This window comes from Microtus pennsylvanicus, chromosome 13 (assembly GCF_037038515.1).
Source record: "Microtus pennsylvanicus isolate mMicPen1 chromosome 13, mMicPen1.hap1, whole genome shotgun sequence".
NCBI classification, from domain to species: Eukaryota; Metazoa; Chordata; class Mammalia; order Rodentia; family Cricetidae; genus Microtus; species Microtus pennsylvanicus.
The window spans coordinates 58,455,826-58,561,909 of NC_134591.1; the positions used below are offsets into that span (position 1 = coordinate 58,455,826).

At 46.0% G+C, this 106,084-nt stretch overlaps 2 protein-coding genes and 1 non-coding gene across 4 annotated transcripts; 1 reads left to right on the forward strand and 2 right to left on the reverse strand.

The window, feature by feature from the left end:
• Positions 1-42,645: 42,645 nt before the first annotated feature.
• Positions 42,646-42,797, reverse strand: LOC142834525 (small nucleolar RNA SNORA55). The gene has a single exon (XR_012907616.1). It is a non-coding gene; the product is annotated as a small nucleolar RNA SNORA55 (small nucleolar RNA).
• A 4,840-nt stretch (positions 42,798-47,637) lies between these two features.
• On the forward strand, positions 47,638-78,324 carry Psmb2 (proteasome 20S subunit beta 2). Of its 2 annotated transcripts, none has more exons than XR_012907502.1 (6): positions 47,638-47,839; positions 53,585-53,707; positions 55,069-55,139; positions 74,783-74,945; positions 76,478-77,507; positions 77,550-78,324. XR_012907502.1 is itself a non-coding variant. In XM_075946259.1 (6 exons), the coding sequence occupies exons 1-6, from the start codon at positions 47,749-47,751 to the stop codon at positions 78,195-78,197; spliced, it is 606 nt and encodes a 201-aa protein (XP_075802374.1). In that variant the 5' UTR covers positions 47,639-47,748; the 3' UTR covers positions 78,198-78,324. The 2 variants fall into 2 exon arrangements, 1 of the variants encoding a protein (XP_075802374.1); XM_075946259.1 differs by having other exon boundaries at positions 47,639-47,839; positions 76,478-76,527; positions 78,090-78,324.
• Positions 78,325-82,901: 4,577 nt separating this feature from the next.
• Positions 82,902-102,868, reverse strand: Tfap2e (transcription factor AP-2 epsilon). Its single transcript, XM_075945060.1, has 7 exons — positions 102,842-102,868; positions 102,064-102,546; positions 101,474-101,525; positions 88,527-88,749; positions 87,007-87,125; positions 85,907-86,048; positions 82,902-83,690 (listed from the first exon to the last, which is right to left on the reverse strand). Exons 1-7 carry the CDS (start codon positions 102,866-102,868, stop codon positions 83,408-83,410), a joined length of 1,329 nt encoding a protein of 442 aa, XP_075801175.1. The 3' UTR covers positions 82,902-83,407.
• Between the last annotated feature and the right edge of the window lie 3,216 nt (positions 102,869-106,084).

Here is a 106,084-nt window from a genome sequence, read left to right on the forward strand (position 1 = left end):
CCACCCCAGTCACCCTCCTCACCTCAGCTGTCTCCTGGCTCTCGCCTCCAGCCCGCCTGGGCGCACAAAGCAGGGCAGACACCCCTGCTCTGGGGGGAGGGAAGACTTAACCCCGGGGGTTTGCCCGAAGGTGGAGCGTGAGAGAGGCCTGCGGGGTGCAGCTTCACTGCTCTGAATGGATGCATGGCATATAAACCTCCCAACAGAAACATAGGTGGGACTGGATTAATAGACGGCGTGCCTATCTATAGCTGGGAGTGAGTTAACAGAACTAGACGGAACCCAACAATTTTGTTAAACAACCAGAGCTGGGAACTCCCCATAGACCTTGATGCCCTCCTGGCTCACACAGTGGAGCTCGTTTTCTCCCCACTCACACAGTAACATTCCACAGGTCATAGCAGAGTGAGGTGCACGGGGTGGACCTTGGGCCCCTCCTACCTCCCAAAGCCAGTAGTCTTACTTGGACCACCTGGGGTCCAGGCACCATAATCCCACATCTCCAGATTTTTTTTAACATGTTGCTTTTATTAGTTATTTAATAAAGAAACTGTCTTGGCCCATTTGATAGGCCAACCCTTAGGTGGGTAGAGTAGACAGAACAGAATGCTGGGAGAAAGAAGCCGAGTCAGGCAGTCGCCATGATTTTCCCACATCCGGATCGCACATCTGAAATAAACATCTGGATCCGAACATCGAAATCTGCACATCTGAAACAAACATCCGGAACGAAACATCTGTATTCTGCACATCTGAAACGAACATCTGGATTCCGCAGAGCTGAAGCGAAACATCTGGGTTCTGAACATCTGGGAAGACATCTGGAATGACATCTGGATTTGCACATCTGGAACGAATCTGGACCGACATCTGGAATGAACATCTGGATTTGCACATTTGGGACGACATCTGGAATGAACATCCGGGATGACGTCTGGATTTGCACATCTGGACAGACATCTGGAATGAACATCCGGGATGACATCTGGATTTGCACATCTGGATTCAGAACATCTGGATTTGCACATCTGGATTCAGAACATCTGGATTTGCACATCTGGATTCAGAACATCTGGATTTGCACATCTGGATTCAGAACATCTGGAATGAACATCTGGATTTGCACATCTGGAATGAACATCTGGATTTGCACATCTGGATTCAGAACATCTGGAATGAACATCTGGATTTGCACATCTGGAATGAACATCTGGATTTGCACATCTGGATTCAGAACATCTGGAATGTACATCTGGATTTGCACATCTGGAATGAACATCTGGATTTGCACATCTGGATTCAGAACATCTGGATTTGCACATCTGGATTCAGAACATCTGGAATGAACATCTGGATTTGCACATCTGGAATGAACATCTGGATTTGCACATCTGGGTTCAGAACATCTGGAATGAACATCTGGATTTGCACATCTGGATTTAGAACATCTGGATTTGCACATCTGGATTCAGAACATCTGGATTTGCACATCTGGATTCAGAACATCTGGAATGAACATCTGGATTTGCACATCTGGGTTTAGAACATCTGGAATGAACACCTGGGATGACATCTGCAGCGCATCTGGAATACACATCTGTATCTTGCACACAGCTGGAGCGAAACATCTGCAAAGATATCTGGAATGACATCTGTATTTGCACATCTGGAACGACATCTGGACCGACATCTGGAATGAACATCTGGGATGACGTCTGGATTTGCACATCTGGAACACACATCTGTATCTTGCACACAGCTGGAGCGAAACATCTGCGATGACATCTGGATTTGCACATCTGGAACGACATCTGGACCGACATCTGGAATGAACATCTGGGATGACATCTGGATTTGCACATCTGGAATACACATCTAGATTTTGCACATGTGGAACAAACATCTGGATGTGCCTCCCTCAAGGCACCTAACTCCAGATGCGACCACATCTCACCTTGGATTTAGGATCAGATTCCTGTGATTCCAAGGAGTGTGGGAAGCATTCGGGTTAAAAATGCCAGCCAGGCCAGGCAGTGGTGGCGCACGCCTTTAATCTCAGGAGGAAGAGGCAGGCACATCTCTCTGAGTTCAAGACTGGCCTGGTCTACACAGTGAGTTCTAGGACAGCCAGGGATACACAGAGAAACCTTGTAACCAAAGTGTTTAAGAGCAGTTTTGAGAGGCTTTCTCAAGATCACTGAGTATGGAACCTTTTGTTGGGAATGTCTGTGTTTTCCGATGGTCTTAGGTGACCCCTGTGAAAGGGTCATTTGACACTGCCCCCCCCAAGGGGGTCAAGCCCCACAGGTAGAGAGATGCTGCCCTAGGCCATCTTCTCTGAAATGGCCACAAGATTCTTTTAAGAGACCCTGAGTAGGGACTGGGGAGAACCTGTGCACAGGTCACTAGCACCAGGTCAGAATCCAGCCACACCGTGAAGGACAAAGACAGGAAGACTGATAGGGCTTGCTGGCTGCCATCCTAGTTCCGGGCTCAGAACCTGTTTCCAGGGACTAAGGTGGACAATGCTGGAACAGGACATTTAATGTCCCCTGCAGGTACTTGTGGGAGTGCACACCCTCACATATGTACACCTACACCACACACGTAGAAATAAAAACAAGTGGAAAAGACCCTACGTGGTGTCTACTGATTTGGTTCTGTGGGATCCTGGATCCCAATGACAAAGACCAATGTCCACATCATGCACGTGGGTTCAGGTCCAGAGCCTACTGGGTTTAGGGTCAGTAAATTGGCAAAGAATATTACAGAAAGCCTCCAGAAATTTCCCTAGGATTAGTTTCCTTGAACTGTGGTCTAACCTGATACAGAAGTGTTCTGGGGCTGGAAAAATGATTCAGTAATTAAGAGTATTTGTTGTAGTTGGGCGGTGGTGGTACACACCTTTAATCCCAGCACTCAGGAAGCAGATGCAGGTGGATCTCTGTGAGGTCAAGGCTAGCCTGATCTACAGAGTGAGTTCCTCTGTAGCAAAGGCTACACAGTGAAACCCTGTCTCACAACAACAACAACAACAACAAAGTGTATTTGTTACTCTTGCAGAGGACCGAGGTTCTATTCCTAGCACCCACACACAGTAGCTCACAACTATCACCAGGCTTTGTAAGTGGAGACTGTTCTTTTGTTTTCTGGCCAAATAATCACACAGAAACTTTAATAATCACAACGCTGCTTGGCCAATGGCTCAGGTGTATTTCTAGATCACTCTTACATCTGAAATTAACCAATTTCTATTATTTTATATTTTACCGTGAGGCTCATGGTTTATCGGTAAGGGTTCTGGTGTCTTTCTCCTTTGGCAGCTACGTAGCAACATATATACAGAAGGACCTCCCACACCAGGACATTCACTTAGTATGCATTCCTACAGATAAAGTAAACCCAATAAAAGTTAAAACCTCTCCTAGGAAGCCTGGGCGTGTCTCTAGACTTCTCCTCCACGCTATGATTTCCCACTGTCTAACCTCACTCCTCTCTCAACCTTATTCAGCCCCATCCTGGCCCCTCAGCTCTGTGTTTTTGGAGGGGATTCTCAGGCCCATCCCAGGCCATGCCCAGTACTGTGATCCCTGATTTCCCAATTCCATTCCCACCTTCATCCCTGCCTTTGCCCTGTTCTCACAGTCAGCTCTTGCTCATACTATCTTAGCACCATTTTCCCCAGCTCCTCCTCTATTGCAGCCTCAGACCATCCTCAAAGATCTCTGTGTCTTGACTCACTTGATCCTCATAACAGTCTATGAGGTAGATGCTATTATTGCCATTTGTGGATTTAAACGAAACAAAACAGGGTGTTGGGCAACTCACATAGCTGGGAAGGAGCAGAGTCAAGACTCAAACCCAGGTCATCTGGCTGTGCTTTAACATCTGAAACCCATAAGGCCTCACGTATACCCTCCAAGCCCTTTATTTATTTATTTATTTTTTTTTTTATTTTTTTTTTTTTGGTTTTTCGAGACAGGGTTTCTCTGTGGCTTTGGAGCCTGTCCTGGAACTAGCTCTTGTAGACCAGGCTGGTCTCGAACTCACAGAGATCCGCCTGCCTCTGCCTCCCGAGTGCTGGGATTAAAGGCGTGCGCCACCACCGCCCGGCTCCTCCAAGCCCTTTATAACCATGTCCGTCTCCTGCTACCTACAACCCATGACGATCTGAACATGCTGTTCCTAACCAACTTCCCCTAGGCCCAGGTCCTTCTCCATTCTCAGTGTCTCTGCCCAGCCTTTGATTGCTAACAACCACTCTCTGCCTCTTCCTTGTTCCCCAAGAAAACTGTCTCTAGGGTCTGTCTTCCTTGTGACCAAGCCACGTGACTTAGTCATTCACTTAGTGTTTCTGAACCTTAGATTTCTCACCTGTTGATAGGAGGTGAGACAGCAAATTCCATTTGGCTGGTCTTCAATCCCAGCACCCAGGAGGCTGAGGCAGGCAGATCTCTGAGTTCGAGGCCAGCGTGGTCTACAGAGTGAACTCCGGGACTGCCAAGACTACACCCTGTCTCGAAAAACAAAACAAAACAAAAAAAACCTAATGAGAAATTAAACAGAACAATCTCTTGAAGTTTCTTGTAAGTTGTAGAATGTTTTTTATAATCAAGTGGTTTTTTGTTTTATTTGTTTGTTTTGGTATGTGTGCGGGCATGCGCATGAGTGGGATTGAACTCAGAATCTTGTGTATGACAGGCAAGCGCTCTACCACTAAGCAAGCACTCAGCCTCTGAAATGGTAATCTTTACTCTCTGTGACCATCAATAATTAAGGCAAATAAAAGTTACTTGAATTAACAAGATTCCCTAATTTATTCCCAAAGGGCATCTTTGTTATTCAAAGTGTGATGGGTGGGAATGGAAGTGCTCCTGGACATTATGGGGGGAGGGCAGGGAGGAGGGGACATGGGAGGTGGGGGTGGGTGGGAATGAAAGTGCTCCTGGACATTATGGGGGGAGGGCAGGGAGGAGGGGACATGGGAGGTGGGGGGGGTGGGAATGAAAGTGCTCCTGGACATTATGGGGGGAGGGCAGGGAGGAGGGGACATGGGAGGTGGGGTGGGTAGGAATGAAAGTGCTCCTGGACATTATGAGGAGGGAGGGCAGGGAGGAGGGGACATGGGAGGTGGGGGTGGGTGGGAATGAAAGTGCTCCTGGACATTATGAGGAGGGAGGGCAGGGAGGAGGGGACATGGGAGGTGGGGGGTGGGAATAAGGAACAGCACATGGAAAGGGTGAGCGAGCAGGTGGCAAGGTCTCATCCTCGCATCATGGAGCAGTTTCTCTAGCCCCCATCATATAGATAAGGAAATAGGGATTTCTCCTGAGAGGACAAGACACATCCACAGACCTCATTCTCCTTTTCCCTTACCAAGAAGGGTCAAGGCCATGGGACCTTTTGCCTGAGAAACAGACTCATCCAAAGTCAGAAAGCACTTTCACCTCCAGGTCCTCAAGTGCCCAGAGGAAGGAAGAGGAAGTGGGACCTGATGGTGGGTGTCTGCTTCAGGCTCCAGCTATGTCTTTCCTCCTCTAGCTAACTGCTTTGTCCTTCCTACAGGGAAGACAAGATACACATGAGGCTAGCTAGTTCCTGGGCCTGGGGTCTGTAAAGTCCTCATGCAGCCTTCCAGGACCCACACACTATCCGACCCTTGAACTCCTCCGAGTTCTTAGGCTCGCCCAGTTAGAGAGGGTCCTCCTGAGCAGGCTGCAGCCCAGTTAGAGAGGGTCCTCTTGAGCAGGCTGCGAGGAGGCTGCCACACCTCAGGGACAATCACCGCATCGAGTTCCATAATGGACCGTCTTCAGCGTGAGATACTTGGGTTCCCATCTAATTCCTCACGAGATCTTCCAGCAGGTGTGGACGCACATGTGTGCATGCTGATGAAGGGATGCCTTTGGAAGGGGTGTCAGAACCGCTGTACTTCTAACTCATGCCAAGACAGAAGTAGGCAGAGGAAAGAGAGACTTCAAGGCTCGATGTGAAGAGGGCAAGCTATCCCAGAGAGTCTTCTGTTTAGGACCTTGCCTCTTTGGGATGTAGCTGAAGATACAGAACTGTTGACCCTCCTACTCTTGCCTTCCGGGATTACAGATAGGTACCCAGTTTTCTGTTGTGCTGCGGGAGCAAACCCAGGGCTTTGTGCATGCTAGGTGAGTATTCTGTCAATCGAGTTACATTCCCCAAGCCCCCAGTATTTATCTTTTCATTTTTTTCCCCGCGGTGTTTCCACTTCTGGTCTTTGGCTGTGAAGTAGCTGGACTTCAGCGGGGAAACTACGGTCAAGGCCAAGTTGTTGCAGAATATTACTTTAACTAGGCAAAGATGTGTTGCATTTGTTTATGCTGCGTTTGTTCAATTCTGAAAGGATGTGTTGCTGTTGCACCTTGCCTGAGTAAGGCTCCTGACTGGTCTAATAAAAAGGAGAATGGTCAATAGTTAGGAGAGGAACAGGCAAGGCTGGCAGGCAGAGAATAAGGGGAAATCTAGGCTTGAGAGAAGGAAAAGAAGAATACAGAGAAATAGGAAGAAAGAGGGGACATACCCAGGGCCAGAAGCCAGGCAGCTGCCAGCCAGCCACAGAATAGGAAGAAAGAAAGAAAGAAAGAAAGAAAGAAAGAAAGAAAGAAAGAAAGAAAGAGAGAGAGAGAGAGAGAGAGAGAAAGAAAGAAAGAAAGAAAGAAAGAAAGATCCCCAAGGCAAAATGTAGATGAAGAGAAATAGATTAAACTGAGAGCTAAGGTAAGACCAAGCATTGGTCTAATAATAATAATAATAAGACTAATAATAATAATAAGACTAATAATAAGCCCCGTGTCATGATTTGAGAGCAGGTCAGCGACTCAAAAGAAAAGGCCTGCTACACCAAGTAGCGTGGAGTGCGAAGGCCAGCCTCTGAATATGAGTGAGTAGGAATGGAAAGGGACAGCATGGCCTTGGCACCTGTCTCAGGGTTTCTATTGCTGTGGAGAGACACCATGACCACAGCCTCTCTTATAAAAGAAAAGGTTTAATTGAGGCTGTAGCTTACAGTTTCTGAGGTTTAGCCCATTATCATCGTGGCGGGGAGCACGGCAGGGTGCAGGCAGACGTGGTGCTGGAGAAGGATCTGCTGCGTGTTGATATGCGTGCAGGCGACAGGAAGTAGACTATAACACTGGGCATGACTTGTGCATACATGAGACTCAAAGCCTGCCTCCCCAGTGACACATTTTTTTTCCCCAACAAGACCACACCTACTCAACAAGGCCATGCCTCCTAATAGTGCCACTCCCTTTGGGGGCCATTTTCAAACCACCACAGACCCTCTCCTAGGGAAGGAAACCTATCCTCTGGCATCACTTACTGTAGCAGCCCAAGGCTCTTCTCCCCATTCTAAAAATATTCCAGCCATTGAGAAATAACTCTGTGGGTAAAGATGCCTGCTGCCAAGCCCAGTGCCCTGAGTTCAATCCCGGGGACCCACATGGTAGAAGGAGAAAAGCAATTCCTACAAGTCATCTGCTGACTTCCCCCTGAGTGCTGTGGCATGTAACTGCCCACATGCATGCACACACACATGCGTAGATAAATAAATGTAATTATATCCATAGATGCACTCAGAGTTTGACAGTCCCTCCATGGTGATCCCATTGTTTCCTTGTTTATTCTTTTGAGGCAGGGCTTCTCTATGGAGCCCTATCTGACCTGGAACTCACTATTTCTACCCACTTACTATAGAACCAAACCTCTCTCTCTCTCTCTCTCTCTCTCTCTCTCTCTCTCTCTCTCTCTCTCTCTCTCTCTCTTCCTCCCTCCCTCCCCCACCTCAAGTTTTTCAAGACAGGGTTTCTCTGTGTAGCCCTGGCTATCCTGGAACTCACTCTGTAGATCAGGCTGGCCTGGACCTCACAGAGCTCCACCTGCCTCTGGGATTAAAGGCATGCACCACCACACTTTAACATCATGTGTTTTTTAAAAGCCCCCCCCCCTTGAGATTTCCCCCCACATTCCTTACTCCCTTTCACTGCTTAGAACCACAACCAGGGGCTCAGGTTTGGACGTGGGTTCCCTTTCTATTAACCCACTCTCTACTCTTCTTGCCTAAAGCACTCTTCATTCTGGGCTTTCTCAGAAAGGAAAGGGGGAAAAAAAAGAGCCAAAATTCCTAACGCTTCTTGAGCTTCATGCCACCTGCCTAAGGAGAATACCCCTTTAAGGAGGCCGGTTCACAGGACTGAGGGGGAAATGAGGGGTGGGTTTGTGGAAGACAAGAAGGAAAGAACCCCACCCCCTGCCCCCTGCAGGCCTTACCTAATCGCTGCACTCTGCTTTATTACCCGCCTAACGCAGCGTGCTTTTAAATAAAATATGCAAAGATTTTCCTCTCAAATTATCTCCCCAGGCGAGTGAGCTCGACTCCAGCTCGTTAATGGAAAAAATGCAAATAGGGCTTCCCACTCCTTTCCCCCAGCCCCTGGGCTCTGGACAGCTAAGGCGCTTTGCTTGCCTTCTTTCTGGGATGTCTGTTACCGCTGAAACCATCACCAAGAGTGTGGGGGGGGGGGGGGGAGTCGCGGAAGGGAAGGACCATCCCAGGCGGCACAAGTGTGGGGAAACTGCCCTGTCCCAAGCGTGTCCTCTTCTGCGATCTCAGTTAGGTCCCCCAGGGGCTGCCGTGAGCCAAACGGAGGGAATGCACCCTGTTAGTGGCCGACTTTTGGTGGCCTCACTTCTCCAATTAAAGCCGCTGTGCTGGGAATAGAGAGCTGCAGAAAACAGATCTGGTCTCTGTCTTCATCCCGTTCACACACTTAAAAGTTAAAAAGCAGTTATGGTATACCTTAACCGAGTAGTCAAAATTCTTTATCTTTATGAGACAAATGGCCACCTGCCTCCCTAAGTAAAGCCTGGAGGGCATCGGTCACTGGGTACCATCCTTCCAAAGATACAGAACCTGAGGGATATGGGGCCAGAAGGAAACCAGACCCACATTTATGGCACACTATGAAACACCTGATGGGTACTCTTTAGTAATACTGGTGCCATGAAAGAAGGGTGAGTGGTTCCAGGGAAGAGGGACTAAAGAGACAAGGCCACTAAAGGATGCTGGTACAGTTACTTAGTTGGAAAAGGATTCTTCAGTGGGCATTTGGAAAAATTTGAGTATAAGTTTATTTTGTTTACACCTATTCTCATTTTCTGAATATAATTATGGTTATATACATTATGGCTAGATGGTAGAATTTCTTTATTTGAGGGAAATGCATGAGGAAATATTTAGGTGCAAAAGAACACATTTGCAACTTGGTCTCAGATGGTTCAGAAAAACAGATGTGGCAGATGCTGACAACTGGGTGAATTGGATAAGCATAGGGGGCAATTTATCTGTAGGCTTGCAGATTTTCTTTTTTTTTTTTTTTTTTTTTTTTTTTTGGTTTTTCGAGACAGGGTTTCTCTGTGGCTTTGGAGCCTGTCCTGGAACTAGCTCTGTAGACCAGGCTGGTCTCGAACTCACAGAGATCCGCCTGCCTCTGCCTCCCAAGTGCTGGGATTAAAGGCGTGCGCCACCACCGCCCGGCAGGCTTGCAGATTTTCAATGTAAAAAGTTGAAAAGGAAAACAATTATAATCTTGCTGGTCTGAAAGAAAATGGCTCCCAAAGGGAGTGGCACCATTAGGAGGTGTGGCTTTGTTGGAGTGGGTGTGGCCTTGTTAGAGGAAGTGTGTCACTGTGGGGGTGGGCTTTGAAGTCTCCTTTGCTCAAGCTACACTCAGTGTGATAAATAGTTCACTTCCTGTTGCCTGTGGATCAAGATATAAAACTCTCAGCTCCTTCTCCATCACCATATCTGCCTGGTTGCTGCCATGATTCCCACCATTATGAATATGGACTAAACCTCTGAAACTATAATCCAGCCCCAATTAAATGTTTTTCTTTATAAGAGTTGCTGTGGTCATGGTGTCTCATTACAGCAATAGGAACCCTAACTAAGACAATAATGAATCTTTTAAAATCATGATAATTACTGAGTCTGGTGTGATGGTGCACACCTGTAATCCCAGCATTCTGGAGGTAGAGAAAAGAGGGTCAGAAGGTCAAGCCCAGTCTCTGCTACAGAGAGTTTGGGAGCAGCCTGGGCTACATTAGACACCACCATCAAAACAGCAACAACAAACTGATAATGCTATCTTTATTATGATTTGTATAGTCTTTATCCTTTGGGTAGGTAGGGGCTGAGATATCTCATGTAGCCCAGGATGGCCTTGTACTCACTATACAGCGAGGGATGACCATGAACTCCAAATCCTCCTGTCTCCACTTCCCAAGTGCTGGGATTAGAATGACCCACCCCACCAGCCCTGAAATCTTTATAACTCTCAGAGACACTTTCTGAGTGAAACATTTGCAGAGGAAATAAAAAGATTATTTACTTGAAAATAATAAAGGAGGAGGAAAGCAACTGGGACTCAGGAAACCAGATTGGCTGTGGGCTGATGATTGTCAGAGTCGGGTGATGGAAATACACTTCGAATTTTTCCACAATAAGGAACTTTTCCTTTTTTTTTAAAAATGTCGTTTTTTAAAGATTTATTTTTATTTGTGTGTGTGTGGTGTATATGGTATGTGTGTGTGTGCAAGAGCATTCAGGTGACCACAGAGACCAGAGAGGACATATGAGCTGCCTACACTCGGTGGGGAACCTAATTCCTGTCCTCTGGAAAAATGATAAGTTCTTAGTCCCTGAGCCATCTTTTTTCAAAAAAAATTTTTTATGTGTATTTTGCTGGCATTTATATGTATGCACGATGTGCATGCCCGGTGCCCATGGAGCCAGAAAAGGGAGTGGAGTTAAGGACCAGTGTGTGCCATAACTGGATATTGAGAATGAAACTTGGGTCTTCTGCAAGAACAGTAAGTGTCCTTAACTGATGAGCCCTCTCTCCAGTGCCCATCATTTTTTTCTTTACTTATCTTTTCTTCCTTCCTTCCTTCCTTCCTTCCTTCCTTCCTTCCTTCCTTCCTTCCTTCCTTCTTCCCTCCCCCCTTCTTCCCTCCCCCCTCCCTCCCTCCCCCCCCTTCTTCCTTCTTCTAATTTGAGGCAGGGTCTCACTATGTAGCTATCACTGTCCTGGAACTCACTTTGTAGACCAGGCTAGCCTCAAACTCACAGAGATTCTTCTGCCTCTGTCTCCTGAGTGCTGGGATAACGATGTGTGCCGCCATGAATGTCCATCCCCATCATTTTAAAGTATAATGTTTTTCTGTTTATTCTTTGAGAATTTCACATAGGTATATAAAATATCTTAATCAGGGTCACTATTGCTGTAATGAAACACCATGACCCAAACCATTGAACAAATTTCTCTACTTCACCTTTCTCAGCTATAAAATAGAGAATCAGGTCACCCACCTCACAGGGAAGCTAGAAGGATGGAGTAAATGCATTGATGTGTCAAGCACTTTGGACAGCGCTCACCTCATAGCAAGGGCTTAAGTACACAGTGTTCTCAGCATTGTCCTGGGACAGAGTGAAAGGGAAAAGAAATAGACATTCCTCCTCTTCCCTCTCTTTTTCCTCCTTCTCCTCCTTCTCTCTCTTCTCCTCCTTCTCTCCCTCCTCCTCCATCTCTCTCCTCCTCTCCCTCCTCCTCCATCTCTCTCCTCCTCTCCCTCCTCCTCCATCTCCCTCCTCCTCTCCCTCCTCCTCCATCTCTCTCCTCCTCCCTTTCCTCCTCCATCTCCCCTCTTCCTTTCTTCAGTTTCCTCTTCTTTTTTCCCCATTAGTAAAATCTTTCTTATTTTTAAAATTTTTATTTTTTAATTATCGTGTGTGTATGCACATGTGTGAATGCTATGTCATGTGCCTGAAGGTCAGAGGTCAGCTCTTGGTGTTAGTTCTTTATTCATCCTTAGCTGTGTTCTGGGATTGAACTCAGACCTGGTCCACAAATGCTCTGCTCTGGGCATCATTCCCAGCCCTCGTTTATCATTATTGTTAATAATAATAATTTGTTTGGTTTTTTGAGACAGGGTTTCTCTGTGTAATAGCCCTGACTGTCCTAGAACTCCCTTTGTAGACCAGGCTGGCCTCAAACTCACAGAGATCCTCCTGCCTCTGCCTTCTGAGTGCTGGGATTAAAGGCGTGCGCCACCACCACCTGGCTCCTTTATTATTTCTAATTGACATGTAATAATTGTACGGAATTGAAAACAAGTTCTTTGTCCTCAAAAATCTGAACCCTAAGAGGCAGAAGGGGTGATGTCAAACCACCGCAATTTTATTATTTGTGTTTTGCTTGTTTGAGACAGAGTCTCAGGTAGGTTGACTTCAACCTGAATCTGTAGCTCTCAGCCTGCTCTTGGGCGCCTGGTCCTGGTCAGTGTGTACCACCACACCTGGCTCTTGTTGAATTATTTATCACACTAAATATAACTAAAAATAGTCAAGCAGCTGTCAGTGCGGAGTGGTTAATAAATGGTCACGTCCTGTAATGTTTAGAGATTGAGGCAAGTCCCAGTTCAAATATTAAGTGGGATAAGAAGCCAGTTCTAAATGTTACATGACTTCAACTCAGTCTAGAAAGGGCAGAGGAGAAGTCAGGAAACTCTGACGTGTTTACAGTGTTTACCTCTAGATGGTGCTGTTTGGGTGTGATTTAAATAATTAGAAAACCCGAACCACCATAATAAACATGGGTAATTTTCACAATGGAAATTTCAGCTTTGTGTCGCTTAAAAATTAGTTTTATTAAAAATGAATGTGCACACCTTTAATCCCAGTACCCGGAGGCAGAGGCAGGTGGATCTCTGTCAATTTGAGGCCAGCCTGATCTACAAGTTCCAGGATAGCCAGGGCTACGTTGAGGGATCCTTATCTTTAAAAAGAAAGAAAGAAAGAAAAATAAAATACTGGTGAACATCACTAGCCACCAGGAAAACACAATTAAACCATCAGGGCTGTGCCTATGGTGAAAAGGTGCACTAACGAAGCTGGGCTTTCATAACTGCCTGGGTTGCCTGGGTAGAAAACAGGGCCTTGACTTTGACAGACCCCAGATAAAATCGGTCAAAGTGGTTTTTGTTTGTTTCTTTCTTTCTTCCTACTTCTTTCTCTCTACAACGCCAACACCTGCACCAGCTGCTGGGACTTCACCATTGGTACCAACTTCTCCTGAGCAAGGAAGGGCACCTACCAACCAAAATCTGGTTTTATCTGCTATTGTGTCCCAGTTATACAGCTGAGCCTCAACTGTACAACCAGAGGCACTTCTCTGTCCCGTTCTTTCTGGTAGTTAATGACTCTTCCCATGGCTAGCTCCATTCATAAGGCCAATAATAACAATATTTTTTTTTCCTCCTAGCAACCTGCCTTCTCATCTTCCTCAAGAAACAGCTGCCTAAATTCTCCAGGATGACAGTAAACCGGATGCCGCTCCAGCCTCACCTCTCGCTGAGCGTGAGCCCACCAACTCCCAGCTCTCCCCTCTCCCACATTGCCCCATGCCCGCAGGAAGCAGCCAGACTTGAGCCGACACCCCTTTATCCAAGGAGTCTAAAATGTTTGGTTGAGGGGTTTCACCTCAGCTTGCTGGCATCCCCTTATCCAAAAAGCCTGGAATGTTTGGTCAAAAGCATCACCCCAGCTCCCTAACACTCCTTTATACAAAGAGTCTGGAATATTATAGTGGGGGCCTCATCCCAGCGCCTGGCACCCATCTTTGGCATACTGGGCAGGAACTCCATTTTTTCAAGCCCCCTCCCCTGGGAGTTGCCTCAGTCCAAACTCTACCTCTGAGTAAGCCCACCAAATGGTGACCCCTTCCCAGGGAAGGTCAAGACCACTCCCACAGGCTATTTAAACTGACCCCAGAGAATGAACACATGGTCTCCCCTTCTCTTTCTTCCCCTCGTCCATGCTTTCCCTGTGCCACCTGGGAGCATTGCATTAAACGTGGGCATCTTTTATTTGGTTTAATTTGGTCTGATTGGAATTATTTGCATTGGCAGAGAGAGGCTCCTCTTAAGAAATATTTCCAACAGTCATGGCCAGCTAGGCTGACAAAGTGTACCCCCAGGCTATTGTGCAGACAGTGGCAAAGCCCGAGGGAGAGACCCCATGCCTTCCTTTCTCCGCCTCTGCACAACTTCTCTCCCACAGGTCCTCTATAGAAAAGGAGTGGGAGCCAGAGCAAAGGAAGAAGCTTGTGACTCTGTGTGTGTGTGTGTGTGTGTGTGTGTGTGTGTGTGTGTGTGTGTATGTATGTATGTAGCCATGCATTGAAAAATGAATGTGTCCCTTTTCCAATTTCCCCACAGCTCCCACCTCCCAGCCCGCTCATCTGTGCAGGTAGACCCCAGGCTTGTCATTAAGTCTCCATCTCTGACACCTTTGCAGCTTCCATGCCCTGGGGGTGGAGATGTGGGAGGCTCTGCCTCTACCTTCCCCTCCCCCACACGGCTTCAGCTTATGTGTGTCACCCAATATGCCAGCAGCCACTCGCCTCCACCCCAGAACCAGTTCTCCAGATCTGCTCTTGGGGCTGGGAGGGGGAACCCGCTTTACAAATAAGCACCCCTCCATCCGCCATCCCACTGCCGCCGAGCTCCTAGACTGCACAGGAGGGGTAGACCTGAGGGTTCAGGCCCTAGAAGGACAAAATCGCAGGAGGAGGGTGTCGGTCTGTCCAGCTGTTCCTGTCCACCTGGGGCCACCTTCCCACTCGCTCCCCCTACTCTGCCTCCTTTTTGATTTGCTCTGTTGGGAGAACTCTGAGTTTGTCTCAGCTGCCGCTGGCCTGGGCCAACAGGGCTGGCAAATGGGAAGACACACGCACGGCTCCACTGTCCTGCCTTCTCCCACCTTTATGGAACATTCTGGTTTTCTTTGATGGACATTGAACCCATGTCCTTTGGAATCCTAGGCCAGAGTTCCACTACTGAGCCACACCCACCCACAGCCTGAGACGTCTCCTAGCCTTGAGCCAGTGCCTCCACTGTGTATAACTGGATCTTTCATAGACAGGCTTTATTATGCCGACACAACTTCCTTCCATGCCTAGTTTGTTGAGAGTTTTGATGACAAAAAGGTGCTGAATTAACAACAACAAAAAAATTTTTTTGGCATCTATTCTAGTTTCGTTTCTGTTGCTGTGACAAAACTACTCTGATAAAAAACAATTTAGAGCCAGGCAGTGGTGGCGCATGCCCTTAGTCCCAGCACTCGGGAGGCAGAGACAGGCAGACCTCTGTGAGTTCGAGGCCAGCCTGGTCTACAAGAGCTAGTTCCAGGACAGCCAAGGCTGTTGCACAAAGAAACCCTGCTTAGAAAAACAGAAACAAAACAAAAAGAACAACTTAGAGCCGGGAACAGCGCACACACCTTTGATCCCAGCACTCAGGAGGCAGAGGCAAGCAGATCTACGTGAGTTTGAGACCAGCCTGGTTTACAGAGGGAGGCCAGGACAGCCAGAGCTACATAGAAAAACCCTGTCTCGAAAAACCAAACAGCCAACTAAACAAAGAACAGCTTAGGGAGGAAAGGGTTGATTTTAGTTCTCAGCTCCAGATCACAGTACATCACTGACGGAAGCTACAGCGGGGACTTGAAAGCAGGACAGTTTGTTAGTCTACACAGAGTAATCTCCAGCCAAGAAACTCATTCTACAGTCAAGAGGTACAGCAGGCAGCAAGAATCATGGAGGATGCTGCTTGCTCACTGGCCAACTTATGGCTGAGCTGCCTTTTTTACACAGGTCAGGACCATCTGCCAGTGAGTGGGGCCTGCAAAAAATCACTGTGTTAAGTTGGGAGCGTAGCCCCCAGCCTCTCGCATTCATCCCAGCCCCCAGGCCTGGGAGTTATATTGGTCTGGACTCCAAATCAGGGGAGGGGGGTGAGGATCACCCCCACAGGGTGTTTAAGTGAGATCCGGGTCTGCATGGGTTCCCTGCTGTCCTGTCCCCCTGCCATGCACTCACTCGGCCATCAAGAGCATCATTTTTAATAAAACAATGGGCATTTTGATCCGGTTTGATTTGACCTAATTGGATTTCTTGTGTCGGTGGAGCTGCCCTATTGTAACTTATCACACTGGTGGAAGTAACTGATTAGGTGAGCAACAGGTGCCTTTGGAAGGTTATGGAAAGACAGCATTGATGAGTGGTCACCTGAAGGTTACAGAGCAAAGCTTTGAACCTCTGGTGCTGAGGCTGGTTCTTCCAAAATGGCCCTTCTAGCTTTGGGATGTCAATACTGGCCAATGTAATGATGGTGGGGGGGAGACGTCAATACTGGCCAATGTAATGATGGGGCGGGGGTAGACATCAGTACTGGCCAACGTAATGATTCAGGAAAAGGTTGTGCTAGTGCTGAAGGGGTCTCATTGCAGGTTCTCACCCTTCCCATTGAACCCGTGGGTGGAGAGGGGAGAAACACGGAGCTCGTCTCCCAGGGGGACGTCTCCTGGTTCGAAAGTCAGATACACAGGGATGGGACATTTACGGAGCTGAGAGGTAGGACACCTGACAGGCACACACAAGTCCTGCGTTTGACCTCGGAGCTGCCACAAAAGTAAGTACACAATGTCAAATTCTTAGTTTTTACTTAAAATTTATATGTAGCCAGGCAGTGGTGACGCACACCTTTAATCCCAGCACTTGGGAGGCAGAGGCAGGCAGATCTCTGGGAGTTCGAGGCCAGCCTGGTCTACAAGAGCTAGTTCTGGAACAGTCAGGACTATACAGAGAAACTGTCTTGAAAAACTGAAAATAAATAAATAAATGTTATATGTATGTATCTACCTATGTATTGGATGTACACGTGAGTGTAGGTGACCCAAGAGGTCAGCCTAGGAGCTAGGGTTACAAGTGGTTCTGAGCCACCCTAAAGGGGTGTTTGGGACAAAACTCAGTTCTCTGCAGGAGAGGTAGGCACTCTTAACCACTGAGCCATCGCTCAGCACTAGATTCTTACTGTTTTGTTTTTTAAAATTGTATGTGTGTGGTATGTTGCCTGTGTACCAAGTGTGTTCAATGCCTGTGGGGTCAGAAGAGGGCATCAGATGCCCTGGGACTTGAGTTACACATGTGGGTTCTGAACATCAAACCCAGGGCCCTGGAAAAGCAGTTAGTGCTCTTGACTGCTTATCCTTCTCCCTAGCCCCATCCCGGGTTCTTAGCTTTGACAAACATGCCATGGTAACATGAAATGTTGACAGTGGGGCACCTGATTAAGTGTGTAAGAGCTTCTACCCTATATGTAAAGCATTCCGAAAGAGAAAGTTTATTAAAAACAGAAAAGCAGTCAGGTGATGGTGGCGCACGCCTTTAATCCCAGCATTCCAGAGGCAGAGGCAGGCAGATCTCTGTGAGTTCAAAGCCAGCCTGGTCTACAAAGCGAGTTTCAGGACAGCCAGGGTTACACAGAGAAACCCTGTCTCCAAAAAATCAAGCAAAGCAAAACTAAAACAAAACAAAATAGAAAAGCAAGATCAGATGCTGTTGTCCACACTGGTAGCCCCACCTAGGAAGCAAAGGCTGGTGAATTACTGCAATTCAAGACTGTGAGACCAGACTGGGACATGTACCAAGACCTTATCTCCAAAAAGAGAGGGAAGAAATGAAAACAGAAAAGCAAGCTATGGCTGGCCCAATGGCTGAAATCTCAGAGAAGAACAGTCTCCAGAGAAAGAAGGGGAAATCTCTCTGTCCTTGGGCAAGCAAATTCAAGGCTCAGAACTTCGGTGGATTCCTTTGCAAACGAACTTTCTCAGTGCACTGCTGGGGAGATAGTAATAATGCAACAGAAGAAATGACAAGAAATAAATGAGACTCTCTAGTCAGTGCGACCCAGGACCCAGAGAGGGTCCAGAAAGGGAGACAAACAGGAAGCCTCGGCTGATGCGACTGGGGTCACAGGCGTTTGGTCCCAGGATGCTGGATGCCAAAGCAAGCTGATTTGGGATCTTGTCCTGGGACCTGAGGCAACAGCTTTGGGCAGACAACCTGATGAGGAGGAGGTAGGTGGGGACACGCACTTCTTCAGAGGTGACGCTTCCAGGATCTGGGTCCCGGATCGTGTGCACCAGCCGTGTCACCGATGGTCTCCCAGGAATGATGAGCAGTTCAAAGAGGCCGAGGGAACCAGAGGGGTGATCCAGGATCTGGCCCAGAGGACCACTTGTCCTCTCCATCCATGGAGGTCATCAGATGGCAGCAGCTTGTGGCTAGAGAAACAGAGCAGTCGCTGTGGGCTGGGGGAATGAGTGGAGCCTGGTTCTGCCAGGTAACTCTTGAGCATCCTGGGCGCCTGGGCCCTCTTCTGCATTAATTACCCAACAACACGGATCAGGCTGCTCTCCCTTTGAGCTGCTTTAATTAATGGAGATCTCCTCCGAGCAAGCCAGCTGCTGTGTAAGTCGTCAAGCTGTCAGCACACACAGGATAGGTGCCACGGGGACATTAAATGTAGGAACTACCCATGGGCTCCCTGGCACCCTGGCACATTAGACTCTGTCCCCCAAGCCCACTCCAGTAGCGGAGATGGACACAAGATCATCAAGATCAAGAGCTTTGGGGTTCAGAGTTGAGTCTGATGTTTGACGGCCAGTCATTTACTGTGAGCCGTTAGGAAATCACTCAGCTTTCTGAAGTTTTCCCATCTGCAAAGGGGGGCTAGGACCTCTTACCTCGTCCCAGGACTGTGGTCAGGAATGTGCACAGCACAACTGACTCGGGGCACATGGTAGCACTGAGTATGACTTCATGGTTCAGTCAGTTTTTCTGTCCTTTGGGGCTTCCCTACTAGACGCTCTCCAAGTTCTTTCTGGCCCGTGAAGAGGGTTTAGTTAAAGCATACAAGAGAGGCTAGCGATGTAACATAGTTGGTATGTAGTTTGCCCCACATGCTCAAGGCCCCGCGTTCAACTCTCAGTACTAAAGACAAGAAGATGATCACGGGAGGGCCCGGGGATGTAGCTCAGCTGGTAGTGTTTGCCTAGGTTTGCTCTCCAGCACTTCAGGAACCAGGTGTGGTAGAGTACTCCATAATCCCAATTCACAGACCATAGAAGGAGTTCAAGGTCATCCTCATTGCCTCATAAGACAAACACACCCACAAACACACACATACACATACATACATAGACACATACACACACATACACACACTTCCCACAGTTTTTACTAGTAACCTGTTTTTTTTTAAAGATCTATTTATTTATTATGTATACAACATTCCTTCCATGTATGTTTGTATGCCAGAAGAGGGCACCAGATCTCATTATAGATAGTTGTGAGCCACCATGTGGTTGCTGGGAATTGAACTCAGGACCTCTGGAAGAGCAATCAGTGCTCTTAACCTCTGAGCCATCTCTCCAGCCCCCTAGTAACCTGTTTTTCTTTTCTTTTTTAAATTCATTTATTATGTGTGTGCATGGGTGTGGGCATAGGCATGCCACGACACCCACGTAGAGGTCGGAGGTCAACTTTCAGGCATTGGTGCTCTCCTTATGCTGTGTGGTTCCCTGAGACGAAACTGAAGTCATCCTTGCACTGCAAGCTACTCTACTCCCTAAGCCCCTAACTTCCTTTTTAAACCACAGCACTCTGTCCTGTGAACCCTTACAAGAACCAGGAAAAACTACACACTGTACCCTGTGGGGGACCAATCAGAATTGAGACAAACAAGTGCTAGATGCCCCAGAACATTAAGAATCCCTCTGAATCTGGAATTCCCCTAACCCACCCCATCCAATACTCCTTAAAAGACCCTGCCACAACTGAGCTTGGGGCTCTCCCTGATCTAAACCACTGTTTCTGAACAGACGGAAAGTCCAAGCTTGAATTTGCAATAAAGGCTCTTTGCTTTTGCACACAAACTCAGACTCCTGGTGGACTCTGGGGAGCTCATGATGTAGGCACAATAAAAGCAGTTTAATTTAAGTTATAAGAGCTAGTGGGAAAAGCCTAAGCTAAAAGCTAAACTTCCATAATTAATAATAAGTCTCTGTGTTGTTATTTGGGAGCTGGCTGGCTAGACAGAGAAAGGCTCATTACAGGGGGGGCATAAAGAACCTTTTGTCGATACAGATGGAGACTGAGTTAGTAAGAAAGAAGGAGGAGAGGGAGGCAGACAGGAGGGTGGGTGGGCAGGCAAGTCATGCAAATGCCCAACCCACACCCCCCTCTGCCCCAACTCTTCTCAGGTGTCTGCTAACAACAGGGAAACTAACAGACAAAATCTTTATTTAGGCTGGTGGCTCACACCTTTGATCCCAGCACTTGGGAGGCAGAGGCAGGTGATCTCTGTGGGTTCAAGATTAGCCTGGTCTACTTAGGGAATTCCAAGCCAGTCAGGGCTGTATAGTGAGATCCTTCCTAATTCAGTCTCTGTGCCTAACTTTGCCTCACACTGGGCACTACTTCTTTTTTTTTAATATTTATTTATTTATTATGTATACAATATTCTTTTAGTGTGTATGCCTTCAGGCCAGAAGAGGGCACCAGACCTCATTACAGATGGATGTGAGCCACCATGTGGTTGCTGGGAATTGAACTCAGGACCTTTGGAAGAGCAGGCAATGCTCTTAACCACTGAGCCATCTCTCCAGCCCTGGGCACTACTTCTGTGCCAGTCAGTCCCCACACCCACAGACCCACACTGGGCTATGACTGGCCATGTCATCACACATCATCATAGGCTAGGCTTAGCTATAGGAAGCCAAGACTGACAGAGGTTCTGGACTCTGCATAGACACCTCACCCCATGACTGACAGAGTGAGCCAGTGGCTATAAGGGAGGAAGCTGACCTTTAGGCAGGGCTTTTGAACTCTGACCCGACTCTGACCTGAGGGGTGGGTTCTCAGAGGAGGTGGAAAGAGAGCTGGAGGGGTTTCTAACAGGGAGCAGCCCAGGTCCCAGACAAAGAAGGTTTTGTAGAATTCAGGCAGGAGTCTATGCTTTCTCAGAGACGTGAGCAAGCTATTCACGTGGAAACGCAAAGACCAGGAGAGGCGGTGGGGAGAGGAGCACATTCCGAGCACCTAGCTGAGCCACCCTCGGCTTGTCTTGCCCTGATGCAGGCCACGCTAGAAGCCCCTGGATGTTTAATGCCTCATTAATGGCATTGCTGAGCTCATTAAATTGATCTTTCCTCTCATCTGAGTCTCCCAGCACTGAGCTGTCACCTCTGTCACTCCCAGCCTGGGGCTGGGGCAGCCCTCAGTGGCTCCCACATCAAGGCTCCCGCAGAGGCTGCTTTCTGTCAGTGCGGTGACACAGATTCCACAGGAACAACCTGAACTCCCTTAGGGGATGGAGCCAGTTCAGTGCTTGTACAAGACCCCACAAGCAGGGAGGCTGAAGGGACAAGAATTTGTTGTCACATATTTAGAATCTAGACGTCTAGATGGAGATGGGAAGAGGTCCTTTGGAGGGTTGCCTTTGTTTTTGTGCCTTTCCTTGGGCCTCTGGTGGTTTGTTTGTAATCTTTAGTGTTCTTTGGCTTATAGATATATAACTCCTCTCTCTCTCTCTCCCTCTCTTTCCCTCTCTTTCTCTCCCTTTTCCATATGTGTCCAAAGTTCACCTTTTTTTTTTTTGATTTTTCGAGACAGGGTTTCTCCGTAGCTTTTGGTTCCTGTCCTGGAACTAGCTCTTGTAGACCAGGGTGGCCTCGAACTCCCAGAGATCAGCCTGCCTCTGCCTCCCGAGTGCTGGGATTAAAGGAGTGCACCACCACCGCCCTGCTCAAAGTTCACCTTTTTATAAGGACATCAGTCATATTGGATTAAGTTCCACTCAAATGATCTCATTTTAACTAGATTGCCTCCATGGTGAGCCTATCTCACCATGGAGGTAAGATAACATTGCGAGGTCAGAGGGGTTAGAAATCTCCTTCTCCAGCTCTTGTTTGGTGTGTGTGTGTGTGTGTGTGTGTGTGTGTGTGTGTGTGTGTGTGTTCAGGCAAGTTTGCAGAGATGTAGACAGCTTTCAGAGTTGGTTCTCTCCTCCCACTATTGGGCTCCAGGAATACCCTCAGGTGGTCAAGCTTGCTTGGCAAGTGCTTCCACCAGCTGAGCCATTTGGCCAGCCCTCAATATGTCTTCTTTCTTACTCTTACCTTAATTTTTCATTCTATTATTTAATAATCATAATAAAATAATCATAATAAATGGGCAAAGAAGTTTGTTTTGTTGTTGTTGCTAGGGTTTTTTGTTTGTTTATGTCTAAGTTAGGGTTTTTATTGCTGAGACTCAACAGCATGACAATTCTTTTTTTTTTGGTTTTGTTTTGTTTTGTGCACCACTACCGCCTAGAAGGCCACAGCAATATTTATAAAAACCAAACATTTAATTGGGTGGCTTACAGTTTCAGGGGTTTAGTCCAGTATCATCATAGTGGGACACAGCGACATGCGAACAGACATGGTGCTCGAGAGGAGCTGAGAGTGGAGAAGGAGCTACATCTTGATCCCCGCAGGCAACAGGAAGTGGTCTGAGAACTGGGTATGGTTTGAGCATATATGAGACCTCAAAGCCCGCCTCCACAGTGTCACACTTCCTCCAACAAGGTCACACCTCCTAATAGTGCTACTCCTTAGAGGGACCATCTTCTTTCAAACCACCACAGTTTGTTTGCCTTTTCTTTTTTAAGACGGGGTTTCTCTGTGTAGCCCTGGCTGTCCTGGACCTCAGTCTGTAGACCAGGCTGACCTCAAACTCAGAGATCTACCTGCTTCTGTCTTCCAAATCCTGGGATTAAATGCATATACTAGCACCACCCAGTTATAAATTTTTAATTACTTATTTTTATTTTATGGACATTGGTATTTTGCCTGCATATATTTCTGTGTGAGGGTGTTGTGTCCCCTGGAACTAGAGTTACAAACAGTTGTGAACTGCCATGGGGTGGTGGGAATTGAACCCCGAATCCTCTGGAAGAGCAGTCAGTGCTCTTAACTGTTAAGCTTGTCCTTTTTAAAATTTTTAAAAATTGTATGTCTGTGTGTGAGTTTGTGCATTTGATTGCAGCTGCTTGAGAAGGTCAGAGGTATCACATCCCCTGAAGCTGCGGTTACAGGTGATTGTGAGCCACCCAGTGTGGGTGCTGGGCATCGAAGTTGGGTCCTCTGCAAGATCAGTACATGCTCACAATCACAGAGCCATCTCTCCAGCTCCCAGCAAAAAAATCCTTATTTAAAATTTGTTCAGAAATCTCAAACACTTCAGCAGTAGACACCACATTAGCATGCCTTTAATCCCAGAACTTGGGAGGCAGAGGCAAGTGATCTCTGTCAGTTCAAGGACAGCCTGGTCTACAGAGCTAGTTCCAGGATGTCCACAGCTACATGGTAAAACCCCATCTCAAAAAAAAAAGTCAGTAATTGACTCTATTATTATATATAATTAACATATGACGATTTAATGTTTGAAAATAAATTATATCATGAGAATAAATGAAACGAACCCTTCCTTACTTCTCCCTGTTATGGTACTAAGATGCTCAGCACAGTTATCAGGGGTTTTAATTTTCTTTATGTTCACAAATGTCAACGCTGTTCGACACAAACACATACCGTGTAGTCTAGCACATCATAAGTAGTTCAAGGTACAAATCCCCCATCACACGCCCACACACATCACGTTCTGAGGATTCAGGCATGGTGATGAGGGGTGACCTAAGATCCTCCTACCTCCCACCTCTGGAACAGGGAGCCAGACTCTGGGAGTCGAAGGGTGTTCAAGCTTTTTGGAATGGTAAAAAATAATGTCCCCTCTCCCCAGGAACAGAACACAGCCCAGCAGAAGCCCAAATCATAATTAAAAGATGCCCTGCAACTCCCTTGGCAGCATAAATTTTGAAGATGAAAGTAAATGATTAAAATAATTAAACACTTCAAGCTGACAAGCTGGAGCGGAATCTTGCCAGCGGACGTTTGTCAGTAATTAGGTAATTAATCCTAGTGCAGATTATAAGCCGTAACAAACCAGTCAGGCCGAACGGAGCCGGCTGCTCAGAATTAGACTTTTAAAAAAGAAGAGAAAGGGGGGGGAGGGGGCAGACAAGAGGGAAGAAGTTAAAATCAGGGAAAGACGCTGCTCACTGCTCGCGTGGCCACCTGGCCATCCCCTACTAGACACTATGGGCTGAGACTGCACTTGGCTTCCTGGAGAGTTCTCCTCTTGAGTCTAGGCTAGCAAGCAGTGGTCGGCTGAGACTTCAAGCTGGGGAGGGGGGAGTGCTCTGTACCTCTGGCCCCAAATCAGAGGGAAGGGTGGGAAGGAGTCCAGAAAAGAAGTGACATGCTTGTGGACGGGCTATATTATCATCCACTCATTATTCCACTCTGCCAGGGCCTTCAGTATTGACAAGGAAGGGTCCTGGGCCTGTGGAAAAGAATGCCAAGATCTGCGTCGGGGATCAGCGTCCAGTCAAGCATTGTGGGACCAGGCAGTTCTGGTAGAAACAATAGAATATAAGTTATAAATGTAATTAAAGTAAACAGAAGCAGAAAATACTTTTAGTAAAATATTTTTATTACTTTTTAAAATTATTTGTGTGTGTGTGTTGTGTGTTGTGTAAACTGGAGTTGGAGTTACAGGCAGTTGTGAACAGCCTAGCATGGATGCTGGGAACTGGACAAGAGAACTCAGGTCCTTTGCAAGAGCAGCAAGTGCTTCTAATCACTGAGCCATCCCTCCAGCCCGTATAAAAGCCAGGGTGCAATAGCACACATCTGTAGTATTCCTAAGGCAACTTTTTGGAAGTTTGCCAGTCAGCTGGCTTTGCATACTGAATAACAAGCAATAGAAAAGAGACCCTGATGTCCAACAAGGTTCGGAGTCCAGGACTGACGGGGCTGGGGGGGGGGGTCTTCCAACCTCTGCAGCGTGCTTAGCAAGAGTGCACCGCTACTCTCACACATAAATGCATGCATGCACACACATCCTATATGCGGAAATAAAAGGTTTTCAATGAACAATACTATTAAAAGGGTGAAGCCTCTGAATATTAGCACAGGTGCTGGTACAGCCACAGCCCCACCGTCCAGAGGAGAGGCCTGGGAGAGAAGATGCGAGAGGGAGAAGGTGGGCTCTGTCTGAGGGCCACAGCTGCAGGTTAGACTTCAGGGCCACAGAAGCTACACAGTGCTTTAAAGTCATCTCTGAGGTGGGTGTGGTGGTGCACATCTTTATTCCCAGCGCTTGAGGCGGAGGCAGATGGATCTCTGAGTTTGAGGACAGTCTGGTCTACAGAGTGAGACCCTGTCTTGAAAAAAAAAAAAAAGAAACCAAACAAATAAAAACCTCACCCTTGGCTTGGTGTGGTGATATATGGCTTTATTCTCAACACTTGGGAGGCAGAAGCAGGTGGATCTCAAGGTCCGCCTGGTCTACATAGTGAGCTCTGGGCCAGTTAGGGCTACACAATAAGACTGTCTCAAACTCCACACACCTCCCAAGCAAACAAACACACAAACACACACAAAACTCATCTGCACTTCTAAACTTCATCTTTGTTTAGATAAACCCATGTCTCCTGTAGGAAGAGGGAAGACTGTGTGTGTGTGTGTGTGTGTGTGTGTGTGTGTGTGTGTGGTGCTCACACCCATGCAGGCATGTGTCCAAAGACCCACAATGGATTCTAAATTTCAGCTTTGTGACTACATCAAAAGAAAGCAGCACCGCTTAAGGCTAAGGAAGGGCCAAAGAGAATCTCATTCAGTAACTCAGAGCTCAGGGGCAAACCTGTGAGCTGGATCGTCGGAGATTGCCCCCAGGAGGAAGTAAGCTTGAGCTGTACCTTGGAGACGGGAAGAAGTCAGCAAACAGAGGGGAGGAAGGGAGGTGTTTTGGCAGAGGAATTTACATTGACTCCTATTTGCAAAATATATTCACATGTGTGATCTCATTTCATACTCATTAGACCGAAGGATCCTTGACGCACTGTCTCATTTGAGAGGCAGTACAGTGGGGTAATTAGAGTATGTTCTTAAAAATATGGTTAACTATGACAGGTGGAATAAACACATGTATGCCTGCCCTCCCAACAAACTTTGTAACCTAATAATAACAATAAGAAGATTTCTTTTTTGGAAGATGTCAAGTGGATGCACAGGTTGAGAAAACTGAGATAGCTGCAGACCAAGGATGTCAAAGAGAAGGCAGCCAACTGGAGACCCAGGACTAGAGAAAGATCAGACACTGTACACACCACAGAAGGTGAGGGCATTGGAATGCCAGGCATGGTGGTCCCTGCCTTTAAACCCAGCACTCAGAAGGCAGAGGCAGGTGGATCTCTGGGAGTTTGAGGGCAGCCTGGTCTACAGAGTGAGTTCCAGGACAGCCATGACTACACAGAGAACAGACAAACAGAGGCTGGAGAGATGTCTTAGCAACGAGCGATAGTTTTCTTGCAGAAGACCTCGGTTCAGTTCCCAACACACACATGGCAGCTCCTGTCCCAAGTGATCCAATGCCTCCTTCTGACCTCTGAGAACACAGGCACACATGTGGTGCACAGATATATGACGCACAATAAATAAAAACTCGGAGAGAGAAATTGGGGTTCGACCTGAACACCAGAAAAAGCAAAGCAGCTAGTCACTAACTCTTACTTCGACCACAGTCCGAAATGGCGATCCTGCCTCCAGGAATCTCAGAATGAGACTGAGTCTGAGAGCTGTCTCCTCCGGTTTTATAATCCTTTCTAGTTCGGGGATTAAGGGCGTGCACTGCTACCACCTAGTAGTTTCTATGGCAATCTAGTGTGGCTACTGGGATTAAAGGTGTATGTTATTGTTGCCTGATCTATAACGTTGGCCAGTGTGGCTGTTTTACTTTTCTGATACTCAGGCAAGTTTTATTTATTAAAATACAAGTGAAATACCACTACAGATATACATTTTAAAATAGGCCCTCTTGGGTGAGACTTATGAGCTTTCCCCTGGAGCTTCTGGGAAAAAAGCTATAGAGAAAAGCCCTTTAGATACTGAGAAGGAGATTAGAGACAATGAAGTGGTCACCACAGAAATAACGGAAGAAATAGGAGCTATGTCTACCTCATAGGGGATAGACATAAGATACCAGTGCACAAACCAAAGCCATGGGTTGACATAGATGAGTGAAAATGGGTCCCACTAAGTCTCACTAACAAGACTTTTTAGATGGAAAAAGACGGAAATAAGATGGTAAAAGCCTCCTGCCAAAAGGGTAGGAGACACACATTGAAAAATGGTGAACCAGAAAAAGCAACAGATTTTTCAACAGCTGTACTGCAGCAATGCCTTCGGACTTTGAAGGAATTCCCAAATTATAAACCAATTACAAAAGTAGAACACTAAAGACTTTTCTGGAGGAATTTCTCTTCGTGAGTTCTTTCTCAGGAAGTAGGCAAAGGATGTATACCACTGTCATTTTGTAGTACGTGTGCACATGCGAGCATGCACACACATGTGTGTATGCACCACCACACATATGTGGAAGTCAGAATGCAGCTTGCAGAAGTCATGTCTCTCTTTCTACCATACGGGTCCCATGATCAAACTCAATTTGTCAGACTTGGAAGCAAGTGTCTTTAACCCTGAGCCATCTTACCAGCCCCCACTGTTATTCTTTTAAAAATATTTTTAGTGCACATATGTATATGCCTGCATGTATATGTGCATCATGTGTGTGCAGTGCCTGAAGAGATGAGAAGATGGTGGCAGATCCTCTGAAACTGAAATCAAGCCTAGGCCAGGTGGTGGTGGTGGCACATGCCTTTAATCCCAGCACTCAGGAATCAGAGGCAGACAGATCTATGTGAGTTTGAGGCCAGCCGGGTCTATAGAGTGAATTCCTGGACAGGCTCCAAAGCTACACAGAGAAACCCTGTCTCGAAAAACACACCAAAAAAGAAAAAAGAAAAAAAGAAAGGAAGGAATGAAGAAAAGAAGGAAGGAAGGAAGGAGTCAAGCCTAGATCCTCTGAATGGGCAGCAAGTGTTATTAACCCACTGAACCTCTTACCCCTATTCTTGATATTAACCAAAAGGCTGAGAATAAGGATGTACTCTGTCAAAATGAAAGACTAAACCAAAAAGAAAAATATCCATAGAATCTAGAAAAGAAGACCCAGACCAGAAGATCAACCTAGAGAAAAATTACAGTTATGAAGTAGCAATAAAAATAACGTGAGGGGCTGTATTAAAGGGCAGCAGCCTTGGGAAGGTTGAGAACCACTGCTTTCCCTCATTTCGCAGTTGAAATGCTGAGCAATACAGTCTATAGTTACCATCTGTCTTCTGTCTGAGGGCTCCTACTTTTGTGCTAAAGCACTATCACCAAAAGCGACTTGGGGAGAAGAAAATGGTTTCTTTCGGGTTAGATTTGTAGTTCAGTGTGAAGGAAACTCAAGGCAGGAGCACTGAAGCAGAAGCTGCAGAGGAACGCTGTTACTGGCTAGATCCCCATGGCCTTTTCAGGCTACTTGCTTGCTTGGTTTTGTTTGTTTTTGAAACAGGGTTTCTCTATGTAGCCCTAGCTGGCCTCGAACTCTCAGAGATCTGCCTGCCTCCACCTCCCGAGTGCTGGGATTAAAGAGTCTATCACCACCGCTTGGCTTCAGCCAGTTTTCTTATACCATTTCAAAACCAGGCTCCACTGAGCTGGGCTCACCCACATCAGTCAATCAAGAGAATGCACTAAAGACTTGCCTATAGGTAAATCTACGGAGGCATTTTCTCAATTGTGAGTTCCTCTCCCCAGATGAGTCTAGCTGGGGTCAAGTTGACAAGACTAGCCGGCAGACCATCCTTTCCAGTCTTGACCCCATCTCCAAATCAGGTATTCTTATTTCACCAAAGTTGGAGTTTTAGAAACACAGAGTTAAAAGTAATCCTTTGTGTTGAATGTAAATGAAAAGTGGACCAGCGTAGCTGGAAAGGAGGTAATTCTGTTCCAGGGAGGAGTTGGCAATGATTCCGGGAGCCATGACTACTTGTTAGATGGTGGGGGTGGGCATTAAAGGAAAGTGGAGGGGGCTGGAAATTATTCAGAAGAGATGGGGAGCCACCAACAGTCCTTTTAAGTAAGAAGCTTCCTTTGGCAGCAATGTGCAGAATGTACCGTGGTGGGGACACAGAGCCTGGGAAGCCTGTTGGGACGCTGCCACAATGCAGCGACAATGTTCTAAGCTGGAAGGTGGAGGCAGAAGTAGGGAAAACATGTGCAGTTTAATTAAATTTACTTCTGATCAGGCTGATACAAGTTACTAAAATTAATAGCAGGAACCAGAGAGCAGTTATCAATACAATACTGAGAAGCATCAGAAGGACAAGCGAGCTGGGGGTATAGCAAAGTTGGTAGAGGTGGAAGCAAGAGGATCAGAAGTTCGAGGCCATCCTGGGCTATGAGACTGGGCTTCGTGAGACTCTGTCTCAAGAAAAAAAATTGAAAGGGCAAACTGAGACGAAGCTTGTGTCGTGTACTGGAAAACTTGAATACAAAGAATTTTCTTGACTGACTCAAGCTCACTTAGGAAGAAATAGATACTTAAATAATCCCATTTCTGTGGAGAGCTGGGTATGGTGGTACACGTGTTTAATCCCAGCACTCGGAAGGCAAAGGCAGGCAGATCTTTGTGAGGTCAAGGCTAACCTGGCTTACATAGTGAGTTCCGGGATATCCAGCCATAAATATGGAAGACACTCCATCTCAAAATAAAATAAAATAAAATAAAATAAAATAAAATAATAAAGGAAAATGCACTTTTAACTTCACACTATTTAATGTAACAAATTGTGACATTCAGTGCCTCCACTGGCCCAAGCAAAGCTTTGGTTAGTTTGAAATAGATTTCCATCTCTTTTTGTTTCTTTAAATTTTATTTTATTTATTGTCATATATGGCATGCGTGTGCATTTGGAGTTCAGAGGACATCTTTTGGCAATCAGTTCTTTGCATCTCCCAGGGACTGTCTCTCTTGATGGTGCCAAGTTGTGTACTCTAGGACCGCTGGCCTGTGAGGTTCTGAGTGAGTCCCCTGTCTCTACTTCCTGTTTCTCATAGGACTGCTGGAATTGGAGATTCGTGCCTCCACATCTGGCTTTTTTATATGGCTTCCTAGGAGCAAACTCAGGTCACCAGGCTCGCACTGCCAAGTGCTCCTACATGCTGAGCCAATTCACCAGCCCATTTTTGTTTCTAAAAAATTTTTTTCTTTATTTTTGAGATAAAGTCTTACTATGTAGCCTTGGCTGATCTAGAACCCGATATGTAGACCAGACTGGCCTTGAACTCACAGAGATCTCTCTACCTCAGCCTCCCAAGTGCTGGGATTAAAGGTGAGTACCACCCCATCTTGCTAAAATTTTTTAAAAGATGTATTGTGTGTGAGAGCATGCATATGTGCATGTGTGTATGTGCATGTATTCCTTTCTTTATTTTAAGACAAGGTTTCACTATGTAGTTCTGGTTGTCCTGGAACTCACTATGTAGATCACTCTGGCCTTGAACTCACAGAGATCCCCCTTCCTCTGCCTCCCAAATATACATATTTTTTGCATGCACAGGTACATGCAGTTTTCCAGGAGGTCATTCCCAAGAGGATGTTGGATGTCAGAGTGTAGCATGACTAGTAAAAACCCAGAGACAGATATTGGAATTCAAGCTGAAAGATCAGAGAAGCAAAGCAGCCAACCACTAGAGAGTTTATACCTCTACGAAATCTTCAGACTGAAAGAGAGTGAGTTCCTGTCTCATCCTTCCTTATATTCCTCTCTAGTGCTGGGGTTAAAGGCGTGCACCACCACCACCCAGCCGCTGTGGCTAGCTATTGTGGCTACTGGCATTAAAGGTGTGTGCTACCACTGCCTGGCCTGTATGGCTGACTAGTGTGGCTAGCTTTGCACTCTGATCTCTAGGCAAGCTTTATTTATTTATTTATATTTATTTATTTATTTTTTGGTTTTTCGAGACAGGGTTTCTCTGTAGCTTTGGTGCCAGTCCCGGAACTAGCTCTTGTAGACCAGGCTGGTCTCAAACTCACAGACATCCGCCTGCCTCTGCCTCCCGAGTGCTGGGATTAAAGGCGTGCGTCACCACCGCCCGGCCAAGCTTTATTTATTAAAACACAAATAAAATGTCCCTATATCAGAGAGCTGAGGCTGCTGTGAACGGCCCTGGGAACTGAATTCCTATTCCCCATTTGAGAGCTGCAAGTGTTCTTAACTGCTGAGCCTTCTCTCCAGCCCCTAGATCTTCATTGCTTAGAATCGGAAGAATGTTGACAACGCATGCTCTTCCAAGACGCCTCTTCCAGGCAAAGGCAGCTGTCGGTGTCTGTCCATGGTGCTGCCGATTGTGAGGTCCCGTTTATGTTCCTATGCAGTTAGGACCCCACACGTCCAGGAACCTTAGCATCTGTCCATGGTTCTGAGCACAGCTCTCAGTTGCCACTGCAGGGCATACTCTCCCTCTTGCTGTGCCATCAGTGACTTTAATGGTCCCACAGAGCCCAACTCAGGCAAGGCCAAGGCCAAGCTCTTGTGCCAGATGGTCTGAGGGCCAGCCTTCGGTAGACAAATCCGGCAGGCCCCAGGGGAGAAGTCTGGCACTATCAAGGCAAAGGAGCCCAGCTACTGTGAGCTGGGCAGAGCTCCAGCCTGGAAAGGACAGGGAAGGAAACATAAAGAAAGAACTCCTGTCACACGGACTTCCTACAGTTGGGGGTAATGAAAGAGACCACACCTCTGGCCACAGGCTCCCTGCTGGTCCCAGCCTAGCAGGCAGAAAGATGCCTAAAACACCCCTCCAGATAGCACATAGCTACCTTTGGATAAGACCTCTGGTTCCAAAGGATTCTTAGGCTATGACAAAGCTGAACCTGTCTTCTTTCCTTACTTGACAATTCAATGCCCCCAAAGAAAACCCAATAGAATGGGTTGGCATTCCTTGAAGGCAGAGCTGCTCCAGGTCCTTCCAAATGTGGAGCCAAAATAGTCAGTGGAGCCAGCAGTCTGCCACTTATGAATGGCATTCAAATGAGGAGAACAGAAGCAGAAATGGGGTCAACTAGAGAGGGTTACCCAGAGTGAGCCCACATCCTCAGGAGAGTGGGAGAATCGATTCCCATCTAACATGTTAGGTCATATGTGCTAGGGACTGAAAGGGACTTTACACATACTTCAACACAGACAGTACGGGGAGGATGCTAGATTTTATTTTTTGCACATTGAGGAATGGGTGCTCGTAGGGCAGATGATTTGCCCGAGGTTACATGGTGCACATGTTTGCAGAGCCTTTGATTTTTCCTTTGTGCAGTTTAGGCTCCAAGGTGAATGCTCCTATCCATTCTCATGGACTCTCTTAAGGGCTGAACCTGGTGTGGCTGGATGAGATGCCTGCCAGCCATGTGCCCCTCCTTGGTCAATAGCATCCAGAGGAGCCCTGACTCCCTAGAGATCTGGGAGCTGGAGGAACCTGGAGACCTCCAGGTTGCAGGGATGTAGCGAGGCGGGAGGAAGATGCCTCTGCAAAGGGAGTAAACTGATGGGAAAGGGGACAGAGAGGACTGACTCCCTGCTGGTCCCAGAATGATTCTCACCTGCCAATCGATAGATGGAGACTCACGCAAGTGCTAATCAGATCCATTGACACACGCAGGCTGGGGCTGCAATCCATTCTCACATGGAATGGTGGATCGATTCCTCATTCTCTGAAGTCCCCAACTGGCCTCACCAGGCCATCTCTCCTCCAGGGACTGAGAAACTGGTTAACTCTGCAGCGCGGACCACCTGTGAAGTTTTGCCTTCCTCTGTATCCCCCCCCCTCCCCGAGATACAGTCTTACTCCGGAAGCTTGGCTCCTGTGGAGCTATCCAGGGGAACCCTGGGCTAGAAGTGCAGCAAGCCTAAGCTCCACTCCTGATCAGCAGCTAACTGTGCTATGTTGGGCCAATCATGTCACTTCTTCTAACCTCAATTTTCACCTCTCGGAACCTCAATTTTATCAGCTGAGTAATGGGGATAAAGATGTCAGCTCTGCAGGGTTTCTGCAGGTCCCAACTGTATGCAGTGATTGCAAGGCTAGAAAAATGCTACAAACTGTAGCCAACGTATGCCTAAAGTGCAGCTGCCTGCTTCTAGGATCCTAGGTTCTCCCTCCCCACACTCTCTCCTCTCCTCTCAGCTCTATCGTTAAGGCCTGACATGCTGGGTAGGCAGTTCTGCTAACATAAACTTGGAGAGAATTTCTCTTCCCTTGTGCTAAGTCAGGTTCCCCCTCCCCCCAAAAAAATAGCTCTTGATCTCTTGACCTGGTCAGACTGCCTGGTAGGGGCCTCAGAGTTCTAGAAATTGAGCCCAGAGGCAGCAGAAACCAAACAGCCAGCACAAGTGGAATGCCTGGGAAAGGGTGCTCCTAAAGCTCTGGGAAATATCTGTGTTACCTCCTATGCTCCAAACAGTCTCCCAGCGGTGATGTTGCCTGTAATTCCAGCATTCAGGAGACTGAGGCAGGAGGATCGCGGGTTCAAGGTTGCCCTGGGCTACATAGGGAGTTTGGGGATGGCCTGGGTTGCCTTGTCAGTCCCTGTCTCAAACAAACAAGCAAGCAAACGTACCAAACATGCCATCACATGTAACCAGATGTTTCGATGGGGCTCCTCAGTTTAATCTAACAGGAAGGAGCTCCGATGTCAGGAAGGAGGCTCATGTTCCAGAGACACCACTCATTTCCTTAGGCTCCTGGCCATTGAGAGGACTCAATGGAGTGAGAGATTCCTGCCCAAGACAGACTAAAGATTCTTTCCAACTTCATGTGCCGTGGGCAGGGAAGCTACCCATGTGTGGGGCCATCCACAGTAGCTTACGTGAAAACAAAGGGGGGCAGTTTGTTGAGAGGAACCTGGAATAGAGGTGCAGAAAAATATGGAGGTAACAACTCGCAAGAGGCCAGGCATTGCGGCTCACACCCGGACTCTGAGTATTTGGGAGCCTGAGGAAGGAAGGTTTTTATGGGTCTGTGCCGTGGGATAATCCTTCTGTATGCTGTGATATGTATTGCTCTCATTGGTTAATAATAAAGTTTACTTGGCCTATAGCAAGGCAGGATAAGCCTAGGTGGGGAAGCCAAACTGAAAATACAGGGAAGAAGAAAGGCGGAGTCAAGAGAAATGCACGCCAGCCTGAGAATGTCGCCCAGCAGAGTGATTGTATAGCATGCACAAAGCCCAGATCCGAACTCCGGTGTAAACCTGGTGTACATCTGTAATCCCAGCACCCGGGTGGTGGAGACAGGAGGATTAAAAACAAGAAACATCCCACATGGTGAGGTCAGCCTTGGATTCATGAGACTCTGTCTCAAAAAAAAAAAACTACGCTGACTTAACTATGCTAACTACTGTATTAGGTATTTGACATGCTGGGGGAGGGGCAGCATAAAATCTGTGCGTACTTCCTACTGAGACAACGTCCTCAGATATAAAATGAGAAGCACAGTGATATTAAACAATCGGAGCAAATTTGAGTACATTAATGGGATGACTTAAACATTATAAGACCTAACAATGGCCTAGGGACTGTGCTAATTCATTGCATACATCAACAGATTGAACCCTGAGTCCCACTTACAAGGCCAGTGTAACCGTGAGTTAGCTCTCTTCTTTTTACAAACTAGGAAACTGAGGCACAGAGAAACTAAGATGTCCATTCAAGGTTACACAGTCTTAATGGCAGAGCTGAGACTCTAAGCCAGTCTGTCTGATGCCAGATCGCGCCATCAGTACAAATGATGAAACATCTCAAGGCTCAGGGTGAAGCTCCTTCACCTGGGCCCATATCCCCAGATAAGGGCCAGGCAGCTGAGTGTGTTTAGCTGCCAAATACCAAGAGCAACTGCAGGAAGCCCCTCTGTTAGATAATACACAGAACGCGGGCGTGGGGTACTGGAAAGGACCCTAGCCTCTGCCCATCCCATTCCAGGCTTGCCAGTCTCCTGAGCTATTCAGAGAAATTCCCATTCACAGACATGCCAGGTCGTTCACATGGAGAGCTGGTCAACCACTGTCTCCAACAGAGGCTGCCCCTGGTCCTACTCCTGTCCCTTTCTCTTCCAGATCATTCATAACTAGCTCCCCTGGTTCAAGAGTCCCCACGCACTTCTGCCATCCCAGCCACCCCGTGTCTGGACTGCATCCTTCAGCTTGCCCACTGGGATAATGCTGAGAGCCCCTCTTCCTGGTGAATGTGTGTTCTTCCTCCCTTCCTCCTCTTCCTGCTTCTCCTCCTCCACAACAGCTACAAGCTTTCCAGGACATGTCTGACTATGTCTGGCTTTGAACACAATGGCCCCTTTCAGATGTTACCATTTAGCAAAACTGTGAAGGTGTACTAGAACACTCAGTACTATGCAACTTTCTGAAATGATCAGCAAATAAAAAGTAATCTTAAAAAAAATCTCTTACTCTAATAACTCAAAATATTCTTCCTAATCCTTTTCTCTCACTGTCTCCCACTATTCCTGAGGAAACCGTTCTTCTGAAACTTCAATACATTGCTTGGAAGGCCTTTCCTCATTCCCTCAGCTTCCTACTCTGCTGGTCTGAGGAGCACCAAGCCAGTCATATTTATTATTGGATGTTTATGTAATACTTGGCTATCTATCAAACACTTTACAAATGTGCAGGTGATGTTCCAACCCAAGTGTCAGGGTCCAAGCAGTATCAGGTGCTGCCTTTTCAGCCTTCAGAATTTAGAGTCAGGCAGAGTGGCATAGGATTATGATCCCAGCATGTGGGGAGTGGAGGCAGGAAGAATTGGAGTTCAAGAACATCCTCAGAAGCTGGGCAATGGTGGCGCACGCCTTTAATCCCAGCACTCGGGAGGCAGAGGCAGGCGGATCTCTGTGAGTTTGAGACCAGCCTGGTCTACAGAGCTAGTTCCAGGACAGGCTCCAAAGCCACAGAGAAACCCTGTCTCGAAAAACCAAAAAAAAAAAAAAAAAGAACATCCTCAGTACATAGTGAGTTAAGGGCCTGGACTATGATCTTTTCTTCAAAAATAAAGGAAGGAAGGAAGGAAGGAAGGGAGGGAGGGAGGGAGGGAGGGAGGGAGGGAGGAAGGGAGGGAAGGAAGGAAGGAAGGGAATAAGGGAGAGAAAAGACAGAAAAGAACTTTTAGTCACCTCCCCAGAAGCCTTCCTTGATTCCTTTACAAGTCATTCTGCTCCCTGTCTCAGATACTGTAGCCCTTTGTATAATCACTGGTTTTTCATTTGCTCATTCCATTTTATCCAGACTTGTTTATTGAGCACTCACTGTGTCCTGCTGTTTTTTTCTGGTCATTGTGACGCTATCCATTCACAACTGTCTGCATAACACATGGCTTATCTCCCCCTCCTCCTCATGCTTATCCCCTTCTTTTCCCTCCTCTTCTTTCTCCTCCTCTTCCTCTTCCTTTTTATCCCCCTTGCTTTCCCCCCAGAGCTTTGTGCATGCCGTGCATGCCAGGGAAATGCATTGCCACTGAACTATATTCCCTTACCTCTTAAACTATTTCTTGAAAGTATTTTTTTTTTTAATGCAGGACTCCTTTATAACCTTGCACGGAATCTGGCATCCAGTTTGTCCTCAGTAAATGTGCTTTGTAAGAAGAAACCAAGAGTTGTCCATAATCGCTATGATAGGAATGATAATGTCAACCATTCAGAGGAAACCAATGTGTGACTGTGACAGTGTGTACTGTGGGCCAAGGGCCAAGTACACCATCAGCATGAAGCCCGAGGCTGGGAGGCTCCCAAGGAGATGACAAGTGCCTTCTGCATGTAAACCAAGCCGTCATTGTCACTGTGATTATTTTTGCCATTAGTGTTGGTGTTATGCTACAGTGTGGCAGGTGCCAGCAGTAAGATGGCTTGCCATGCTTCCTCCTAGTAGAAGCATCAGGGAAACAAATGCTCCTCATAGATGAGCAGGGAGGAGGGCCAGATTCAGGCTGGGCTTTCTGCCCAATCTCAGCAATCCAAACATCAGTTCTTGGCCACTAGGTCCCGGACACATCGGCATCTCACTCTTGTTGCCATGTTTCGAAGTCATAAAGAAGTGGGGGCGCTATAGGACAGGAGACAATAGATTATAGGACCCTGAGCAAGAACGCTCACAATGTCCATTGGCTCAGAGCCTGAATGGATGGTGGACAGCATGGACAGGGCTGGCTTCCAGGTTGAAGTTGAATTTGGGACGAGAATGAAAGGAGAGAGATAAGGCAGGGATTAGCAGAGTCCTGAGAGCCTTTGTAGTCTCAAATCCTGGAGACACACCAGGTTTCACGACACTCTCTCCTCTCCTTTGGGGGCATCAGAAGTCAGATGGCACAAACGACACTTGCGATGTTTATGCAGAATCCTCCTAAGTCCCCTGTGACATTTCTTGGAGATCCCAGCATTGCGACATTGACTTATTACAGACTTCCTAGGTGGATGGAACTCTCTGAAAGTCATTAGGCCTATTCCCCTGCCTCTGGGCAAGAGTTTAAAACAATTACAGATGACAAATAACAATTGTCTGCCAGTGGTGTGTTTGGCACGGTCAGTTGCAGACAGTGTAAAGGACACGATTCTGATCACGGACCAACCAGTTCAGCTCTAAGGGAGCTGTACTTGTTCCTGTGGGGCCTGCAAGAGAGTGTTGTGTTTTTGACCATCAGCAGATGTGACTGCCCTGGCCCCTGAGGACAGTGCAAGAAATAAGAAGGCATCATTTGTCTGGAGGCCCGAGGGATGTCAGAACCCACTGAAAAGACACTAGTTACCCCCAGTGTTTCTATTCAAGCCAATCAAGTGTCCCAGCGGTGTTGGGGGGCAGGAGGTGGGCAAAGAGCCAATTTTCCAGTGAGGGGTCCTCTACTCCAGGTGGAGATGCTAATACCTGGAGTACAAGACTCAATTACAAAGTTTTTGTTTTGTCTTTGAGATAGTGACCTGGGACTCCTGGGCGATCCTTCAGCCTCAGCCTCCAGAGTTCTGGGATTACAAGTATGCATTATCACACCCAGCTCCGCAATTACAAAGTGTATCCAGTCTCTCTGCATGTGGTCGGTTCCATTACAAAGCCTTCTAACTGAAAACCATGATGGAGAGGGAGTTTGAAATCAAAGGGCTTTCTCTGTTCTGGCTCTCCGCTTTTCTCACCTATAGGTACGATGGACCAGGAAGAGCCAGTTCATCCCTTGGTCCTTTAGTGCTCACCACCCCAAACACCCATTCACCCAGCTCTGGTCTTCTTCCTTGTGCTGCCTTTCCTCTTCCATCCTTCCGTCCCTCTGGCTTCACCTCCCTCTGGGTCAACCTCTTCTGTAATAGACATCATTCTGACACATTCCCTAGGACCTCCCATACTGATAGATGGCATTGATGGATAGCTATTACTGGGTTGGCCCTTCCATAACTATAGGACAGCTCTGGAAGTTAAACAATGACCTTTGCAGTCAGTGACACTGATGATAGGATTATGAATAAGACATGGCCAGGTGGTAGTGTGCGTGCCTTTAATCCCAGAATTTAGGAGGCAGAAACAGATGGTTCTCTGTGAGTGTGAGGCCAGCCTGGTCTACAGAGCTACAGGACAGCTAGGGCTGTTACACAGAGAAACCCTGACTCAAAACAAACAAACAAACAAAAAAGAATAAAACATGTATTAAATACCTACAACATGCCACACAAGGAGATTAGTGTGTTGTTTTATATAACTTCATCTTCACAATCTCTCTATGAACTTAAGTAATGTCAGGATCACACCCCAGTTTTAGAGAAGACTCCAAAGAATGGAACATCTTACTCAAGTTCTCCCAGCTACTATATGGTTGGGCTAGGAATCAAACCCGTGCTTCTTTTCTTTCCAAATACTACATAAGCTTGAACCACCGTGTTGCGCAGTCATTCAACGAGGAAGTGTTGAGCTTTTTGGAACATAATGGCAAACATAGAGACCATTATGCAAATCACCCACAGGAATGCATTTGGAAGGAGTCCTAATGCAGACAGCGCTGAATAAAGAGGTGAGAAGAATGCCAGGTGGTGGTGGCACACTCCTTCCATCCCAGCACTTGAGAGGCAGAGGCAGGTGGCTCTCTGTGAGTCTGAGTCCAGTCTGGTCTACAGAGCGAGTTCCAGGACAGCCAGAGATGTCCAGAAAAACCCTACCTCAAAAACACAAAACAAAACAAAAGAGGTGAGGAAGGAAGGTGACTATCTAGACTAAAACAAAATAAGGTGACAAAGGCCAGAGGTGTGGAAAAGAAGTGCACTGCAGGAAGGAAGGAGGCTGGGGACAGGTAATTCCTGTATGACAGTACTTCCAAAGAGGCTTTGGGGGGACTGGAGAGGTGGCTCAGTAGTTAAGAGCACTGGCTGCTTTTGCAGAGGACCAGGGCTCAGTTCTCAGCTTCTACATGATAAATTAGGGCTGTCTGTAACTTCAGTTCTGGGGGGTCTGATGCCCCATTCTAGCTTCCATGGACTCTGCAGGCATGTGACATACTTATGTATCTGCCGGCAAAATACTCAACACATCAAATTTTAGAAATAATTTTAACTGCACTCAGAGGCAGAGGCAGGGGGGTCATTGTGAGTTTAAGGCAGCCTAATCTTCATAGTGAGTTCTAGGCAAACCAGAGCTACGTAGTGGGACTTTGTCTCAAAAGAAGAAGGAGGAGGAGGAAGAAGAGGAAGAAGAAGAAGAAAAGAAGGATGAGAAGGAGGAGGAGAAAGAGGAGGAGGAGGAAGTGAAAGAGGAGGAGAAACAGGAGGAGGAAGAAGAGGAAGAGGAGGAGGAGGAGGAAGAGAAGGAGGAGAAAGAGAGGGGGGAAGGAAAAGAAACTAAAACGGTTAAAAATTCCACTTGTGATTTTAATATAGACTGTGCATGACAAATCAGTGAACTGGAATATTGATTCAGTTGGACAACCTCAGTGTACCATTGAGATAAATTAAAACAGGACAACTGCCTTGAATATGAAGTGTTTCCTCTCAGTGATTCTAGTAAAGCCAAGAACCCTGAGAGTGCTTCGCCAGAGGGGCGGGTAGCACATGCGAAGGGCTGGGAAAGCGGTGAGGGCAAGGGTTTGGATGTAGCTCAGTGGTAGAGCACTTGTCTAGCATATGCAAGGCCCTAAGTTTGATCTCCAGCACTGGAAAAACAAAAGGGAAAAAAGACAAAAGAACGAGATATGGGTGACATTCAGTGGTAAAGCCAAGCATAGCTATTGGATGCCGGTGGTTGAACACCAAGACCAGCCTGTAAAGCAAGGGTGGGACAAAGAGTGACACTAACATCACAGATGGTCAACCACAGGATGCCAAGTGCACAAGTAGATGGGAAGGAGGAAGCAAGGCATAGGGATGGCAGTTCAGGCAAGCCTAGTTCTGGAAAGCGACTGTTTCCTGTCAAGCCGTAATCTGCCCTAGGAGACCTGTCTTGCATAATTAGACATGTAAGAAAGCTTTGAAAGGCATTCCGGGTATCTATTTCTTAAGCCTGGCTAATATTGAAAGGCATGCTGGGTATCTATTTCTTAAGCCTGGTTAATACTTGCAACGGCTTCTTTTTTTTTTTTTTTTTTTTGGAGCGGGGAGTTGAAACAGGATTTCTTTGTGTAGTCTTGGCTGATCTGGAACTCACTCTGTAGACCAGGCTAGCCTCAAACTCACAGAGATCCACTCGCCTCTGCCTTCTGAGTGCTGGGATTAAAGACCATCGCCGTACCTTTACTGCCCAACTTCCAACAGCTTTCTGAAAGTACTTTACATAGGCTGAATTTTCTTCTAGCTCAAATGCAAATTGTTCCATTTCGCTGTGGTGTTAATCTAGGCATAACACAAAGCAAGATTTTGTGCACAAGGTAAAAGGGTCTTACCAGAAGATTTTAGACAAAGCTTGCTAGTATGCAGTTTTCTAAGTAATTTCCTTTAGCGTCTATCATAGCTTTTCTCAACCTATGGGTTGCAACCCCTTTGAGGTTCAAATGACCCTTACACAGGGGTCACATATCAGATATTTACATTATGATTCACAGCTGGGTGAGGTGGCACACACCTTTGTTGCCAGCACTCTGTAGACAGAGGCAGGTGGATCTCTGTGAGTTCAAGGCCAGACTGGTCTACAAAGCAAGTTTCAGGACTTCCAGGGTGGTACAGAGAAACCCTGTCTCAAAAAATCAAGAGAGAGAGAGAGAGAGAGAGAGAGTCTTGACCAGCTTTTGTAGGAGAATTAACCAGGCATTAGCCAGAGGTAGCACCATTCATAGGTACAGCTGTTGATTGCATTTGGATGCAAGCTGCTTCAGACTGTCCTTGAATGACATGGAAAATAATGTGTTATTCCATCAGTCTGGGGGTTGTAAATTGGCATGGAAATTTAAAGCCTTTAGTCCTAGCACTCAGGAGGCAGAGGCAGGCAGATCTCTATGAGTTCAAGGCCAGCCTGGTCTACAAGAGCTAGCTCCAGGACAGGCACCAAAAACTACAGAGAAACCCTGTCTCAAAAATCCAAAAATAAGGGGGCTGGAGAGATGGCTCAGAGGTTAAGAGCACTGGCTGCTCTTCCAGAGGTCCTGAGTTCAATTCCCAGCAACCACATGGTGGCTCACAACCATCCGTAAAGAGATCTGGTGCCCTCTTCTGGGCTGCAGGGATACATGCTGGCAGAACACTGCATACATAATAAATAAATAAATAAATAAATAAATAAATAAATAAATAAATATTTTAAAAAAATCCAAAAATAAAATAAATTAAAAAATGTAGCTGTTTTGTTGACATTCTGAAGGTTTCTAAGTAAGTGCATTTTTTTTTAATTTAAAAAACACCAACAAAAACCCTTTCAGATCACCAATGACACCACCATAACTCAGTGGGATCCAAGAAGTCAGAATCTAATTATGGTTTTACCTGTCCTCTGAGCCTTTGTCCACAGTGTTCTTCAAGACCAACAACTATGTAGCCACAGCCACCGACTTGTACAGTCTTTCTAAAGAGCCAATCACTGGTCACTTCCCTTAACTGGAAAGGTTGCTGGTGCTCTTCCTGGTGTGTGTGCATGTGGCACCATGGGCCCCTGAAAGCCAACATGTGTATCAACTCAACAGTGTTCTACCCGTGGAACAGACCAACAGGATGTGGAGAACAGTTGCCTGCCATCATCTTGAAAACAGTACCTAGAAGTTTAAGATACATGTCTGTGCTCCTTCCTGTATAGACAAGCAGGGACATGCTGCCATCCCCTGCGCTGGTGAGGGCCAGTCAAGGGCATATGATCAGTTCCTTGATGTGACTGGTACAGGCTTTGCCCCACATCCCTACCATGGGGGAAACTAAGAGCCAGAGCTGCCAAATCTTATTAGCTACCCTGCCGTCTTTCTCACCACCTAAAGACCTTGTGACAACTGCAGTGCCTCTAACGAGCAGCATAGTGTCTCTGGCAGGCCACCTGCCCCATTCTGTCTCCCTCCGCAAGTGCCAAGAACATGCAGCGGACCCTGACCATTAAAGGTTCTCATGGAGCCTGCTAACTTAATTACCCCGACCATTAAATAAAGCAAATGATGCACAAACCCTGGGGAAACTCCTACTCCCTTTTCTTAGTTCCCAGCATCTCCCAAACGCCCTCACTGCCCAGGGGGAAGCGTGCCAGAGCTGTAGTGTCGGGCTCCAGGACAAATGGAAACCAACCTGTCTGGGTCTTCTCTGCTCTACTGTGGTACTGTCTGTCCCCAGACCAGCACATGCACCAACACACCTAGCTGACTAGCGTTCTTGAGGCCATTTGAGGCACTGTTTGTGTGTGGTTCTTGAAGATGGCCATGTCCGCACCAAAACCTGACTTCTTCTAAACTTCCTAAGCCATTCTACACTTTGATTGGAGGAAAGTTTCTTTCTGGCTCGTAGTGAGTCACCACAGTTGAGGCCTTTCTCTTACAAAATTACATTTATTTATTATGTAGTATGTACGTGGCACACACACATGCGACTGCGCACTTGTGAAAGTCAGGACAATCAGAGGGATTAAGTCTTCTCTTTATTCCATGTGGATTCTGGAGAACCCGCTCAGGTCGTCACTGAGCCACGGTGCGCCTGCCCTCTTTGCCTGCCCCTCTGTCTGTACATGCACAGGTGCACACGTGCAGGTTCACATGCCCACGTGTACATATGCACATGGCGGTCAGGGGCTAGCCTCAGACACTATCCCTTGGGTTCTATTCTTCATGCACTGTCCACTCCTTTCCCAAGAGCTCATCAAGCAAACCAGGCTGGCTGTACAGTGACCCCCGGGGATTCACCATCTCTGTTTCCCCAGTCCTGGGACAACGCACACACCACTCCACCCAGCTTTTTCACATGAAGACTGGGGATTGGAGTCATAATTGAAACACAGGCACTTTATCGACTGAGTCATCTCCCCTGTTGTCGGAGAAACTGTCGGCCAGCCTACCCAAGCTGCAGTCTCCAAGTCCAAACCAACCCACATGAGCATGCACAACAGGTATTTCCGTCCCTGAGCCCCCTTAAGGCTTGCTGATATACCCAGAGACTGCTGACACAGACATTCCTACTGGAGATGCCAGTGAAGAAAGGACAACGTAGCAGAGTCTGCCTGAGCCAATGGGACCTTGGGAGTGGGTATAAGAGGCCTGCCCATATCTTCAATAAGCGAGTGGGTTTTGGTGTCACCTGATTCCTGGAGTCTATGTCGTTGACTCTGTGCCTTCTCACCCCCATCCACAAGGGGTGTCCATGCAGGGCAGCCCCCAACACCCTGTCACGATAATTTAGGTCTTAAAAGCCCATTTTTTCATTCTTTTTTTTCCTGTTTTTTTTCATACTTTATTTTTATTTTATGTGCATTGGTGTTTTGCCTGCATGGATGTCTGTGTGAGGGTGTCAGACCGCTGGAACTGGAGCTACAGGAGGTTGTGAGCTGCCATGTGGGTTCTGGGAATTGAACTTGACTCCTCTGGAAGAGCAGCCAGTGCCACTGAGCCATCTCTTCAGTCCCAAGCCTGTTTTTTTTTTCTTCTGAACTAACAAGAAATTAAGGCCTCTCTAGGGACTGAAATCTAGAAGGGATTTCAAAAGTCTTGGAGAGGAGCGAAGCATCCACTGAAGAGATTGTGTATATGTACACAATATATATATATTATATATAATTATGTATATGTATTATATAAACATTTATGTGTATATATGTGCATATATGTAATGTGTGTATCAGATCTTCCTATTCAAAGTTCTGCTTCTTCTTGAATGAATGAATGAATGAATGAATAAATAAATATTAATATGTGTAAAGGGAAATATAAAAGATACAAGCATTTTGTGGGTGGTTATTTTTGATGAAAGGAGATATTTAGTGAGTTACATGTGAGCATATAGTTACAGCATAACTATGTAATTTAAGCAATTAAAAATACAATTGTGTGCATGTGTCACAGAGAGAGGAGGGGGTTTCAGTGGGGTTTTATCTAGTGATGCTTAAGAAAAGAATTCTTTGGGAATGATGGATGTAGTTGTATTCAGAGAGATGGCTGGCTTAATGAGCTCACTTGGCCCTGACACACATCCTATGATAGATAGACTGTCCCAGACTCCTCAGGCTTTGTGAACCCTCACGGGCAGAGACTTGGAAGAAGATTCAGAACAAAGTAATTACTAGAATTTCTGCAGAGACAGGGAATCCCATAGTTGTTTTTGGAGACAGAATTGCAACTTACTCTGTCTCCCATGAAGTCATATGAGGACTCAGTTGCAGATGTCAGAACCTAGTCTTGAGGCAATTACCCCCCCCTTTTTTTTAAAAAAAGAGGTGGCTGTTTTCTTTTTAACTAAATCCTTTTGTAGTGACACATGCCTGTAATCCCAGCACTTGGGAGGTAGAGGCAAGAGGCTCAGGAGAGTTCGAAATCACCCTCAGCTATACAGTGAGTTCAAAGCTCCATAAGATGCTGTCTCACGTAATTAATTACAAAGTAATTAGGTGTAGCCGGGTGGCGATGGTGCACACCTTTAATCCCAGCACTCGGGAGGCAGAGGCAGGCGGATCTCTGTGAGTTCGAGGCCAGCCTGGTCTACAAAAGCTAGTTCCAGGACAGGCCCCAACGCTACAAACCTGTTTCAAATAAACCAAAACAGACAAACCAAAAAAAAAAATCCCAAGAAATTAGGTGTGCTGTAACTCAGTGGTAAAGTGTATGTTTCACATAGAAAGAAAGGAAGGTCAGGAAGGCCCTGGTTTTAATCCCTAGCATACACATGCAATACATGTTGGTTATTTTTTACTCTTTACTCTTTATGCTTTTGGGGGGTCCCACCACCCAGCTCCCAAATAACTCACACACGAAGGCTTATTCTTAGTTCTGAGTGCCTGGTCTTAGCTTGGCTTGTTCCTTGCTAGCTTTTCTTAACTTAGATTGTCCCATCTATCTTTAGCCTCGGGCTTTTCTCTTTCTCTATTCCTGTATACCTTTTCTTTCCTTCTTACTCCGTGTCTGGCTGTGTGGTTGGCTCCTGAAGTCCCCCTCCCTCCTCTCTCATTCCCCGATCTCTCTTTTCTCCAGATTTCTCCTTCCATTTATCCTCTCTGCCTGCCAATCCTGCCTATTTCTCTCTCTTGCCTTGCTATTGTCTATTCAGCTCTTTATTAGACCATCAGGTGTTTTAGACAGGCACAGTAACACAGCTTCACAAAGTTAAACAAATGCAACGTGAACAAAAGTAACACAGCTTAAAATAATGTTCCCCAACACATACACCCAAACATGCACACAGAGATACAAGTAACACTTGAGAATGATAAAACATTCAAACAAAACAGATGCATGTACAATAAAAAGTGATCTAGACATAGTGGAGTGTGTGTACAATCCCAGAATCCAGGATGGACAGAGGAGGATTCTGGCAGATTCAAGGGAAAATTTTTTCCCTTTAAATCACATACACTAAATGATTGCATATGACTGACCTTAAAATATTCCTAAATATTTTCCACGCCTAGGCGAAAATTCCTCTTTTATAAAATGGCATCTGAGTACAAATAAGAAAGCAATTTCGTTTTCAGTTAAATGAAATATATCTCACACTGTAGGGCAATTCATTTTCATCTTTTATGTGTGTGTGTGTGTGTGAGAGAGAGAGAGAGAGAGAGAGAGAGAGAGTCAGTCCTCGGGCACGTTCCAATTTTTGCTTTAAGACAGGGTATCTCATTCACCATACAGGCCAAATCAGCCAGCCTAAGAGCTCCCAGGGATCCTGTTGTCCCCACCTCTCATTTCCTCTGACTCGGCTCACAGACACATGGCCCCATGCCAGGCATGTGGGTTCTAGGCCAAGGTCCTTGTGCATGCTTGTAAACTGCACCATCTCAATAGGACACTGTATGCAGCTAGCACCATCTGTAACACAGCTCTTCGTAAACATGGAACTTGGTCCTCTTTTCATCACTGTCACAGTGGTGCAACACAACATACTTCTGTGCACAAATGTCCCTGTGCAGACATTTATTCGGATAGATTTAACAGATAATGCTCATTTAATTTACTCTTACTATTTTTGTGGAGATGAACCCTGGAGTTTTAAATATGCTAGATATCCATTCTACTGCTGAGCGACACCCCAACTCCTTAATGTGTAATTTTTTTTTATTAAGGTATATCAATTGTATCAAGTCATGTTTCATTATGGCATCTCTATGTGTAGTTTAATTATAGTCACACCTCTATTACCCTTTCTTTCCTTAAAAGATTTATTTTTTGAGTGTTTTTGCCTGCATATATGTGTGTGCACCAAGTGTGTGCAGTGCCTGAAGAAGCCAAAGAGGTGTCTGAGTTACAGATAACCTTCCGTGAGTTGTCATGTGGGTGCTGGAAATTGAACCCAGGTCTTTCGGAAAAGCAGCCAGTGTCCTTTCTATCTCCTATCTTACTCTTTCTCTTCAAGAGACTATTTTAAGTGGGACATGGTGGCCCAGGCCTTTACTATCTGCACTGGGGAAGCAGAGGCAGGCAGATCTCTATGAATTTGAGATCCTCCTGGTCTACAGTGTTTAAGCTAGTTCCAGGCCAATCAAGGCTACCCTGTCTCAAAAAAAAAAACAACAAAACAAATAAATACTTAAAATTTGATTTGTGTGTGTGTGAAGGTCAGAGGAAATCTTTGGGGAGTCAGTTCTCTTTCCGTGGGTTCGAGGAATTGAACTTTGGTCGTCAGGCTTGACTGACACGCCTCCTCCTCCTGCCTCACCCTACCCAATACTAGGATTTCCAGAGCGGACCACGACCAAGTAGTTTTTGTTTGCCCTATTTGTGAAGTTTGTTTCCCTATGTTGCCCCGGCTGGTGCCTAACTCCAGGGCTCAAAATGGTTTTTCTCCAATCTAGCTAGCAGGACAAGACTTCAGCCAGTTTACCGAGCAACGAAACAGAAACCTGAAGACCCACATGCGCTGGCACTTCTCACACAGGGCGCGGCTTTATCTTCGCACAGATTTTGGTAGATAAGGAAACCGAACATTGCATAACCCACAGGTACGTTATTAAATGACACCTGAACCACTTCACGCCGGGTCTCTGCGCTCTCGCGAGAGCTGACGTCATTGGTCCGCGCCACTGCCCGGGCTGTCGCGCGGTGTGCGTCACGCCCAGCTTCGTCCGGGTGTGCTGTCTCACTGGTGAGGCCGTGAACCCGGGAAGTCCTTCTCCCCGTAGACCCTGCTGCCTCACGCTTCCCGCCACCATGGAGTATCTCATCGGCATCCAGGGCCCCGACTATGTCCTCGTCGCCTCCGATCGGGTGGCCGCCACCAACATTGTCCAGATGAAGGACGGTGAGAAGAAGCAGAGGAGGCCCGGCGGGCCTGGGTGTAGGGGCAGTCGGCGGAAGTTGGAGAAGTGTAGGGTGAACCCCAGGACAGCTTGGAAGACGGAGCTCAGCCCTGCTCTGCCCTTCCAGCACGGCAGGATTTAGAACCGAGGAAGCTGGCAGACAAGTTTAGGACCCTGGCTGTGCTCTGGCCTTGCCCAGTTGCCGCTTGCTAAGTGAGAGTTTCCCAGGGTGGGGGATTCAGTTTGTAGGAGCTGAAGCGTGTGCTCGGTGCTAGGCTCCTCAGACCTCCGAATTGCTGGTTAAGTTTCCGCGATCACTAGTAGAGGCTAGTTTGCGGGCGCCCTAGGGTGGGATCCTGGGGAGAGTGAGACTGGGGCCCGACTATGGCGATTCCAGTTTGCTTCGGCTGTCTTCAGTTGCCCAGCTCACATCCTCCTTCTTCAGCTTTCACCTGCTGCTAGGTTTTCCTTGTATTTAAATAGTTAATGCGAGCAGAGATGGTGTCTCTCTACTTGCTTTGCTTTTTGTACGTTATTTTTTCAGTGCTCAGATTTTCTTATCTCTCAACTAATAATGTTCAACATAAAACTTGTTGAGAGGATTATGTGTAAGAGTTTAGCACTGGACAAATACTTAACAAACAGAAGCATTTGTGTATCAGGTGTGTCCAGCCATAAGCACTATTATATCCCCTCTTTGTAGAGTTAGCTGGACACAGAATATTAAACAAACAAACAAAAACCTTTCCTAAGGAGATGTCAGAAAAGCTCAGTAAGGAAAGGTGCTTTTGGCCAGGCCTGCCTGCCCGAATTTGATTCCAGAGCCCAGATGGTAGAGAGTGAAACTGATTCACTGCGGATTGTCTGTCCTCTGACCTCCACACCCCTTCTGTGATGCATGCGCAGAACAAGAAAGAGTCCCTAAATAAATACATACTTTTTAAATTATTAAAGAAAAAGTTCCTAAGCTTACAAGTGGCAGACCCAGGTAATAACCCAGAAACCTGTGTGACTTGGGACTGAGGCTACATACAGTTCGGTGTGAAGTGCAGTCCTGCTATGCGCAAGGTCCGGGTTCTGTTTTTAGCACTGCAAAAACAAGTTAGTAGACGGTTTGTGAAATATGATCCCTTTTACCCATAACTACTATACGCAGCTGCTGCTTTTATAGTGGCAATTGACCCACAAAATCTTAGAGTGTGTTTTCATAATTGATCATAGGCATGTTTAGAAGGTATTTTGCTTTTGTCCAGTGAATTAGAAATTCATTTAACAAATTTCGGACACTTCTGTGTACTTACTTTACATTGCTAAGTGCTGAAAGGAGGTGGGGAAAGAATGCTGTGTAGTCCCTGTTTTAGAAGAAATTAGCAGAGTTGGGATGATGGCTGAGTAGCTGTGCAAGCATGCAGATCAGAATTTAAGTCTCAAGTACTCGCTTTTTTAAAAAAAAAAAAAGGCATACATGGCTGTGTGCCTCTAACCACTGTTGGGAGCAACGAACACAGATCCTGGGAGTTCACTGGCCAGTCAGTCAAGCCCAAAGGGTGAGCTGCTTTGTGAAAATAAATACAGTGATGTCCTTCTCTGTCCTGGGCACAGGCAGGTGTACCCATGCACTCTTATGTGTATAGCACACACACACACACACACACACACACACACAGTTATTCAATAAGAGATTTAGATATGTGTATATATAATTATAAAACAAGCCAGAAAGTGTTTGATTTGTCATGACGAAAGCCCTCAAACTTTGCGCTAATAGGAAGAGGGGGCTGTTTTTAGGTAACAGTGGTGAGAGGGAGATTCTGGTTGTAGAGGTTAGGGAAAGCTTTGAAGGCAAAGAGCAGTTAATCCTGGTCTCTGGAAGAAGTGTCGATGCTGGAGTCTCCTGAAGCGTAGGATGGGAGGTGAAGCAGCACAGATGACTGGCCGCTTTTACAGAGAAAAAGGCACCTGTCTGGTCGTGAGCCTGGAGCTCCCATCTGGGAAAACAGAAAGAACTCTATGAACTTTGCTTGAGCTCTGTTCTTTCTGAAGAACTTGAAGTCATACACCTGCAGTATGAATTGTTTCTCAAGAGACTTTATGAAATTTATGGTTAGTTTGTAGAAGTTCTGTTTGTAACCAGTCTCCCCACAGTCTGCTGTGAGGGTCACTTTGCCCGTTGCTTTGAAGAGTGAGGCTCTGAAGAGCAGGTGATTTTAGCATGAGGTGTGTGGGCAGAGCAGTCAGGGTGTCTTGTGTTTCATCACAGGGATAGTGAATGGCTTTGAGACGGAGAATGTGCTCCAGGCCCTTATCCATACTGTACTGGTCGTTGTTACAGGGGGTGCAGCTTCTTAGGTGAAACCTGCAGAAAAAAGCACAACAAGGAGAGCCAGGCGCAGTGTTTCCCTTTAATCCCATCCCATAGGAGGCAGAGTCAGGATGATCTCTAGCTGGAGACCACCCCGGTCTGCATAATGAATTCAAGGCTGTTGTAGGATTATGTTAATGAGACTCTGACTCTGTCTCAAAAAAAAAATCAAAGAAAAACCTAGGAAGTAAATACAAGATGCTTTTTGTGTGATAGAAGTATTACTAGTTAGTGTTAGATTAGGTTTTTTTTTTGTTATTGTTTTTTTTAAGTGCTTTTTAAAAAAATTTTTATTTTACATTCCAGCTACACTTCTCTCTCCCACCCATTTTTGTTTTTGGTGGTGGTAGTTTTTTGTGGGGGTGGGGGTTGGGGGAAGCTTGCTTTTTTAAGACAGCATTTCTCTGTGTAGCCCTGGCTGTCCTGGAACTCACTTTGTAATACCAGCTGACCTCGAACTCACAGAGATCCCCCTGCCTCTGCCTCCGGGGCACTGGGATTAAAGGCCTGTGCCACCACCTCCCAGTTTAGGCTGGCCAGTTTTTAGATTAACAATTTTAGGAGTAAGTCCTATGAATAGCCACAGAAAAGAAAAAAGTGTATGGAATAGAAAAAGGATACATTTGAGCAAGTTTTTGAAAATGAGTTGGAAATGATTGCACTAAACTGGTGTGAAAAACTTAGGGTAGAGGGTTTAGAGTTGTCTGAGGGAATCTGTGTAGAGCAGGCACGAGTGATGAACAGTAGTGATTTGGGGAGAGGCTTGTTTTGTCAATGCTTTTAGGGGAGGAGGGCTTTTTGCTCTTTGAAATGGGGTCTTAACTATGTAGCCCTGGCTGGCCTGGTACTTCTCATGTAACCTAGCCTCCCAGGACTGGAGTTATAGGCGTGTACCAAAATACAGGCTCAGAATCCTGCCAGGCATTGTTTCTTCATCATGCTGCTCACTAGGAAGAGGACATCTTCCAAATGCCTGCTGGTGAGGCTAAGTGGGTCAGCTCCGCTTGCTTGGATATGTAGTTAAGTTCATGCCTTTTTCTCTTGCCCTAAACGGAATGCCTTTTTAAGTTACTCAGAGGTCTCCAGAAACTTGCTGTTCTGAGTTCCCACAGCATATGTGATTTAGACTCTGTTGTCTAACACTAAGTGTAATAGTTTTCCTTACCTGTGACTTAGGCATTCGGAAGTGATAGTGTCACCACTTACATATTTTTGGTAACTGTGTCTGACCAGAATGCATGTCTGGTCGGTTCCCCTCAGTGTGCCCACGTGGCATTACATGCTTGTTCTCATCTGGCTGTCTGTGTGTGGGTGCTGTGAGTTTATTGAGGGTAAGAACGTCCTAGAGCTGTGCGGTGTCTTGTTCAGCCCTGTTCTGAAGGCTGTCCTTTGTGAACGTGAACATGCTCCCTGTTTAAGGTAAATTTGCCTGAATCACATTTCATAATTAACAGTTTACGGCCTAGAATCTTAGCCTTTTTGCTGAAATGTGATATAAGTTTGTAAACTCACTCCCCAACAAGAACTACTTTGCTCCTCGATATTGTGTGTACAGACATGTCACACACGTGTGCGGAAGTCATTTCTCTTCCTTCCTCTGTGTGGGTTCTGGGGATTGAATTCAGGGGGGCAAGTGCTTTTTTTACCTGCTGAGCCATGATGCTTATCCTTTCTTGCTTCTAAAAATAATGTAAACTTATTAAATTATGTTTTCTTACAAAGATGAAGCATGTTAAGTATAGAGATTTGGAAAATACTAATAAGCAAAAGAAGGAAATCAAAATTGCTCATTTTTTACCATTGTCAGGAACTTAGAATATCTACCCTTCTGGCCCTGTGCGTGCGTACGTAAATGAATCTTCCTTTTATAACAACTTTACAAACTAACAGTCTTTGAATGTGTAGCAAGTGAAAAATTGTTTATTTGGGAGTTTTAAGGCAATTTAACATTGTCTATAGGCATATTTTATGTAGGATCTCCCCCCAGTCTAAAAATCCACATTCATTGTTAGTGTCTACAACTCTCCAACACTTGTAAAGTATTTGGTAGTTGCATTTGTTCCTTAAATCCTATTAAGAGATTTTGACATTTCAAAAGCTTTCATGCAGGAAAACATGTCTCCCAGGGGAGATTACTCAGCACTGTTAGAGAAATGGAAAGTGAAAGCAGGGGAAGATAGGAAGAGTTAAGCTCTCCTCTGAAGCTGAGACTAAATACTGAGCTCTCTTCCCTAGGCAACAATTACAGCCTGATTAATTATTTATCTATTTAATCTGAATGAGTCTGGTTCAGCTAGATAAGGTTAGAGTAGTACGGTTTTTGTTAGGTATTTAGATAGCTCCCTGTTAGCGCGTTCCTTAAAGTTTCTTCTTTGGCAGCTACTTCTCTTTTTGTTTTGGAAGTGCAGTCGTTTACTTTGAGATTTGAAGTCTCCGCTGATTGTTTTTTCTTGAAATGGTTCCTTAATTTGAACTGTAGAATCCATTCCTTTCACATTTTTTGTATGTTTATATAACATTTGTATTTGTAGTAACAGAACTTTGAGCCTAGTCTTGTGCCTCAAGGTAATCACTGTAGTCTGGATTCCTTCAGTTTGCCTCACTCCCTCCCACCCCATTTTTCTATTCCTTGTATTTTAAATGTTCTTAAATTGTTTTTTGTTGCTTGTTTGTTTTGTATTTTGAGATAGGTTCTCACTATGTAGTAATAATTGTCTTGTAGCATACCATATAGAACAGGCAGGCGGGCTCCAGCTCACAGAGATCAGCTTACCTCTGCCTCTGGGGTACTGGGATTAAAGCATGTGACCCCGTGTCAAGCTTAAATTTTATTGTTAAATTAATTAATTAAGTGCTAGAGACTGGACTCAGGACCTCACATGCACACAGCATATGCTGTCTCACTCTGATACATCTATAGCCCGAAATTGTAATTAGAACAAAATAGTTATTTATTTTTATATGTATAGGTGCGTGTATGCACATGTGTGCAGTGCCCCTAGAGGTCAAGAGAAGGTGTGGGATTCCCTGGAACTGAAGTTTCAGATGGTTGTGAATCCTAATGTCAGTGCTAGGAATTGAACCTGGGTTCTCTGAAAAGCAGCCAGTGCTCTTTATTGCTGAGCCGTCTCTCCAACCCTGCCTTCCCCCACATTTTTTAAATGTTTTAAATAGTCTGCTTTCATATACAATTTTCAGTTGAAATTAACCTTAGTAAAATATGTAGTTAACCTGTTGGTTAGTGGAACTATTCTTATAATAATAATGGTTAGTAAATTATTCAGCTAGTAATTAGAAGGCCTGTTTATGGTTGCATATAATAAATGACTTTTTGTTTCTGTGGTGATGTTTTCTAATATGGATTTTTTTTTTTTTCTTTGAGCAGATCATGACAAGATGTTTAAGATGAGTGAAAAAATCTTACTCCTGTGTGTTGGAGAGGCTGGGGACACTGTACAATTTGCAGAATATATCCAGAAAAACGTGCAGCTTTATAAGATGCGGAATGGTGGGTAAGATTTGGAGGGTAGCTTTGGCTGATGCATTAGTTTTCTAGGGCCGCGTAACAAGGTTCCACAGACCGGGCAGTTTGAACAGCAGAATCCTTTCATATCTCAGGAGGCTACAGTGTGAGGTCAGGGAGTTAGCTGGATTGAATTCTTCTGAGTCCTTTTCGTTGACTTGTAGGTGGCCATCTTCCCTCTGTGCCTTTACATGACTTTCCCTCCGTGTTTCTGTCCAGATCTTCTCTCATGAGTACACCAGTCACATTGTACTGGGGCTGGAGAAATGGCTTAGTAGTTAAGAGCATTTGAGCTGCTCTTGCAGGGGATCTGATTGGTTCCAGTCCCACATGATGGTTTACAAATGTCTAGGACTTGAGGCAGAGGCAGGCGGGTCTCTGAGTTCAAGGACAACTAGGGCTACACATAGAAACCATCTTAAAAAGCAAAAAGACAGAATATAGCTTTAGTTTAATTTTTATATGATCACATCTATAAAATGATTAGTTAACATCCATTCATACATTTTTTTAGGCAGTACATTTAGCATTATGTACCCACTTACTTAAGTATTTTTGAAGATCTTACTAGTGTTAAACACTGTACTTAATACGCTGGAAATTTATGGGTGATCAGGACTCGGAGCCTGCCATTCAGGTACCTAAAACATATGCTATTTGGGCTTACACATACTTAGTGTGAAGGGTCTGAGAGTGCTCCTGAAGACTGGTGCTGTTTTTTCGGCTGTCCTGAGAGGGGTCAACTGGATAAGATTAGGAAGAGTAGCTTGTTCCATGTGTTTTAGGTTCTAAACGTCAGTGCCTAAAAGAAAAATTGTGTTTGCAAGGCTAGCCTTTAAAGACCCTAAGTTACCCGGGTAAGTACAGTTTTGAAGATGGAGGTGGGATGATCAGGAGTTCAAGGCCATCCTCACCTGTAGCCTGACTTAAGAGACCCCGTTTACACAAGATCATATTTTAGAAAACATAGGTAAATAAAAATGGCTTTTAACAATAGTCACAGTTAGAATATTGTGGTGGTGCACACCGGCAATCCTGGCACTTAGAGACAGAAACAGGAGGAGCTCAAGTCTTTAAAAAGAAAGGGTATAGCCGGGCGATGGTGGCGCACGCCTTTAATCCCAGCACTCGGGAGGCAGAGGCAGGCGGATCTCTGTGAGTTCGAGACCAGCCTGGTCTACAGAGCTAGTTCCAGGACAGGCTCCAAAGCCACAGAGAAACCCTGTCTCGAAAAACCAAAAAAAAAAAAAAAAAAAAAAAAAAAAAGAAAGGGTATAGAGAAGTGATTTGGGTGGATGCTGTTTTCTTCTGCTGCACTCAGATACGATTCTTTATGTATTGTACAGGCTATGAATTGTCCCCCACGGCAGCAGCTAATTTCACACGTCGAAACCTGGCTGACTGTCTTCGGAGTCGGGTAAGCAGTGCAGCTAGTGGCCTACCATAACAGCAGAAAGATAGGTGCTTTTATATTTCTTTTAGACATGAACGGTATTTTTGGCCCCTTTTTGGCTTTCCTGAAACCTTCCAGTTGCTATTCATCCCTTTTTAATTCCCTTGGGTTTGTTTTCCTTTGTTACTGCTTTTTACTATCTAATTTTGTTGCTTGGGAGACTAACGAAGGTTATTGAATTCAAAGCTAGTTTGGTCTACATAGCTAGTTCTGGGTCAGCCCCAAAAATGTAGTGATAAGATGCCTTATTTTAAGAAGTAAATTAAAAGAACGTTTTGGTTTTTTGTTTTCTTAATGTTTATTTTGTATGTGATGTGGGTATGGAGGTCAGAAAAAAGTTAGAGGAGTTGGTTCTTGCCTTCCAACTTTGTGGGTTGCAGGGATCAAGCTGCAAGGTTGACAGGCGTGAAGGCAGTTGTCTTTACCTGCTGAGCCTCTCACTGCCTCAAAAGAGAGGTGTAGTGTTTGTTGTGATAAATTGCCCCATTCCCTGAGACTTAAAAAAAAGCAATTTTAGGCTCTTAGTATACAGCAGTTTATTTATTCTTTGCCCTTTACTGAAGGACATCTTTGTTACTTCCAATTTGAGGCAGTTTGCATCTTGGATTTGTTTAGATGTTTTCAATTTTCTTGGTAAATACTAAGGAGTGTGATTGCTGGTTTGTGAGTAACAATATGCTGATATTTGTTTGTTTGTTTATTTTGAGGCACTGTTTTTTTGTATAGTCTTAGCTGTCCTGGAACTAGCTCTGTAAACCAGGCTGGCCTTGATCTCATAGGGATCTGCCTGCCTCTGCCTCCCATCACCCCAAGTTAGAATATGGTGAATTTTGTAAGAAAGTGCCAAAAAATTTTTGAGGTGTTCTTATTTTTGTTCAACTGTAGCTGAAGGTCCCTACATAGTAATGGAGGGAGGTAATCCCTAGCTTTCTGTGACTCTTCAGCCAAGCATGGGGAGTTGTCTTCTTTTTTTCTGGTCTTGTACTGTAGCATTCTCTCTCTCATGTTAAAAGAGGCAAAGTTGACTTAGAGATTAAGACTGTGTAGGGTGTGCCAAGGAAGTTCACACGTTTGCCAAAGGGTGTGTATTTTCTCCATAGGGACTAAGTAAATAGACTCTTACCATGTGACCTTACCCCCATGCCTATTTATTATCTATGATATCCAGATAACTTCCTAACCCCACAGGAGTGCCAGGAAAATGAATACTTGTAAATCATAATATTTAACATTCATATGACTTTTGCCCAAAGCATTTTGCTTAATAATTTAATCTACTCACTATTCCACTGAGACAGATAATAGTTGATTCTCTTGCTGATACTGTGAAAAGCATAAAGTGGCAGAGGGACTAGTTCAGGGCACACAGCAGGTCAGACAAATTGGCAGTAATTGTACCATAATTTGACTGTTTACCTTAAGGTCAACTCTTTGGTTCTTCAGTAGCAGTTTAGGGCATTCGTCTTTTGATGCTTTGGGTTCATCTACCTTCTTAAACTTAGTCACGTGTAATCAAAGCAAGTGTGGGTGTTGAGCCTTTTATATGCCTGCTTGCTGTTGGTTTTATTTTTAAATATTTATTTATTTATTAAATAAATAAAAGATTTACTTTTAAAGCTGTATTTGTATGTCTGTGTATGAATATGTGCACATGACTGCATGCGCCTAAAGAGGTCAATGGCATTGGCTCACTCTGGAGCTGGAGCCTCCTGACATGGGTGTTGGGAGCAGTACAGACTCTTAACCATTGAGCCATCTTTCTAGACCTACTGTAGATCTTTAAAGCACTTTTATTTTCCAGTGCCCAATACCAGACCCCAAACATCTCCCTAAATAGAATCTGTCCCAGTGCTAGCTTTGACCAAGGGCTTTGCAATCTCAATGATCCAATATACAATTTTTTTTAACGTATGTGTTTTGCCTGCATGTATGTCTATATATAATATTTGTATAAGTGATCATTATTTTTAAGAATAAGTCACAGACATAATGGATTGCAAGGTGAAGACAGATTTATGTGCATTATTTTTATCTGGGTGAAAAGTTAGGGATCTTTTATTTAATCTTTGAGGGAGAAGTGTGGGACAAAATTGGTTTCCTACCACCCAGAAGAACACCCTGTGTTATGCAAGGAGTATGCCGTAGCTTCTTGTGTAGAATGTTCCTCTGACTTACCAAGCAGAACTGAAATAAGAATTCGAGCTTTGGGCACAATAATAGATTTACTGTTAAATGCTGCAGACATTGAATGAATTATGCTCCTTTTAGAATTGAGATAAGAGTGGGAATTTGCTTCGTGAAAATGCAGTGCATCCATGTAATCTTCCCTGCTAGCCGAAATGTTTGATGTTCTAAACAAATACTTATCCCTCGTGCACAATGACAGGGCGCTCTGGTATGTATTGACTGCCTCTGCCTGTGCTTCTTTGTTCTTCTAGTCCCTTTTCAGAGTGGATTCTAAAATAGGAATTTGTACTTTAGTTATTTAGATTTTTATTTTTAAGTATATATGGGTGTGCATGTGCGCATGTGTGTGTAGGTGCCTAGGTGGACAAGAAGAGGACATTGGATTCCCTGGAGTTAGAGTTACAGGTGATCGTGAGTGACTTGATACAGGTGCTAGGAAGAGAACACAGAGCCTCTGAAAGCATCAAATGCTCTTAACTGCTGAGCCATCCCCTCTAACCTCAGTACTTTATTTTATTCTACAGAGAGAAATAATAGTGTTGTATATTCCTAAAGTTATTACATTTGGTATATTTACAAGGTGACATTGTTTGACACGTGAGCCATACTTTGGATTAACCAGACTTTATGTCTGTGAAGTTCCATGTCTATAGCTTAGAGTGTTTGATATTCAGTGTGTGCGTGCGCACGTGCTTACCAGTGGTATCAGGTTGGAGGACATTTACTACAGTGTGTGTATATAATGAGTTGTGTAATAGGTCAATAAAATGCAAACGATTTGGAATTGTGGTTGAATAGTCTTTAGACTACTGCTAGTTGTATGTCTTTGAACTAATTCAAAGATCAGTGTCCCTATTTACAAAATAATAGGACTTTATGGGATTATTATAAAGATTAAGAGATAATCATGCAAAGCTCTTTGTACATTATGTAAAACATGTAATGATTAATAAATGATTTTGTTTTTAATGCCCCTATTACCATTTAAAGAAGCAATTTAATGGTTATAAGTTATCTTTATGGGAAATTATTTGTTGATTTTGTTTGTTGAGTTTTGATTTTTTTGAGACAGGGTTTCTCTGTGTAGCGCTGGCTGTCCTGAAACTCACTCTGTAGACCAGGCTAGCTTCAAACTCAGAGATCCACCTGCCTCTGCCTCTCAGGTACTGGGATTAAAGACGTGTGCCACCACCACCCAGCTTATTTGTTGATCTTTAATTGAACTGATTAATTGCTACAGTGGGGGCTTTAGGAATTTGCTAGTATTGACAGAGAATATAGAAATAAATCAGCACCAAGCATCTGTTCCATAGCTTTGTTCTAGACCTCCCCAGGATGTATGATCGCCACTAGCTATGAAGGGCTATTGAAATTCCAGTTAATTAACCCCTTCTCTCCATGCTATCTGTCACCTTGGCTTGAACCTAGGACCTAATAAAAAAAATTTTTTGTTGTGTTTTTTATTTTTTTGAGACAGGGTTTCTTTGTAGCTTTGGAGCCTGTCCTGGAACTTGCACTTGTAGACCAGGCTGGCCTCGAACTCACAGAGATCCACCTCTCTCTGCGTCCCGTGTGCTGAGATTAAAGGTGTGTGCCACCACTGCCCAGCCTAATAAAATATTTTAATTCATAAAAAAAAAAAACAGGAAAAAGTCTCCTGGGTTTTTATTGAGTGAGAATTAAGCTTATATTTCCTAGTTTGGGGTTTTGAATGAGCCTTAGGCGTGCTAAGTATGTGCTCTGTCACTCAAGCCCTTTTTTGTATGTGTGCGCGTGCACATGCTGTGTGCATACCATGGCACACCTGTGGAGCCTTTGGGATGGGACTCAGGGGTTGAACTTAGACCATTAGGCTTGGTTGCAAACCCTTGAGTCATTTTGCCTGCCTTGCCCCACTGTTGCGTTTTTTTATATGATTATCTGATTTCCTTAAAAATCTGCTCTGTACACCATCTCCATGTCACTGGTGTGGGCTGAGGTGTAAACCAGCCCACTCTGGGGTCCTTGGGGAATGTGGAGTTTTGTGCTGAAGCTTCAGCAGAATGCTGGCCTCTGTAGTGTGGAATCATTCAGGGATTGCTCAATGTCTGCATAGAACCTTTTCCTGAAGTGCTTCGTAAACCCTTGGTGTCGCTCTCGCTCTTGCGCTCTCTCTCGCGCGCGAATGCTTAGCAAATAAACAGTAGAAATAATGAAGGCTATCTAACCTGGCATACTGGTTTCCAACCCTTATCCCTACACTGGCATTAAACACCAGGTAAGATCAGTGTGATAAAGCCTCAGCTCATTCCACTCCAATTAACCCCCACCTCTATTTTCCACATGCAGGAATTACATGTAAAATTTTAATCAGAAAAAAAATGGCTTCATCATTCTTATCCCCTGTAGTTTAAAATCTAATAGTTAAAACCTGTCGTAGGAGGTTTAGCGCCTGCTCTGCTGTGAGCTAGTTGACAATGCTGAGAGCGTGCGGTGTTTGGATCAGATGGCATGATCTAAAGGTCTGTTGGCGGGGGGCTGGGGGCGGAGGTAGCTCAGCAGTGGAGCACCCGCTTAGCAAAGCCCTAGTCAACCCTGCTTCCAAGAAATAAAACATAAAGATTTGATGTCAAGGCTTGGATATATTTGTTTCAATGAAGGGAGAAGAAACTCCGGAAAAGTTTTGGTATTAGTCATTTCAGAAGTGACCACTACTTTTCTCTGCTCTGGTTTTGAAGCATTTGCTTTGAGTAATGGGAGGCAGGTGCAGTGTGCTCCTCTTCTGAAAGAATCCTGTTGCTGAGAGACTGCTGTTCTGCACTGGAGTTATTCTCTTGATGCCTTACGTGGCTAGCTCCGAGACCATCTTCTGTTTATTGGTAGCCTTGGGATCATGTGATTGGTGAACAGATGGGCCAGGTGAAACCTTGACTTTGCAGGTCTTATCCCCTAAACACAACCAACCATTTGTTACATGTGATTAGAATATCACTAACAAGGGTAATTTCACATGCTTTTTGGCAAATGTGGTTAGCAGGATGTGACATGACGAAGCACGGCCTTCTTCCTCTGTGCCATCTCCCTTGGGGCCTCGTCTTCCCTGCTCGCCCCCTCTTGCCCTTGCCCAGGCTTGCCTTCCAGCTCACCTGCTCCAGATGGGCGGCACAGTGGGAGGACACTGGCACGGGCAGATGTGTTTATTTTCCGGAGACAATGTTGTGCTGCTGCAGATGGTGGTGCCTTGGAGCAAATGGCAGCCTTTGGCAGCACTGCCACACAGCCCGGGCATCCCGACAGACAGAGCTGGCTGCTCTTGGTGACAGGGAAATTGGGGAGAAAAACAAAATTGAAGATGTTAATCAATTCCTGGACTTTCGATACAACTAGCAGTTTTCTGCTGGTGGGAAGCAGTTTTCCTCCCCAACAAATGTCTCAGCTAGTCTGTGGATTTTCATTGTGGGCTAAGAGTTGTATGTGTTTGTCGCTTTACCTCCTAGCATCAATAGGATAGACTAAAAACTAAACAGGGCTACATTTAGATAGGTATTCATTTGTCCTGCAAAACATATGAATATCCCAGGTCACATCAGTCCCCTAGGACGTGGGCAGGGAGGTGGCTCATGTCTGCCCCATTGGAGATACTACTGTTCTATTTTTAGTGGTCATTTTGATTATCCAAAGGCCCAGAGACAGGTGTGCCTTGAAGTTGAGGTACCTTAATTAATATGACAACACTATGCTTATAGTGTTTTTCACCAGGGTAAAACTTCTGACAGCTGTCCTTTAGGCAGTTTGCTTATTCAGTCACTAGGGCTTGCCTAAGTCCATGAAGACCGAGTGCTTGTTGAATCATTATACCTACTGGCTCCTAAGGAAAAGAAAATGGCTTCAGATGATTCTTCTTTATCAGAAAACCTTTTTTCCCCTTCTTAAAAAAATTATGTGGTGTTTTTCCCAGCCCTAGTGCTGATCGAGTTAGGATTCTGCAGGTGTAAAGTCCTCCCCCTCCCCTTCCCCATCTCTCCAGGGGGTTGTATGTGAGAAGGTGTTGCTTTCTCACTCAGAGAGCATATATGTGCTACCCTGTTGGATGCCTGCTGTGAGCAGAGAGAACCCCTGTTCTGGTTGTATGGAATAAGCCTATTGGATGGCTGGAATTGTACAATCCCATAATGCCAACTTTTCACCTAAAATATCTTTCCTAAGCACAGTGGAGGTGAAATAATATAGGTAATTGGCTTAGATTTGTATTTTTTTGAAACAATATCTTTAAAACTTTATGTGGTTTTTCTATCAAGGTTTGGTTCAAGGCTGGAGCTTAATAAGAACATGCTTTTAGTTTTCGGTGTTTGCCTTAGAAACACCAACTTATCCCACCTTTACGGTTACACCAGTGCCCTAGTCTGTGTAGGCGCGGTTGTGGGTAAGTCCTAACACACAGACAGAAGCACACATAAGCCCAGGCTTCTTGCTGACTCTTTTTATCTTTGTAGGAGCATACGATGTTATGGATTTAAGGACTGGTCCCCAAATCCCTTTTATTGTCTGACAAAAAAATGCATGTGTACAGTGAGGAAGGCTTCACAGTAGAAGAAGAACTGACTGCTTTTCATTAACCTGGGAAGTCTTTCATATGTATCTGTTACATTCATTTAAGCTATACATATATGTTTTATGTATTTTACATGTTACTCATAAAAAGGTCTAATTCATAAAAAGACAAAAGAAAGGCTAACAGCAAGAAAACATAATTTTAAATTAAAAATAAGAAAAATAATAAATATAATTAACAGGACTGGGAAGAAGAAAAGGAAGGGAAAAGTTATCTTTTCTGTGTGCTAGTTGTTGGTGTTTCTGTTTGTTTTTGTTCTTGTGTTAGGGAGCTGAGGACCAAATTTAGAGCCTTGTGCTTGCCAGGCAAATGCTCACCACCTACTTAAATCCTGACCCAAATATAATAACCTGAATCACTGAAATGTTCTACCAGAGTCGAATGCATCCTTTTCTGAAGCCTTTAAATAGGGTGACCTAGAGCCAAGATGTTCTTTAATTGCCGATAGCCATTCATTCAGCAGATATCCAGCCTGCACTGTCTTTGGGGCTGAGGAAGCAGGTGCGAAGTTCAGTGTGTCCCTTCAGATGGGAAAACAAGTAAAAAGTCAGTTGTCCTGCAGAATAAAAGTGCTGGGATACATATGTACACAGGGCATTCTGGAAACAGACTTAACCTATGCTGTGAAAGACAAAAGATGCAGTAGAAGGGACAGCTGGGAGCACAGACCAGGATGTGCGAGAGCATGTTAGTGTTTGCAGATGCTCAATTTTATCTGTTTTAAGTAATAGGATACAGTATACAAATTAGGGTATTACTGATTTTTAAAAAATGTTAATAGGTGACATATTTACCAAACTCTATAGTTTGGTAAATATGTAAATAAGGCTGGGAGTTTTAGAGGGGTTTTATTGTTGTTTTTCATGACAGGCTTTCTCTCTGTAGCCCTGGCTGTCCTAAAACTCAAAAGTCTGCCCAGCTAGAGGGATTTTAAGAGATTGAAACTTGAGAGGTAGTCCATGTTATCGTAAAAGCAGTGGGCAGGCCTGGCAGGATGGCTCAGTGGTTAAGAAGGACGCAGATTTTAGCACCTATATCACAGCTCACAACTATCTGTACCTCTAGCTCCACTGGATCCAACTCCCTCTTCTGGCCTCCTTGGGCACCAGGTATGCATCTTGTAATACATACATACACGCCATGGAGACAAACATTTCATACACACAAAATAAAAATAAATCCTGAAAAACAAAACAAAAAATCGATGGGCCTTTCTGAAAATCTTTTGGCTAAAGAGGAGATTTGCATAATCAGATCAGATTTTGTTAGACCATTGGCTGCTCTTTGGAGTATTTGAGGAAAGAATTAAGGAAATAGGGAGAGTTTTGAGCTCACGTAGCCACTGACAGTAGGAATAACTTATGTTGGATATGAGGTGTTAATAGGGAACACTGTTCTCACAGAAGGGTTCCTAAATAATCTTTTTCCTGGAGAATTCATTGCTACTCTGTGTACACTGTTGACATCTGAAAACATACACAGTTGTATATATTCTGAGTCTTCCCCCCCCCCGAAGACATAGTGTCTATTAACTTGGAGATGAATCTGTTATGCATCAGCGTTCCTAGATATTCACGGACATGCTCTGTGTAGACATTTAATATGGAAGCTGTGTTATGCATGTGTATAGCAAAGCATGAGTCTGCGATTGAGTTTTAGTAATTCACTTGAATGTACATGGAACCCTACATTTGTCCTAGAAACCACCAGCTCAAGAGAAAGGATCCCAGCGACCTTGTTGCAAACGTGGTGTTGGTTTTGCCATTGCAGGGTCAGCAATTTTATTTTGATGTTATTTGGGAGAAAGCAGTATTTTTGATTAGCAAGTAAAATTAATGTAGAAAACAAATACTGTGTTAACTAGTTGGTATAATAAGGCATCTGTGCCATGTTGCATTTAAACTCATTAAATTTCTCAACTTCTAATTACAGTAAGGTTACAGCGTTTAATAGAATCAACCAAACTTGAGCTTAGTAATGGCTTTAGAGAAATAAAATTAATAGCATTTTGGCATTTTTATGGGAAGGACTTAATAACATTGAGGTTACATGCTACTTAATTTTTTTCCTTCCTTTTCCTTTGGCTCCTACGCTTCAGATTTATTTAGTACTTACTATTGACTTCTAGGAACTTTAACACAGGTAAGCACTGTGATCATATTACCATTAGACAAGTGGGTTGGGCATTTGAGGCTTTAAGTGGAGCAATATACTTTCAAAGAAAAAAGCAGCAAAAATATGGATGGATTGTAGACGTATCTCATTTAGGGCTTCAGAAAGTTTAGTGGTTATTTCATTGTAGCACCTTGCTTCTTTGTTCTCGGTGTGGCATGCACATTTATAGCATTGATTAAGTCACTAGAGATTGAACCTAGGGCCTTGTGCATCCTAGGGAAGTTTTGAACCACTGAGCTACATCCCTAGCAAATATTTAGTGGTTTGTGTCTTTTTGGTTTGAGGTTTTTGTGGTTGTTTTATCTTTCAAAACAGGGCTTCTCTATGTAGTTCAAATTATCCTGGAACTCTCTCTGTAGACCAGGCTGGCCTCAAACACAGAACCACCTGCCTCTGCCTCCTGAGTGCTAGGATTGAAGGCAAGTGTGCACCACCACCGCCTGGCTGGTGAGTTTAAGATTGTTTTTATTACTTTATGTGTGAGTGCTTGACCTGTATATGTTATGTATGTGTGCCACATGCATACCTGGTCCCAGGGAGGTCAGAAAGGGGTATCAGATCCCATGTAACTTAAATTGCCGGTTATTGTGAACCACTGTGAGGATGGTGAGACTTGAACGTGGGTCAAGAACAAGTGCTCTTAACCCCTGAATTATCTCTCCAGTCCCAGAGTTATTTTATTTTAAATGGTTTTTAAGCTTATTTTATTTAATGTGTGTGAATGTTTTGCCTGCCTGTGTATCTGTACACCACATGTGTGCCTAGTTCCTGAAGAAGACAGAAGAGGGTGTTGGATCCCCTGGAACTGCAGTTAAGGATAGCTGTGAGCCACCATGTGACCCTCTACAAGAGCAACAATTGCTCTTAACCACACAGCTGTCTCTCCAGTCAAAATGTATTATTTTTAGTTACATGGGACTGATATAGGGGGGTGCAGGTACCCTTGGAGGCCACCGGTATTGGATCCCTGAGCTGCAGTTACAAGCATTTGTAAGTGGGTATGGGTGCTGGGAATTGACCTCATGCCTCTGCTTGCTCGCTCACTCTCTCTCTCTCTCTCTCTCTCTCTCTCTTACTTTTCTTTCTTTCGTAGTTTCTCTATAGCCCTAGTTTTGTATCTGCCTCCTGAGTTCTGGGATTGCTAGGATTAAAGGTCATGTGCCACGGCACCAAACACAACATGCACTCTTAGCCGTTGAGCCATCTCTCCAGCCCTCTGTTTTCTTTAATGTATGTGTGTATATGCTCATGTGTGTGCTTGTGGGCAGAGGCGTGAGGACACTGAGTGTCTCCTCAGTGCTGTTTATCCTGGGTGTTTTGTTTTTAAAGGTAGGATCCTACTCAGTTGGAACTCAGCAGATTCAGCTTAGGCCATCAAGTCCTAAGATCCTCCTGTCTCTCTGCCTCCCTAGCAGCAGGATCACAGGTACACTGCCAAGCCTGGCCTTTTACATGCATGCTGGAGGTTGAGTTTGACTGAACCATCTCCCCAACCTGTTGGTTTTAATTTTTGAAACAAAGTATAGTCAAGGCTGGGAATTTGGAATCCTCCTACAGAGCTGTGGTTACAAACAGTTTTTAGTGCTGCAGTGATTAAGTACATTTGTGAAACGTAGAGTTAATATTCTGATTCTAATTAGTTTAAACTTGTAGGTTTTTTTCCTTTTCTATTTGTCCATAGGATTAAGGATTAAGAAGGAAACTGTGTTCAATTTCCAACTCTCTCCTTTCCTTTAGCCAGTCAGTAACAGGAGCTCAACGTTCCTTAAGTTCTTTCTTGTATCTATGTCCTTGCTAATATTCTCTCCAGAACACTGATTAAGCTCAGTTTAGCATTTATTAGGGAAATCTTCTCTGAACTCTTCACCCCGTTCCTTCACATGAATGTCACCTTCAACTTTGTGCTGTCATAGCAACCCACATACACTTCTGCCAAGTGTCCCGTTGTGATTACATCCTTTACTGTCTTCCACGTGTGAGAGCGTGTAGGCGCTGGTGCGAGTAAACGCTCCTCACTGGCTGCCTCCTGGCTCCGGCTTACTGACTTTGACCACTTCCCCCTTAGTGAAAGTCTTAACTCTTTGTTGCATTTTCTGTTCCTCGTTCCTCAGTCTTACCAGTTTACCTTCTAAATATACCTCATATTTCACATCTGCCCCATCCCCTTCTGCCACAGCTTAGCCCTCACTGTCTTCCATCTAGACTACTGAGGTACACTTCAAATGTTCTCCCTTTCTGTTTCATCCTAATTCGTCATACATATAAATGTCAGTTCCTGGCCTAAAGTGGTTAAGTTTCACCATCTCCTCCACGGTTACATACTGTTCGTGTTCCTCCTTTCCTTTAAGAAAGGATCTTTTTTGTTTGGTTGGTTTGGTTTGGTTTTTGGTTGTTTGCTTGGTTTGGTTTTTGAGACAGGATTTCTGTGTGTAGCTTTGGTGCCTGTCCTGGAACTCATTCTGTAGACCAGGCTGGCCTCAAACTCACAAAGATCCACCTGCCTCTGCTTCCCAAGTGCTAAGATTAAAGGTGTATGGGGCAAAGTTTCTCTGTAGCTTTGGAGCCTGTCCTGGAACTCACTCTGTAGAGCAGACTGACTTCGAACTCACAGAGATCTGCCTGTTTCTGTCTCCCGAGTGCTGGGATTAAAGGGATGCTCCGCCACCTGACTGTGTACATGGTTTTCTTAAAAACGGACATTTTTTGTCTGGATATGGTGGCTGATTCCTGTAATCTCAGTACTTGGAGGTCTGAGGCAGGAGAATTGCCATGAGTCCAAGGCAAACATGGTGAGATCTCTGTTGTATGGAAATGATTCTGTATTATTTAGGAATAGATAATAAATATTATTTAAAATATTATTTTAGATCAAGTAAAAGTATTTAATCACAATAATTGGAAATTGCTCAATTTTAAAATGTTTGGAATGAATTTTTTTTTTTAAGTGTGGAAATCTGTGATAGGGCCAGCAAGATAGCACAGCAGGTAGAGACACTTGCTGCCATGCCTGAGTTTGGTTTCTGGAACTGAAATGGTAGTGGGAAAGAACTAGATTCCTACAGGTGACCACATGTGCACTCTGGCACTCACAAACACAGAAATAGTCTTAGTCTGCTAGTCAAGTGGCAGAATTAGAATTTTAGAACATTATATTCTGAAACCACCCAAAGGTAGTCAATTCTGTTGGTTACTGAAAACAAGTTCCTCAGTCAGTTCAGTTCAGCACTAGTATCGAAGAATAATCAATCCAGTTTCCTTCCTAATGAAGATGAAATGGATCTTGACAAAGCAGTTAAGGGATAGCTCCTACAGATACTTAGAGAAGAAATCACAGCTGTGACATTAAACCTGCTCTCCTAAGTCCTAAAACATTGTTGAATTATTGATCAATGCAGAACAGTGGGTACTAGTATAAAAATTGAGGGGTGTTTGTATATGAAATTCACAGCTATGCCGGGCAGTGGTGGCGCATGCCTTTTAATCCCAGCACTTGGGAGGCAGAGGCAGGCGGATCTCTGGGAGTTCGAGGCCAGCCTGGTCTACAAGAGCTAGGTCCGGGACAGGCACCAAAGCTACAGAGAAACCCTGTCTCAAAAAACCAAAAAAAAAAAAAGAAAAGAAAGAAAGAAAAGAAAGAAAGAAAAAGAAAGAAATTCATAGCTATATATTGAATCATACATTTCTACTAATTTCCATTTTGTGGAGGCAGAGTAGTTTCCTGGAGGGCACAGAGAACTTGTAGTTGGGAAGCCTGAATTTTGGTCTTTAATCTGGTGTTAAGGACCCATGTAGATGACAGTCTTCTCTTTTTTTAAACAATTGGCTCCATGTGTAAAGGGAATGCTGGGTATGCTCACTGAGCTCATAGATCCTCCAAACTGCATTTTTATATTTTATCCATCTTAGGATAAAAGGTAGAATCTTGGCAATCTGCTGGACTAAAAGAAACAGCAGGCACGGGGCTGGTGGGATAGATCAGTGCTAAAGCATGTGTTTAGTGTGCACAGGGCCCGGAGCTTGATTCCCACCACGACCACCCAAAAAGGTAGCCACAGTATTCTTTTCAAGATATATTGTTGAGCCGGGCAGTGGTGGCGCACACCTTTAATCCCAGCACTTGGGAGGCAGAGGCAGGTGGATCCCTGTGAGTTCGAGGCCAGCCTGGTCTATAAGACCTAGTTCCAGGACAGGCTTGATAGCTACAGCGAAACCCTGTCTCAAAAAAACCAATATATATATATATATATATATATATATATATATATATATATATATATAGTCTAATATGTTTAGAAATCCGTTGATTAAAATGCTCGTCTCATTTGTCCCGTGGTGTTTTAGTACCTACTTCCACATTACTGACCCACTAGGCACAGGCGTCTGCTTCCCACACTGCTTAGGACTCGAAGGTGCAACATGGCCCTGCACTTTTCTCAAGACCCTCAGTCATAGTGATGTCGTCCCATTCAATTAGAGGTGGCAAAGGCTGGCCTGGCTCCAAAAGAAGACTGTCAATTCCTTTCCTTTTCTGTGTCCACGCTCGGCAGGATGCTTCCTCACGCCCACCTCTCTCCCCCTTGCTGTGACTTTGGCTTCCGCCAGATGTCACACCGCTGCTTGTCACCGCCCAGACTCTCATCATCGCTGATTTTGTTGTTTCGTGTATTTGTAACAACTGTTCTCTTTAGCTGTAAAATTTATGGAATTTCACACACTTCTTAAACACCACAGTGTTCTTTTTCATAATAAGGAAACAAACAAGGAATTGTATGCACAAAAGTTAGATTTAAGCAGACTTTCTGTGTGTGATGTACACTCCCCACTCCCAAATGTACAAGTCACAGTGTGTGACTGAGCTTAGCTCTGTGATTCTCAGGGGCACAGAGATGAGTTAATGCATCTTGATCTCAGGAGGAAGTACATGAGCGATATGCTTTATAGATAGTACCCAGTTCAGTGTTATCCCTTTGGTAAACATAAAAGGTAGATAATTTTATTCTCTGTAATAGCATCTCCTTGATCTTTGTATTATCTTGTCCAGTCTGTTAGTACAGTCGGTTCCTAAAAGTGAGCAGGTGAGAGTAGCCGGGTTTTTATATCACTGTGCATCCAGCCTGGCCCTGACCCCTTCACACATATTTATTTAAACACCAGGAAATCTTAAAATGGCCTGAAACTCTTCACTTAGTAAATAAGCTTATTGTGTACTTTTTAAGAGGGGAAAGTCTGTTTGCCTAGCCCCTCACACACGTGGAATAGAGGCAGTTTTTTTTTTTTTTTTTTTTGGTTTTTCGAGACAGGGTTTCTCAGTGGCTTTGGAGCCTGTCCTGGAACTAGCTCTGTAGACCAGGCTGGTCTCGAACTCACAGAGATCCGCCTGCCTCTGCCTCCCGAGTGCTGGGATTAAAGGCGTGCGCCACCATCGCCCGGCTAGAGGCAGTTTTTATCTTGGTATGGTGACACATGTCTATGATCCCAGCACTAGAGATACGAGACAGAATGCTCACAGCAGATTCAATGCCAGCTTCATTACGTAGTGAGTTCCAGGGCTGTATAAAGACCATGTCTCCACCTGCCTCCCGAAAAGAGAAAGGCAGATTTTATGTTAATAGAGTCAGAATTCAAGCTCAGGCCCAGCCCTTTGCTCCCGTGGCCTGTTTCTTCCTGAGTTGTCTGTCTGTGGTTTAGCCCCCTCTTTATTTGGGACTTAATGCCTAGCTCGTATCCTAAACTGTTTTCTTCTTAGCAACTTGTGTCTAGAGGGAGGTGGAAAAAAAAAAGCAACAAATCCACTTATTTATGGAGCTGTAGGCATTTAATTTAAACCTGAACCACTTGTCAGAAATGGGGCCTATTGGGGCTGGAGAGGTGGCTCAGTAGTTAAGAACATTTACTGTTTTTGCAGAGGGCCTGGTTCAGCTCCCAGCACCCACATGGCAAATCAAAATTGTCTATAACCCCAGTTCCAATGGATCCAGTACCTCCTCTGAGGGCTCATATACACACATAGTGCACTTACATACACTCAGGCACACACACATGTACTTAAAATAAATAGTTTTTAAAAGAAGAAAATAGGGCCTGTTACATCCTTGCCTTGTTTTAGTGGTTTTCATGATATTTTCTTGTAATATTAAACATTGGCCACATATATGTTAAAATGTTTGAGATACTCTCTTGTATGATTATTAGTGTTCACTCATTTAACAAATGTTTATTGAATATATGCTGTATGCCTGTGCATCGTTGAAGAAGACAGACACACTCCTCTCTTCACAGAGTTATAATATATGAAATATTTGTGAATAGGTGGATTGTATCTTCTATATACTGTTTTCCCCATCACACCACGAGAAGTCACCATGTGTAAGCTGTTAGAACAAAATTGTAGGGACATTTAGCTGTTACCTTTCCTTATAGAACTGCTTAGAATAGCACAGAAGTGACTTGGAATTGATCTAATTCCAGCAAAACAATGACAACATTCAAAACTTTATTTGAAATTTAAAGACAAAACAAGCCAAAAAAAAAAAGCCAACATAAGTCAAAGGTCTTTGATGGAGCACTGTCAGAATTTCTGAAACTGCAAGTTGTCACCCAGCTGTATTGACTTAATTAGTCTAGACAGCACCACTTATTTATGCTTAAGATCTCACACATGCAGAAGTTGGTAATTCGAAGTCACACAATATTTGTGAGTTATCTTCTGTACCACAAGTTGTAGGTTCTGGCTACCAACTTCACTAAGTGTATATGAGATGCTTAAGCATAAATAAATTATATTATGTAGATCAAGTAAGCACCACAGTTGCTTCTGTACTTGTGTTTACATGGGGTCTCATATAAAATCTTCTAGTAATGGCTGTTGAGTAACATGGATTATTCTGAAGCATGATTTAATCTCATACTATAGGAAGACTATTAAATAGAACATACCTGGAATCTGCTGCTTGGGCCTCTTTGAGTGTCTATGGATTCCTAATACACCATGCAACTTGGTAAAATTGCTTTGGTTAATCTTGCAGTGGCTATTCTGGCTATACTGAGCTGGGAGGACCAAGTTATGAACTTAGGAAAAAGATTAAACTTATTTTGTGATAGGTAAGAAAATGTATCATGGATTCTCTTACAGGAAGAATGTTAATTAAAGGCATTAGGCTAGCCTTTTTCTCCCCATCCCTAAACTATAAGAACATCATAAGATTTAGTGAGGTGATGATGTCACACACCTTGAGAGGCTAAAGGCAGGCAGATCTCTATGAGTTTAAGGCCACCATGGTCTACAGAGCGAGTTCCAGGACAGTTAGGGTTACACAGAGAAACCCCTCTCTCTCAAAGAAAAAAGTAAAATAAAAAGACCATCACAATATTCTATGCCTTGTCAGATTTGCAGTACTGACTGTTTTAACACTTTAAAAATAATTCTATTAACTATATATATTTTTATCTTTAGCTAATTTAAGCAGAGCTTTTGTTGTTGTTTAAAGTGTGCTTTATTAAAATGTTAGAATGTAGCTAACACACTGGAAATTTAGGTAACTCTCCTGCCCCAGAATCTGGAGCTTTTTCTGTATTGTTTTCTCTTGCCTTAGAAGATAGAAGTTATAGCAATCAACTTAGTTTGGCACATAAGAAAACATGCTCAGGGCCCAGTGGGATGGATCAGCTGGTAGAAGCACTTGCTCCTGGGCCTCAGTTCAGTTCCCATGGCCCACGTGATGGGAGAACCACTGCTGCAAAGTTGTCTTCTGAAGCCACATGTGTGCCATGGCATGTGCATGCAGGCAAATACATGTGGTCACACACACAATAAGTAAGGATAATAAAAGAAAATAGATATTCATAGTGTATAACACTTAAACCTCTTACCTATGGTTGGGCTTACTGAGAAGGTAGTCCCAAGTACAGTTCCAGACTACAGCACACTAAACTGGAAATGCAATAGATAGACCGGCTGTTATTTTCACAGTCCTGACTTCTTGAGCTCATTCTTATTCCTGTGAGCTGTCTACTATTTTACTCCATGGCCAGGCACTTGTTTGCAGGTTGGTACTCCTTTATTTTCGAGGGACATTAGAAGTCTACCTGCTTAGTAGCACAGCTGGGTTTGCAGGATTCCAGTAGGTATATTTGTGTGCTCTAACATGAGTTTCTTCAAGCTAACAAATGCCCACGTTGATCACTGTACAAAAATATACAGTGTCTCTTTTAAAGCCATTTGTTGTTCCAACTTCATGTTCCATGATAAAATGTCTCATTTAATTGAACACAAGGATAAGTGTAGGGACAGGCACAAACCATGGGCAAGGCTTGTATGCTGCCCCCTGAAGCAGATACAAGAGATATAAGAATAAACAAAAAGGAAGCCCACAAAATGGGATTGCCACCATTGGTGCCTGGGGCATAGGCAGACTGCATTTAGCATGGCAAATGCCCCAGCTGATAGAGGAAAAGTAATTATCCATTTGGAAATGAACAGCAACACAGACTTTGTGTTTTTAGACTTACAGGTAATATGAAGAACAAATATTTATTAAATGCAAGTTACAACCATCTTTTTATTTGTGTCATTGATGAAAAGTAGATTTTATCCATCTTATCAGAGTCTTGTTGTATTAGAAGGGTGTTAGGCTGGAGGGATAGCCCAGTGGGAAAAGCTGCTTGCCACCAAGCCTGAAACCTGAGTTAAATCCCAGGACCCAAATAGTGGAAGGATAAAGCCAACCCCACAGAACTGTCCTCTAACCTCCATAGATACACCTACACAAGAAGTAAATGGGGCCTTCCAAAAAGGAAAGGAAAATGAAGGGCATGTGCACACACACAATAAATAAATGCAGCTCAAAGAGAGAAAATGCCAGCAATTCATTTAGCTCTTCAGCTCTGGGGCTGCTCTTTGTCATCATGGACTCCTCTTCCTTTTTTTCCCCTGAGTTGAAAAGTACTGATTGCCAGGTAGTGGTGGCACCCACCTTTTATCCCAGGACTCGAGAAGCAAGTGGATCTCTGTGGGTTGAAGGCCAGCCTGATCTACAGAGCGAGTTCCAGGACAGCCAAGGTTACAGAAAAACCCTGATTCGAAAAACCGAAAGACACCCGGTGGCGGTGGCACACACATTTAATCCCAGCACTCAGGAGGCAGAGGCAGATGAATCTCTGTGAGTTCAAAGCCAACCTGGAGTTCTAAGACAGGCTTCAAAGCTACAGAGAAACCCTGTCTCAGAAAAACAAAAGAAAGAAAGGGAGAAGGGAGGAAAGAAAGAGGAAAAAATGTGTAGTGGTTTTAGCTTAAATATTTGCTGTGCCTCTGTCCTTCCCTTCTCTTTTCCCCACTCAGTAATTATAGAACATACAGTTTACTGTTTGATATTAAGCTAATGCCTAACCTAAACTAGTTTGGGGTGGGATTTGGGGGAGGGTGGGATTCTTGAGATATGTCTTACTGTGTTGCCCAGTCTGGACCCCAGTCGTAAATTCCTAGGCTCATTAGCTTGCTTCTTTTTTTTTTTTTTAATATTTATTTATTTATTATGTATACAATATTCTGTCTGTATGCCTGAAGGCCAGAAGAGGGCGCCAGACCTCTTTACAGATGGTTGTGAGCCACCATGTGGTTGCTGGGAATTGAACTCAGGACCTTTGGAAGAGCAGGCAATGCTCTTAACCACTGAGCCATCTCTCCAGCCCCCTAGCTTGCTTCTTTTGAATGACAGAATTGGACCCAATCTCTGGACTGATTGCGTAATTGCGTTTGTTGGGTTTTGTTGTTGTTTGAAACAGGGTCTCTCTATATATAGCCTTGGCTGACCTGGAACTCACAGAGATCTGCCTGCATTTGTCCCCCAAGTGCTGGGATTTAAGGTATCCACCATCATTCCATGCTCTTGGTTTTAGTAGTAAAGAATAACCCAAGAACATCTAAGCCTTTGAAGTGCTTTTGTATCATCTCCCCCCTCTCCCCACCACGTATGATGTGGGATGTCCTTCTGTGTGTGTATTGCTTTTATTAGTTGATGATAAAGCTGTTTCGGCCAGTGGCTTAGCAGAGTGAAGCCCAGAGGGAGATCTGAACAGTGATACATCTATAGGGGGAAAGAAGGCAGAGTCAGGCAGACGCCGTGAAGCTGCCAAAGGAGAATGACTACCAGAACCTTACCATTTGTGTATCATGATATACATTATGATACACAAATTAATAATTAATATATATGAGCTAACTGGACATATGCCTGAGCTGTTGGCCAAACTGTTATAATTAATACAAGCAGAAAAGCATTCTCTGATTACAACGTGTGTGTGTGTGTGTCTGCCTGTGTGCACGCGTGTGTGGACAGCTGGTGGGAGTCAGGTTCCTGGGACAAACTTGGATCATCATGCTTGGCTATTAAGTCCCCTCACCTGCTGAACTATCTTGACGGCCCATATGAGGTTCTTTTCCATAGACCTTAAATAGAAACAAACAACAACAACAAAAAAGCCTTTTCCTGTACTAGACCATACTAGTTCTCCAGGTAGGAGTGAAATTTTACTTCCACGTGTGATTTAGCCGGTTGCTGCTAGTATTTGCTTGTTGTCAGGAGCCAGAACTCCTGCTCCTGTTTGTGTTGTTGGCGTGCTGCTCTAATTAGCACGTTGTTGTGTCTTTTCTTTGCAGACTCCATATCATGTGAACCTCCTCCTGGCTGGCTATGATGAGCATGAAGGGCCAGCCCTTTACTATATGGACTACCTGGCAGCCTTGGCCAAGGCTCCTTTTGCAGCTCATGGCTATGGTGCCTTCCTGACTCTCAGTATCCTTGACCGATACTACACACCAAGTAAGTACTGGCAGTCTAGGGAGAAACCCTTAGCTGTTTCCCAGTCTTGTCAAGCCTTGGAGTTGGCTGACTACCCTACAAAGAGGATAACTCCTCTCTGGAAGCTGCTCTCTCTCATGGGTCAATACAACCTTCAAAAACCTTATTGATAAAACTCTGCCTGCCAGGGCTGGAAAGGTGCCTCAGCAGTTAGTAGCACTGGTGCTTCTTCCAGAGGACCTGGGTTCAATTCCTAGCACCCACATGACACCTCACAACTGTCTGTCGCTCCAGGTCCAGAAGACCTGATACTACGGCAAAATACCAATGTACTTATTTTTTAAAAAGTCTTCCTGCCGACCAAAATAAGTTACTCCTATCTTTGTTTGAAAGGGGTGCTGAGGTAAATGTCACCGTGAATAAAACATTCCTTATTCGGTTCTTGTCTTACGTTCATTTTCCTCCGCCTGGGTGGTCATTGATGTCTCAGCTATCGACAGTGAGCCCGTAAACAAAGCAGTTTATGTGAATGTTTTGAACTTGTAAGGATGAACAGGTCCAACCATGATAGCTAAAGACTTGTTTATTTAAAAACATCAAAGCTTTTGACGATCACTCCCTCCTATAAAAGAAAATCATTTCTTTGCTTGTACCTAAACTGTCAGCTTGATGAAACATGAGAAGAGCAATGCTTTTGTGCCAAGTCTGTCTTCTGACCCATTCCCAGCCTCAGCGTTAGCCGTGGGGACTGGACATTCCTAGCGGGCTCTCCCAGGCTAGAGCTGCAGCACAGTTGAGCATTTCCCCCTTGCACTCTGGTCTTCCCTGAAAACGTCATAGCAGTCGGCATGGTCTTTTCTTTGCGGTACTGCCCTCTCATGAGCCCTCAGCCATGCTAGAGCTGCAGGCCACATCCTGAAAAGAATTAGCCTGGCCTCCTGGTGACTGTCTCTTGATTTGGCATCTGTCAGCTGACTTCCCCCACCAAAGTAACCACCAGCCGCCCTTGAAGCCTAATGCCTAATGTGTCATCCCGGTTTGCCACGCCTACCAGCGATCCCTTTGGATCCTGTTCAGAAGAGTTTCAGTTCCATCCTCTTAACTGTCTTCCCATTGTTCCACTGAGACCCAGCTGGGAGCATGAGGGTGGCGCTCTGGCCTTGTCCTCCCGATCCCTGATTTGCAGCTGGCAAGGGCAGGTGGAAATGATTTAAGCCCTGGACTAAAGGGGACTGGTGAGGGTGAGCTATGAAAGAGAGGGGCAGGCTGCTGAACTTCTTGAGAGACTGGTCCAGGCCAGAGGAGACAGAATTCTGTCATGCTTACCCTTCACTGCAACAAATCAATTTGTGATGGCTCAGGGCTCTGGGAGCATTGGTCTGGGGCGCCCTCCCCTGCATGTGGACTAACTTTGTTACAGGCTAGAAGTCCGAGTGTGTTTTGCTTTTTCCAATTGTGTGGCACTCAGACCTGAGGAAGTTGGAAACTTAATCACAGGCTGTTAGGAGCTGGGCACCGACAGCCTACAGTGCTCTGCCTCTGTTCTCTTTCAGCTATCTCACGTGAGAGGGCAGTGGAGCTTCTTAGGAAATGTCTGGAGGAGGTGAGTAGCTCCCAGGGGATCCAGGAGGAATGTTTTGTCTCCGTTTGAAGTACCGTTCCCGTTCTTGGTTGCTTGTTTCTGCTCCCTGTCAGACGGGACGTTGCTGCCGTGGAGGAGGTTGATGTGGGAAATGCACTTGCATGTTAGTTTCTCCCTCGGTCCCCTCCGCGTCGGTGTCGGTTCCATTGATTTAATTATTTTCCTTTCTGGTTAATCTAGACTAGTCGTTCTCAAAATCCACTGTGTATCACCTCGGGAAAACTTTCCTTATCCCTGCTAGGCCTCAGCACCTAATTCTAAATCATCGGTAGATAGGTAGAGACTGAGTCTCTTTTAACTGGCAATTAAATGATTTTTTTTCTAATGGTTTTGGGTTTTTTTTGTTTTTTTTTTTTTTTGAGCCGGGGTTTTTCTATGTAGCACCTGGAACTAGCTCTGTAGATCAGACTGGCCTGAAACTTAGGGAGATCCGCCTGCCTCTGCCTCCCAGGTGCGGGGATTAAAAATGTCTGCTAGTACATCTGGCTAGGCAACCAAATGATTTTAATGCAGTGATAATCAGGCCCCAACACCCTGGGCTGTGTCACTCTGTTGTGCCACCATAAAGCCTACTCCCATAACATTGCATTCAGGTCACCGGAGAAAGCCCCTGGGAATTTGGATCAGAGGGGGAGAGAGATCTTTGTTGTGGGAGGTCACACACCCAAAGTCTCATAGGAAGAGTGTAGGATACAGGGTGACCTAAGGATGAACTTGAATGAATTGTCTAGTGAGAGAGGGGGCAGAGCAGGTGAGGGCATTGGCAGCACTGTCAGCTTCAGTGGCCTCTTGTGTAACTCCATCATTTTTAGGCCACGGTGACCTCATCCCTCTTCCTCTTTTTAAATTTCCCTTCATGGGAGCTGCTGAGAATCAGTCGTGGGTTTCTTAACCATCCAATTGACAGACAGTGTTACCCTCAGATATCCTAAAGGGGGTGGGTAGCCAGGACAGTATTGCCCACAGATATTTTGGTGGGGGAGGTAGCCAGGACAGTATTACCCACAAATATCCTAGTGGGAAGGGGTAACCAGGACAGCCTTAACCTGCAAGAGACGGGCATGGCTTGTTCCAGGAATGTTCTCTGGACATGATTCCTACTATCTTTGCAGCTGCACGCGTGCGTCTCACACACACACACACACACACACACACACACACACACACACACACACACACGGGGAAGTGACTACATAAACTGTCCTGGTCCAGAGTCTGTTCTTAGATGAGCTCCTTGCTGGCTTAGAGGCAAGTGTGTTCTTGTAGACCGACTGGTGGCAGACTGTGAGGACACACATTGGATTGTCTCGTACCTGCTGACTGGCCAGAGCAGGCTCACAGCTGCATTTCCCAGGTCAGTCAGCACCCAGCTCCTGTCTAGACATTCTTCAGTGACATGGTACCAGCTGGCCAGTTACTCAAGAGGAGAGCCTTTACACTTGTCCCCTTAGCTGAGGGCAGACCCTGTCTCGTGCTTAGTAGTCAGTAAATGTCTGCTCACTGGTTCCCTCGTCTCTCTGCAGCTCCAGAAGCGCTTCATCTTGAATCTGCCTACCTTCAGCGTTCGGGTCATTGACAAGAATGGCATCCATAACCTGGAGAACATCTCCTTCTCTAAGAAGGGCTCCTAACGTCTCTTCCTTCCTCCCGCTCATCAGGGGACTTTTTTGATAGGATCCTTAATTTTTTTTTCTACTCTTTTGGCGTGCACTCTTGATAGATGGTTAATTCAAAATAAAGCTGACAATACTAAATTGAGCTTTGTGGTTTTGGTCTCAGTTTACCTAACATCATGTAGAAAGGAACAGGAAGGAAGGTTTTTGTCTTGCCAGATGCGCCATCCCTCTTTAATAATCTAAGTGGTTCATGGCCCCACACTCTTTCCTGTCCATCTTCCATCTAGCTCTGTCAGTCTTTGCTTGTTAATGTCGTGTTGTCTCTGAAGCAGTGGTTCTCTTTGCCTTTAAACCTAAATCTTTTTTTGTTGTCTGAAATGGTGGCACACACCATTAATCCCAGTACTTGGAAGTCAGAGGCTAGGAGAATCTCTGTGAGTTCGAGGCCAGCCTGGTCTACAGAGCAAGTTCCAGGACAGGCTCCAAAGCTACAGAGAAACCCTGTCTCAGAAAAAGAGAGAGAGAGAGAGAGAGAGAGAGAGAGAGAGAGAGAGAGAGAGAGAGAAAGAGAGAGAGATACAAGTGTACACAGGGTAGCCCAGAGGTAGAGTACCTCAAGCTCAGACGCTGGCTTTGATCTGCAGCATCATACAACACAAAAATAAAGGCCATTCATACCTGAGGGGTTTGTTTTGTTTGTTTGTTTTTTAGGTCTTTCGATTTTTTTTTAAAGGATGTGGAGCTTTTTATTTTAAAAAAATAATGTGTTTATATGTGGCTCAGACTTGGGCAGTCGGGTTTGCATCATTGGTCACCAAATGCCTAATGAGCTATCTCACGATATATCCTAGGATGATCTGGAACTTACTCTGTAGACCAGGCTGGCCTTCAGCTCACAGAGGCCTGCCCCTGCCTTCTGAATGCTGTGTCTAAAGGCGTGTGACACGGTACCCAGGTAAGTCTTTTCCTGAGGTAAGAACTCATTGCATATGTGTAGTCCAGGCTGTTCTGGAAATTGCTACGGTGACCAGGCTTTTTACATCCGTTTGCTGATGTTGCTCAATGGAGAATATTTTGAGGACGGTTTAGCCTTAGACTGAGGTAAGTCCTGCTTTACTCAGTCTTCACTACTCTTTTAGTTTTTATATAAAGTCTTGTTATATAGTCTACACTGACCTCCAAACCACAATCCTCGTGCCTCACATAGAAGCCAGAGGGTAGTCGTGTGATGGTGGCACACATCTTTAATCTCAGCACTCGGGAGGCAGAGGCCAGCGGATCTCTGTGAGTTCGAGACCAGCCTGGTCTACAGAGCTAGTTCCAGGACAGGCTCCAAAGCCACAGAGAAACCCTGTCTCAAAAAAAAAAAAGAAGAAGAAGAAGCCAGGTGGTGGTTGCATTTGCCTTTATTGTCAGCACTTAAAAGGCAGAGGCAGGGTGAGTTCCAGGACAGCAAGGGTTGCAAAGAGAAACACTGTCTCTAAAAGCCATAAATAGGGGCTGGAGAGATGGCTCAGTAGTTAAGAGAACTGACTGCTCTTCCAGAGAATCTGACACCTTCACACCAATAAACCATAAAAAATCCATAATAAATGAATAAACAAAATAATGATGCACATATAGATACATTTGAAGTTTATCTAAGAGAAGCATATCCTGTTTCTGAGGTCATCATATTCACAATACTGAGTGAAAAGATGCTCTGGTATCTCAGGCTTCTCATACACTGATGTAACTAAGTGCTTAATGTAATAAGAATTGGGTGGAAAGAGCTGAGTCACATTGCAAGTGATTCCGTCTCTAGCATCGTGTGAAGAGCTTTGGACCCTCTGCTAGGTTCCTGGATCTCTGCTTCTCATCGCCCCTTGGTAGGGCCCTACTGAAGCATGCGTATTCTATAAAATGGTTGAATGAGGCCCTAGCTCATTGTGGTCTTGAGTATTCTATGCAGTGATGTAGTGCAGGACCTGGTGTGTAGGTCAGTAAAAATCACAGCTAACCTTGCTCCACCAACAGGACGTAAGCAGGAGTGAGAGCTCACTGCCTTTCACTGCTTGTCTCCAGGCTGCCTCATGCAAACCCATAAACCCAGCTGTCTGTCTTCTCCCTATATCTCTTCTGAGCAAATCAGTTTATTCATAGATACTTCAACCTCAGCTTTAGAGATAGCGAGCACATCGACATGTCAAGCTCCTTAGCATCTGCTCCACTCCAGACCTATCTCACCTTATAGCTACCTATGCCTGAAACCGGGGCATTCGGCTTTTTAAATATGTGTGCACTGGGGCTGGAGAAGTGGCTCTGGTTAAGAGCACTGGCTGCTCTTCCGACAAGTAGCTCTCTTGTTAACTTCCTTGCATCCTGGGAGCAGTGTGTGGTGTTTATTTCTGTGTAAACAATGACTTGTAATTACACAGTGGTTTGAGGATCTCACCCTCCCGGAAACGTTTGTGATAAAATAGCCCAGAAGCACTGGACTCTGCATCTCTTGTGTGGTAGAAACAGGGACTGAGAGTTGCATAGGGACAGTATATTCTAGGAAACATGAGCACATTTCAAGTACGATTGCCTTTTTTTTTTTCAAAGTATTCAAGAAATCAGCAGCAGGGTCTGAAGAAGAGACGGCTCAGTGGTTAAGAACACAGGCTGTTCTTCCAGAGGATCCGGGTTCAATTCCCAGCACCCACATGGCAGCTCACAATTGTAACTCCAGTTTCAGGGAATCCAACACCCTCATAATAGCCATGCATGCAGGTAAACCACCAATGCACATGAATTTAAAAGGTATATGCGATCAGCTTGCAGTTTTCATTTGTACCTTGTGCCAGGGATCAACTCCAGGAGTCGGGCATGGGAGCAAGACTGTCTTGAAACTTGCTCTAGACCAGACTGGTCTGAAACTCAAAGATTGACATGCCTCTGCTTCCCAGGTGCTGGGATCAAAGGCTTGAACCACTACCCTGCTTCGTTCGCCCTTGGACTCTGAAGAGAGACCACAACATCTTTGTCTAACAATACATATGCAAATACTGGGGGAAGAACAAGTCAGGTAAAGGTACCAATGTGAGCTATGGCCTGAGATGAGACATGAAGTTGAGGAATAGAAAGAAGTTAGTGGCAGGTTGGTGGTGGCGCACGCCTTTAATCCCAGTACTCAGGAGGTAGAGACAGGTGGATCTCTGTGAGTTCAAGGCCAGCCTAGTCTACAGAGTGAGTTCCAGGAAAACCAGAACTGGTACACAGAGAAACCCTGTCTCAGAAAACCAGAAAAAGAAATCAGTGTGGTTGCTATGAAGTGAGTGAGGAAGAGAATCTTTCATGAGGCTGGAAAAGCCAGATCGTCACCTGACACGACCTTCAGATGAAGGTGCACCAGTGAAGACAGACTGACATAGGACTTGCCAGTTCCTGGTAAATGTGGTGCCTTTAGCATAGGTGGGACAGTTAGGCTTTCTTGAGTAAGGTACCCCATCTGGGACCTGAGTTCAAGGTGCTTGTCAGGCCGTATGGCAGAGACACCAGAAAGAGAGGACATCCCAGCCTGGAGTTTGGAACCATTTGGGCTGAAGGCAGAGGTGAGCAGCATACATGTGGCATAGAAAGCCCCAATGCAGGCTCAGTGGTGGCTCAGAGGTTAAGAGCACTGCCTGCTCTTCCAAAGGTCCTGAGTTCAATTCCCAGCAACCACATGGTGGCTCACAGCCATCTGTAATGAGGTCTGGTGCCCTCTTCTGGCCTGCAGGCATACTCACAGACAGAATATTGTATACATAATAAATAAATAAATATATATATATATATAAAAAAGCCCCAATGCAGCGACACCATCTGGGGAGACATTGGCCCTGAGATCCAAGAGTTAGAAGTTGTGTGGAAAAGGGTCAGGCAAAGAAGGCAGAATGGGAACTGGCCAGGTCAGGTGAGACAGGGAGAAGGTGGGAACCACACAGCATTTCAGGAAAGATGCCAGGTACAACACAGTTCCAGCATCGGCCTGATTAGTCCAGAGGCCAGCCTGGATTATGTGAAAACCTGTCCCGAAAAACAAAATTTTAAGAGCAGTTTTTTGGTTAATGACATCAATTAAAAAAATGGCTTTAGCTTTGAGATGATTACTGATAGCCATGCTGAACAAATTTAAATTGGACTAGCAGGGAGTGTTAGTGAGTTGGGAGTTGGAAGTAAGGAAACAGAGGAGAGGTGTCTTCCAAAGACTTTAATTGCAAAAGAAATAAGGAGGGTTTGTGTTTTGTAAGGTGAATCCTAGAATGTGCGTGCTTTAGGTACGGTCTAGAAGATTAAGTAGAGGGAAAGACTAATCAGGAAAGATGTCTGAAGAGTGAAATCCTTCAGATGAGAGCTGAGTCGGCGTTTGCCCCATTCAGGCACAGTCATCTGTATTCACGCTAGCACAGACTGTCTACCTACAACCATGGCAACACGCTGCATAGACCAAATAGGCCCAGCAAGTACAGTACATAGTATGTGAACCACCTTCACTTGACACACACACAAACAGCACGGCGATGTGACAAGGCATGTGGACCCCTGCCATCACGTTCAGAAGAACCTACTGTTGTCTAACTACCTCTCTTCACTTCTCACAGCCCTTCGTGAGCAAACACCCTCCATCACTGCCCAGGTGGACACATTGGGACATGAGCAGAAGTCAGTAAATGAACCTCCAACTCATTAGGATAAATACCTCATGCTGGACAATTTCAAATTTTCAAATTTAATTACATTGTACATAAATAAATAGGACAGACAGCAGGTCTGTGGTGTGCAGCCTGGGTTCAAGTTCTGTGATTTATGCTGTACCATCTTTGTTCCTCAGGGGCCTCTCCTGCCCACTCCTCCAAAGAGGATCCAAAGAGCCCACTGGGACCTCCTGCGGATTCCCCATTCTCTGGGGCTAGGGGATTCTGGAGTGGGGGTCACTAACTCCTCAGTAGCACCTCAGATTTGTTAATGGCGTCCCCTTGGGGCACCCACTGCTGCCCAGGCATCGCAGTGGGAAGGGTTCTGCCCCCTGAAGCAGACTTTTCCATGAGTTTCCTGTCATAGCCTTACCAGAAACCTTCCCTGACCCAACCAGGCTTCTGGATAAAAGTTCTCTCTCTGGCCTGCATGGAATTCCGCCTGTTAGTCTTTTCAGGGCCCCTGTAGCAGCCAAGGCCTTGTCTCAGGCATCGGGAGTCACTTCACTACAGAACAAGAGACGGTTACTTCCGATGCTTGGCATCCTTCTCTGAAGCCTTGGTTTCTCCATGCCCGCTGCCCGCGCTGCTTAGAAACATCTTGTCCAGTCCTTTGAGCGACTCCAGCAGGTAGTTCTGGAAGGCCGTGAGGGCAGCACAGATGGCAGGCCCCCCAAAGCCGTGAGTGATGAGACTGAAGTGTGTCAGACAGCTCTGTACCCCAGGGTCCAGGATGAGCGCTGGGCGACTGTTGCCCAGCGGCGAGCGGTCCTGAGCCATCAAGTCTGCAAACTCCTTGCAGATCTGCCTGTGGGAAGAGCAGTCAGAGGTTAAAGAACCAGGTTCCAAGCCAGGTGGTGCACGTCTTTAATCCCAGCATTTGGGAGGCAGAGGCAGGTGGATTTCTATGAGTTCGAGGCCAGCCTGGTCTACATGAGCTAGTTCCAGGACAGGCTCCCAAAGCTACAGAGAAACCCTGTCTCGAAAAGCCAAAAAAAAAAAAAAAAAAAGGAGGGGGGGGACGGACCAGATTCCAAACCCAGCAGGTGTCTCTGTGTAACCCTAGCTGTCCCAAAACACCCCTATGTAGACCAGGCGGGCCTCAAACTCACAAAGGTCTACCTGCCTCTGCCTCCTAAATGCTGGATTTAAAGACATGGACCACTTCACCCAGCAATTTACTGGATTCTTTATTTACACTATCCATACAATTTGACCTTCCTGACAAGTAACGATACCATTTTGCAAAAACCGAAACTGACTTTCACAGATGTTAGTTCAGCAGCTAAGTGCTGCACACTTGTGAACAACTCATGCTAATACCTTAATTTCTCTCCCTCAGATGTCCTGTCTACCTAATGCACGCAACTATTCCCTTAAACTTTCTGTGGTCTCTTCTTCCACCCCAAACAGTGCTTCATAGAACCTTATCTGTGAAACTAAGAACAGCCCAGAATCTGTGTTGCATAATTAAAATAGCAGCAATTATTGATGTACCATGTCCACTGTATATGTCATCTTAAATCATCCAACAGCTCTGTACCGTCATCCTCATCATACGGTTCCAGGCAAATGAGTGGCTAAGATTTGTGAAGCCTATGTGTGACTCAGGTCGGAGAATCCATCATCACTCATCCCTGTGTCTGGCCAAGCACCTTAGACAAACCAAGGTCCCCAGAGCCCTCAATGCAAGAGCTGACTCATATTCATGAATGAAGCGGCTCCTTTTGGGCAGGCTCCTCTAACTGCAAGAAGAACGCCTTCCAGGACTCTGTAATAAGCAGTCCTATGGGACTGAGTCCTTTGCTGCTTAAAGGGGGAAAGCCCCACGTGGAGGGCGGAGTTGTGATTTGAAGACCAAACCCACAAAATCAGCTGGCTAAAAGTTTGGTCCAGACTGGGGGGTCCTCCAAGGCATCTGGATTTAGCCTGCAGAAGAGGATTCTGAGCTCTGCATCTCTTCTAGCCCTTTCTTCCCACCTCTCAATGAGACTGTTGCCTTCCAAATGAATGTCTGTAGCCTTCTGGATTTTATCTATTGAAATCTTTCCTGAGATAAGGATGAAGATTGAGCCTTTGGGAGGTGATTAAGTCACGGACAGGGCTAGAACCCTAAAGACCAGTGGTTCTCAACTTCCTAACGCTGTGACCCTTTTAATACAATTCTCATGTTGTGATGACCCACACACACGCACATCATATATTTCGTGGCTACTTCATAACTAATTTGCTAGTTATGTATCATGATGTAAATATCTGATATGCAGGCTATTTGATATGTGAACCCCCAATGGGGTCACAACCCACAGGGTTGAGAACCACTGCCATAGGTGCCATTAATACCTTTGTGCTCCTTTACCACGTGGAGAATACAGCAAGATCAAGTGCTGTTTGTATGTTAGAAAACAGGCCCTCACCATATACAGATGCCGTGCCCTGGTCCTGAACAGCCTCCAGAACCGTGAGAAGTGAGCTGCTACCCAGCTGAGGGTATTTTATTAGAGTAACCCCTGGGGAAGATGAGAAGACCTGAAGTAGCAGCATGCGGTCAGTGGTGAGGGAGGTGGCAGTGGGACCTGCAGAGGGCTCAGATATGGCCTAAGGACTTAAGGAGAAAAGTCACAGAAGCAGAATAACCCCTGTGGACCCATGCCAGGGCCTGGGCTGGTCATGCCATAAAACCGTAAGGAAGTGTAGCACCCATACATGGGCTGCAAGCCTGCATATGACACTGTTTTTAATGTGTGCATATAATAGATGTTCACTTGTGGTGTCTGTGTGTTCCCTTGGAAGCTTGTGGGAGTGTTCATCAAAGTCTAAATGCGATGAACACGGTACCTAAAGATATCTACAAATACCCATGTATGCCTGTATGGCATGTACAAGTGTTCCCATGTGAACTTCAACAAGGAATCCAGCTGCCATGGTGCTGTATATGCTGTATGAACACGCGTGTAGTCATAGGTCTGACACGTGTATCTGCGTTGCATCCACGTTTGCCATGCGCAGTGCCGCCTCACTCACTTGGCAGCCAGCAGCATGCTCTTGCGGCTGTGCAGTTCCCCAGGGTCAGCGTGCTGTCGGCATAGGTACTCAGCAGCTGCCTTGGCTGGAAACTCTGTCTCACAGACATAACCAAAGTCCCGGGCCAGGTGTACAGCTTCTCCTGGGGAAAGAAGGGATGTTACTAGGTGTACCTCTGAAGACCAGAGCCTAGCATGTCTTAACCCCTGGCTAAGGAGTGTCCTGCTTCTGGAGATGCCCTCTCTGGTTTTTTCTCTTCGGTTCCAGCTTCATGTCCATCACCCTTGGCTCAGAGATGGAGCTGGGACCAATGTATATCCCAGAACCAGAGTCTAGGGTCAGCAACCTCTAGGGAAGAGGGATGCACCCCTCACCTACTTACCATATCCGAATACTGACCACTTGCCCCCCCGCCACACCCCAAGAACTCCACTGCATGTGCACATACATGCACAGACACATTAAAAAAAAAAAACAAACAGCCGGGCGGTGGTGGCGCACGCCTTTAATCCCAGCACTCGGGAGGCAGAGGCAGGCGGATCTCTGTGAGTTCGAGGCCAGCCTGGACTACAAGAGCTAGTTCCAGAACAGGAACCAAAAGCTACAGAGAAACCCTGTCTCGAAAAACAAAAAACAAAAAAAAAAAATAAAAAAAATAAAAAAAAAAAAACAAACAAAAAACGGTTAGCTCCAGAATTTCCCAGATACCAAAATAAGTGGGCGCTGAAATCCCTACATAAAGTGCCATGGTGTTTGCATATAAACCTGCTTGCATCCCCCTGTATGTTACAAATTGTCCCTTGGTAGCTTAAAATCCCTAATACTATATAGATGCTACGTATGTAAAGAGCTACATGCATCATTGGTAATAATGACCAAGAATGTCTGCATGTATGCAGCACAGGTGCAACTTTTCCAAATGTTTCGAAGCGTGGGTAATGAAATCCTCGGATGAGTTGACTGCCCATGCATATCACACATATACTTCTTTATACATGTGCCAGGACGGCAATGTTCACGGGCATAGCTAAACGATGCCCTCCTACCCTAGATGACATGTCCCCTCCCGTTCATATGCATGGTCTTCGGACCTTACTCACCTTCCACCAGGGAGGTCAGCAGAGTCACATTAGCTGCCTTCCGACGGCCAGCTGGCAGGTTGAGCCCGATCTTCTCCAGTCGCTCCCGCAGACACCGGCCCCCATTCTTGGACTTGGCCCTTAACACACAGACAGACAGACACACAGCTATGAGATGAGAGAGCCGCCTACAGGCTAAGTGACTCCCAAGGACCTTCCTTGTTTCTATAGCAGCCCCTGTTAAGGCTTGGGTGTAGCCATGACCTTGGGGTCTCTGAGCAAATCCTAACCTGTCCCAACTTCCATTGTGCAGTCAGGATTGGATAAGAAGCAGCACCCCACTGTAAGAGTCTTCGCCCCAGGCCTCTCAATAGCAGGGGGAGCCCAGGGTGGGAAGGACAGGGTAGCATCTGAGGCTCCTTCTTCCCCACCTTAGCACATTTGCTGGGGACACATAAAACTGTACAGAGACACACAGGGACGACAAACACAAGGAGGCACAACTATATACCAAGTCAGCCACATATACACAGATGAACCCACCCTCAGTGTCTCCAAGAATGGAGACACATAAGTAACATTAGAGACATACAGACATGAACACCAAGGAACATGCAGAGACACGTGCACATCAGGATCCCAGAGATGTGCACACAATCCCAGGGACTTAACACAGGTCCATACGGGACATTCGGAGATCAAGAGTTTGGACAGCCCTGGTTGCACTAATGTGGCCACACACACACACACACACACACAGAGATACACACATGTAAACAACTAGCTGCATAGAAAAAAGGAAAAATTATGAGAGAAGAATAAAGAAAAAAAAGAAGCGGGGCAGTGGTGGCGCACACCTTTAATCCCAGCACTCTGGAGGCAGAGGCGGGTGGAGCTCTGTGAGTTCACAGCCAGCCTGGTCTACAGAGCTAGTTCCAGGACAGCTAGGGCTACACAGAGAAACCCTGTCTCGGAGCAGGGGAGGGGGGCAATAAACAGGTGCACATGCATGTACAGGGAACCCACTGTAGACCACACATTCCCAACTAATGCAGAACCTCACCCTGGTAAAACCCACTCTTGGCCATCATACCACACAAACACATGCAGTCCTTAGGTCATTACAGCTTATCCCTGAAGCAGATCCCCTGCCGAGACACAAGCACATGCAGAGAGAAAAACATGGCCCATCCTGCTGCTCACTCCAAACTCACACCAATGAGGCCTGTGCTGCCCTGGGGAAGAGCTAAGGCAAGAGCCACTCTTCCCAGAACCAGCCCTGCCCAGCCTACTTAATCTTTTTCTTTGTCTTCATTCTCTGCCCCTGCTCAGTCTCAGACCCAACAACTCAAGGGAGGTGCCGGGACCTCGGCCAGCCACCCCAGACCATGTACCATCCTGAGTCTCTAGGCACTGCTCTATCAGAGAAACTGAGGCGGGGATGATGTCGGGGCCTGGAGTGAGGCTCTGATGCTGTGAGGTCTAGAGAGACGAAAGATTTTGGCTGGGGTCTGTGTAGGGTTGTGGGCTGGCCTTCCTACCTTCGGAGGACACCCCCCAGGAGGGAGGCGTTGAGGCACTCTGGAGGTGAGAGTCGCCGCTGCACCTCCCCCACGGTCACCTTGTACTTGGATGTTGAGCTGAGCAACGACAGCCGGCCAGGCACGGAGCAGAAGACGTCACTGGGGTTGCTGATGCCGCCAACCAGGCTGTCTTTGGCCAGGGAGAGGGCGGAGAGGCTGCCGGCTTTGGAGGGAATGGGGACTGTGGAGCAGAAGAAGCAAGAGGAGAGAGAGGGGACACCGAGTCAGCGACCGACCCACCGACCGCAGGACAGGCGTCGTCAGCTGTGACGCAGGCAGGCTGACGCACCACCCACCAGCTGTGGATGTTGAAGGATTCCAACACTTTGCAGAGGGAGGGTTCTAATACCCCTGCTTTACAAAGGGAGAAACGGAGGCACAGTGGGATGGAAGTAACAGACCCAAGTAAGTTGATGGGCGCAACTCTGTACCCTGAGCTGTCTGGCTCTTGCCCTGGTACCCCCTTCCTGAGTCCGCTGGTTCCCTCTTAAAGCTTGGCGTCAGCCAGGTGGTGCTATCATCAGTTTTTCTCTGGACACGAGGAAAAGGGCTCTAAGATGAGGCGGGATTCCTGAATCCCTGTGACAGAGTTAGGAAATCTCCCAGATTCCCAAGTCCCCTTCTCTACTATGAATCTCACCCTCTCATCCTGGGGGTTTTGGAGTCCCACGTGCTGGAAACAGGAGGTTAGGGCCCCAGGAGCCCTCCAGCTTTTCCCCTCCCTTCCAGGTCCCGAAGACAGGGAATAAGGGTCTGTGTGCCCCACAACACCCTCTCCTAAATGTTCTCTGTGTAGGGCAAGGAGGGGAACACAGAGAATGCACTAAACTCTTGACTCGGAAAGCAAGTTCTCCTGCCAGACAGGTGGCGCACGCCTTCTCCCATCAGTTGGGAGGCAGAGGCAGGCAGATCTCTGTCAGTTCGAGACCAGCCTGGTCTACACGGCGAGATTCAGGCCAGCCAGAGCTGTTCCACAGAGAAACCCTGGCTTGAAAAACCAAAAAATAAAAAAATAATAAATAAAATAAAATAAAGAAAGGAAATTCTCCATGCATGGACCCCATCTCCCTTCTTAATTGCAGAGGAAGGAAGGGGTCAGGCAAGCACTTCTTTGGAGGCCTCTTGGTTTCCTCATTCAAGGTCATGAGGCCTTGGTGGAGAAGGCCTGTGTGTGGTGGGAGTAGAAATCCATGGAGAGTCTGAGTTGGAATACTGAGCACCTCCTGCTACATGCATTCAGATTATACCTCACCCCTCGAACCTTTGGGACAGTCCATGATGGGGCTGTTGTTCCCATTCTACGGATGGGGAGACAGAAGCCCAAAAGGTGAGATCGTCTAGTTGGCAGACTGAGCTAGCAGCAAACCCAGGACCAGGGTCTCAAAGGCAGGGCCCTTAGCCTTGCTATTACTGAGAAAATACTTTGCCAGCTCCCTCAAGCCAAGAAGTCCTAGACCTCAAGATTACAGAGATTAAAGAGAACCTGATCCCAAGACGGCACAACCCCAACATTTTCCCTCCTGGGAGAATCAATCCTACCTGGCTTCAGCCAGAAACCTCTGTAATTCTAGTCTTCTGTGCTACACTCCACACAGGGCCATGTCCTGCGGCTTCCATTCTCACCTGCCTGAGAAGCAGGCCCTCCTCCCATGCACACAGACACTTATCTGCACAGCCCTTGCTCTGGTCTCCCTGCCATAGTCTAGAGGGTCTTTCTGAACCATGGATCACTCCATAGCCTGCAACCTGCCTGGCTAGCTCCCTGAGAATCAGATCCTAGCCCATAACCAGATAGGATGATGCTCTTTGGTTTTGCTTTATTCTTTTGGCATTTTGCTCTTTGGGGGCCTGCCATCAGCTCCCAACAATCACACAGAGACTTATTCTTTCTTATAAATGCCTGGCTTTAGTTAGGCTTTTTTCTAACTTACTTTCTTTCTTTCTTTCTTTCTTTCTTTCTTTCTTTCTTTCTTGCCTCAAACTAGCTCACACTAGTTTCACCTGCCTCTGCCTCCTGAATGTTGGAATTAAAGGTGTGCGCCGCCACCACCACCTGGCCTAGCCAGCCTTTCTTTTTTTTTCTAAATATTTATTTATTATGTATACAATATTCCATCTGTGTATATGCCTGCAGGCCAGAAGAGGGCACCAGACCCCATTACAGATGGTTGTGAGCCACCATGTGGTTGCTGGAATCCAACTCAGGACCTTTGGAAGAGCAGACAATGCTCTTAACCACTGAGCCATCTCTCCAGCCCCAGCTTTTCTTAATTTAATCATCCCATCTACCTTTTGCCACTGGGTTTTGTCTTTCTCTATTCTATATACCTTTCTTTTTTTTTCTATTTTATTTATTTATTTATTTATTTATTTATTTTGGTTTTTCGAGACAGGGTTTCTCTGTGGCTTTGGAGCCTGTCCTGGAGCTAGCTCTGTAGACCAGGCTGGTCTCGAACTCACAGAGATCCGCCTGACTCTGCCTCCCGAGTGCTGGGATTTTAGGCATGCGCCACCATCGCCCGGCCTATATACCTTTCTTTATTTCTTACTCTGTGATTTGCTGTGTGTCTGGGTGGCTGGCCCCTGGCGTCCTCCTCTCCTCCTTTTTCCTCCTTTTTTCGCTCCCTCTCTTCTCTTCTATTCATTCTCTCTGCCTGGCAACCCTGCCCATCCCTCAGCTCTTTATTAGGCCAATTGGGTGTTTTAGGCAAGCAAAGTAACATAGCTTCACAGAGTTAAACAAATATGACATAAAAGAATGCAACACAGCCAGGCGGTGGTGGTGGCGCACGCCTTTAATCCCAGCACTCAGGAGGCAAAGGCAGGTGGATCTCTGTGAGTTCAAGGCCAGCCTGATCTACGGAGCTAGTTCCAGAATCCAAAAAAAAAAAAAAAGCAACACTCTTTGCATCATTAAACAAATCTTCCAGAGCATAAACAAATGTAACACATCTTCAACTAACAGTGCACAACGGCCCTCATTTGTCCTTTAGGCTCTATACTAAGAACTGACCCATAGGAACATAATTTGAGGCACAGCATTAAAAAGTAATAGGCAGAGCAGTGGTGGCACACGATTTTCATCCCAGAATTTGGGAGGCAGGCGGATCTCAAGTTCAGGGCCAGCCTGGTCTGTAGAGTGATTTCCAGGAAAGCCAGGGCTACATAAAGAAACCCTGTCTCAAACAAACAAAGTAATGAGGGGCTAGAGAGATGGCACAGTGGTTAGGAGTACTGGCTGCTCTTATACTGGACCTGGGTTCATTTCCCGGCACCCAATGGCGGCTAATAGCCATCTTTAACTCCAGGTCCATTGGCTCCAATGTCATTTTCTGGCTTTCTAGGCTCTGCACGCATATGGCACATGTACAAACAGACAGGAACACACTCATACACATAAATAAAAATAAGTCTTTAAAAAGAAGAAAACGAGACCCTGGCGAGGTGGCACACACCTTTCAATCCCAGCATTCGGGAAGCAGAGGCAGGCAAATGGGTCCCTGTGAGTCCCGGACCAGCCAGTAATACAGAGTGAGACCCTGTCTCAAAATAAACAAATAAATAGAACAGAGAAATAAGAGATTCGTGTCAATATAGTCAATAGTATACAAGGGCTTAGCTATTTTATTTATCCTAATCAGAACTACAGTAATTTCAACATGCAGTCAATATTTAAAAACTCATTATTGAAAGTGCTGGAGAGATGACTCAGTGGTTAGAGCACTGGCTGCTCTTCCAGAGGTCCTGGGTTCAATTCTTAGCACCTCCATGCTAGCTCACAACTGTCTGTAACTCCAGTTCCAGGATGTCTGACACCTTCGCACCAATGCACATAAAATTAAATAAATTGTTTAAAAGTAATAATAGATTAAAAAATGAGATATATTGCATTTTTTTTCTTTGTATCTAGTCTTCAAAATCCAATACAGTTTATACATACAGCCTACCTCCATTCAGGCCGGTCCCTTTTCAAATACCCATAGTTTTATGCGTTTTGTGGCAAGCGGGCCACCGTGGTGGGTAGCACAGCCCCAGACTTCTAAAGTTGAGGTCATACGCTATACCCACATAAAGGAGAAGTGGGATCAGGAGAGACCCTCGCCTGGCCTGGAGAAGGCCCCTGCCTGGCCCCTGCCATCGGCAGAACTTGCTCCCCGGGACACAGACACAACATTCTTCTCTCAAGCCCCACCTCACTCAACCTCGGCTTCAGCACCATTTTGTGGGCAGTTTGCTGCCCCGCTTCCACCTCAGCCCCTTGTATACCCGACCCCATCCTTACAGCTCTCAATGTCCTTGTCTGTTTCCACAGCTGCCTTCCCGCCAGCTAGGAGTCTGTGGGGGGCGGGGCCTCGGCACAGGGAGCCATCCGTGAATGTGGATAGAAACTGATGGCCACCATGCAAATGTCTTTTCTTCCCCCAGTCCAGAAGATCTTACCCAGGCCCTCGCAATGCTAAGCAAACCCTTTGCCACTGACCTATATTCCTACTTGCCCATGTATGTATTTACTTAGAAAACGGTCTTACTAAGTTACTCAGTCTCCTGTGCCACGAAAGCCTGATGGGCATTTTACATCTTTGTTTATTGTGTGTCCACACGCACATGCGTGTGTCACGGCTTGTGTGTGGAGAGCAGAGGCCAACTGTCAGGAGCTGATTCTGTCTTTCTTAGGGATCAAACTCAGATCAGCAGGTTTAGAGGCCACCTTTTCCTGCGGAGCCCTCTCACCGACTCCTGCTTGTTTGTTTGTTTACTGTAGAGATAGGGTCTCATTATACTGCTCTGGGTGGCCCGGAACTTGATGTGTAGACCAGGCTGGTCTTGAAATTATAGAGATCCACCTGCTGTGAGTACTGGGACTCAAGGCATGTGCCGCTACACCTGCAATCCTGAGGGTTTTTTTTTTTAAAATATAAAGTCATATGTAAAAGATGAAAAAGAGAAGCAAAATCCATGATGAACAAGATCTCAGAATTCCAAATAAAGGCAGAGCTGCTTTGTTCCTGCTCTCCCTGATCACAACCTTGCCCCAGAGTGAGGAACAAGGGTTTTCCAGGGACACCAAAACTGGACAAGCAAGTAGGTACTGCCTCTCCCCACCTATTTCTCCAGCCGTGTGTGTGTGTGTGTGTGTGTGTGTGTGTGAGAGAGAGAGAGAGAGAGAGAGAGAGAGAGAGAGCAACTGTGCCCATGTCACCTAGGGTAACAGAACTTTTCTGTAGCTTGATTTTTGTGGTCCCATAGCTCCAAACACATTTGTCATAGAAATGGGCATTATATATTCTATACATCAAACTTGTCTTTAAAAGATGAAAACTGGCCAGCCAGTGATGGTGTACACCTTTAATCCCATCACTTGGGAAGCAGAGGCAGGTGGATTTCTGTGAGTTCAAGGCCAGACTGGTCCACAAAGATAATTCTAGGATAGCCAGAGCTACACAGAGAAACCCTGTCTCAAAATAAACAAGCAAACAAACAAAGAAAAGATGAAAGGAAGAAAACTGTGGACAGGTGAGATGGCTCCGTGGATAAAACTGTTTGCAGCACAAGCCTGATGACCTGAGTTTGATTCCCAAAACTCACATACAGAACTGGATGTAGTGGCATGCATCTGTCACTCAGCGCTCCTATGAATAACTAGAAGGTGAGACAAGGAGAATCACCTGGGAGCTCGCGTACCAGCTAACTTGGAGTTTGCTTTGAAGAGGCAGAAACCATACCTTTAATCCAAGCACTCAGGAAAGCAGAGGCAAGTGGATCTCCATGAGTTTGTGGCCAGCCTGGTCTACCTAGTGAGTTCCAGGACAGCCAGAGATAAAAATAGTGAGACCTTGTCATGATAAAAACAAAACAAAAAACAAACAAAGAAAAAAGAAACCAGAGAGTCTCAACAAGGTAGAATGTAAGAACTGGCTCCCAAAATTTGTCATGTGACTTCTACACATGTCCCCATGGCATGAATGTGCCAGCATGTGTGCACACACACACCACACACACACAAGTGCACACACACACACAAATGTGACTGTCCTCCCTCCATGACGCCTAGCCAGAGGGCAGTGTCAGGAGAATGGGAAGGCCAGAAGTTTTTCTCTTTCACAGAGCTATTACTAAAGCCTGGTGTCCCCTAAGGCCAGGCCCTGTGAGATGGGAGAAAGACCAAGGCTTTGTGGACCACTTAGCACAGGTTACAAAACTAAGTGTGCACAAGAACAGCATTTCCTGCTGGGAATAGGGACACACGCCTTTAATTCCAACCACCAAGAGGCAGAATTGTGAGTTCAAGGCTGGTGTATACCCTACCTCAAATAAAAATAAATAAAACAAAATGAAAACAACAACAACAATGTTTCCTTACGGTAGGTCCAGCAATAAGGGTGAGACATCAGGTAACATGCTGTTTGCCCTCATGCGCACAGGGCCGACCCCAGCACAGAGACTCCCGAAGCCAAAGTGGTCTGACCCTGGTGCTGCCCACCGTTCATGGGAAGTCATTCACATCTTAAGACTCAGGTCAACAACACAAGGGCTCCTAGTTACTTGACCTGTCGGGCAAGACACTCACCTCCAAATCCCAACTCTTTGCCAAGTAGTAGACTCTGTCTGCAATGGACAGTTCTAGAGAGTGTGCTAAAGCTGGGCAGTGGTGGCGCATGCCATTAATTCCAGCACTTGGGAGGCAGAGGCAGGCAGATCTCTGTGAGTTCGAGGCCAGCCTGGTCTACAGAGCGAGTTCCAGGATGGCCAGGGCTGTTACACAGAGAAACCCTGTCTCTAAAAAACAAAACAAAAAAAAAAACAAAACAAAAAGGAAAAGTAAGAAAGAAAATAGAGAGAAAGAAAGTGTGTCAATGTTACAGTTCCTTCTAGAAGAAAATATAGGATAAAACTTTCTAGACCTTGAGTTGGGCAAAGACAAAGAATTCCCAGTCACGATACCCAAAATACAACAGATAAGAGAAAACAATTATATGTTGGACATCATTGAAATTCAAAAACTTTTGTATTTAAGAAAATAAAAACACGGCCAGGCATGGTGGATGCACACTGTCATCTCAGCACGTGGAAGAGGTGGTAGGATAGAAAGTTTGCGGCCAGTCTGGGCAACATAGCAGAAATTCTGTCAAAAAAATCTCAGGCTTGGGCGGGAGAGTTGGCTCAGCAATTAAGAGCGCTGGCTGCTCTTCCAGAGGACCAGGGTTCAATTCCCAGCACCCACATCACAGGAAGAGCCATCTATAATACCCCCTTCTGGCTGTTGTGGGCACTGCGTGAATGTGGTGCACAGACCTAATACAGGCAAAATATCCATATACATTAAAAAATTAAAAACAGCCGGGCGGTGGTGGCGCACGCCTTTAATCCCAGCACTCAGGAGGCAGAGGCAGGCAGATCTCTGTGAGTTCGAGACCAGCCTGGTCTACAAGAGCTAGTTCCAGGACAGGCTCCAAAACCACAGAGAAACCCTGTCTCGAAAAAAACCAAAAAAAAAAAAATTAAAAACAAAAAAGCAAAAGAAACCTAGGTCTCCAGGGCTGGAGAGATGGTTCAGCAGTTAAGAGGACATAATGCAAAAATGCACCTGCATTTTGTGAAGATACACATATACATATAACATAATCTTAAAAGAAACAAAGGCTCAGGGCTGAGGATGCAGTTTAGTGGCAGAGTTTTGGCTGAGCACACAAGGCTGTGAACTCCATCTCCAGAATAAAAAAGAGGAGGAGGAAGGGGGAAGGGAAGACTCATAGACAGGAGGAAAATGTCTAAAGACACTTCATTAAAAAGAATAAGATAACTGGCCATTAAACACATGAAAAATACTTAACACCAGTAGTCATTAGGAAAACGCAAATTAAAGCAACATGGAGACTCTAGATGGTTTAATAAAAGGATGCTATGAAGTGTGAGGGTGTGGAGAAACTGAAGCACACACACAGTACTGGTAGGGATGTAAAACAATCCAACCACTTCAGGAAGCGGCCAAGCCTTCCTTCCCATCTTTCCTTTTCTCCATCCCCTCCTCTCTCCCTTCTATCCCTCCTAGGATGGATTCCACTTATTATAAGTTTCTTGACAATTAAACATAAATGGACCGGGGCCTGGACAGAAGGCTCGGTGGGTAAAAGGCTCTGGTCATGGAACATAATAGTGACCAGAGTTCAGTGCTCAGTGTCAACACAGCAAAAGGAGAGAACCAGCTTCTGCAAGCTGTCCTCTAACTGTGCATCCATGGCACACACATACACCCATGCACACTCCTCTGATTGATAAATAAATAATAAATAAAATGGCCACAGAGGGCAGCAATTCCATCCACAGCTCCCAAGAAGGTTAAAATGAAAGTCACTCAGAGAAATAGTACAACATTACTCAGCAATACAAATCCAAACAACAAAAACAAAATACAAACCCAGTATCTGACATATCTGTAATACGTTACAGTGGAGACAAATCCTGGAAACATTTGCTAAAAGAACCAAGATGCAAACAAACCTAGATGCATATCCACATATCCATAGGGCATTCCAGAATATGCAAATTTGTGGAGCAAAAGCAGATCAGGCATTGCCCAAGGTTTGAGGCAAGAACAAGGAGTAACTACAGACAGGAATAAAGGTGCTTTGAGGGGTGACAGATGTGTCTCAGATGGGTTGTGGTCATGATTATACAACTCTATACACTTATTCTTTTTTTAAAAAATCATTAAATTGGATGGTGAGTCGCTTGGTGAGGAAGGGAACTGGCACCAAACCTGGTGACCTGGATTTGATCCCTGAAACTCGCAGGGTGAAAGGAGAGAACCAACCCCCACAAAACACAAAATAAATGAATAAATATAAAAAAATGAAACCATTAAATTGAGCTTGGCGATGTTGGCACACACCTTAAATTCTTTTTTTTGTTTTGTTTTGTTTTTTGAGATAGGGTTTCTCTGTGGTTTTGGAGCCTGTCCTGGAACTAGCTCTGTAGACCAGGCTGGTCTCGAACTCACAGAGATCCGCCTGCCTCTGCCTCCCAAGTGCTGGGATTAAAGGCGTGCGCCACCACCGCCCGGCTTACACACTTTAAATTCTAATGTACTCTATGGTCCCTACTATCCTCAGGAAAATTTAAAATTATTTCTGTATGTGCAATAATTCTTTCTTGCCTTACAGGGTGAAAGTCTTAGCAGACAAATGAAGAAGAGCTATGGAAATGCTGAGCTAGATTCTGATTTCATGTAAAAATTGAATAGCTCATCATGGATTTGTTTCCATTAGTCTCAATTTTTAAACGACACATTAAGGTATTTCTTACCAGGCCAGGAAGCTGGCTGTCCAGGCTGAGAACGTGAGTTTGATCCCTGGAACCGGCATAAAGGTGGAAAGAGAGAACCTCCTGTAAACTGATTTTTGACTTCCCCACCTGCCTACACACATACACACATAAATGAATAAAAATGCATACTGGCCAGGCTGTGGTGGCACACTCCTTTTAATCCCAGCACTTGGGACACAGAGGCAGATGGATCTTCGTGAGTTCGAGGTCAGCCTGAGCTACAGAGTGAGTTCCAGGACAGTCAGGGCGAACAAACAAAAGCCAAAAATCAAAATCCAAAGGGAGAAAAAAGTGGTTTCCGAAAGAAACTTCTTGTGGAGGAGGGGCTTATGAGGCACCAACCAGCCTGAAGAACTTTGGGTAGTTAATGGTTGCTGAGGCAGGGAGTAGCTAACAGGGCACACACACACACTTGCAGGCAGTCATCACTGAACGAATTGGACAGGATTTTTCTGTGCTCTTCTTAGTTGTCTTGAAACTCACAGAGATCTGCCTGCCTCTGCCTCTGCCTCCTAGGAGCTGGGATTAAAGACACTAGGCCTCCAGGGCATTTCTGATCTCTCTACACCACTCCATTTTTTTTTTTTTTTTTTTGGTTTTTCGAGACAGGGTTTCTCTGTAGCTTTGGAGCCCATCCTGGAACTCCCTTGGTAGACCAAGCTGGCCTCGAACTCACAGAGATCCGCCTGTCTCTGCCTCCCAAGTGCTGGGATTACAGGCGTGCGCCACCACCGCCCGGCACCACTCCATTTTAATTTCCACAACACCTCCTCTTTTCCGTTTTTTCACAGGTAAAGCGCTTGTGAGGCTGTGCTGTAGTGCCAGGAAGTAACGGTGCCCTTTCTATATCCTCTGTCCCAGCGTGCTCAGACTTCAAAACCCAGCACCAAGCGCCTTACAAATGCTTGTCCTTTAGGAAGCTTCTCAACTTCTCTCTCCTGTGAGCTCGCAGGACAGACACCCCACCCTCTCGGCTGGAAAATACTACGGAGCATCGCCTTCTCCCCTCCAGTCGTCCCTGCGGAGTCTGCGATAGATTGTAAAACTGGAGGCGACAGCTGTGCGCAGAAAATGGAGCGCTACTCTTTGCCCTGCGGTTTCTTCAGAGTAATCGACCACCACCAACCCACAAGGTGGCTGCAATGGGCGGACCTAGAAGTCGGGGTGAGGGAGACACCCCTGTCCCCTCCTCTCCAGGACAAGTGCCTGTAGTCCGCAAAGATGTACCTCTCAGATCTGGGCTGTGAGACTGTCCAGGCCCCAGTGCCTTGCAGCACCGGTGAGATGGACCCCCGAGGCCCCCCACATCCGGAGGAGGAGGGCCAATCCTGCCGGCGGTGGGGCAGGAGCTGCAAGGGTTTAGCGTGCCAGACCCCAGTCCCTAGCGGTGTAAACTCCCTCCACCCCAGGACGCTTCAGGGCTCTGAGATCGACTTTCCCTAAGAAAGGGCTTAGGCGCTAGGTGGTCGCTCACAGCACCAGAGTGTTTGGAAACCACCAGATAACATTGGAAGGACCAACATCGGGTCTAACCCGCCGTCTCTTGCCCTGCAACCCGCAAAGTCGAGTCCCGCGTTGGCCATGAATAACCCGGCAAAAGCAAAAATAAAACCTGAGTGTTGCGAGGCTCCCCCAGGGAACACGGTCTGGTGACAGCACCGCTTGCCTCACCAAAGCCGGTCTTCTTAGGGTGGACTGTGGGAGGCCGCTGTCCCTTGGCATGGACACCCTTTTTTCTTTTAGAGACCCCCTGGGCAGCAGACCTCCATGCTGGCCGCGGGTCAGGCTTTCTTCCGCAGATTGCCCCCCACCCCCGGCTCTGTTCTCTCCCTTCCCACAGTGCCTCAGGCTGTGACTTGAGGATCCCTCGGTTTGAGTTAGTTTCCGCGGGTGCTGCAGCTCACTCCCCGTGGCCACAGACTAGTAAGCACTGCTGTCTCCCGGATGTGGACTTTCAGATCAGGGAAGCCCTGCTAGGCTCCAGGAACCCACAGGGAACTCTCAGACCAACAGCAGATTTTTCTATCTGAAAATACCAGAGTCCCTTCCCCAAATAAAGGACTTGGGTGTGTCTAGGGAGTCAGGGAACCGGGGTTCCCTGCCCTTGAGCTAGGCAGGAGCCAAGATCTGGGGCCTTGCAAAGAGCCCAGGGGCAGGTTATTGTAGAATCCAATCCCAACTTTCCCTTCTACCAGGTCAAAACAAGAGTTGTCCAGGAAGCCAACAAAGTGCAGATAGCAAAACGCTGGTGAGGGGGAAAGTGGGTCCTCAGCATCTTCCCTGTACTCCCAGCTTCTGGTGACAATACCAGATTCCTGAAGGCACCCTTCACCAAGTTCTAGGAGGTGTGATCTCTCACCCCCCTAATTCCATACCTAGCTCTAATTCCTGGAAGTCCAGCCCCTTCTATGTCTCCACTCCCACGGCAAGCCTCCTCTGAGAACCTATGCAGGGCAAAAAGCTTGGGCTTGAATTCACTTGTTTGAAAAACAGCTCTGGCCAAATCCTGCGGGAGGTGCGGGAGGTGCGCCTGCCCTCCGGCACTACAGGCTCCTATGTGCCTCTGAATTCCTTTGGGCACTCACCCCAAATCTAAGGAGCTTGCCCACGGCCTGGTTCTCTCTGTTTCTGTCTAATTTGCCTCTTTCTCACCTTTCCTTGGCAAGATCAGAACTTGGTCTTCAGGCTGGAAAATCCATTCAAGAGGTGTCTTACACCTCTGCCTTTTACGAGTATAAAAAGACACACAGATATGGGAGGCAAACAAAACAAAATGAAACCACCAAGGAGAGGGCCTGACAGCCTTAGAACGCCTCGAATATCAATGATAAATTTCAGGACACATGGCAGGTACACAGAGAACTCCAAGCACAAAATATATATCCCAGTACACACAGATACAAATCACAAACACACTTGCAAGACACACTGCTGCCTAGAAGAGGAACAGTCTACACAGAACCCTGAGCCCAGAGATGCAGACCTCCCGGGGGACAGCAGGTCTGCCCCGGAGCACACTGCCCAACGCAGTTCCTCCAATCCTAAATGCTTTAGGAGCCTTCAACTCCAAGAAAATCCCCCAGCCCTGGGAGGTGGGGAGGATGCAAGGCCCGCTGAGGTTCTGCTGGGAAGAAAGGAGCAGAAAGTATTTGCCAGGCTCCAAAGTGTTAAAGCTCAATAAAATGGAAATCATTGAACAAAATGTGTGGGAACAGCACTCCCATTCCCATTCCTTAGGAAACAGGGAAGTGGTTTAACTCGTTCTACAAATAAACTCCAGATCCACAAAAAAAAAAAAAAAAAAAAAAAAAAAACAAAACAAAAAACGCCCTCCTTTCCCAGAGGAGAGGCAGTGCAGTTGTAGCTTAGAGAGTGCGGCCCACCTCCGGAGGCAAACTCCTGAGTAAAATCGTCCAGCTAGCGCCACTAGCCTTCTCCTGAGCTGAGAAGGATATTCCGTGGCCACTGAGCCTGGTGACGTACAGGAAACAACGGCCAGGGAGAAGAAAATGGGTCTGTGCGGCCTGGGGCCTGCACCATCACGCCCGGCTCTGCCCTGGAAGTTGCACACCATTCCTTACCTTTCTTGATCACGGATTGGTCCAGGAGGCTCATTCCCGGGTCGTCTAGCGCCTGCAAATAGAAGAGGATGACAGTAAGGGTGCTCAAGGACCTAGTCAGCTGTCGCTTCCCAAGCCTGGCTTGCCCCTTAGTCCACGTCTGCTCCGCCCTATGCTCACCACCGGCTGCCTGAGGCGGCTACCAGGAGGACGGGCGGGACCAGCAATCGCTTGGGCTCGGCACCATCTGCGCCCAAGAAGCAGTCCTGCCTGGGTGATCTCCTTGTCTTAGACAGACAACTACTGAGCCTCTCTAAACCCCAGCCTAGGCTGCTCCAGAAAACTGGGGCTGGGCGTGGATGCCCAACGTGGCTCAGTCCCACAGTAGGGAGAGAAAGAAGTGATTTCAAGAGGGTTGCTGCTTTCTACTCAGTTTCCAGGCCGCCTTTTTGCCAGACAGCACCTAGCCAAGGACTTCCTGACAGAGGCACAAATGTAAAGTTGCAGCTGGGAGAAGAGTCCCGGGATCCTGCTTTTGTCATTTTTTTGTTTCCAGCCAGGATGCTAAATCGCTGCCCATCCCGGCCCATCCCAGGCCCTTCTGGTCTCACCTGCAGTTCCTCCAGGCCGGGGGGCGCCGCTAGCCCGGGAAGACCAAGGGGAGTATCTGCCAGGCCGTGCGCGCCGTCGGCGAGGCTGTGCAGGAGTCGGGGTACCGCGGCAGCGTAGTCTCTGCGCGGGTCGAGGCCCAGAGCGCGGGCGGGTGGCGCCAGCAAGCCAGGCTGCTCGTCGTGGGCGCGGGTGGCAGCGCGGGGCGCGGCCCAGGCAGCCTGCGGGGGCTGCGGCTGTGCCAGGGGTGCTAGACCGCCGTAAGGGTCTGCAGCCAGGTGCGGAAAGGCGGCGGTGGCGTCAGGGCCCTGGCCGTAGGGCAGCGGCGGCTGTGGGTAGGGTGGCGGGAAGTAAGGAGGCTGAAAGTCCGCGGCGGCAGAGGCGGCGGGCGTGTGGCACAGTGGCGGTGCGGGTCCATAAGCCGCCTGGGGCAGAGATGACAGGCGGGTCCCGCCAGCCGCTGCGCCCAGCCCGTCGGGGCGCTCCTGCAGAAGGAGAGGCGTGTGTTAGGCGAGCCATTAGAGGCTAAAAAGACACCAGCCCGCGAGGTGCCCCTCAGCTCGCGAGGGTCCTGCTGCTGTCCACGAGTGAATGCCCTGCGGGCAGAACTCCCAGACTGGGGACCTTGGGGCTCCTGCCACCACTTTCTCAGCCTGGCAGAGGCCCTGCGTCACCCTTCCCTCGCGATTTCGTTGGCGCAGGGGGTAGGAGGTCTGAAAGTTCCAGTACCCAGGTTCCTCGATCCCCCACTCCCCGCCGAGTGTGCCCGGGACTACTCACCATGGCGGAGTAAGCGTGCACCAGCATGGGGAGGGTAGTGTGGGGCGTGAGGCGTGGCAGCAACACAGCCCTCGTCCGACGGCACTGCAAGAACTCAAGCCCGGAGCCCTCACAGCCCGCGGGGTTCACTGTCTGGTAGCTGGGTGGAACCTAGTCGGGAGCCCAGCGGGTGTGGGGTTCTCAGTGGTGGGTGCCCGCGGGTGGGTCCATGGAGGAGGAACGTAAGGGAGCTGAGCGCACTTGAAAAAAGTCGGTCAGCGGGTGCCCAGAGCCCGCCCTTCTCCCTCTGAGCTCAGCCCGCTCCATGCACTCTAGTTATAGTGGCGGGGGCGCGCCGGGCCTCTGGGGGCGCGCATTAAAGGGACAAGCTGTGGCCTACCTCATCCTTTTCCCCAGCGGCCTCCGAAAGGGAGGCGTGGCTTTGGTGGGAACCGGTGGGGTGAGGAGTGAATGAATTCGAAGCCCTTCTGGCGAAAGCTCTTTCTGGGCTCCAAGATTGCAGTTGCGATCAAATGGAAGGCGGAAACGCAACGCAGGGGCCTACGCTCGCTCGGGTCTGTGCAATTTTTATTTACTTTTGCTTACTACATTTATTTAGTGTGTCTGTGAAAGGGGGGCACGCGTGTGCCACTGTGCACTTGTGGAGCTCAGAGGACAGCTTGCAAGAATTGGTTCTTTTCTTCCACCCTGTGGGTCCAAAGAGTTGAACTCAGGTCCTGAGGCTTGGTGGCCAGTGATTTAACCCAGTAAGCTATCTCGCCACCCCCTTCCAATCTTTTTAAGTGAATGCATAAATAAACGCACACGTTCGACTTTGAGCAAAGCGTTCCTCATTTCTGGCATGAGCTTCCTCCCCTGTTAAATGGTAGCGGTCTTTTCTGCAACCAACCACCCAACGGCGAAGGTGAAAGACACTGGTGAGCTGCGAACTCGAGCCTATCAGTTCATGTGCACACTTGTGTCAACATGCATGTGTGTAGGAGGTTAGGTTACAGTCTCCCCCTCATGGCTTTGGATCAAAACCACTGAAGGTGTGTCTGCTTCTCTCTGACTTCCTGAGATGGTAACCCTCAACGCCAAGCCAGAATCCTTGGGTATTATAGACACGACCTATCCAGAGCTCCATCTCAGAAGGGACCAAAGTATTTCTGAAGCCATGGGAGCCTGGGCTGCCTGTGAATCTGTGACACGGAGACGGTTAACTGACGCTGGGTGGAAGGGGTGCCGTGTTACACTTGTGCACAGTCTGTGTGTGAGTGTGTTACCATGGTAGGCAATGTCTGTCAAGCATGTCCTAATCTCTCTACCGTCAACTCGTCTTCTTTTCTCCCCAAATTCAACCCTTCTGTCCCGAGAAGTGGAGATGGAAAGGCAAGTGGGAGAAACACTAAGGACAATGAGAATTTTAAAAGCAGAAGGAAGTTTTTTTTTAGGCCACAAACAGGGTGGGGGGGATAGAAATAATCACGTGCACATTCACCACACAACGTGAATACTGAGTTGCCTACCACACCAAGTCCCTCATCATCCCCACTTTCAGGTGAGGGACAAGGCACAGAGAGGCTGGATAACTTACTGGCTAAGGTCGAAGAGCTAGCTCAGGGCAGTGCTGAGGAGGCCCTTCTCCAGCCTCCTTCCGGGCTCAGGATCATTATTCTTTTCTGTCTCGGATCCGGGACTTTACAGTTTAGTCTCGCTCTTGAGTGGCTGTGTAATTCTGGGCAAGTCTGGCTTCTTCTCCAAACTGTTTCTGCAGCTGCAACAGAAAGGAAGGGAGGGTGGAGAGGAGCTGTTGTTTTCTTTTGTTCCTTTCTAGAGAAGGAAAAGGTGTAAGGCCATTGAGAGGTTAGATCATTGACCGGCCTGATGTATGTTCTAGGTGAGTATCCCAGAATGCACCTGGCTAGTACAGAGCTCAGACTTGGTTTCTGGCAGGGAGAGGGGTGGGAGCAGTGAGGAAAGGATGGAGCCTTGCTAGCAACCAAGAGTTTTCCAGAGGCCAGAGCCAGAAGCTAGGAGGGCGGAGGGAGTAGACAGGGCAGTTGTGTAGCCTTCCTCCTCAGGACAGAGCTAAGATCTGGTGTGAGCTTGCATATGTGTTATTCACATCTGTGAGTCTACGGCAACGTCCTCCGTCCTCTACTCTCTACCTCACTCACGAGACATCTGAAATCAGTCTCTGATATAGATGTCGGTGCATAGCTCACAGCTGGTGGACTTCTGTGGGAAAAGCCCGGAAACCATGAGGATGATGTCTAGGTTCTTCCAACAGGCTTGGGATGGGCCGGCTGTCTTTGGCTTCCCTCACTCTTTCTTGCCACCTCCTCCTCTTAACTCTGTTTTCCCTTTCATCTTCACCTTCTCTGATCATTCCTTTTCTTCTTTCTCTCTCTCTCTCTCTCTCTCTCTTTTTTTTTTGAAATAAAATTTCTCTGCATAGCTCTGGTTGTTGTCCTGGAACTCGCTCTGTAGACCAGGCTAGCCTCAAATTCAAAGAGATCCACCTGCCTCTGCCTCCTGAGTGCCGGCAATCATTCCTACTCTTAATGCCAGTTGTACGTGTTCAGAGCAGCTTCTGTCTTTTCTTGTCTTTATTATTTTTTAAATTTTGTATACACGTGTGCACATGTATATCTGTGGTGGTCAGAGGACAACTTGAGGGGCTTGGTTCTCTCTTTTTATCATGTGGGTTCTGGGAATTGAACTCAGGTCATCAGGCTTGGTACCACGTGGCTTTACCTGTTGAACCCTCTCATCAGCCCTCTGTCTACGTTCTTCAAAGGCAAGTTCATCCCCTTCCCAAGTCCAATGACCTTTTGCCTCTGTTACTCCCGAGTGTGTCCTCCACAGTCTGTCAATTTGATTAGAAATCCAAAACCACACATGCAGGTGCCAACAGGATGATCCCTTAGGACAGTGGTTCTCAATCTGTGGGTCTTGACCCTTTGGGGGGGGGGTTGAACCCTTTCATAGGGGTCTCCTAAAACCATCTGAAAACACATGTTTGCATTATGACTCATAACAGTAGCAAAATTACAAAATTACAGTTACGATGTAGCAACAAACATAATTCTATGGTAGGGGATCACCTCAGCATGAGGAACCATGTCGAAGGGTCGCAGCATCAGGAAGGCTGCAGTTAACCACGTCTCTTCCACCATCCCAGGCTCATCCGCTCGTCCTCCTGGATTCTGCAGCCACATTCTTCAACTTTAAAACTTGCCAGTTTTCTTGAGGCTTTTT

Excerpts from the sequence above, each read along its gene's own strand:
- Psmb2 (XM_075946259.1), top strand. The coding sequence starts at position 47,749 with ATGGAGTATCTCATCGGCATCCAGGGCCCCGACTATGTCCTCGTCGCC. Across the intron at positions 47,840-53,584 it reads CATTGTCCAGATGAAGGACG|ATCATGACAAGATGTTTAAG; the intron begins GTGAGAAGAAGC and ends TTCTTTGAGCAG. Across the intron at positions 74,946-76,477 it reads TGACCGATACTACACACCAA|CTATCTCACGTGAGAGGGCA; the intron begins GTAAGTACTGGC and ends GTTCTCTTTCAG.
- Tfap2e (XM_075945060.1), bottom strand. The coding sequence starts at position 102,868 with ATGCTGGTGCACGCTTACTCCGCCATG. Across the intron at positions 102,547-102,841 it reads TGCACGCTTACTCCGCCATG|GAGCGCCCCGACGGGCTGGG; the intron begins GTGAGTAGTCCC and ends CTCCTTCTGCAG. Across the intron at positions 101,526-102,063 it reads CCGGCCTGGAGGAACTGCAG|GCGCTAGACGACCCGGGAAT; the intron begins GTGAGACCAGAA and ends TTCTATTTGCAG.